General features: G+C 38.5%; 7 protein-coding genes across 17 annotated transcripts; 3 read left to right on the top strand and 4 right to left on the bottom strand.

Annotated features, from left to right (window-relative positions):
• Positions 1–8,700: 8,700 nt before the first annotated feature.
• Positions 8,701–15,140, top strand: spry4 (sprouty homolog 4 (Drosophila)). Its single transcript, XM_011483191.4, has 2 exons — positions 8,701–9,006; positions 10,840–15,140. Exon 2 carries the CDS (start codon positions 10,891–10,893, stop codon positions 12,025–12,027), a length of 1,137 nt encoding a protein of 378 aa, XP_011481493.1. The 5' UTR covers positions 8,701–9,006; positions 10,840–10,890; the 3' UTR covers positions 12,028–15,140.
• A 53,196-nt stretch (positions 15,141–68,336) lies between these two features.
• On the bottom strand, positions 68,337–75,123 carry LOC101168139 (NEDD4 family-interacting protein 1-like). Its single transcript, XM_004076117.4, has 7 exons — positions 74,835–75,123; positions 73,632–73,716; positions 73,291–73,421; positions 71,826–71,913; positions 71,579–71,703; positions 71,272–71,338; positions 68,337–69,243 (listed from the first exon to the last, which is right to left on the bottom strand). The coding sequence occupies exons 1-7, from the start codon at positions 74,862–74,864 to the stop codon at positions 69,140–69,142; spliced, it is 630 nt and encodes a 209-aa protein (XP_004076165.1). The 5' UTR covers positions 74,865–75,123; the 3' UTR covers positions 68,337–69,139.
• A 2,658-nt stretch (positions 75,124–77,781) lies between these two features.
• Positions 77,782–87,054, bottom strand: endou2 (endonuclease, polyU-specific 2). Of its 2 annotated transcripts, none has more exons than XM_004076116.5 (7): positions 86,868–87,054; positions 81,740–81,876; positions 81,354–81,456; positions 79,806–79,927; positions 79,365–79,477; positions 78,896–79,049; positions 77,782–78,136 (listed from the first exon to the last, which is right to left on the bottom strand). In XM_004076116.5, the coding sequence occupies exons 2-7, from the start codon at positions 81,839–81,841 to the stop codon at positions 77,882–77,884; spliced, it is 849 nt and encodes a 282-aa protein (XP_004076164.1). In that variant the 5' UTR covers positions 81,842–81,876; positions 86,868–87,054; the 3' UTR covers positions 77,782–77,881. The 2 variants fall into 2 exon arrangements, with proteins under 2 accessions (XP_004076164.1, XP_078786761.1); XM_078930635.1 differs by having other exon boundaries at positions 86,872–87,007.
• Positions 87,055–87,673: 619 nt separating this feature from the next.
• rnf14 (ring finger protein 14) lies at positions 87,674–93,240 on the bottom strand. 2 transcript variants are annotated; one of them, XM_011483188.4, is made up of 9 exons: positions 93,124–93,240; positions 92,405–92,566; positions 92,161–92,291; positions 91,278–91,467; positions 90,804–91,174; positions 90,467–90,695; positions 89,371–89,543; positions 88,573–88,703; positions 87,674–88,495 (listed from the first exon to the last, which is right to left on the bottom strand). In XM_011483188.4, the coding sequence occupies exons 2-9, from the start codon at positions 92,556–92,558 to the stop codon at positions 88,435–88,437; spliced, it is 1,440 nt and encodes a 479-aa protein (XP_011481490.1). In that variant the 5' UTR covers positions 92,559–92,566; positions 93,124–93,240; the 3' UTR covers positions 87,674–88,434. The 2 variants fall into 2 exon arrangements, with proteins under 2 accessions (XP_011481490.1, XP_078786758.1); XM_078930632.1 differs by having other exon boundaries at positions 92,654–93,126.
• A 456-nt stretch (positions 93,241–93,696) lies between these two features.
• On the bottom strand, positions 93,697–105,855 carry hspa4a (heat shock protein 4a). 4 transcript variants are annotated; one of them, XM_020708686.3, is made up of 20 exons: positions 105,724–105,855; positions 105,476–105,630; positions 104,265–104,322; positions 103,994–104,134; positions 103,551–103,673; positions 102,504–102,603; positions 101,828–101,961; positions 101,415–101,659; positions 101,187–101,263; positions 100,752–100,903; positions 100,422–100,528; positions 99,362–99,495; positions 98,988–99,169; positions 98,276–98,350; positions 97,045–97,200; positions 96,698–96,823; positions 96,498–96,605; positions 96,246–96,365; positions 96,009–96,170; positions 93,697–94,520 (listed from the first exon to the last, which is right to left on the bottom strand). In XM_020708686.3, exons 2-20 carry the CDS (start codon positions 105,580–105,582, stop codon positions 94,314–94,316), a joined length of 2,514 nt encoding a protein of 837 aa, XP_020564345.1. In that variant the 5' UTR covers positions 105,583–105,630; positions 105,724–105,855; the 3' UTR covers positions 93,697–94,313. The 4 variants fall into 4 exon arrangements, with proteins under 4 accessions (XP_020564345.1, XP_078786755.1, XP_078786756.1 ...); XM_078930629.1 differs by having other exon boundaries at positions 105,476–105,627; positions 105,724–105,816; XM_078930630.1 differs by having other exon boundaries at positions 105,476–105,627; positions 105,727–105,800.
• Positions 105,856–108,089: 2,234 nt separating this feature from the next.
• zcchc10 (zinc finger, CCHC domain containing 10) lies at positions 108,090–114,395 on the top strand. Its single transcript, XM_004076114.5, has 4 exons — positions 108,090–108,225; positions 109,072–109,233; positions 112,641–112,682; positions 113,934–114,395. The coding sequence occupies exons 1-4, from the start codon at positions 108,185–108,187 to the stop codon at positions 114,166–114,168; spliced, it is 480 nt and encodes a 159-aa protein (XP_004076162.1). The 5' UTR covers positions 108,090–108,184; the 3' UTR covers positions 114,169–114,395.
• Positions 114,396–115,569: 1,174 nt separating this feature from the next.
• On the top strand, positions 115,570–142,084 carry aff4 (AF4/FMR2 family, member 4). Of its 6 annotated transcripts, none has more exons than XM_023962708.2 (22): positions 115,570–115,882; positions 127,587–127,713; positions 129,697–130,455; positions 131,205–131,243; positions 131,382–131,468; positions 131,554–131,581; positions 131,704–131,755; positions 131,940–132,029; positions 132,942–133,086; positions 133,173–133,881; positions 134,012–134,145; positions 134,401–134,486; positions 134,832–135,063; positions 135,368–135,462; positions 135,889–135,952; positions 136,581–136,664; positions 136,779–136,915; positions 137,102–137,173; positions 137,286–137,379; positions 137,509–137,552; positions 137,632–137,846; positions 138,578–142,084. In XM_023962708.2, exons 2-22 carry the CDS (start codon positions 127,591–127,593, stop codon positions 138,703–138,705), a joined length of 3,417 nt encoding a protein of 1,138 aa, XP_023818476.1. In that variant the 5' UTR covers positions 115,570–115,882; positions 127,587–127,590; the 3' UTR covers positions 138,706–142,084. The 6 variants fall into 6 exon arrangements, with proteins under 6 accessions (XP_023818476.1, XP_078786752.1, XP_078786753.1 ...); XM_023962707.2 differs by lacking the exon at positions 115,570–115,882 and adding an exon at positions 124,081–124,344; XM_078930626.1 differs by lacking the exon at positions 136,581–136,664.
• Positions 142,085–143,337: the final 1,253 nt, after the last annotated feature.

The following is a 143,337-nucleotide window of genomic DNA, read 5'->3' as shown; positions in this document are numbered from 1 at the left end:
TTCATGGCTCTCTTCTAAGCTGGAAGATCCCTGCTGGGTGAGAGGAGGAAAGGAGAGCTCCGGTGGAAGTTAACCTTCGACCTCTCTTCTGTGGAGCGACAGGACCCCGACTGCACTGCGACCTCCGGGGACCAACCAATTGCTGAAGCATGACCTGCTGTCATGGGCGGGGCTACCGGAGACCTCACATCTCTTCGCAACTTCTCACATTCTGAGCATTCCAGGAGCCTCCACAGACACATATCATCCAGGCACCCCGGCGACGAACACACACACACACACACATTAATGTTAACATACAGGGATTGAGTGATGAAAATATCCCAATTACAGCAACTCAACTTCTGCTGACTTACAACACTTTATTTCCAAATAAAATTTCCATGCATCTCAGAAAACAGAAATGTTAAAATCACACACAGACATCTGCTATGAATTCCCACCTTTGTTATTAGGAATGATTTGAACTTGGTTTAGCGAGAGATTTAGAAGTTTAATGTCTGCGTATTATCTTGGTGACCTATTTCAGAGCTTAACAGATTTATTCTCAATAAAAGTGTCATTGTCAGAGGTTTATACATAAGCTGAGTCAAGCAGAAATGTACATGAGGATTTTTTTTAAGGAAACTAATGCTCAGTGGAAAGGACTTATTTAGGGAAATTATTGAGAAAGAGAAAGGTTTTCTCTGAAAGAATGTAAGCTGCAGGATTTCTAAAACACCAGCATTTGAACTCAAATCACAAAAATGAATACATTTAATCAGCAAATTTGATACAAAATGTGAGCAAAAAGCCAATCAGTTGAAAAGCACAGTGGTGGAAGGGTGATGATTGGGGTTTGTTTTGCAGCCATCTGAGTCAAGCAGAAGTAGGTCATTGAGTTCAGGACAAATTGCTCTATATAACAGAGCAATCTACTTTTTTATTGGGATGTTATTTTCCTAACTCCGTATCTCTGTCTGAACTGCATCATATTTTTCATATTCATATTGTCTCCTTATTTGAGGCCTGGTGAAAAAAAAAGGTGAGGATTTTAACATAATGTCTTAACAATAAAAAGCCCAGAATGAACAGCTTTTTTAAAAATAAAAAAATGTATTTATTTATCCTACAAAGATGCAAGAGTTTTTAAAGAATTTTCTTAAAATGATTGAGGAGCAACACTTAGTAGTGCCGATGTATTATTGAGAATATGCTCAGAAACATGTGCACACTGCTGCTTTGCTTTTCCAAATTCCCTGTACTCTCTGATGTAAGTGTTTGAGCTAAATTTAAAAGACAAATCTCTGTCACTGTCTGCATGCCTGCTTAGTTTGGCTCACTCAAGTGAGTATATGGGTGTGTGTGTCTGTGTACTTTGTGGCTGCCTGGTGAAGAGGATCATACTATTTTAGTTATTGGTTCTTTACTATTTATGGGCTTATGCACCCTCAGCACTGGCATATCAAGGACAGAGCTATTTTATTTCCTTTTGTGTGTGTGTGTGTGTTTCTGTCTGTGCCCACTTGTGCATGTGTGTGTGTGTGTGTGTGGGTGTGTGGTGTTATACACAAATCTACCTTTGCCCTTCTTGTGTGGTTCAACAGAATGGCGGGATTTCATCAGACGGAGTGTCCCAGTCACAGAAAAACTTTTTTTGTTTTCATAGTTTTTTGCACCTTTTATTTTAGAAATGCACAATAATGGCCCACAATGTAGACAGACAGCTGCATAAAACTAAACTGTTGGCATTAAATGATTCAAATAGTTAAATTGTAATTAAACAACCGTGATCGATGCATCAGGGGGCTCCATTTGTATTTTATAATTGCAAAAAGTCTTTAAGATATACACTTTTAAAGACAGTATTGCTCACAGTGCTTGTAAGGCAGGATTGAGTAGGGTGTAAAAAAAAACTATTCTTCATAACCAGAAAATTAATTACCTTAGAAACACAAGAGATTTATTGATTTGCTCCAAAAATGAAATACTTTACATTATAATTAGTGTTGGTCCATTTGTTTAAAATGGCAGATATACTGATAACAAGAGGAAATCTGAAGATTTCTTAATTTAGAAATAAGGTAAACCATGTTGTTTCCTAAAAAATCTAAACAGAGGGATGGATGCTCCTTTTTCGGTGAGTGAAATACAAAAATTTGCACAATATTTTGTTACTTTTTGTTTTGCTGATTTTATAAGTTTCAACTTACAAACAGACATGTTCAGTGTGAGTTCTTCAGTAGTTCTTTTCGCCCCTTAAGTTTTTACCTGTACTTAAATTATATTTTTTAATAGTAAAGCTACTCGTACTTTACTTTTTTTTAAATGGTGAGACAGGGAAGAAAAAACGTTTCAACACTGGCAAATGAATGAACCAATCTAGTACAGAAATCTGATTCTCTGGAAATTAGACCAGCATGCCATTTATTTAGTTAAACAAATCATAAAACCTCTGCATATTTTGGGGGTTTTCAGTATTTGAAAACACCTTCATTGCTGTAATTCTGTAATAATCGGTTATAGGACTCTTTTGGCAGAGGTCCAAGCACGGCCTGCATGTTGTCTTTCCTCCATCAGACTTTTTAGAGGTTTCACGATGGCTCTAAGTTAAATAAGCTTAATGTATCCCATTATGGTGCAATAGGGGCAGGCCAAAGTCATCAAACTCTTTATTTTGATGGATGTGGACACACAGGCTCGCACTACCACTCATATTCACCCCAGCCCCCTCTTCCTACCTCTCTTACCACACACCTCTGCTGACTCCAAAGCACACAAACACACCTCCTGACCGGGCAGCGAGGAAGGAAGTCAATATTTGAAGAGTTCAGCTACCTGGCATCAATGTCAAGATCTGTCTCTTACAGCAGACAAACTATAGTGTTCTACAATACAGCCTGCAGCCTGTCAGTTTGGAGGTTACCTCATCCCTGTATTACTAATTCTGCTCTTTTTAGAATAAAAGATAGAAAACTTCGCTGTGGTGGGTTTTTTTTAAACACACACAGGTTTTGGGTAGCTAGACTGTAAAAATGTTGAAACTGATTTTAAAAAAAAAGCATTTCAACAAGGTTTTTGATTAGTTCTTAAAGTCTCACTCCAGTCATCTTTTGATCTTTTTAAAGAGTGTTCGTTGTGGTCTTTTAATTCTTAAATTATATCATTTTAAAAATTGCACTTAAAAAAGGCAAAATTGTTTATCTGATGAAAAAGTATTGTCTAACTTTGACATAATTCCTTAATTTTGTGTCACCAACATGCTTTGAATGAACGGTTTCAAGTAACACCAGCGTTATTCAGTTGATCCGCCTTTTTTGTCCTTTTCACCTGAGTTGTGGGTGGGACTGTTGGCGTAGAGTAAGCCCGCCCCCTTCCCATCATTCATCTGTTAACACGCTCTTCCGCTAGCTTACAGCCTCTCACACCCCCCAACCGTACTTACATAAGTGGTGTAACAAAACTGGCAAGTAATATCTGACCTGTACAGTTTGAAGCCAGATGTCAGCTCAGACGAGGAAAACTAAGACTCCTGTGCTAGTCGTCTGCAAGCGGATGCATCCAAATGGAGCTTGTGGCTTGCTGTACGAACTTTTATGTCACACTTACAAGCTCTTCCTAACAGCATTCTTTTGTCTGTTCCTGATTCACAACAATTAAAAAAGAAAAAAGTAATACTATAAATGGCAATTTTAAAGTAAGTGCTCTTTATGTATGTCCTCAATCATGAGGAAAATGCCACAAGAACATGTTAAAAAAACCATTTTCAACAGAGTGGGGCTTTAAGCTCATTTCAAACTCCCTGCTTTTTGGTCTAATGATCCAAAAATACCAGTGAGATATTCTAAAATTAAAAACCCTTGTGAACTCATCTCTTTTCTGAAAGAAAAGTCCCGGGTTTGGATGCAGACGGCAGACAGGTGAGAAATGAGAGAGAACAAATCAACCTAAAGAATAAACATGAGGTCAACCAACAGGAAATCCTACATCCTAAGAGCTCCCAAATAAAAGCCAAATGAGGAGTTAACAGGAAAGGAAGCTGGGCTGGCGGTAGGTCAACGGGTATCACAAACTAACAAGACTGACAATGATCTGTCAAAACACAAATAAAACCAGGCAGCTTGTATACTGAGGGAGGCAGTTACAGATAAACAACAGTTGGTTGCAATCAACTAACTGAAACCAGGTGAGAAACAAAGACACTAAAACTTCAAATAACTGGGATGACCAAAAAAAAAAATTGCAAGGATAAATCAGAGTACTGACACTCCAGAAACAAACTTAAAACCAATGTTCAACAAAAAACGACACAACCTTACACCTCTTCTGAAAAAAAAAAGTTTGTGCAGTGATAAAATGTTACAGCAACAACAGTTTGTTTCTCATGAGTTAAGCTCACAAGTCAAGGTTAAAAATGGGTTGTGTTTGTTTCTGTGTCTTTTCAGTTTTATCTTGTGTAAATAATTAAATAACTTCACTAATGTTTAATCACGTGGGTGTGTTTTTTTAAGAAAAACATTAAAGGAAATCAGAAAGAAAACGTTCAAATAAAAAAGGAAAAAAATCAGCTTTGTAGAAAACTTAATTGTCAGTTTGATGCGAAAAACATTGAAGAGCTATTGGCTTACCTGCAAAATCACATTTATTTATTTTTAATTTAAACTCTGGGTAAGATTCGAAAGGGAAAAATCGTGCCTTTAGTTTACTTTGACATCAACAACATCTTGTGACAAACATTGCACTCCACAGCTCGGCTGGGCTCCATCAACATTGCAAATAAATCAATCAATAAATCAATCAATCATTGCAAATAAAGGTAGCAAAAAACTAGGAAAAGAACAGTAATATGAAGAAGAAAATCACTAGAAGGTAGTAAAATTATCCAAGAAATGTTTGCTTAACCAGACATTTTATGTTTTCAAAATCTAGAAACAAGGAGTTTCACACAAGCAAAAGGGGAGGGGCAAAAGCTAACTAGGATTACTTAAATTTGAATGTTACACCATCCCAAAATAAGTATTTTTTTTATAGTACTAAGCCAATGGTTTGTATTTTTTGAGTTTTTAATAATAAAAATAATAATAATTGATACCTTATTTATCCCACAACGGGGAAATTCTTCTCCACATTTTGCCCCATCCTTTGGGGGGAGCGGTGAGCTGCAGACTTGCCACTCTCGGGGGGCAACAGCTGGTTGGGGAGAGCGGGGATCGATCCGCCAACCCTTCAGTTGTTGGACGACTTGCTCTACCGCCTTTTGATTACAGTGACAAAAATCTAGTGTACCAAGTGGACATGACTTATTTTAGAAAAATGTGAACAAAAGGAGAATATAATCTACAAGTTGGCCCATCTTAATCCTCAAAATAAAAATCTAAAATAAAACATGCATCTAAATTTGTGTTTCCAAATTACTGACTTTTATTGAACTTTAAAACAACATCTTTAAATTTAACCAAAATTACAGTACAACGTAAGTCTTAAATCAAGTTTTTCTATCGTCATGTTTATGGAGCAAAAGGATTTTGACATTTAAATAATAATTTCCTTATTTCTAGATCCTAGCTCTTAATGAGACAAAAAAAACTTCTTGTGCTTATTTTAAGACAAGCTATAAAGCAAAGATAAGTTAAAACAACTTAAAACCTGATAAAATATCTTGAATATCTAAAATCAAGGTTTTTAATCTTTGCAAGTATCAAATAGTTTGCAGTGTTGTTGATGTATAAAGAACTGGTCAACTCCAACCAAATGTCCTGGGCTTCCAGTAAGGAGCCCATTTAATAACACAAACATTTATAGCAGGGAGGGGAAATCTGAAGTGACAGTGTTTCCTGTGGTCTGCAATGTTTGAACATTTGTGTTTCATTTTAGACGCAGCTATTTACTCCCACTTTTGCATTTCATTTGTCAAATGTTTGGTGGGTAAATGTTGGTGACCCGCAACTTTTTTCTTCTTCTTCTCTCTGCTTTAACTTGTCTTTACTTTATGGTGCACAATAGTGTAATTCATTGCAAACATCAAACCATTTGTGGCACATTTGTTCCTGTGTTTTCTTCCTGTTCAAATCTGTGGGCAGACATGGCGACCTGGTGTGAAATCCATTTTAGGGGCTTCAGGCTGTGACCCTGCAAGAGCTCCACACAATTGTTAATTGGGGAAGACATGCATATTGTGACGTGTCGAGAGAGAAGGGAAGCAACAGAATTGATGGCTCGCCTTCAAGAGGTGGCATTTGATGTGGGGTGAAAAAAGCTCTGGATGTGCCATTTCTGCTATTTACATACAAGCTAATGACTGTCAGTTTACAAAAAGGGAATACACACAAACACACACACACTCACAGATTTAAGCGTCAAGTTAATGTCTCCTGAGGGCAAACAGGAAGTATGAGTCACCGATGGATTAGTGAAACTGAAACATTAAAGAACCCATCTGATCTCAGATTTTCTCAGACATATCTTTTAGGAAATTATTCTAGGAATTTCAACTTCAGTTTATTAACCCTGTAAAGCCCTCCACATCAAGGAATTGACAGAAAGTTCCAGTTTTTAGAAATGAAAATCCTCAAATGAAACCTATAATCCACATGCATGGACATCACAGTTGGGGTCATTTTTTTATTCCACAGTAGTTAATTCTGCTTAACTGAGGCCCAGTGGCTATGTGTGTAAAGGGTTAGCTCAAATATTAACTTGGGTCTTGCGAGTTTAAGGTGCAGAAGTATGGACATGAGTGTTAAAGGGAGGAAAATAAATCACCTACCAACTGTGTCTTTATTATGGTGTTACTTTATTATAAAGAATTATTGATCAACAAATATTGTAATTTTTAATACACGAAGTAGTAGTTTAAAAATAGGAGTTATTCTATCAAAGAAATTTTGAGAATAAAGAAAAACTTTCCCGCTAAAAGCGTTTTTTAAGATTTCGCAGGAGCAGGTTTAAATGTGCAGAAAAAAGCCCTTCTACTGCCCCTAGTGGAACGAGGATGGACTAAAGGGAACATGCACCAAGCTATATACATTGGATTTTTAAGGAAAGTTTGAATCACGCTAATGAAATCTCAGATATGCTTGTATCAAATTATATAGGGTTAAAATTTGATCACTCTTTTAACAAAATATCAGAAATAATGAAGACTTTGATAGGTTTCCTGGGTAGGATAGAAGGGGGAGAAAAAAGTTTTATTCTAGAAGCAGATGGAGCTGTCTATTATAATCCCAAACTCACAGCAGAAGCTAGCAGATGTGGCAGGAGGAACTGGAGGAGGACTCCAGAGAGAGGAGAGGGCCTTCCCCTCCGCACATGTATGCCTGGATGATCACACTGCCGAGAAATCCACAATTCCACAAGCACTCTGTGTGGCTGCTCCTTAAAGCCGCGCAGCTGTGGACAGAAATCTGCACGTCCGTGTCTTTGCGCTTCCCCGCACATGTGTCTGCAAGAGACAAAAAGGAGAAATGGGAGTTTGCTGCACATTTGGTAGGAATTCTTTCACGAAGCCGCTTTTCTTAATCACTGAAAACAGCACAGACAGAACAAAAATAGTTATTAGCAGCTCAGGTGAACATCCTGTTGGTTTACAAAGACGCTTCCTCACAGGTTGTTCAGTCACTCTGGGGATCAAAGCACAACAATAATGAAACATCACGATTACACTAAAATTATGTCAATGCCATGTGACCGTAACCTATAATCAGGCCTGACAAACAAACATTACATTTCCTCCGTGATGGCTCTAAACAACAACCTCAATATGGAAGTGTAGGAGTTGCCATGGCGATTTGTGCAAATGGGTAATGGGGCAACTGTTAACCTTTGACTGTGTAAAAGCCCCAAGCTGGGGACAGGGGGTGGAGGGTTGAGGAGAAACACACACACAGACAGACACGCACACACACAAGGATGTCAGAAAGAAAGGAAATTCACACTCATTTCCTCCGTGTGGTTTCGGTACAAATCAACAACATCCTGTCCTTTTGTGAATCCTGCCTGCCCTCATGCTGGTTTGCGTTTCAGAGTGGGCGTAACAACCCCCCCTTCCCCTACTCCTTCTTTTCTTCCTCTTCCCCCCCATCCACTCCTCCTCCACCTCTTTCTCAGCCCCGTATTTTTTTTAAGCACTACCATAGAGGCTGCAGTCATACATGGCATTGTTGCAGAGGAAGGAAGGGCACGTCCTTGCTTGCAATAAATGGCTTTAGATAGAACAGAAACACGAGGGGAGCGGCTATTATTTGGCCTAATCCAGCTGAGCCATGTGACCTCTGGCATCCTGACATCCTCTTTGAGAATACAGGGATTAACGAATAATAACCAGTACATGTCTGCTAGTCTGGATTTCTTAAACCTAAGCATTAAAATCTTGGATTTCCTGAGATGTTTTGTTTTCTAAAGTACCTCATATTGCCCTTTTGTTTGTCAGAAGAAAAATAATAAAATCCAGATTACTGTTAGTCCTGCAGCCCTGAAACAGTGTTGGAATAAAATGGGCCAATGCTTTATGTAAATCAGACCTGACATTGCCCTTGTGACCAACCCCCCACCTTCACCACCGTCTCCTCTTCCTCTCCGACCCCCTCACGCACGCACACACGCCTCATTCGCCATTTCTTCCCATTCATAAAAAATCTAGGCATCGCGCATGCGCGTTGCCAGTCGGAGTCCTCCCCATTCATAAAAATGCATTTCAGCCATCCCGAGTCGCAATTCCCTCCCATTCAGAAAAAAAGGCATCTGCGCAGTTCCGTCCCCTTCCTTTCTTCTACCCTCCCATTCATAAAACTCACTTCCCTCCCCCTCGGTGGTTGCAACATCATACCCACAGCCCTCAACCGCAGTCGCCTTTATACACGAGCGAGTGCTGAAGACCCACTCGCCTGCTATTCACCTCCTTCATATTATACCCTGAATATCTGGACTGTCTTTTCTCCTCGTGCGTGGAGCCTACCCACTCCACTGGACTATACCAACACGCAAACGTCGTGTGCAACGGAGAGATGAGAATAGCCTCCTGAAACCACGGTGAGTGATGTCTAAATATGTTCGCTCTGTTTCTTTTCTTTCTTTTTTTTTTTTTTTTTAGGTGTATGTGTTTTCACGACAAATGTTCAGAAATCGATGCAAGGTCTCCGAACTGCTCGTTTTTTGACAAACCGGATCGTAGACACGAAGACCGCGCTCCTGCGCAGACAGCACGATCTCTCCGTGGCGGGTTAGCGTTTAAAAGTCAATCTTTAACCAAAGATTTCGGAACCCAAGTGAGTTTAGGGCACCGAGGAGGGGATCGACGTCACAGTACGCGTTCCTCTGTCCTCGGAAGCAGCAGATGCGCACTTCGCCATCTATTGCGTAGCGATTTGTGACGTCTGTTAACGAACACGCACAAAATGCGCAGCGTTTTCCTCTCCAAACCTGTAAAAATCTCACTCCGAAGACCCTCTGCTGCAAGTCTGAAGTGGCTCTGCTGCGTGCACGTTTTTCAAAACACTTTTGCATTCCTCTTCTTATACATTTGAAATTATTTTTTTAATGATTATCTTTTGTTTAGTGCGTTTTTCTAAAATAAATAAGCGGTTTTGAGCTTCAAAACTACGCAACAAACTATCATGTGAAAAAAAAACGACCCCACAGCTGTCTTGTCTGTTGGCACACACTGTTCTTTCTCCTTGATCAAACTCCCACTTTTATCAGTTTGTATTTAATACGGATAAAGTATAACATACATGCTTCTTGTGCCTATATAAACAGGCTATTTGAGTAAGTCCAGCGGCCGCCTCCGGTTTTTATGACTCAGTCCATTCACATTTTCAAGGGAGGGACGCACACACACGCACATGTACACACGCACTTGCACGCACGCACTTGCGCACGCGTAGTTCCGGCTTGGAGCTCATAAAGGTCTGGGTTTGACAATCGGCACCAGCAATGCCCAACAAGCTTTTTTGCAGCGTCAGATGCAAACCGCTTTTCCAGTTTTCCATTCCGGTAAAGTTTCCAGTAAACATTGTGTTTTTGTATGCTGAATCTGCTGGTTTTGTGGGTATTTTATTTAAATGTATATTGTTGTGTAGAACTAAGTAGGTTATTGGGTTTGACTGTAAAGTAGGTCTACCAGTGACCATGGACCATTGATTAAATGCTTGGAACGGATTTCATTGAGTCCCTGCGTAACTGGAGCGCACTGATTCCTGCGTGCAGCAGCAGGAAGAGCAGCAATAACAGCTTTCACTCTAAAAAAAATAAATAAATAAAAAACAGGCAGTTCATACAAATCTGTCCCATTCACAAACTCCAGCTCTCTCAGTCATGAATGCATATTTAAAGGTTGTTTATCCGAAAAGCAAACAAATTATGAAATCCCTCATAATACCTGTACTGTGAAGATTGTAATCCAGTTATTATTCAGAGATAATAGTCTTAAAGTTTTCTTATTCTGTTAAAATGGGTAGCTACTTTCCACTGCCGATTGTGTCCTTTTTTCCCTTTCCTGGCAACCCTCTATTCTCTTTGCTCTGACTTGTTTTGCATCTTTGAGTCTTTTGCATGCAAGCACTGCTCTGTGCTGCTCCCTACTCTTTGCAAGGGAAGCAACCGGAGCCCAGCCTCTATTATTCTAATGTTAGAATGAATAGTTTGAAAGAAGAAGGCTTAGACTGAATATCCTGTCGGTGCCCGGTTTTATAATCACCTCGGGTTAAAAGCACTATGTCAAGATAATTCCTAAGATTTTATACTGGCATGAATTGCAATCAAGTTGAAGTGAATATTTTTATTTTTTTGTATGGAACATTGTAAGGCGTCAGTCAATGGGCCCAGCAATAATGCCTTTCTTTTGTATTTTATTTTTCTTTGCAGTGTTGCTAAATGCTGCTTTAAAGTGAAGACGTGCGTGGCACTAGCCGACCCATGGAGTCCAGGGTTCCCCACCACATCCCCGGAGTGTCCTCCTCCCTCATATCTCAGCCTTTACTGGACAGTCGAGTGCCCTACGGACGTCTTCAACATCCTTCCCCCATATACTCCATTGATCAGATAAAGTCATCCCACGTGGAAAACGACTATATCGACAGCCCTGCTGTTGTCTCCCAGCAGCCACTGAGCCAGAAGTCAGCCAACCGTAGAATTACCTGGCTTGGCCAGAATCAAGAGGCCTTCCTTGGGGCAAACCACAACCACCATCATAATCATCAACATCAGCCCCACCAGCAGGGCAGGTGTGAGCCTCACCCTCACCAGGATACCACCACCCATCCTTGGATTTCCTTTAGTGGGAGGCCCAGCTCCATCAGCAGCAGCAGCAGTACTTCGTCTGATCAGAGGCTGTTGGACCATGCAGCACCCACGCCTACAGTGGACCACCAAACAAACTTGCACCCTAACCACGGCCCTCTCCACGCAATCAGTACCCAGACGCCAGGCTGCTTCAGTTCTTCTAAAGTCCTCACTTCCTCGTCCTCTGCTTCCTCTTGCTCATCTTCCTCTAAATCTCTGGACCTCAAATCTACAAAGATCCCTGCAGGAGGTGTGAGCTCCACTGGGAGCCATCAAGGGTTGGTGCTGATCCCTTCTTCCCCAACTGAGAAGAAGCATCTGCTTCTCTGTGAGCATTGTGGGAAGTGTCGATGCACGGAGTGTACACTCCCCCGAACCTTACCCTCTTGCTGGGTCTGCAACCAGGAATGCTTGTGCTCCGCTCAGAGCCTGGTGGACACAGCCACCTGCATGTGCCTGGTCAAAGGGATCTTCTACCACTGCACCGAGGATGAGGATGATGAGGGTTCCTGTGCAGACAAACCCTGTTCGTGCTCCCAGGCCAACTGCTGTGCTCGCTGGTCCTTTATGGCCGCCCTTTCGATTGTCCTGCCTTGTCTCCTCTGCTATCTACCAGCTACAGGTCTGGCTAAACTGGGACAAAAGTGTTATGACAATGTTAGCAGGCCTGGCTGTCGCTGCAAGAACTCACAGGGCATCAATGTTCCTGTGTGCAAAAGTGGAGGCATGGAAGCGAAAGGTGGGACAGAGAAGCCGCAGCAGGGGTCATGATAGTGGACAAGACTGTCAAGAGGTGGCCTTGCTCTTAAATGGACCATACAGTACTCACTTAATCTCTATGGACAGGACAATCCAACACAGACCTATGAAAACTACCCCATTAATCTGCTGGAAGATGAATTATATTAAAGAAAGGTACTTACATGGCTTTTTTGACCTGTTTGGCAGTGTGGATGATCAAACTGGGCCGTCAGAGAGTTGGCCAGTAAGAATAGCAAACAGGCCCTCTGAGATGTTCATCGAGTTTTTGTAAGTGTGACACAAGAAGAGGAGACGTGACTGTGGGACTGGTGTTTGTACTGTGCAAGAATGGAGGCACAAGATCGTTGTACTTTTCTGCTGCTCAATATTTCTCAGCTAATTTTGTAATTCAAAGCTAACCTGTAACAGATTCTCACATTACTTAAGAATTAGTGATAGAGATAAACAAATAAATTTGCCCCCACCCACCGCTAAAAGCACAGCCCAACGTCAAACAGTAAAACAAACGATCATCTGTGGAAAAACGAGGCTTTGGAGTTAGCCTTTGCAGGAAACTACTTCTTCAAGCATTACTGACTTTACCATCTTTTAGTGTTGCCATTTCTCTCCTTTAAATACATGAACTTGCTAGCATTCTATCTCTAGTTTTTTATCTTCATGTTGGAGTTGTAAAAACAAACCTTTTTAGACCTTAAAATGATAGTAATTTCCCATAATTCCCACTCCGTATTGTGCAGTTGCGCTGCACGTGAGGCATAACACTTTAATGTGTATTTTCTCTTTTTTGGGTGGTGAAGCTTAGATATTCTGAAATAATTGAATGCCGTTCACAGATCATCTCAGATGTAATGCATGTCACAATCTGCATGCTCTAGTCTAATGGTTATTCAACGTGCTATAGGAGTGGATTTGTAGTAGAGAAATGTGTAGAAAAGAGGGGGGAAAAAAGTACACCCAAACTTCTCAGGGACTGTCTTGGTTACCTCCAGAACTTGGCCTACTGCATGTTTGATTTCTGAACTGCCTAGGAGCCTTGTCTGTTTCCTCTTTGCTTCAAAAGGCAAAGAAACATTTAGGGGCCAAAAAGGCATTTGTGAATATTTGAAAAGTTTCTAGAGGATGTTAAGAGAATAACGACAACGAGGGAGAGGAGAAGTTTTGGAAAGTTCTTGTGTTTGTATCCAGTCAGCCTTTGTTGAAATCTAACCTGCTACTTGCACAATCTTCTTAGGACCCCTTAAAGGATGTACTAAAGCACAGTGTTGACCACCTAAGCTGTTTGGCCATAACACCGGCCCACACTACAGTTAGCCGCACATCCCTGCTTCTCCACACATCAGTGTCTTCATAAAATTCTAATATGCTGCATAGCTGTGTAAGTCAGATCTTTTATTCTTCAAAGTCTATTTTTGTGGCTTGCATGATGTTCTCAAAACTTTGCCAAAGGAAGCTCAAACACAGTAGCATGCTTCTGGAGCCTGGGTGATCACAGTTGTCGCGCACTCCTGCCAAATGGAGTTGACGGCAGTTGGTCGTTAAAGGGGAGCAGCCCTTTGACACAGATGGCCATTTCTCTCTGGTATGAAGGCATACCGTTTTTGTTGCTCCATAACACACAACTCTCTGTTAAGTCAGACCCTTAACTTCCTCTTAAGGGATGGGGTGGGGGGTGGGGGGTTGCTTAACTTTGCTCATACTTGGGTTTGTCTTGTTGCACAAAACTGGTATCACGCAGGAAAAGAGCAAGAAAAAAGAAAACAAGGTCCTTAGCGTTGAATGTATAAGGCAATATTTCAAATCCTAGCAATTCAGTTTGAGAGAATGGTGCCAAAACTGAGAACGAATGTGTTACGGGGCAAAAGGCCTGTCAGGTGACGGTGGGCAGAAAAACAAAATCCCAAATGTTCTGACATTTAGTAATAGAGCTATGCAGGTGAAATGTTCTTGGTGTAAATAGTTTCACAACATTTGTGTTCTTTAGAAGAGACTTTTAAATGTCCTTGAAAGATTGCATGGTACATTATAACTACAACTCAGTACAAAGTATATAGAGAGTATATTAGATATATATTTTGAGGGTAAGAAACAGGTTTTTTTTTAGGTTGCAAGGAAGCCTAAAGCAGGGGGGAGGAAGGACTGGGGACAAAAAGTTTTTTTTCTATCACTCGATTATTCAATGTGTGCAGGCAATAAAGGAAATGAGTGGAAAGAATCAGATATTTAAGCTATCCGTGGCTCATTAGCAGTCAAGAGTTTAAGCTAAGTCCTTTCTGGGTCTTGCAGACTGTGTGGACTCATTGAATCAAACACCATTTACCCCAATTAGTCCACTTCCTGCTGGTACTTTTCAGTGTCACAGCTCTTTCTCACTTGCATTTTTGTCCTTTTTTTTTTTTTTTTTTTGCTCGCCGTTCTCCCTGAGAAACAGTCCTGCAAACACCCCCAGCCTGCCATGATTGACACACGCAGCTGCGGTGCATAAACTTGTCATACCACAGAGACACAGAAGAGACAGACATGCCTGAATCTTCTTTCTCCTCCTTTGTTTTTTTTATTTTTATTTTTTTACAGACACCTCCTCTCTGTTGCCTCTGTTTTTCTCCTGATTTGTGCTTGGTAGCCCCCCTTAACACCAATGGAGCTTCCTTTTAACATTAATGGCCTTTCTTTTCACTGCAAAAACAATGCTTTTTCACTTTAACTTTACACTGTCACATGTGCTCGCTAGGCTGCTCTGAATGTGGAAAAGTCATCAACAACTCAAGAAAATTCTTTATTTTCTTTTGCTGCAATGCGGTGGCTTTTACACACCAAACCCCACAGAGTTTTTAACGTTATTTTCAGCCCCAATGAGGGGAAAAGTGATTTGTTACTCCATTCCTTCAGACCCTTGCTTTGTCATTGTTGGAGATTCAGAAACAAGATCTGTGCTTTTTTGTTTTTGTTTGAATATAACAAAATAAGAAAGAAAAAAAATCTCATATAAAATTCCCTTTATAGATATATTTATTTTGAAGTTCTATTTTATATAGTATTTATTTAGATGCCAACTTTTTGTTTGTGAAGAAAGCTTATGTCGAAATGGAATGTACATTGACAATGGAAATATATATTGTTAAATACACTGGGCTGCTGTGTCGTTACTGATGTGTGATTGAAAACTGTCTACACGTTGATCACTTCTATAAAAACAATTGCATACAACAACAAACATTCAATCTTAAGATTTTTATTTATGAAAATCTTTTTCAACAGTAAAAATAATGTGAAGAAACTGGTAAGTGGAGCACATCTTTAGGACTTTTTGGTGTTTAGCTGACATGAAGGAGGTTTTAGTCGGTTGGTTTAGTTTCCGGTGAAGACACAACTTCTTTAGTTTCCTCACAAAACCCAAAAACATATAAATGTGTGCTCCTTTTCAAAGTTAAACTATTTAATCTCACTCACTTACATGTTTCATAATTTGTTTTAACCTCTCGACGCCTACATTTATTTCCACTATGAAAAAAAGAAAATTCTGTTTGGTTTTGCTTTCAAGTCGATGCAAGACTAAGACAATTTAAGAACAGAAGTGATTTGATGAATATTTGCATTGATAGGCATTAAAACAAAATGGTCTTTTTTTCTGTTTTTCCTCCCTAAGTCTATTTTTTTTCTTTTAATTACTATACTGGTCTTAAAAGCTGCAGTAAATTGTGTTACTATTTAAAAATGAAGATTACTCAGGAAACTAGATAAATTACAGACTTATCACAACTTGAACTCTACGGCTGCTGAGTTTTTCCTGTTTGACTCGAAGGCTAAACAGTCTTCCTCCTAGGGGTGGTCTGGTAGAATCTTCATGTGTAAAATTCCTCTCTTTCCAAAGCACCACCTTATGAAGTCAGACTGCACACAAAATCTCCCTGAAACACACACGCACTGTCAGCACCTCCCACCCCCCAGCGCACCTGTGCTGTTGTTACCTGAAGGTGTTATTCCTCCTCTTGTGCACCCCCTTCCCTCAACTCTCACTCCTTTTGGTTGTGCTCCTTGGATGTTTATCCGAGCGCACCTGGAAGATGAGGGGAGAAGAAGAGAGGAGAGAAAAGGCGAGAAGAGGAGAAGCTCGCCCGCTCCTGCAGCACCACATAAAAAAGCGTGTTTCCGCTGCAGAAGCCCTAAAGGCGCTGCTGTGTCTGCTCCAACAGGTGAGATCAGAGACCAACCTGCATGTTTACCTGCCGGTCTGTCAGCACCCACCTGGGATGGCTCACACACACACACACACACACAACGGCACACTCATAAACACTCACTCACAAAAACACCTGCATTTGACTTCCTCCACACCTACATTGTCATCTCCACCCCACAGAACCCCATACATATCATCAACACAGGAAGCCTTAGTGCAGGCAGGTGAAAAAGAAACCATCTATTACCATCTGCTGTAAAAAGGCGGACAGGATTCACAGAGAAACTGCTGCTCAGTCAAAAAAGGTTGAGGAAAAATCTGAGCTGATGCACCCAAACCATGACCACAGAATGCAGCACATGCAGAGAATAGAAGGACACGGTTCCAAATGCTACTCTTTTTGCAAATATATTGATGCTAAAAGCTACAATCCTTTTGTTGTCAAAGTGACTTCTTACACAAGTAGAAAATCACAACTCCAAGCCAGCAATGCATTGGCTTTAATCTTCAGCTCTGAATCAGGAGGTCGGAGCTGGAAGGAGCCTCACAGGGAACCGTAGCAGTGCTATAAAACCGCAGGACAAAGAAGCCTACCAGTGACATGATCAGGCCCGGCCCAACCCACATTTGGCTTCTTATCTGCTGCATTTCACAACCGGCAGAACTTGTACTGCAAAGTAACTTTATCAGCACACATCAATGTAACCTGAGATATCACTTAAAGGTATAAACCACAGCGTTGGCAAACTGAACATGTCCTTAAAGGGGACGTCATTTGAGTAATGCTCACAGGAACGTTTGTTGAATTAGTCTAATAATTCGGATGCGTTTGACTCCCTCAAGTCCATTCGTATCTACTGCTGCAGCGTTCTGTTTATATGGCATATTGCAAAAGCCATTTTCACATCTGGAATAGCACTCAAGTAAGCCCCCTGACAACCTCCAGGTACACTCACTAGGTTTTCTCCTTTTCTTTTTACCCAGTTGTGCTCTTCTGTTATATACTGTAACTGTACAAAGCTAGAAATGTGCCTGATTCTTACTTACTATATCCATTGCATTTAGAACTAAAATAGAATGCTGAAAAGAAAATGAAGAAAAGCATTTACAGTGCATATAATAAGAGTTTTTGCAGACTTGCACAGCTTTATCCTATATTTGTGCTGTTTTGCACATTTTGTTTTTCTTTACATGTTGATGCCTAGTCCTCAGAGCTGCTTTAACAATTCAATTTCCTCATGGTGGGATCTGTAAAGGCTTATATTATCTTATCTTTTACAAGAATTTGATCCAAAACTCTTTTATTTTAACACATAAAATGGACAAACAAAAGATTTATTTTTCTAGTGGCTCACCTCTCTGTGCTTTGATTGGTCTTAGGAAAAAAGTTTTCAGTTTATTTTATCAAAATGGAGAATAGCAATTTAAGTTACTGTATTGGGTAAGGGAAAGGCCTGGTATTTTAAGATATTTTTCAAACAAAAACAACTTCAGTTAGTCAGAAAAATTACACTATTGAATTTTGGAAACAGTTCAATCAAAGTTTGAGATTGAATACTCTAACAAAATTTACAAAACATAAAAAGAAGGAAAATATCTTAAAAATCTCCTGCTAAACTGCTAAATATTAACTATTATTTTAAGGGTTTTATTATAAGAACTGAGTAGAGAAAAATGCATGACTTGAATTTTGCACAATTTAGTTTTCTCAACGTCATTTCTCTCTACAAATTCTGAATTGCAAATCGATTATACACACAAAACAAAAAAAATAAGTTAATGGCAGACATGTCTGAAGAAAATTAAACTTAAAATGTCCTTTCTGAGGTGTGAAGTAGAAGCTACTATGGCAAGCCACAAGCTCAGTGCTCCTCAGCTTTGTGAAGCATCCCCTTGCAGACAAATCAATTCATGTACGACTCTGTTTTCCTCGTGTGAGCTGGTATCTGAATCAAAACTGTGTGGCTGGAGAGCTCAGATATTGCTCGCCATTTTAGTTGCAGGCTGGGGGTCTAGCGCATGTAACCAGATGGAGGATGAGAAGGGGGCGGGCCAATGCCACAGCAAAAGTTCCGCCCAAAACTCAGAGGTAAATTTTTGATGAACTACTGCTCTGCAGAAATTATGTCCTAGAAAGCAACTATTTTTTAAAAGTTTGGCTAAAAATTAATTAAAATAATTATTAAAATAATGATCAAAAGACCTCTGGGAATGGTGTTAAAATAGATCAATTTATGACTGGAGCAAATTGAAACCATCAGATTTGGACTTGAGCAACAACAATCAGGTGATTGGGATTTAATTATGTGTTAATTGTCATTTGAGTCTAAATTGGGCAAATTTTACAGGCTCTGAGGCTTTTATGGGTCGTTAAAAAACAAAACCCAGATTTGAAAGATGGCTTTTACCACCTAACCTTTTCACTTTTACGGACACTCAGCATTTACCCAGACCCTAAGTAGAGGAGAGCTTGTAATGCTACCACATGGAAACAAGCCTGCAAAGATGTGCGCTCATACAGGGCAGAAATAGCAAGTGCATTGCTGTCTGAAATGGATACCCTGACATTCAAACTGTAAAATGATGTCCCCCCTCCTTATCAAACAAACACACTGTACAAGTACTCATGTGTCCTTCCTGCTCCTTCTCCTGTTTCTTTAGCTTTTTTTTCCATCTGTGAGGAATTTCAAAAGTACATCTGAGTCTGACAAGACAGCTTCAGCTGCAGGAAAGCACATTTCAACACTTGAAAAGTGGCAGGAATGGCAAAGACAAAAGAGAAAGCAGTTGACAAGACAATTGGAGGGTGAAAAACAGGAAGCAAAGGAGATGTGGTTGTTTAGAATTCTGACAAGCATGTCTGTCGTGATGTGGTTCATTCCTAAAATGGTCAGAAAGAGCCCTCAAAGTTAGGGCCACAGCTTCCAACCACTTCTTTTTTTTCATTTTGATAGTGTCAGCTTTTCAGCTATTGAAAAAGGTCCAAATTTCATTTCCATTCTGTCAACATCCAAAGCGTGAATCAAAATATTTCCGAAGGTCACGGTTTAAATGCTCTTTTGAGTCCAAGAATGCAAAAGAAAAAGGAGGAGAAAAGAGAGATTAGCCATGATTTTCTGAACCACACTTGCCTGCCTTCCTGCAAGTCAACCAGACAGTCAGCTTGTCCACCATGAAACCATTCAACCAGCCAGCAAACAAGCCAACCGGTCCATTTCATTCAGTGGGGCCACTGGCATGGGACCAAGTAATGCCACTAAACAAAGAGCTACTGTCTTGCATCACTTCCCCTCAGAGAGGCCAACCGGGCCGCAGCCTCTTATCACCAGGCACTGCCAGTCTGAAGCACACTGAGGTCTCCGCCACACCAGCCTCTATACAGCTTTGTGTTACAGCCTTCTCCCATTATACCACCATGATACTAACCCAGCACCCATGGGAGGGCTTCATTTCACCTTTCAAGAGAGTAAACGGAAAGGCAAAAAATCCATTGAACAAAACTTTGAAAGGAATTCTTATGGAAGAATATTTTCTGTGTTTTTTTATGTTTGTGAGGCTTAAAATAAACTTTATTTGGAAAAACAATAGAAAGACAACATCTTCTATTACTGTTTTATCAAACTGGCCTTTTGAACGCTACACTTTAAAGTCCAAAACAACATATTCCATTAAAATCCAATTCTTACTATCTGTGATCCTAAAAGCTTCTTTTTGCAGCAGTTAAGGAGTGAAAGATTGGAACCCTAATGGGCAGCTTTGCTCCTCTGTCTTGATAAGTATTCTGCCGGTGTAGTTTGATACTTCCTTCCATTCCACAACCTCTCTGTGTTTGCATTTGTGTGTGTGTGTGTGTGTCTGTCATGGGTGCGTGTCTGTTTTCAACAGGCCCTGTGGCTGCCTAAGGGGGTTGAACATGCGTAAAGGAACTGTTGCATTCCTTTCAGATCTTCCTCTCAAAAGGAAAACACAAACACACACTCACACATTCAAATCTACCCAAAACGAGCAAACAAGGACACACAACACACTCCTTCTCTTCCCTTTTTTCAGCCTCCATTCCCTCTTTTTCTGAATAACAGCGGAGCTAGAGGGTCCCCCGGGGCGTCGGAGGGGCCAGAACTGGGCCGACCAAACTTGGCTTCCGACCCCGGAGCAGCGGCACGCCCACTTGGCGACGGCCTACAGTGCATTCCTGGTGAGAGCATTGTCAAAGGCAAGCACTTCCTCTGGAGGACCGCCAGAATCACATTAACATTTTATACATTTATCTGTTGGCTTTAATAAACCAGCACCCAACAAAGACAGAAAAAAGAAAACAGCCATACATGCTCAAAACAGGATGCATGTGACACGCACATGCTCACAGAACAGTGTTGCAAAACGTTGTTTTGATTCCCGTCTGTGCTTGGATTTCCCTGCTCCTCCTTGAGGGGCAAATATTCCCATCTATGTTCCTTCTTTTTAAAATGTGATCTCTGTTATACAAATACTTCCTCTTTGTGGTGTTTGCTTCAAATAACAGCCGACCTCCACCCGTTATGGGATATCATCAGTGTCCCGTCCTCCTTAACTTTGTTAATTCTTTCTATGCTGATGGGAAAACTTCAATTACTTTTAGAAAAATGTATGCAGATGATGGTTTTTATTACAGGTCTCCTAAACTATTCTCACAACAATGAATGTTTTCCGGTGTAATTAATTCCTGACTAACAATCTGGGATGTATTTCCTTTGAGTTTGCATAACAGTTTTGAGTCACTTTTAGCACAAAATGTGAAGATGAGTGGACATCCATTAGGGAAGCTGTAATCTGTGATGTCACACTAACTTCCAAATCAGTGATTTTCCTCCATTAAAACTAAAGCATAACTCACATTTTTGTTTGTCTTCGTTGTATCGAGACACCCAAGGAAGCTGACACACAAACACAAACAATGATCTCAACTTCCATGTTTTCCCAGAAACCAAATCAGCGGAACTACTCTAATGGGAGTGCATGGTTGACTGTGTGGGGACACACATGTGGGCATATTGCTCATTGCTGAGCCATTTATGATTGTACACAATCATATGTGGGAACGGTTTGGCGGTCCACAATGAGGCTTTGTTGTTGTACGCAGGCAAAGAGGACACACGAGGACAAATCAATATCCAATTTGGGTCTTGGATTTCAGCTTCCTGTGTGAGCTGATTTAGGTCAACAGGAAGTCTTAAAATCGCTCAGAAGGCACAAAATAGTTTTATTTTTAGGTTTTTGGGCAACGTTACAACTTTAACACGTGTCAGAGACGTCCGTTTTTGTGTCATCTGAGAAAGATTCAATCCTTTTAGTTCTGTAAGTGTTAGATTTACACACAGTTCACTTTCAGCGAAAGTTGACTCAACAATTGGATTTAACAAATAACATTTTGTGTGAGCATGTATGTGTGCAATCTTATTGTAAGAAAATGACAATGTATGATGACATGGAAAAAAAATATACATGTATTTGCCACAACTCTTGTTGTGTGTGGATATTTAAAAGTAAATAGCACAAAGTCAAATACTTTAAGTACTCCACTACTTTTGTAAACGTCTGATACAGTGGACCCTCTTGAAAACGAGATTTTGCATCCCTAGGGACTTATCCTCATGTTTAAATAAAGAAATTCATTTTTTAATGATGACATCACTTTTGTTTGCTGTTTTACTGTGCTTAACAGTTACAGGTGTTTGGGTTCATAAATTAATTATGGCGGCCATCGGTGAGTACTGGTAGCAATATCTTTTAGCTCAAGCCTGCAACTGCAGATCGTGGTACAAACATGTCCCTCCTCTTCTTTTACAGCTATTTGCTAACATTGGTTTAGTCTGAATTGCCTCTAATCCTTCCTGTTAACATGAATCTGTTTAAAGTATATCATGAACAACAAAGTGCATCGTTATGGTAACCTTCCGGAAACAAATAGCTATTCAGTGCATTTCAATAGCACCCCTATCGGCAAAAAAGGTCAAATCATCATATAAGTGGGAAGTTTGTGTGTGTCTGTGAGTGTTTCTGCTTGCTGTGTTAGTGCATGCGCAGGACCTCGGGGTGTGGTGTCTTGGCATGTCTCACCGCAGTTCAATGTTTCCTCCGAGCTCAGTTGGCACTCTTGTGTTCCTGTTGGCTGACCTTTTAGCTTCCTGTGAGGTTCCTGTCGTGCACGCTCTGACGAAGGTCACAGGTTTGTTTGCTGAATTCCTGTTCAAAACAGTTTGATCCAAACTTATTATCCCAGAATTAGACCGCATTGTTGGACAGTTAGCCCACACAAGAAGAGTACTTTTTGATCCTAATAGTTGACTGCAAATCTGAATATGTCTACATATGGATTGAACTCCTAACAGTTATCCAAATATTTGACAAAAGAAGGGAAGTCCAAGTGCATATTTTTATTTTCTGTTCTGATGAGTCCTCAAGTATTGGACTATTGCAGAGGTTTAAATATTTTTAAGACTGTCAAAAAAAAATAAAACCTGTGATTGAACATAGATAGAATCAACAACAATTTGATGAATACAATTATAGATTTAGTTTAAGTGAAGATATTCTGACAAAAAGTAAAATGAGCAGAAATAAAACCCTTCAGTTGGGTTTTATACATGGATGAGGAGCTTTTGAAACAAACGTTTGAAATTTCTAGTGTTGTTTCTCTTTCGGCTCCTCCCATCTGGGGTCGCCACAGCGAACAAGTCGCATGGTAAATTTGGCAATGTTTTACGCCGGATGCCCTTCCTGACGCAACCTTCTCAAAGCAACCGGGCTTGGGACCGGCACAGAAGTAGAGGAGGGAAGTTTGAAATTTCTAGTAATGAAAGAAAAGTGTTGAAAATAGATACATTCATGGCTGTTCAGTCTGTAAAACAATTTGTTTTAAAATATATTAATGTGAAATCAACAGAAATAAAGAGGTCAATTAAAAAATTAAGAAAAATGTTTTAAAAATTTGAAAATATTTTCAGATTTTTTTTTTACATTTACATGGCAGCTTTATAATTTTCATTCATTTTGGGTTTTTTTTAAACAGGTTTACTATTTTTGACAAGACCTAAATTTATAAGTAGCTAAGACTGAAAATCCTATAACTAAAATAACTGGTTTCAAAGTATAAATAAAATAAAATTAAATTAAATAAATAACCCAAACTGACCCAGATCTCTAAGAAATTATAAAGTGAGGGACTGATAACAACAATGCAATGGTTAACAGAGCACAGATGAACACAAAAAACAACCAGGACAACTTTATTTATAAAGCCCCTAGATACAACAGTAATCAAAGGAGACCCTGTAAATTAAAAACTAAACATAAGAAAAGCCGATAAAAATAGATTGATCAAAACATTAGTGAGGTATTAACATGTCAAAGTAATTAAACAGACAGAAAAAGGTAGCAGAGTATTATTATAAGTCAAATGTCTGGCTGGAAAATGGGCTTCATGGCGGTTTTCAAAGTAAAAAGGAAGAAAAGCTAAAAGTAAACTGAAAGGGTCAGAACTCTTCAAAATAAAACAGGAAGTTAACTAACTGAGCTTTGATAAAATATAACAAGACTTTGTGGAAGAAAACAGAACATGATAGCAAGATTAGACATTGTTTTAAATTAAATCTCAGCTGTCACTCAAAGCATGCCTAATCACAGAACCATCTAAAACACACAAAAAAGTGAAGGAGTCAAACCCTGAAATGTCAGCTGCCAGTTTTTATAAATCTTGATTGAATTGTGTCCAACAATCCTGATCTATCAGAAACATGAGAGCATGGAGAGATTAACCACATCCAAAAGCTGCAGCAGGCATATTAGCAGTACATCCTTAAAACTTTGAGGCAGCAGTGTCTGGAAGACGGGGTCTGGCTTGTGAAGACCTCTGGCTCTGAATGCTATTCCTGTGGCTGTGTGGGTGTGCAGCCAAGCCAAGGAAGTGGCTGGTCTCGCTAAAATGCTTACAAACCAGATCATCTGAAGACCCCAAACATTAGGTTGTGTTCGTGTCTTCTCACATGTGTAGCAGAGAGAAAGGAAAAGGCATCATTCAACAGCCGCTTCCTCGTTTCAAAGCATCAGATATTGGATTAGCGTGCTAATCTCCCTTTCGTTCTTTTCTCACGTTACTCTTAGCGTGCACATGTCAGTATGTGTGCACGAATGTCCTCAGTCCTGCTATCTCATCATCCTCTAAATTAGCAATGAACTTAAAAACCAAAAAGTGTAAACTTTCTGGTATCCTCGTGATCAGATGTCCTTTCAGTCATTGTGTGCTTTCCTGGCCCTTACATGCAGGAGCTAATAAACATGCATGTTCTTTCATGTTTAAAAAAACAAACCAAAACATTGCATTCAAGTAGTGAGCAATTTTAAACTGTAAAAAACAACCATAACAGCCTCCGCCACTACTCCCAGGGTTGTTGCATTGAATAAAAGATAAAGCAAGAAACATCAAAAATGTTTTTGATATCAAAAGTTTACTTTTGGTGTAAAGTACACTTCTGATACCAGCCACCACAGGTCAATTTAGGACCTGCAGCTTTTACATTTCCTTTATGTGTTCTAGCGTCAAATTCAGGAACAGAAGATGAGAACTCCTGTCTGATCAGTAATGTCAAACGGTTGTAACCATGAAATTCCAACCACCATGAAGATACTCAAAAAATACGAAAACCGAAGAGAAATGACATGTTTGGAACAACTAGGCTTTAATGCAGTCCGTGCCGATAATGTGTTCAGTTGTGGGTCTATTTATTCATCTATTGATGTCCTTTAACTTAGTATAGAATATGTTTTTTAAAATAATAAAATCCACTTTAGTGATTTATGTGTCTTTGGCCTGACTCCACTGTGCAAGTGTGCAGGTATTTTTTTAAAAGACATCAAGTCTTGGAGTTTAAATGTTCCTTAGGTGGGATTGGAAGATTTGTAAAGGAACACACTCCGTTTGCTCAGAGAGTCTGCTAGTTTGGCTAAAAACTGAAATATGTTGTGCAAAATCAAATGTGTCTCGTCTCATTTAGTGAACTTTCATGTGATGATTTTATTGCAAAAACACTCCTGTGCCTTTTTTTTTTCTTTTTTAGGATTTACTGGCATGAATGCTGCTGATTTGCTTCCACAAAGACAAACTTTTTTTAGATTTTGTTTTCTATTTTTGAGGACAGACTAATGAAAAGGAGTCTTTGTTAACATAAGCCAGGATTATGTGGTAAAGCTGCACAGTCTTGAATGAATGGACTGTTTTTACAACCTTCATCCTCATGGCTGCAACGGCTTCCTTATTTTTGTCATTTTTTTTTAGTCTGCAGGATTCAAAATGTCATTTTGATCCATTTTTATGCCAGCATTCGCAATGCCGACATGATTAAAGATGCATTTAATCCAATCCAAATAAAAAACTTGAAACTTAATAAGCATGACACCTCAGTGAAAGCTCCATCTTCTATAGTTCAAATTTGCTAAAGTCTATGCGTAATGGTCTTTCTGTCAAAAAGTCACCCTTTCCTGTTTGGAGTTTCATATGATTTATTGTCCGTGATACTGAAAGGAAATTTAGATGGAGATGTGGAGACTAAGTAACGGAAAGACAAGAGGGAAAGAGGGTGAAAACAGAAGGGGAACAGAGATGGAGCACCTGCTTTGTGACTCGGCCCTAACAAAGACACCTCTGTCCCGCATTACAATGACGTCTGGGACACTGTAACTTCCTGTGTCTGGTGGGACAAGCAGGCAACACAGCAAACGTAGTGTTTGTGCGGCTAGTCCTATTCACACACAGTCGTGGGCAGCAATTAGGCTGAAAAGCTATATTCAGTGTTTCCTCTCAGCAGAGGGAGCGGTGGTCTTTGCTGGAGTCAGAAATTCAATCAAGACCATCAGTTTGAACTTTTACAACATTCTTTTTTTTCCCTAGTTTTGCTTCAGCGATGCAAACTTTCTGTTTTGTCTGTAAAAGTATAACTTTTTTTTTCATTTTAAAAGAGAGAAATTGGACTTTCGGTGACCCGAACTTCCTATTTAGAGCCAAACTTTGGAGGCCAAACTTGAGAGTGCATTTTGCCATGGAAACAGCCTAACAGCCGAGCAAGAATGTAGGTAATATTTCTCAAATTATACTTGCCAACATGAGGTCAAAATGAGATATGAAAGGCTCTTGGAAAATAGCATTTTTAGCTTACATCAAAAGAATTTCCTTTTTTCTTTTTTTTGGTCTCAGAGTTCAGTTCAGAAGGAGGGCAACGATATATAAAGTTACATATTTATCCGCTATTCTATAAATGAGATTCAAGCCTTCTTAAACCATCAAAAGGAAAAAAAATGTTAACAGCTTTAAAAGAGCATATGATACTTCATCTGTTTTTTTAGCTGCTTCAGTTGTGTCAATCCTTCACCCTCCAAATGACAAATCTTTTAAAATCCCCTGGTTAGCCACTTAAAATTTCAGTCATTACAACGACGCAGATTCAATTAAAGTTTTACTGTTTAGTTTGTTTCAGCATGATAAGCAAATTCACATGGAACAAAGAACAAACGTCCTCACAAAATTGAATCCATGTACGTTACAACAACCGTACAAAACCTTTGTTTTGTTTTTTATTGCAAACGTTGTAAACCTACATGCATTCCAACTCAACCAAAGCCTGTAGCGGCAGAGCTGTGTCACAGTCATTACAGCACAAGATATATGAGAAAAGAACAGGGTAGAGGACCTCAGCAATAGCTCAACGTGATTGAAGTTTGATCCCGGCTACCAATTATGTGGTTGCTATGTTTCCTCAGTTGCTACCCTGGTATCTTCCTTTCACACGCTCGAGAGGCGGAGGGCGAGGGGAGAGGAGCGGATATTATAAACACATGCGGTCAAAAATATAGTTCTGATGAGGCTAAAAATAGGTTTTCATCACGGCTAGCAAAACAGTGGCAAAACTGAAAAGCTTTTTTTTGGTATGAATGGAGGGACATTTTTGACAGTGAAAGGTCAAATGTCACTGATACTGTTTTTTTGTGGATTTCATTTAGCAAATATTTTTTTCTTTCTCTGTTAAGGATCTAATTTAGATGTCTCAACAATGCAGCTTTGGAAACATCAACAATACAATCAAAAATGTAGTAAAGGAAAAAGACTTCTATATATATACATACATACATACATACATACATACATACATACATACATACATACATACATACATACATACATACATACATACATACATACATACATACATACATACATACATACATACATACATACATACATATAAAAAAAGCAGAGGAAAATGTTGCAAAAAATATGTATTTTTTTATTTTCTTAGAAAAAAGTCTGAATTTTTTTTTGGTCAGTTTTTTTTAAATTATGATTTGAAACTGATAGCAGAATTGTTTTTGTTTTTTTCTAATTTTGATGCCACATTTCTAATTTTTATCTTAGATGATGAAAATTCGGATGAAATTCCCTAATTTTCCTTTAGTTTTGACTTTTCTCTTTGAAATCAGAGAAAATGTTTTTTCTTACTTTACTTACTTATTTATAACAGTTACTACTTGTGTTTTAAATATCCAAAAATGACAAACAAGATGATCCAACAACTACTTAAATCATGGAAAAGCTTGCTTTTTTAAATTATGGTATCAGCTGTACTTTTTGGAACAGATGGCCAATTTTTCAGAAAATGCAAGCAAGGCAGGTGAAAAAAATGTGTTTTTTAAAATTTAACAAAACAAGAAGAAGAAATTATTTTTAGATTTTTTTAAACCCAATTATCAACTTTTTCAGATTTCACATTTGCTTACTGTGTCCAAAGAGAAGATCCACTCCACCAGTGAGTTCAACTTAAATTGCTCAACAAACTTGGCGAATACAGAGGTACACAGCTGCTTTGAAGAACAATGCTGAGTCAAAGTGTGTGACAGCTGTGAGCAAATTTAGCACGGAAGGCAGATCTTTCCAATAATTATCTGATCTGAATAAAGAAAAAAGATCTCTTCAATTAAAAATCAATGTGCGAGAATGGAGATCCCAGAACAGTAAGCTGTCGTTTTACTCCGTCTCCAACCAGAGTTTAGCACATTTATGGCTCTTGCATGAAAAATTGGTTGGTTTCGGCCTTCAGTGATCTAAAATATGTGCTAGAAGATAAAAGTTCAGAGTCAAAAAACATTCCCCGGATGAGTTGGATGCTTGAGAATATTGTGGAATCTCCTGAGACACTAGGAATTGTAGAAATCCTCCAGAAAAGGAAGGTAAGACTGGCTGATCTGCGGGGCCAGAGCGACAACCCTCTGGAACTGGGAAATCAGGCTCATATGCAGGAATGCTCTGTACGGACCACTGTTAAAAACACACATTTTTATATGATTTTGATTACTGTTCCCTAAAACCCTTCACGGCTAGTGAGGCACTGACGTCATCAGTCAGATGCTCATAGAAATGAACCCTACAGAGTAGCTTCTTCAGTGTTTGATTGGCAGAATAGAACAAGAATTACCAAAACTGTTATTATTGGCTCCTTCTGAAGAAACACATGGGATAACCTGTTTGTATAAATGTTCCTTTTTTTTCTTCCGTTTTAAATACTACCTCTGTCTCAATGGAGATCACTGCCAGTGACGTGTCTCAACAAACTCCTGAGTTTAGAGACATTATCCTCCATGAAGAAAACGATGCTGAACAACATTAAAAATAAGTGGATGGCTGCACTTGACTTTCTCCACTAATTCTACTACTTCTTTGGCCACGGTGTCACATTCTCTGGGGTCACCAGCGCCCTCTGCCTTCAGGCAGGCGTACTGCGTGCATCACCTGTTGTAGCCTCTTTCTAATGCACATTTGTAGCAGGTAAAAAAAGACCAAATGGGTCACAAACTCACACCAGTGTAATCAGACAGTTGGCACAGAATATACAAATGAAGTCATTAAGAAGTAAAACGTCTTTTATGATAAAAGAAAGACCAAAACGCACATGCTTCAACCAAAGCCCTGGTCAGTGTGTGCAGGCTGGGAGCTGGGGAGGCACGGGCTGCCGGGGCCTTACCTGCTGCTTTCTCGTGTATCTTTTTTTTTTTTTTTTTTTTTTTTTAACCAAAGAAGTGTTGAAAACCCACACAGAAAAAAGTAATCATAGAGTAGACACGCATAAAAAATAATAATTTCTATTAATTAAAAAAAAAGGATATTGATTTTATTTAATTTATGCATTTTTTATAGAATAATTTGGTGGTGAAGCACAGCCTCACCTGCTTCTCCTGACTGCATGTCCCTGCTGTCATTAATAAAGTGCACGAACTGGCTCCTCGCAAACTCTGAACGCACAAGCTGTTTGGGCGTAGGATGCCAACATAAACTACACTGGATGTCTAATGTCCTCATTTCTGATAGGAAGGCTGCACGCAAAGAGCACGCAAGGAGCATGCATGTATCACTTGAACTGCACTAACAGCCCCCCTTGCACAGTGTGAACAGTTTGGAGGGGCTGAAAAATGCCTGTGTCTCACCTACTTCCCCTTACCTACACTTAAATGTTGTTTCGCTATGTGTTCTCTTACGTGTTCGCTAGGACCTGTCACCCGCAGCGTGCCAGCAGATAAAATGTGCATCAATATTTTCACTTTACAGGCTTACCGAGGGGTCTCCAACTTTGACATTTTGCACCTGCATGTCACATACAGATTTGTCAATTTTTCGCCCGCAGACAGCCTGTATCCACTAAAAACAGTCCACAATAGTCCATAGTGCACTGTAATAAAAATGTCTGCTTATGTATTTCTGACTCCTGTCCAATATAAGTATGAGTCACACAAGTCAGAAAGTACCCTAGAGCTTAATCGTTCTTTGGACCTCTAAAATATGAACATTAAAATTTTGTGGAATTTATGGCAAAAGCTTCTGATTTCTGTCTTCTGTCTTCCTGTAACAGAAGGAGACGTTCACCCCTCAGCAGTGGAAACCTCAGGATGTTGAGTCCAAGCCCACAGGGCTATTGGAGTGTTAGCTCGTAATATCGCTGCTTAATGAGGGAAGAAATAGCAGTGGTTACCCATTTGGTCTAAGCCCTGTTTCAGTCTTTTGCCTGTGTGTAGGTGTGTGTGTGTGCAAATGCCTGAATACTTGCGTGGGTATGTTTGCACCGTGGTTGTGTACAAATGTGCATTTGTGAGTCTGTGTGTAGGGGCAAATGAATGTGATTGTGTTTATTTGCTGGCTGTGTAGGATACAGGAAGCCTTGGGGGCCCCAAGCTCTCACTGTTTGTTAAGGAGCGAGGAGGAGGAAGAGTGAGTGTGTGCAAAAGAGCGGTGGAAGTTATAGCCGTCTTTGCTGTCTATAACTTCTGGGCATGGAGTCTCAATGGAGCCAAAGCACACACACACACACACGGTAACACACACACACACATAGTCACAAATGGTAACACTTTATTTGAAACATATAGCGGTGATTTATAGCTGTATAATCATCCACTCAAGCCTTGAGCTGATTCATCCATTATGTCAAGCCTTGCAAAGTTTTCATGTTACATCTTCCTCGTAAATGACATCAAACTGGAACACCGGATCACTTTAACAAGCTACCCTATCAAAATAAAAGTCCCTTTTTGAAAGAACAGGCTGCAAATTTTAACGTCAATGTAAAACTGTTCACTATCAACTAATAGGCCTCGTGGTTTTACTGGTCAGAACAAAGGTAGCTCCAAAGCCCTACAGCAGTCACTCAAAACACTGCTGAAGTTCGCACAAAGCTTCAAAAGTCTGTTTGTTTTTAGTCCTCACTGCAGGAAGGTGCTGGAATTTTTCCTGTTGCAGACACGGACGCAAAAATGTTAACAAAAGATTTTTATTCTGGCAGATTTTCATTGCTTTAAAACTCTCATTTAAAAAAGATGAAATTAACTTTTTCAAACCTATTTTGTTGTAAAAGCTTTGTAAAATTAAGGCATTAAGCCTTTCATGCCATATGTTGCTAATTCACAGCGTACCATTTAAACCCCTTACTTAACATCACTGAATGGGAAATACACTGAAACATACTTATTTAATTGGAAATAGTTATAGGCTCTAAGGGGTTAAGGAACTCGACATCAGCAGAAAATTAGAAAATACATTTATAAAATTTGCGACATGAAAAGTTTGACAAAGTGTTATCGACCAAATTTTTAAAAATCTATTTTTTGCCTTTTGTAAACATGAAAAGTTGCAGTTTTTTCAAACACTTCAATATCTAAACAGACATATTTAAGAATATATATATATATATAAGAATATTGAACTCAGTTTAAAAGCCACTTACTTAATAATTGTCCAAATTAACAATAAACACATTTTCAATGTGGACATTTGGTACCAGTATCTTAACTCGTTTAGAAACAGTCAGAAGTTATGAGATCGTCTCCCTCAAATCGTTTTCTGTGGTATAATATTGCTTTGGTCTTTGAATTCCCCCCAAATGAATCATTTTAGAAGTTTGCAAACTTTTGCTTCTTAATTTGAGGGATGAGGCCAGAAATTCCAAGAACGGATTAAGCAAAGATATCCTGCTCGCTTTCGATTTGACACAGATATTGGAGATATCCAGAATGATCGCCAACGTGAAGGTGATCATTGACACATTGTTGCAGGTTTTGAGATAAATAAAGAGCATTTTTCTACAAAAGTCTCCTGTTTTCTGCATCTACATTGAACTGACCAGAGATGTTATAGAAGCTCTTTAATGGCTTTTACTTTCCAGCTTTGCAAAATAAATAATTCATTTATAAAAGCTTTTTTTACTTTGCTTTGCATGGCTCTGAATAGAACTCCTCTCTTCCTAGTTTTTCTTTTTTTCTCCTGAGGTTTTGCTGCAGTTTCCTTTAGTAATTTGACAGTTTCACCACATCCACTTTGGTTTCTGGCCGGTGTCTCAGGCGGGAGCGCCAGTATGGCTTTTTCTAGAGGCTGCTTCTTCTTCTTTTACGCCTTGCTACAGCTCCAAGGTGTGGTTTCTTCTCTGAGGGCCTCCAAAGCACATGGCTGCCGTCCCACCGAGAGAAAGAAGGATGTCGTTGTGAGAAGAAAAGGAGAAAGAGATAACACAATGAGATCATTTAAAACATAGAAAAACAACTAAAAAATAATTTGTTTCCTCTAACCATGGCGTGGAAAAAGTGACCCTTTGCTTTCCAGGTCTTTCCCCATCTTTTTCTCCTAAAGACCACAATACAAACTACAGAGAGGCAAGGAGGCTGCAAGGGAAGTACTGTGTCATTTAGAAATTTGTCCTTGTGTTCCCTGACCTCCAGAATGCTAACCTAAACCCTTTTCTTGACAGTTTGACACTGTAAATACATACAAAAAAAGATGTAGCTGCTGCTTCTGGATGAAGATTTTTTCCCCTTGTTTTCATTTTAAAGAGATTTTAAAGTTCATCTCCAATCATCTTTTGATCTATTTTGAAAGCGTTCTCAGTGGTCCTTTCAATGATCATTATGCTGTTTTTAGCCTAAATTTTTTTTTTAAAAACTGTTGTTTTCTAGGACATAGCTTCTGCAAAGTGACTGTAGTTTGTCAGAAATTTGCTTCTGAGTTTTGGGTGGGACTGTTGGCGCAGAGTAAGCCTGGCCCTATTTCCCATCATCCATGTGTTACTCTCTCTCCTGCCACCTCACAGCCCCTCACAAACCCAACCAAACATCACCTGTGCAGCAAAAGTGGCGAGCAATATTGGAGATATCCAGCTGTAAAGTTTAGAGCCAGATGCCAGCTCAGACAAGGAAAATGAAGACATACAAGGATCGAGTCGTTTCATAGCATTGAAATGGATGAGAGCAGGGAGGTTGTGTCCAACGATTGCATCAGCAGTATTACTACTGTTCCAAACAGCAATTTCTCATCTGCTTGTGATTCACAATAATTTGAATAAAGAAACATAATTTTAAGCTTAATTTTATTTATAGGTGTCCTCCATTATTAGAAAAAAAAAAGGGCTACAAAAACTTGTTAAAAAACAGCAAAAACACCTTTTTCATTGGAGTGGGTCTTTAACAAAGAAGAAACATTTACGGTAATAGTTTGCTGTCTTTGGATAAAAATTGAATAGTGACTAAATAAGAGTCAAAATCCACAATAGAAATTACACCTAAAGCAATCTTGAGTGCTGGATACAAAGTTGAATTTAGAGTTAAAGTATAAAATTCCACACAGGTACATTTTCCAAATGAAAGAAGTTTTTTTTGGCTCATCTCAGAGGATTCTGTCCATCTCCATTTAAAAACAGGTGGATAATTAAAAGAATCACATTATTAAAACAAAGTTTTAAATTACTGAAGGTAAAAAGCAGAACTAGTAATTGTAAGGTAGGAAAAATAAGTAAGGTTCTCATAAGTTTTATTGTCACACTTTTGTAAACACCAGGTAAAAGGTTTAACTGTTTGTTTCTTAAATTAAACTTGCACAAGCCAGAAAAATAAGAAAACATGATTAGGATTAGTAGAAATAGACAGGATTTAAATTAGATGTTTGGTCAGGCTACATTTCTGGGCCACCTGTTTAATTACCGTAATATTATTTTATTTATTATTTTGATCCACATCTATGCTTTCGACTCCAGTCAGTATAGTTCTTTTTATTTGTCAAACCCCTGTAATCATTGAATGCTACATTGTTTGCACTTTGTTTAGTAAAAAAAAAAAATCAGCAAAACTTTGATGGTGCATAAGAAAAATTGTTCTTATTTTTTTGGGGGTATTCTTTAAACCGAGTAACAAACCTGTGATCAGTTTAGTCACCTTAAGACTGTGTAAAATGGGGGAAAAAAAGGCACATGTCTCAACAAGATTCGGAAGAACTTGTTTTTGCATTTGTTTTTTTGCAAGATCTTCTCAAAGAGCTACAGCATAAACTGCTGCATGAGTCCTCACCAACACTGGAAAAGTTCAGTGCGCTCGTCTCTGAGTTGGCTTCCTCTCGCTCATAGAACAGATTACAAAATTCTCCTTTTGGATAACACAGCGCTGAGTGGCTTCCAGCCAAAGCTCAAGAGATCTTTTGGTAAACAATGAAACACCCAGACCTCTGTGATTATATGAAACTTTTCTGTTCTCGGTTTCTAACAGCTGAATGATACAAGGTGAAGAAGCGTTCAGATTTTATGCATTCAGTATCTGGAACAAACTCCCAGCAGCCTGCAAGTCAGCCAAAACCCTCAGTACTTTTAATCAAAGTTTAAAACTTTTTTTTTTAATTTGCACACTAGTTATGTGTTGTTATTTTCTGCCATTTTAACCACTGTGTTTGTTCTGTGTGAAAAAATATTTTGTAAAAAAAAAAAAAAAATTATTTTCAAATAGTTAAAAATCTACAAATGCACCAACCTCTATTTAATTATGCTAACAAACCAAAAAGAAAAAAAAAAAGACTAGAATTTACAGAAGTTAACCTGATAAGAGGTTTTCCAGCATCAATATTTACAAGAAAGAAAAAAGTAAAAACACAGGGAAAAAATTAGGCTTGTGCAGTTTTGGTTTTGTGATGATCATAAATGCGGCCAGACCAAATTTTTTAAATCTATGAAATCATTAAGAAACCAAGCTCTGGTGTTTTTTATGTCTTCCTTCCCCCTTAGTTCACCACTGAGGGATTAATAAACACATTTTTATTCTTATTTTAACCCCTTTATTTTGCACTCAAAGGATGAGTCGTTGTCCATTTGGAACATCAACATTCAAAAGTTTTAAGCATTTATATGTTACTTTATTGTGTTCCCACAATCAATTTCTGTGTTATCTTGAGATATCTTGTAAATATGTGACTGGGTTCTTGTTCCAGTGAAAACTATGCGCTCAAAAACAAGATGACCAAGCCAGGAGATTTGAAAGAGTAAACAATGGGATTTTTTGGTCCCCCCCCCAAAAAAAAAAAAATGAAGAAAAAATATTACTTTCTCTGGGAGAGCTTGTTGCCACCACTGCTGGAACCAAGACTGCTCTCCCTAAACTGGGAAAAGTTTACCCCTTATAAAGGCTCAGCCCCTCCCACAGGCCAATAAACCACACATTTCTTTAAAAGAAATTCCTGCTTTGCAACCTGGATGAGTCATAAACATTGCAAGAGTCTGAAGCATTAATAAGGTTGCAACAAATGAAATATAGAAAAAAGTTTGAAACAAAATCAATTAGACAGAAAGGAAGCAAAAAGAAACTGACATTCAGAGTTACTTCCTGTTCCTGTGGATGGATATGTATGATGATGTGTACAATGCTCTAGTTGGGCTGTTTCTGGAGGAAAACCTAGATGGAGAGTAAGATTCTATTTAAAACTAAGTGTGCACCCTTAGAACTAAACAAAATGGGCTATTATGTTGTGGTTAAATGTGAATAACTTGTTTGCCTGGGTGTGTGCATGCGTCTGATGCAGACTAAAAAACTGATACTGGGCTATGAGAGAAAAAAAAACATTAGTTCAGGCGCTGCTTCGTCACAAGAGCCATTTCTGCAAGAAGATGGCAACTTCAAAAGATTTTTGAACCCCTGCATTTTTTCTTGTTTGTCACAAACCATTTTAAACATTTATTTGGACTTTTCTTTCATTTTGATTCTCAAATGTTTGTTTTTTTTAATGGGACCAAATTATTTAAGGTAAAATGGCCAGTATGCTCCCAAGAAAGTATTCATTCTGGGAGGTAAATTGACATTATTTGACAAGATAGTGAATCAATAAGCAAACAGCATTTGTTGAGGACATTGTTGCAGTTTCTAGTAAAAAACAAAAAAAGGGTCTATTTACACGTAATTTTCGAAATACGTGCAGCCAACAGCGAATTTTTTTCTTGTCCGCACGGACCCAGACGAAGGGTTAAGTTTGTGATTACGGTTGCGAGTAGGGTTAAACCACCAAACAAACCTGAGTGCGGCTGTTTCTGCAGCTCCCCGCTCCTCCAGAGGATGGATCAAATGAAGAACGCTTTCAAAGCACCTAGGTGTTTGACAGTCGGTCAAACTTGAACTTTGGGGCAAATTTTAAATATATGCGGGCAACAACAAAATGCAGCTTTGGACCCACTTAAACTAAGTGCAGGCAAGGCAGCAATGTGCATCTTGGCTGCAGGTATTATGTGTGGCCAATGTGAATTTCCATCACTTTTTGTGCTGGTCACACGTAAATATGTGCAAATAACATCAGGCTTTAGTAAAACAATGTTAATATGAAGAGAATAGGATTATGTTGAACTTGCCTTGAAACAAAATAAAAAATAAAGAGGATTGTTGAGGAGCTGTGATCGTATTTTTAAAAAAATAGTTCAGGATTTTAGAGACTACAGCTCTCCTTCCAGAAATGCATTTTAAAAGATGTTCAAGAAAAAAAGAGAAACAAACACAGAACCAAAGATTCTCCTGACCTTATCTTGGAGATGTTTTTCTACAATTTCTGAAACTTTGTTAAACCCTACAGTAGACATACATGTTGTCCTGTTTGAGGTTTTGTTTTTTGTTTTTTAGGGTTTCTGCAATCAGTGCCTGTGTTTCTTTTAAAAGCTTAAAATGCGAAATGTTTAAAGAGGTAATGAAGAAAACTTGTGAACCACGAAACCCTGCTGTTATGAGTGACCCAGAATTGAGGGAGAACGAGGAAGAAACAACTGGGAGAAAGGGAGGGGTGGCAGTGCACAGTTTACACCAGGAAGTAATTATACAAATTCTAAGCCAGGCCTCCTAGTTTACAGTCCAGCCATAAACCCGCTGTGATGTCTGGCTCGCAATAAACATTATTTATTTCTTTGTTTATTAATCATTCCACTGCTAGTTCCTCACATTTTCTCTCTTTTTTTAAACTTTTTTTTAAGAAAGAAAATACAGAGCCCCACTTGCTGGGAGGAGCAATTTAGTTCAATGTTGAAACTTCGGGCTTCAATTTAAAAGCGAGAAAATACAAAGAGGCTATGCTAATGTAATTATCTTTTATGAAACAAACAGGCAGCATTGATGTGGCTTTGTTACATGTGGGTTCCAATGTTTTTGGGATGAGTGAGTCAAAAGCTGCGGCGGAGGCTTCAGTTTGGGTCGTAATGGCACTGGAAGCCTCCTGGACAAAGGAAGCGTTTAAATCAAATGAGGTCAAGCCTTCCTGATCGATGTCTTTAAAGTTGAGCTGTTCATCTGAGTTCACCGCATTTCATTTGTTCTGGCTTAGATAAACTGTCTGAACTGACATCTTCTGCAGATAAGGAGTCATGCAGAAAGTAGACAAACACGACACAGCCAACATGACGAATTGTGCATGAAATGACCAAGTTTGGAGAAAGAATGATGTTCGCCTGCTGTGTGGCAGTAAAGAGGATGGCTCTCTGTTTCTGTTTCCTCAACCAGTATTTATGGCCGTGTTTGCAGGAAGGAAAACTTAATCCAAAAACCTTTTAACTCGCTTATCGCATTAGTTCACATCAATCACAGAGTTAACCTGAAACCTTTGATTCTGCACCAACGTCAACGTCTCCCACTTGGCCCCATACTTCATCGTCTCCTTCGTTTCATAACATCCCAGTTGCCCTTTCGAAAACATCTGCAACTCCCATGCAGCAAGCAAAGGTTAAAGTCTGCAGAGATCCAGCAGCTTGTTTTCAACTGTCAGGGAGGCAGGATTCCTCAATGACATGTTGTATCCCATCCTAACTGTAACATCCTCCCCGTAGGGTAAATAAAAGCTCAAAGTCAGTGTGCAAGTGTGTGTGTGTGTGTGTGTGATCAGCAAGAGATATATGATCTGTCCTTTTTAAAAAAATAGAGCATCTGCTTACGTACAAAATGCACTTAGACAGAAAGAAATGCGCTTGAACGCAAAAGCAAGTGCGGTTATTTGGGCGTACATGTGTGTCTGTGTGCTAGTGCATGTGTGCGTGCACACCAGATAGCCCTTCTGTTTATTTAGTTTGAGGTGACAGCAGGAAGGAAGGCAGGTTAACGAGCTGCCGGCTCCAGGCACCCAGGCACATGGTGATTACGCAACCCCAGTCAAGTCCTCTTTCACACACACACACACCCACACACACAGCTAATGGATCCACCTGGGTGAGGAAACGGCTCAACAGCATGCAGGCACATTCAAGGGCTCTTACATCAGCTGAGTGAAGTTTTATCTGTGCACAAGACTTGCACAACAAAACAAAACAGTTAAATGTTTATTCTGCTGGGCACGGGTGGTCACTCTAGAAACTCCTTTCTGCAAAATGTGGAGGACGGCGTTCTGGGTGAAAGAGTGAAGCGGCCAAATTTATGACGTTTTAGGACCTTTTTATTATTTTATTCCCTGAATGAAAAGTCTTTAGGAGCAGTCAGGAGCTATAGTGTTTTACAACAAGGCAGAAGAGAACAAAAACCAACCACAATAAATCAAATGCTCACATTATCTTGGAAGGTTCATGTTGCTAGAGGCTTAGACTGTTTGTTTTTAGGTTCCTGCTTTCCTTTCATTCACAACTATTACACGAGAAATCTTGTCTTCCTGGATCAATCCAGAAAACAGTGGACTCATAGCTTCCTATTATATTTAAAAACATACATTCTTTCTTTTGTTTGGCGAGGTACTTTAAAATGTTTAATTATTTTCATAAATAAGCTTGAACTTGCACCTTCAACAATTTCAATGTGCAAAAAGTTCAAATGCTTCTTAACTGTAAAAGTTTTAAAAGCTGAAAATATTTCTATTTGTTTTTATCATGCTGGCACAGTATGATAAAATTTAATTTGGTGTAACAGCAATTTATTTTAATAAATCTCTAAATAAACAAAGTTTTGTTATTTATTCCTTTTTGAAAAGACAACTACGGTGGCCCTGAAGTGCAAATCATACCAACAAATCACCCAATGAGGAAACATGTTAAAAATCACAACAACAATTTAAAAAAGAAACGGCATGACATTTTAGAAATCAAAACAAAATTTCAGAAACCAAAAAAAAAGAAACAAATTGAAAATGAAAATGAAATTTACAAAAAATGAAAGACAATAAGAGACCAGAAAAGATAGGTACTATGGGACATTGTTAACTGGAAGATGACATTTACATTTTCTCAAATGCGTTTCTAATGTCTGCATACTAATACAAGTATTATGGATAGAGAATTTTCTTTATCCCTTCATGCCAAACAACCGTTGATTGAAATGAAGGACAAACGTCATCATCCGATCGGCGATGTCCCACAGTAGTTTCTTCTTCTGTTTCCTTTTTGTATTATTTTCCAAAACGTTTCATTTTTATTTCATTTTTGAAGTTGTGTTTTGGCTTCTGGAATTTTGTTTTGTTCAGCTGTTTTCTGCACGCCACCTGGTGACGACTCAAATGTCAGGTGAGTTTTTAAATAGACTGCATGTCTGATAACAAAATAATTAAGAAGCTACACAAAAAGCAGTATAGGTGGTGAAAATTGCCATCAATATTCTATACATTCAGTTTACTTTCATTTGTACCAAAACTATTTGATGTATTTTGTCTCCTAAAGAACTGAGTGCAGCTGATCTTACAGATTTTATCATTTAGGTTTTAATTGTTGAAGTGTGTCTTGTGTGAAGTGTGTTGAAGTGTGTCTTTGGGATTCCATAAATGGACAAACTGGCCATAAACTTTAAGAGCCTTGTAGCTTTCACAAGAAGAGCATTGGTTCTGTTCCAAAACGAATGCAATGCTGGACAAATTTTTGGTTCAAGGACCAATAATTCAGTTAAGTCTATAATTTTGATGCTGTTTTTCTTTTAGAGTTCATGTAACATCTTGGAGTAACCTTAATGTATTCCTGTAAAAGACAAATTAAAGGGTTTATGTCCCAGAAATTGTGACGTGTGTCCCTTCGAAACTGAAAAAATAAACGAAAAAGAACTCTACAGGTTTCCAGTTTATCCCCAGGCCAGAAAAAAAAAAAATAGACACACAACCATATACTTACGCAGCATACAGTCATTTTTAGAATCCCAAATGAATCTAAAATGGATGTTTTTGGACTGTGGCAGGAAGCTGGAGTACCCAGAGAGAATCCGCAGTCGCTGGGAGAACATGTTGACTTCACACAGATCCCCAGCCAAGATTCCAGTTTGGGTATTTCTTAATGCGAGGCAACAGTGCTAACCGCAGTGATGATCCACCAAATGCATAATCTGCACATTGACATTTGCTCCAAAACTATGCAAAAGAATTTAGAATCTTGCATTATCTTCGCATCAACCAGTCAGAAAGAAAGTCAGTCAGATAAAATATGAGTCTCCGTGGGCGCGTTCACACCAGGGCTATCTGGTCCGCTCCAAAGTCTACTTCCTCAGATAGTGCGCTTTATCTGAGCAGATGCATGAAAGCTCATCTGAACTCTGATGCGGCGGACAAAAGAACTTCAAAAAGGCATTCTTGGTTCTATAGTGAAGCTCAGAAAATTGACCCATAAGCCATGTGTTTTTAATGTATTAAAAACAACACCAACAATTAAAGGTTAAACCAGCATTTCCTAACCTTAGTTCTCTAAGACCACTTGTATCAGGTGACTTTGGGAAGAAAAAACAGCAAAGCTTGCCGGAGTGCTTGAGTTTCACAGAACCCAAACAATGTGTTGGCCGATAACATCGTATAGACGGTCATTTTTCTTCTTCTGTGTGAATTTTTTCCTCTTGAAAAAAAGAATAGCAAAAAAGGTCAGTTTTTCTTTTGGTAAATACCAACTTAAGGCAGATTGGTCCACCCTTAAAAGTGCCACGAGAAAGTAAACAAAACCAAATAAAAGCGTGTTTTTTTTTCTTTGGTGTTTGCTGCCCAATAATTGATAATTTACCCAACTTGATCTAGATTCACCCTAAAGTCCAAGAGACACATGTAAATGGAGAAGCAGACGCCAGAAGTCAGTATGATGGGGGGAACACTGGCATTGCAAAAAAATCCTAATGGCACCAGATAGCAGTTGGGTGATGTGTGTTCTTCGTACAGAGGAGTTTGTCCACCACTGAAGCAGCTCGAGTTTAGTTTATCGTGTATACACAAAGCAACTGTCACCAATAGGTGTTTTTTTTTGTAGTCCTACTTTCCTTTTGTGATCCTGAATATTTTTGTCTGTTAAATTCTTCCTGAACATCAGCATCTCAAGCATGCTTGAAAACCAACAATGACAGGTGTTTGGAGTAAATGTTGTCAGTTGGATGGAGACCCAGAGGGCCAAAAGGTCACACAGTGATGAAGAATGAGTTTGTGAAACAATGAAAAGATTCATTTTATCTCTGTGCCGAAAAATTGCCTCAGTCCCCTATCTTATTGTTTTCCACCACTATGCTACAAATCCAGAGTGGTATGCGTCTGTGTGTGCACACACTGTGTTGCACATGTGCGTTCACTTGCATTTCCACCACATTCTGTGGTTGTGTTTTTTTCTCCAAACTTTGATTTACAGACCCAAAGATACAACACAAATAGAAGTAGAGGTAAGGAAAAGAGGTTTAAGTGAAATGTACACATATATGTTTCTTTTTATGTGGATGTATTTGTGTCATGCTAGTGATGGTCATTCAAGCAGAAAAGACCCCCCATGTTATCCATTAACGCAGTCTCGCCTTTGACCCTGAACCCCACTGAATTGCCCTCTAATGGAGGCCAGACTCTGGCTGTGTGTGCATGTTTGTGTGCACTCAGAGTCAGTCATGTCCATTGGCATGAGCATTAGATGGTAATAGGCAGAGTGGACAGAGGGAGCGAGAGCTGTAAGTACAAAGAAAAACTGACCCATGAAGTGGAGGAAGTTTACACAGCCCACTCCACAGAACTCCAGGAGCTGCTCTATTTATAAAGACAGCAAACCCTTGCTTTGTATGTGCAGGTTCTCCTGAGTGTTTTCTTTTTTTTCATGTGCTGTTTGTGTGAGTACATTTCACCACACAGTGCACGAGTGCGTTAAAATTAATAAATAAGCACAATTGAAGGCTTCCTGTTATTTAGTGGTGAGGCCAGAGGAAGTTATTTTGTGGTACACTGATAATTTTGGTCAGAACACTGGGCTATAAATACTGTCAGCGCTACGCTCTCTTGCCTGCCTTCCTCTCCTCACTCCATTCCTCCATGGCTCCCCAAAATGAAAAACTGGTGTGCTGCAGAAAAACAAGGGCAAAATAAGCATGCAGGGGTTTGTTTTTAGACTTTTTACAGCAGGCCTCTCTCCACTCTTGTTCATTGTGCGAATCAAGTTTTGTGTGGCAGTACAAACTGGCACAAACCCCCTAGCCCCCAGATTTGACTTTACAGCACATGTTGCATGTATCAAAAAAGCATGGAAACAGCTATTTTATGTTGAGCCTGACGATGCTTTTTTCTTTTCTTTTACTGCGGCATGCAAAAGTTAATCATTCATTTCTGCACAGGGCTGGTCTGCTGAATGTTGTTAAAGCCTGATAAAGCCCCGGAAACTGCTGGAAATATATCAGTGAGCCACATAGATGCACTGATTGATATGACACAGGATTATACATATATAAAAAATGACTTCAAGCAGGGAATGAGGGACATAAAGAACAGACGTGGTTGTTTACCTTGGCCCCTTTTGCAGGTTTTAAGGTTCTAATACTTCACAAAAAATACGTATTTAAGACAAATAATACAATTCATTTGAAAAATAAAATGTCAGGATTATTTAAACAACTTTTAAAGCATTTTGGTGGATTATCAAAAAGAAAACCCCTTTTTTTTTTGTTAATTTTCAAAAGAAAAAACCTGCACTTGGTTTAAGATTTATTGAAAGAAACTGAAGTCGGTCACAACTTAAGCCAGAACTTTTGATTTTTTTTTTTTCATATGAAAGGTAATATGATTTTATTACCTGCCCAGAAGAAACAAAAGGTCTTAACTGTGCCACAGGTGGTAATTAGAAAAACATCTTTATTCACTTTTTTATTAGAAGTTTTGATTTTTTTGAATGAGGCAGAACCAGTTCTGGTCAAGTTATCGTCCTTAACTTCACTTACAAAACCTTTAAGAATTAATATGCATCTCTAAAAGGGTGAAGTCTTTTAAACTGCAGAACAGAAGTCCTTTAAAACCATTTTTAAGAACTAAAACAGATCCTTCTTGATCTAAGACTTAAAGGAAGGACATACCCGCATGCACGGGTTTGTTTTGTTTGTTTTGCTGCCTTGTTGGCAAAGAAGATAACATTCAAAGAAAGCTTTTATATTGTTTTTTTCTGTTTTTTTATTTTTATTTAGACAGCATAGATTGTAGGATTTCACATTTGGTTAAACACATTATATACCATGGTCCAGGTGAATACTTGATTCTGATTGGCTTCTGGGCGTGGATTAAAAAGTGATAATCCACAGTGATAATGCACACCTAAAAAAGAAGTTCACATATCTTAAATGTTTTGTGTCACTGCGCCGGCTTTTTTAAAACAAACTTTAGCTTCATCATTTGGACAAAAACAAGCGGTAAGAGGAGAACTTTCTCTTGATCTGATGCTTTATTTAACCTATCATGACGACCAGCATAATATATCGCCTTCCTTTGCCGCTGCAGTCGAGGTTGGTGCCGGCTCATGACAACGCGCCGCAACACAAAACAAATAGTCCACTTTTTGTGAAAAAGCGACCTAAACCAAACAAATAAAAATAAAGTACTAAAAACTGATTGAATATCTTTTGTGAGTGGCCATGGTATAAGCGGTATAATGGCTGACGATGTGTGCATTATCAGAAATTAACGCACGCCGTGGAAGCAATCGTCCGACGCAAAGCACAGCATGCGTTCATTTCTGACAATGCGCACTTTGTCACCCAGGAGGAATAGACTGAGTACTATTTTTGAAACCAGACAAAAAGACAAACTATCATTGAATCATAGAAGAGTAAATCCAGTGCAATTTTTTTTTTTTTGTCTTTTTTTGGCACAAAAAACAATGACAACAACAATTTTGTCTTAGGTTTTTTAGACCTAAAAAAACAGATGCCTAGCTTTGTTTTTGTATTTGTATTTGTTTTATTTACTTTTATTCAGGAAATTGTAGGTTTTTGTTCCATTTTCTCTAAATTCAGTGCGGATCATGTTTTTTCACAGCCTAGTTCCCTTTTTAGCCATAACTGCTTCTTCAATTAAAAACTTCAGTTAATTGGCTTTTTTCTAGCTGATAACAGTCAAACCTCCAAGTAGATCAAACAAGGTTAATGCTCACGATTAGTGTGTCATTTATCAGTGTTGTTCGAACAGGAGCTTTGCTGACCTGCAGCATTTTTATCTGAAGGACCTTGTAGCTTGTAGCTTTACTTGACCTTTGTGGACAATTGCTTTATGGCCCAGCAAGGAAACAGATTTATCCATACCTTTTTTGCTTCTCTTTGTTTGTCGAGGTAGCTGATTACTTTTTACCCTAAACAGGACCTTTGTCAGCCAAAGAAGTCGAAGTCAAGAGTTAGAGCAGTTGTCGACAACTTTTAGACCAACACTTAGTACACAATGAAGTTCCAACAGCCACAAAGATGAGCACACATACACTCTGGGACATGGCCCTCTACGCATGTGCACACCCACCCCGGTTATGACACTTAGAGACACATGTGGTCACTGCATGAGGCATGCCAGAAAAATTCTTGCAGGGGTATGTTAATGTTCCAGATGCTTTTGGACATAAACAAGCCTTTAAGCCACAGAGGAGAACTCTGTTTTTTACACAGCTCCACATCTCTACAGAGATGTGTATCTCTCCTTGTATATTGTTGCCGGATGGCAAAGTGGCCACTTATTGTTTAGCTATGATAAGGCCTTTATATTTTACTACTAGTTATGCTGCAGTCAGCAGAGGGGCCGCATTGGAGAGCCTTGTTTAATAAGAGCCATGATGTTGGTAAGACGCTGCAGTGCAATAAAAAAGAACGGACTAATAATGTCCCAAGTTTATTTTGTTATAAATTGAGGAAAATATAGATAATTTTTGAAATTATGACACATTTATGGGTACAAAAATTTTAGGCACCAAGATGTGGATAGCCTAAAAAACAATAGAGTACATGCGAAACAATCTAGACCATAATTACTTTACTAGGTAGTTATGTTCTAATTATGGGGAAAAACTCATCAAATGTGATGATTAACCTAAAGCAGGGGTGTCAAACTCACATTCACAGTGGGCAAAAATTAAGAAGTGAAGTAAAGTCACAGGCCAAACTCAATATTTATTAAAATAATTAACTACAACTTTTCCATATTGTGTCTTCTTATGTATTTTCTTTCGTTACAGCCACATTAGCTCCGTACACAAGACAAACAGGTCTGTCATTTATATTCAAGAACAGATAATCTGCCTCCCACCCATCTTGAAAGCTCCTGTTGTCCACCTTTCTTTTGGCCATTTTTGTGGAGGGTGACATTAATTTTATAAATAATTGTGACTGGAGCATAGCTGTCAGTGACTGTCAACAGAAAAAAGGAGCGCTTGCCAGTTTTGACTGCACGCCACCATACTAGCAAAGCATTGTGGGATTTGTAGTATTAGCGGTACAGTGTATATACCACGGGCCAGCTCTAATGCACATTTGATATGATCTCGCGGGCCAATTAATTACACTGCGGGCCAAAGAAAGAAGATCTGATTCTGCACACCATCCACAGCATTGTCTGCTAAGGTTTACTACACAAAGTAGACATCACATAGATGCTCTATATTGCAGCCTACTTAAAGACTCATTTCAATCATTTTTGGTCTATTTTTAAAGCGTTCACAGTGGCCTTTTAATTGTGATATAAGGTTTTTAACCAAAATGTAAAAACCTGTGTTGTTTTCTGGGTCATAGTTTCTGCAAAGTACATTAATCTACTTGTCTGAAAGTGGATGCATTAGAAAGGACCAGAGCAGGAAGGTTGTGGCTCATTGTATTTTCTATGAAAAAAATACAATCTTTTTTTATCTGTATTTTTTCGTCTGCTCTTGATTTACAACGATTTGAATAAAAATACTCAGAAATGAAATTTTGAACTTACCTTCTTCATATATTTCCTCCATCATCAGAAAAATGCCAGAAGAACACTTTAAAAACACACACAAAAACACAATTTTCTTCAGAGTGGGTCTTGATCCACAGTGACAGAAAAGGTTTGCAACAATTAAACAACGTCTATTCTCAGATCTCCTACAGTTCATTATCATCCAGAATATTTAACGAGTTTTTGCACTGTATGTGCCACAAGAAGGCCAACGAAAGACTTTCCGTCATCTGTGCCAGACAGGTTTTATACGCAATGGAAAGAATAGAGTCGAATAATGCTATGACTTTATAATGGGGATGTACTTTAAAAGTCTGTTGAAACCTTAATTAAAACAAATAGTCCGCAAAAAAAGTTATTGCAAAGCCAAAACTCTGTCTTTCTCTCCTCATTTTTTAGGGCATCCCTGCAGTAAAGTAATTCCCAGGATAACTGAACATTTATTTACTGTGTGTGTTGGATGCCCTTCCTGCAGTGCTGCAGTGACTAGCCTTGAACCCATAACCTGCTGGTTCCAGGCCCAGTGCATTTCCCACCAGAAAATACAAAACTTTAATATAAGCAGTATAAAAATGTTTCAATAGCAGTGCATATTTAAAATGATTTTTATATGAAGTATATAAATGTAATTGCTGCTCAACCTAAAAACCTGAACTATAGCCAATATTTTTCTACTTTTTTTCTATAAAATATTGGAAAGTAACTAATTTAGTGACTGTTTTTGATTAGGAGCATGCAATAAAAGATCGTATAGTGAACACTTAGAAGTCTCAGCATGCAGCTTTACAGCTATTCTTAATGCACAGATCATTATTCTAAATGGCCTCTTGTAATAAAGGACAAAATAAGAGTTTACAGCCGTGCCACTCAAGTCAGCAATCCACAGGAAACACTGCACCTTCATAAAACCTATGCTGCAATCCTAAGAAGAGAAAAGACTCACATTTTTTGAAGGGGTGTAACACAAAAATTTACTTTATTATACTAGTTCTTTTCTGTAAAACATACGGTGTGCGCTTCAGTGTTAAAACACAAAAAACGTAATTTCCAATCACGTTTTATGAGAACAATATTTTCCGTTTGTGCACACTTACTTCCCCTTTTGCTCACACATCAGTGCAGTGGTAACTTGATGTTGTTGTCTCTGCCATTGTTCTCAATCAACCTTTGGTTGTCCTGAGATTTATCCCCCGGCAACATCGGAACTGTGTGTTTATTCATCCCATAATAGAGCTCATTCAGCTGAGGACATCTTGATTAGGTCTGCTCAACGTCTGGTTCTCATTTAGCGAGGAGGATGGGACGGCAAAAAGGAAGGAAGCAAGGAACGAGTAGAACAGTGCCAAATGGAAAAAAAAGGAGAAACGTCTATCTGGCATAAAAAACAGAAAGTAGTGAAAAAAAAATGAAATGAAAGGTGAGGGGGCTGTCCTGTGATTTGAATTTAACTTCACAGAATTAAAAAATTAACCTTTCTTTTGACATAACCAGTGAAAGATTATGGGAATGTTGACAACTAACTTTTCAAGGGACAGTTTTTAAATTATACATCAAATATGCTGTATACATATGTCTGTTTGGGATTCTTTTAAGATAAAATTCTAAGTATGTCATCCTTAACCATTATGTCAACAAGTGGACATACAACTTAAGAATTCTTCCATTAACTGAAAACTGTTAACTGAAGTATTGAGTAAAGGACCTTTGCTACTAAAGTGTTCTGTGCTTCACCAAACATGCTTTTTAATTATCACGAGGTCCACTAAATTTGTGGAGAAAAGCAAAAGATAAAAATTGTCCGATACCGCTTGTCAATTATGTGACTTCTGACGAAAGTTTGATGCATTAAGGAAAGTGTTTCAGTTGTAGTTCTCTAAATAAATAAACTGGAGAATTCTGCCTAAACTAGAAGAACCACCCTGTCCCACAAAATGTGAGGATTGTACAGTTCAGTTTAGTTTTGTGATGTTTTTGGTCAGGTATGAAGTCACTCCAGGTTGATGTTTATCATCATCCACAGTTGTTTTCATTTTTTGTTAATTGTTCTTAGCCTATGTTAGTGTCTTGTTTTTAGTGTGTCATTGTCAGGTCGTTTGCCTTGTCATCTTTTTTTATGCCATGTTTAAGTGTCTTTTTTAACCCATTGATGCAAATATGCATCAAACCACTTTAGCTCCAAAACCACCTTAATATACCATCTAATTAAAAAAAAACATGTTATTTATTTTTCATTATAGAATAAATTCAAGAATCAAAGGGTTAAATTTCTGCCACCAAGCCTGGTCTCCTGTATTTTGGGTCCTACATCACTAGTTTTTACAAAAAAAAGGTTTTTAATCAAAACAACTATTTTTTCAAAAAGAAAAGTATATCAATTACAAAAAAAGAAAAATTAATTACAAAAAGGAGTCTTGGCTTTAAGTCTACAGAGCATCACATACCTCCTCTAAAAGGAGTTGACAGTTGTGTGAACTAGAAAAAAATTAAAGAATCTATCTTGTTTATTTCCAGGTCGTGGTTTTGAAGCTAATTAGCATGTCTCCTGAAATACAAGTGAGATGAGAAAATTCAGCACAAAGTAGATTATTCCTTTACCAATTTGTGTAAAATCACTGACTTTATCCTGAGTGCTCCTGCAAAACTTATTTTCTACTTAACCCCTTGAATGTTTTGATGTCTTTACTTGATGCTAAATGTTGAACTTGATTTATTTTCTCTCGTACTTTTCTGGGCATAGTTTTAGCAAGATGCATTCTGACAGAACTTCTCTGACCCACTTTCTCTAGAATTACTAAGAACAGAACTTGGTAAAAAAGTTTTTTTTGTTTTTTTTAACATTCTTGTTTGGAATTTAATGTGGATGAAGCAGGGGCTACTCTGGTGTTATAAACATCTTTTTGTCCAGCTCTTCACCTGGTTCCACACTTTTTCTTGTTTTTCTGTTTTTTTTCCGCTGTCTCTCCCTCCTCTTTTGGCTGCCAACAGAAAAAGCAGACAGAGAAAAAGAAACAAAAGTTTCATCTTATTTTGAAAATGTTATGCAAAAAAGACATAATTGGGCGAGGTCACCTGACAGGGTAGTATTATAAAGCAAAAACAAATATAGTTTGAAGGAAGAGTTTCACGCTGTCATAGACTGACAGTGAACTTTCCTGTTATGTTGTGTAGTCACAGCGCACAGCACAGGCCTAGAGACTCCTGCAGAGCAATTGCATCAGAAAATGCTGGTGTCATATTTACATGTCCTGCAGTTTCCTTTCTACCTTAGCAGCACACACACACATATATGCCCTCCTGCACAGTCAAACTCACAAAATTCTTCCACATGCATCCCCACACACTAAAACCATTCAAACTCCAGTCTAATGTACACTTTCAAATGTGTAGAACCATAATTTGAAAAGTTCTAAAGCTCTGACGCGCAGAGAGACGCTCGCACATGACACACGTTTATGTGAAAGTGTAGAGTTCTTGTTACAGATAAGGGTTGGTAGAGTCAACAGTACTGCAGATAGCCTGCTGATAGAGTGTTCCCTTGCTTCCGCTGCTCTCTGTTTACCTAATGATCAAGTTGATCTGCATGTGTGTGTGTGTGTGTGTGCATGCGTGTGTGTGAACTCTCTGTAGTTATGTGGGTGGCTTCCAGCTTTAGTTGCACCACAATCAGGCCATGTTTTTTTTAACCTAATGCTTACATAAAAGTAGAAGTGGAGCTCTAACCTGGCAATTTTGTTGTCATGTTAGGTAAATCTTTTGTTGTAAATCTGAGTGCTTTTTTTTTTTTTTTTTTAAATATTTTTCACTAAGGAAGATCTTTAGCAAAACAGAGGAAGTCTGTTGGTCAGACAGGCAGTTGTCATTATTTCCCTTCCAGTCTCCGGTTGAACACAGAGCAGAAGAGTCATGCATCAGCGGAGGAAATTGGGAATGTGAAACATGCCAGATTAGAAAGGAATTCTGAGAGCCTGCAGACCAGCTCAGTGGCTTCAATCCTGGGAAAAAGCATGTGCTCGAGCGTGCACGCACACACAAACCTACATGTGTTTGTGCACAACCGCAAAACCCATTCAGATTTTATACCACCTGCTGCATTCCTTAGCCAATAAGTCAGCTACTTAAAGAGCCCACTTATATTCATCGAGTCAGTGAAGCAATCATTTATCCCATCAGATAATCATTAAAACAGCATAAGGAGAAAAGTTGTTTTTTTCATCAGAAATTCAAATACCAGTTTGGTATCGAATTCTTTTCAACTTTGTCTCACATTTCTGTGGCTGGGTAAATAAATTGCACACACAGAGCATGACACAAACTTGGTTTTTATGGTTCCAGATGGGAGACAAGCATTGGTCAGTCTGTCAGGTGGCCACCAAGCCACCCACACATCCAGCCATCCAGCCAGGCAGGATAACAGAAGAGGAAGCAGTCATTACGGAGGAAGCCAGGGCGTCTTAAAGCCATTATATGCCCCTCAGAGAGGCTCAGTCAGAGGCAGCACGGCTGACCGGAGCGCTTCAAAGCAGGAAGGAGCCCAGCCACCACCTTAACCAGCCTGCATGTTCAAGGAGAAGATTTTCCAGAGTGGGTGGAGCTTAGAGAACATAAAGAATCAGGAGCAGATAGGATAGAGCAGGGATGTGTGCAAGATGACACACCAGGGGTACTGCAGTTTTTATACTTAAGGAAACAACACACATTTAAAAACCCTCTCTGATCATCTTTCGATCTATTTCAAAAGCGTTTCCAGTGGTCTTTTAATTACAATGATGCAGTTTTCAAATAAAATAAAAATAAAAATATTTTTTCCAGGACATAGTTTCTGCAGAAGACAAATAGAAATTTGCCTCTGACTTATGGGTGGGACCGCTCATGTGGAGAAACCCCGCCCCTTTTCCTCTCCCCATTGCTGAGAACTCTGTTTACATGCCCTCCCACGAGCTTGATGCCAGCTTAGATGAGGAAATTGAAGATCTACATGGATCTATTCATCTGTAAGTGGATGTATCTGAATGGAATGGAGCATGGAGCTTTTGGCTAGGCCATTGTATTTTCTAAGTGACAAATACAATCTTTTTCAAATGGCAGTTTGATTTTTAAGCTTAATGTTCTTCATAAATGTCACAAAAACATGTTAAAACACAAACATTGCAAGTTTTATCAGAAGAGGTTTTTAAAAGATAAAAAGGTAGTTTATAAGTGAATATATTTTTTGCACATGTTATAGAAAGTATCCAACAGTGGCAGAGCAAGAACATTTTATAAGTTGGGGTGGAAGACAGAAGAATTTTGAAGGGTGTCAAGTGAAAACAATAAATTGGCCAAAATAAATGAAAAAAACAACAATACGTAAACGTAAAATATGTAATTTGACAGGCTCAAATAATTTTTGCAATGCTTAAAAAAGCATGCATTGATAATTTCTTCATTTTTTGTCCACAATGATACTAATATTGACTCAAAAATTGGTCAGTAAGTGGGGGAGCAAACTTTTTGTTGCCCCCACTTCCCCTCCCATAGCTCCGCCCCTGAGTAACCCATCAAAATAGAAAATTTCCTGAATGAATTATTTTGAACATATTTCACATGAGGTGTATCTTTGAAAACCACTGGCACTGGCAGTGTTCTGCAGTTTTAGACTAGAATCAAAACGCACATGTGGGTGAGCCAGACCAGGATTTGCAGAGATCATGATGTGTTTTGCGGTTGGGTTTCATCAACTCATTTTTCACACGTGATTTAAAGAATTAGGTCCTAAAATGTTCACTGTCATCTTTCCACACATTTCACACAGCATCTTGAAACTTCATTTGTGAGGTGAGACGTCATTGAGGGTTCTTTTGCACCTTCTTACTCACTGTTAAATGTTTGCTTTTTTTTCCACTCTGATGACAGAGACATCGTCCGATTTTCACTCCCTCCCTCGGCATTCTTTGGACAATTACTTTACCTGCTCTATATTCCCAGATGGGATCAATCAGACACTGTGATGACTTCAAAACTCTGCAGCAGGCAGAGTAATGTTCATTTAAAGTTCAGTTTTCAAACTCTTTCTCCTGGTAAGGTAAAAGTAATCTCATGGCTTTAAAAAGGTGAAAGTGCAGTTCAGAAAGCAAAACTGAGAGTGTTGTGAAGAGGAAGAAGAAGAAAAAGAAGGGAAGGGGGAGAAAAACCTTTGAGGTTAAGTTGAAAAATAAAAAACAATTAAAAAAATGTAAATCCCTAAAACTCACTCCTAAAAACGTGCAGAACAATTGGACATGGAACCGTAAACTTCTGAATCTGCATCAGAAGCTCCATAATTTTACTCATTTTGATCATTTTGCTCACACATTCCACCGGCCTTACTTCAATTTTCTTTACAGAGTTACCCTCCTCTCTGAAATTAACTAACATTTTCATCTTTCTTACCCCCCCCCCCCCCCCCCCCCCCCCCACACACACACACACACACGCACACACACACAGCCCAGTCAGCCGGGGCAACATTTTTCCTACACTGCTGCTCCCTTTCTCTTTTCCAGTCCCCCTCACCTCTGCTTCTTTCCAGCACCTGAGCCCCTGCGGAGGGGAAGATCCGGAGCAGAGGAAAGCCCTGGGGCAACCAGGAACTGTGCATATGGTTAGCAAATTACACCTTCATTACCTCTGCTCACCTCTCCCTCGCTTCTCGCAGTCATTGCAGCAAGATTGCTCTGTTTTCCTGTGACACACATCTCACATCTGTCAGCAGCTATCTCAGTTGCTCATGAAACTAGCAATTAGTATGGAAAAGCTTTTTTTAAAGTCCTTACCTTCCTGGTTTCGTAGTATAAAGTCACTGTTTTTGTGTGCCATCCAAAGTGTAGTTTTACATAAGGAACATCCTCTTTGGCTGCTGGAATTTTTACAAATAAACTACAACAGGGACAAGAGAGCAGGAGCATCCGATGCCTTTAGGTGACAGTACAGTCAGAGTTTGTCAAGTGATCTAAAACAGCAAAATAGACATGAACCAATTCAATATCTGTGAAACTTATTCTTTTAAGAATGTCTGATGTAACTTCTCCCCCAAAAAAATGCTTAACTATGCAGAGAAATTCATAAATGAATCAATTAATTTTCTTTTGTAATATTTAGATAGAAGAGTTAATTAGCATGTCCTATGTGAGTTTTGATTAGTTTTTCCCAGCAAAATTAAAAAGTAAAAAAAAGGTCATGTCATGTAAACGTTACATTGAAACCACTTCTCATGCAGTAGGTGTGTAAGTAAGTAAGTAAGTAAGTAATCTTTATTTATATAGCACTTCTCACAGAGAACGACTCACAAAGTGCTTCACAAAGTAAAAACAATATAAAATCAGTAGCGATACCCAATAAAATGCACACAGGCATAGAAATAAACAAACAGGCAAAAATGAACACAAGTAAAAGTCAGCTAAAAGCTTTCCTAAATAAAAAGGTCTTAACTTGAGCTTTAAAACACTCGACTGAGTCAATCTGGCGCAGAGACAGGGGGAGGTCGTTCCAAAGTCGGGGAGCAATTGCGAATCAAGCCCTATGCTTTGGAGACCAAGATCCAGTAGCGATTCCCGATCATACACCAGCAGACAGATAGATTCTTGTGTCACAATCATCAATAAAAGTAAAAACATTAGAGCACAACGCAGAAGCAGACGGCAGGCCGCACACACTGGCGCCATCTTGCCCCAGGTCAGATCTCAGTGAAAATAAGGCAGGAAGTAAAGCTTTTGCTTATTCCGTCTAAGGTTTGACACTTTGTCAAAAAGCTCTCTCCATGTCTTACTCTTTCATCTAGAAGTAGGAGGAACAGATTCCTCAAAATTAGCTTTTCAATTAAAAAATGCTTAAATCAAACATAGTCATGCATGCTGACTGATAATTCCTACTCACTATTTAGCAGACCTCGCATGATTGTACAGTGAGAGGAAAGGCAGCGCAGGTAAGGAGGGGGGGGGGGGGGGGGGCACCCAAAGTTCACACAGGAAGGCCACAGCCAATTTTCAAACCGGAAACCATCTGACTGTTTCCATCTGGGTCTCTGCTCCCACACAGATGCAAAAAAACACGATCGGAGAAGTCATGAAGCCCCCTGACGTGTGGATGTTACACGTCTATTTGCCAAAGCTGATGATATTTTCCAGGGGATGACACAACAATCAATAATTACCGTCAAAAGAGTTACGAATGATCATATACTTCAGTTGCATAAAGTCTACCGGTTACCTCTTATTTGCCTGTAATGACGACTGACTGACGCACACTCTCTGTATCTTATTTCCATGCCTCCTCCAGCCCAGCATGAAAGCACAGGGCTCACTGCACACATTAGTCAAGCCAAGGAAGGCATGGAATAATGATGAACCCACCTCCCATGCATGAGCAAGAAAAGCCCCACCATTACCACTGCCATCATTGGTATTTTTTCTGCATTTCCATCATGCATTTCCATCCTACTTTTTGAAGCTGCAGCTGAGTAAACTGTTCCGGTCTGTGATTGTGAAGACCAAAATGTCCAGCGCTGCTTGTTTGATTTTATTTAAAGAGGTTGACTTCTTTCTACCTGAAATCTTGTAGAAACTGTGTACCTCCGTTCAGTTTCTTCATTTTCCATCACTCCACAACTGCTTTGTTTTACCTCACTACCCAACAAACAAAATGATCTGTCTCACAGCTGCAGATAAAAAAGCAGTGTTGCCTCCAGCCACAAAGTTTCTCCCCCTGTCATGCAGTGTCTGGCTTTACCTCGTAACCAGTCTGCCTCCTTGAATCCACAACGCTATTATTATTATTATCATGTAAATCCAAAATAATAGCTTTGAAGGGCAGCTGCTGGACTGAGCACAACACTTAAGAGAGCAGAAAATCACAGGGAAATGATTTCCTCACAGCTGGGCTCAGGAGATTCGTACACTGGCGCTTACAAAGAGCAGCGGGTTTTATCGAAATGTTTTAATCCCTCAGGAATGACATCGAATGATGCCAGGAGACTGAATAAAGCACGACAGTGTTAGGCAATGCGTTTTGTGTGCACAGGTTAAGATTCATCTTCTCATAAGAGCTGTTGTGACAGATTTCACATTTGGGCTGCAAGCTAATCCCAGTTTAAAAGTTAAAGCTTTAATCAACAGCATCAAACATGGTTTTAACTTAAAAGTCAACAGACGGATGATTCTAAGTATGACCGCACGATGCCTTATGAACAGCTCACTTACAGAATTCGTTTTTTGTGTTACTGTTTTTCTGTCAGCTTTTAAAAAATTGTAAAATCCCTGCAGGGACAAGCATATATTTCCATGCTCCACTGCAATAGTTATATGGTGTTATTTTGCATGTCAGAGTTTGTAACTGGATCAAACTGTAATGTAAGGCTTATCACATCACAGAGATGCTCAATACTTTTTGCGAATCCAAGTTAACTCTTAAGTCTTAGCCGTGTAGTTAAATTGAGCTTTTATTTCATAACATCTTTTTTAAAAAGACAATTTGCAATAGTTCTCGCATAAAAGAATATTTAAAAATGGGATGTAAAGACAGATGGGAGCTGAAAGCCTCATGTGTTGGACATATTTTACTGTTAGAATAGGGGGTTATGAATCTTTTGACACACACAGCGTTTATTTGTATAAACCCCTTTTGTATTTGAGTTTAAACTTTATCAATTATATTGTATAGTTTTTTTTCTGGACAAGACAGAAAAGAGAAGACAGAGAAAGACAGACTCAGAATTCTTCCCCTACCTCTACGCCTTTCCATAACCATCCAAACGGAGAGTTATGGAAAAACTGTCTTCTAATTCAGACGTCACTTCCACAGGCTGATATCATCAATACTCACCGGTCATGCGCGTTAGAGCGTAGCTGCCAGCACTTAAAAAATGCATAGCAACATCAGTTTTATAACTTCAAAAAGTCTCGCTAAAACAAAAATTTATAAATTAAATTTAAATGTAAACTTCTGTGCTTTAGAGCACACCCGCGTGAAGAAATGCGTTTCTCCTCAGTGTCAAAGTGCAACGCGGAACACCTTCAAAAAACTATTTCGGACATCCCATCCCTCCAAATGCTCCTACAATTGGAGGAGAGGGAGAAGCCGGAGGGATAGGGGAAGACCTTGTTGAAATGATTGAACACAGATAAAACTGAAAACGTCAGTGAAACTGAGGCTAAAAAGACTACACAGCAAAATCAACTGATTTACTAAATCAACTGAAATATAAAAAATAAATATACAACTATGTTTAGCTTCATAACGCACAGGAAATCATCTTTGTTCAATTTTTTTAAAGAATTGTTTGGACTCTACAAATGATACAGAGACATTTTTGTTTTTGAAAAGTGCAGAAAATTCATAAAATGTAATTTATCTCATTTATTCCAGAATACTTTTCTGTGGCTAAGGCCTAATTAAAGATACGTGATTCTAAAGATAATGCCACTTTTTACACTCCCTTTACTTTTGTTTTGTTTTTCTCCTTAAGTACTGATATAAGTACATGATTTATACTCCATTTATTGTCATCAAGACTTTTTCCGTTTTTCAAAGTACAAAAAAAAACTCTTATTCTGTCCCCTATGTGGTATGTTTGAAATATTAGTATGATATATAACCACATCTTGAAATATATTTAGGAACTAAATCCCCTCAGCTTTTCTTTTTCTACATAAAGTGAATGGTTGAATAGGTTAATTCTATGATCTCATCTCCTAAAACCTGTTTTGCTCTACAGCAGTTTTGGTTTAATGTATGTGCTGTCATGGTTGATGTACATCTGAACACTGAAAATCTAAAGAAATTAACACATAAGATTAGAAATAACATGTTTCATGTAATTTATGTGTAATTTATCAAACAAGGACAGAAAGAAGCTGTGTGGAAAGCAAGGTGGTGCACATGATTGATGACTTTGTTGAGCCACCTTTGGCAGAAATAATGTGACTTTGTTGTTTTATGTACACGTTTAGTACTCTGGTGTGGACACATGCTGGTCCATTCTTTTTTACAACAATGCCTCCTTTTATTAGGATTTATGGGCATTAACTCATGTAAGGCTGACGGACTGCCCAGCAGCAGCATTAAATCAGGTTGAGATCCAGTCTTTGACCTGTGCAAAGAGGAAAAAGTTTAGTTTTTCACTCTTTTTGTTGAAAACGGTTTGGTGCTTCAGGATTATTGTCGCCTTTACATCAAGTTTTAACGGATGATAACATATTTGGTGCACAAAGGAGTTCAATGACTGCAAAAGTCAAATATTAGCTGTGGCTTACATACTCTCATCAGCCACTTTGTTAGGTACACCTTGCTAATACAGGGTTGGAACCATGTTTACCTTCAGAACTGCATTCATCCTTTGTGGCACAGTTTCAACAAGGTACTGGAAACATTCCTCCAAGTTTGGTCCATACTGACATGCTAACATCACATAGTTGCTGCAGATTTGTCGCCTGCACAACCATAATGCCAATCTACTGTTCCACCACATCCCAACCCTCTTGGGTTGAGATCTGGAGACTGTGAAGGCCATTTGAATCCAGTGAACTTATTGACATGTTCAAGAAACCAGTCTGAGATGATTCCAGCTTTACGACTGCTGAAAGTAACCATCAGAAGATGGTACACTGTGGTCATAAATGAACGGACATGGTCAGCAACAATACTCAGATAGGCTATGGCGTTGTAACCATGCTCAATTCGTTCTAAGGGGCTCAAAGTGTGCCAAGAAAGTATTGCACCACCACAAATTGTTGATACAGCGGAGGATGGAGCCATGCTTTTATATTTTATCTCTGACCTTACCATCCAAATGTTGGAGCAGAAATCGAAACTCAACAGACCGGATAACATTTCCCCAATCTTCTATTGTTCAGTTTTAGTGAGCCTGTGTCAAGTATAGCCTCGGGTTTCCTATTCTTTGACTGGAGTGGCACCTGATGTGGTGTTCTGCTGCTGTAGTCCATCTGCCTCGAGGTTGGACGTGTTGTGCATTCAAAGATGCTGTTCTGCAGACCTCAGTTTCAACCAGTGGTTATCTGAGTTACTGTTGTCTTTCTATCATCTGAAACCAGTCTGGATATTCTCCTCTGACCTCTGGCATCAACAAGGCATTTCCACTCACAGAACTGCCGCTCACTGGATATTTTCTCATTTTCTGACCAGTCCTTATGAACACTAAAGATGGTTATGGGTAAAAATCCCAATAAATCAACAGTTTCTGAAATACTCTGTCTCAAAAAAACGCGTCACGTTTAAAGTCACTTAAATCTCCCGTCTTCCCTTTTCTGACTCTCAGTTTGAAGTGCAGCAGATCGTCTTGACCATGTCTACATACCTAAATGCATTCGGTTGCTGCCATGTGATTGGCTGATTAGAAATTTATGTTGACGAGCAGTTAGACAGGTGTTATAAATACAGTGGCCAGTGAATGTAAACTGAAATGTAATTCTCAAATGAACTTGATGGGCCATCCTCTCCTTATAAAACCTCTCTTAATTGTACCCCACTTTAAGACCTTGTCACAAACAGGATGCTTAGACTTTTTCTACCACAGATCTAAACCTTTGAAGCGATGGACATTGCACCTTCTTCTCACATGATAGATATCTTCCATTAAATGTGTACAGTTTGATTTCTTTGGGCTGTGAAGACTTTGAACATATTTTTGCATCCATTTATCATCTTCTTTGACTCAAAGTTATATAACATCAAGAATTTTCACGATAAAACTTTGTTCCAGATAGTATGTTTGCATTTACTGGACAACCATGGTGTTTAGGAGGCTGAAAGCATGGTTTTAACCAGGTACAAGATCACATCAAGATGTGAGCTCATAGAAACCTGTGGAACAGGGAAAGAGTGATTAACCAGAGCCCAAACTCTGAAGGGACTGACAGAAAGATGGAGATAAAGAAGCAACAGCCCACATTTGACCATAAGTCCTCCGATGCTACTGCAGTGAAGTGACAATAAGAGAGGGGAGAGCATGAGTCATACACAGACCCCTCCCCGTCTCCCCTCCTCCCCCTCCCAGCGCACGCTTATGTCGATCCTGACTCATTCATTCAAAGCCAAGTCTCAAGCCTTCCTTTGTTATACAGATGAAATTGTGCTACTTAAGAGACCATTGCAGCTCTGATTATAGTGCTGTGTGACATACTTTATCTTGCTGGCTGCTGGAGCACAATTCATTGAAACGCTGCGGTCTGTGAGCAAAAGGAGTCATGCAAAGCATCACACTAAGAACACATTCGGATGTCCAGATGGGTTCGGAATAATTTTTTCAATCTCTAGGTTTGGCGTTGAATCTCTGCTAGGGTCACCCACACCCAAAGGAGCTCGTGCACCCATGTCTTAAACAATACTTTCCACCTCCTCTTTTTGTCATAAACAGGTCCTTCACCTTTATCTGGTTATCCCCCTTTCTTACATCCCCCTTTTCTTCCGGCATGTTGCTTCCGCCAACCTCCTCTTCCTCCTCACTCAGGGTAGCACCATCTACCTACATGTGGTTAGCTCATCTCCTTTTCTTCCTTTTTTCCTCTTTCTGGTTAGCTCATCTCATCTCCAGGCAGTCAGCTTTGCAGGCAGCTAATTATAGGCCACGCTGTGCTGTGGAGCACAAAGCCGGATGTAACAGCACTCTGCTTGTGTGTGTGTGTGTGTGTGCACTGTATGCATGTCTGCTCATCCGTATTAAGTGCAGACATATATGTTACCGCAGTTGCTGGTTTCCATGTAGATCTTTCTAAATATATACCTCCTGTGTGCATTTCTGCTAGCATTGCTATGGGGTCCTGTGGTCATGAAAACCTGTTGAGTTTTTTTTTTGTTTTTTTCCATTAACCCTTTTAGAATTGTGGAATGTGCTACGTCTTTCAAAGAAATATAAAAATATAAAAGGGGTTGGTTGTAAGTGTGTGTGTGCACGCCGGGTGTGTGTGGACAAGCCACCAGCAGGGTATCCGAATCCAGCCCCTCCCACACTGTACTGCAGCTCTGACTCATACAAGGTGGAGGCAGAGACAACCGGGGTCTGATGACTGGCAACGAATATGCACACACATGTGATACACACACATGGAAAGAAGAAAAATTAGGTTACGGTTTTCAATTTCGGTTGGATCCATTTTTCATAAAACTGTCAGAAAATCTGTTTTTCTTGTTATAATCTGCCTTTTCTACCAGAAAAGGCTGAAAATCTGCCAATAACAATAATTCCAAAGAGTTTGCAAAAAGGAAAATAACAGAAAAGAATTAAAATATTTGTTTATAATCTGCTCATTTCTGGACTTTGTTGAGATATTCATTTATACAGCAGAACGGTGTTCTTGTGTCAACAGCCATTGTAGCGTTGAGACTGTTTTATGTTAATAAAAAACATAGTTTACTTCTTCCACTTTCGGCTTCTCCCATCAGGGGTCGCCACAGCGAAGCTTTATTTATTATTTAGTTTAGTTTAAATATAATTTATGTATTTCAATAAAACAAAATAATAAAGTAGACAAAGTAAACAGATGTCCATGCAGAGATATGTCAAACTTTGAATGATTAATCGTGCCTTGAAATCTTTTAAAAAGTAAAAGTAAGAGAGATACAGGCAGCTAATTATAGGCCATGCTGTGCTCCACATATCCACATCCACATGTTCTGTAATAAAGCCTTAATGTTTACTCTTAATAATAAATAGACATATTTGTACTAATGACATTTGTAGTACAATTGTACAATTGACAAAGTAGTTTAAACGGACTGCAACACTTGTTGGACTTAATATATTTTCAATATCAAACTTCAAGGAAAACTTTTTGAATTGTTTGCGTGAGCAGATGTTTCAATATCTTTTTGAAAACAAGCTTTAATTCTTTTTACCACAACTTGGCAACATCATTTTTTTTTAAATGGCACCAAGATTTCAGCTTTCTTACATACTGAATCCCCCTCAATGCTTCTCATATGCAGCAGGTTTTCTTTTCCAGGGGAAGCAAATGGCCACATTTCTTTGTTCTGCATCTGTCGACCTAAGAAGTTGTAGGTTTTTTGTTACTGCACCACCACAGAACAACAAACTTCGATGGTTTTGGGCATGTTTGATTTTTATTTTGTTTTTTATTCCTAGCATAAAGTTTTCAGCATTTAATCAACTTTTCTTTTGGATTGCTACACCACTATATATCCATTATTATTTAGGCATTCTCTTTGAACCAATAGCTAAATAGCCCACCTTTCTTTCTTAGCCAGTCATATTTTTGCCTTCAAATTCTCCATTCTAGACAGTTCACCAGCCTTCCTCCACCCGTTCTCCACCTGGAGCGATGCTTTGGAATGCCCTGACCTCTAACCATCATCAGTGTCTAGGATCTGGGGTTCATTCATACGGTCTGAGTTCCTCCCAATCACGCAAGATTGGTCATTAGTTCAGAGCCTAACTACCAAGGATTATGAACTTCTTTCATGCAAGTTTTTCTGTAACAAATACATCTTTACTTGCATTTCTACTATCTCTCCTTATTAAAATTCTTTTTTTCTGCCACTTCTAGGTCTGTTTTTCTTGCCTTGAGCATGTAAACTGTTGTTTCAAGTGGATTTCTGAGAACATTCAGTCCCTTTGCTATCTGTGTACATCCTTTTCACATTTGTGCAGAGCAATGACCTCGCCTCTTATCTTTTTTTGGACTCAGCCATCAATAAAACTTTGATAAAATTCTTTTGTTTTCTAGTACAAATTAGCTTTCAGAATTTGGACCAAAGAAAAGCATACTGGATAAAGATAGTGTATTTAAAGGCCCCACTCCAATCATCTTTTAAACTACTGTAGAAGCATTCCCAGTGGTTTTAAGATTATGATTAGACTGTTTTTAGCCTTAATTGGTCTAAATTTCTGCACAGCGGCAGGACTTATATTTTGCCTCCTCCTGGGGGTGGACTGGGCGGGGAGTAAGCCTGCCTCGACTTCCCATCATCCCTTTGTTTACACTCTCTCCTGCTAGTTTGTGGTTTGCCAACTTTAGCACCTACGTCATAGCTACAGGCTTTATTAAACTGCATTTTTTTTTTTATCTGCCCCGGATTCACAGTGATTTGAATAAAGAAATACTGAGCAATGCAATTTTCATCTTAATTTTCTTCATATATGTCCTCCATCATCTGTAAAATGCTTTAAGAACATGTTAAAAACACCAAAAATGCCATTTTCATAGAAGTGGGTCTTGTAGAGATTGTGCTCCAAGATTTCTTAATGGATGAAATAAAGTCGGATTCATTCATACGTCACTCACATGTCCACACAGGCCAACAGAGCGCAGCAACAGCTTCACAAGCAAAAGATGAGATCAGCAGTCAAAATGCATCTGTTCAGACACCATGGGAACTCTCTCCTCCTCCTTCCCCTTCTTTATCAGTCCTTCTTTCCCCCTCTTCTGCCCCCGAGTCTGCCTCATAGCTTCCTGTGTCCCCCCTACCCCCAGTGCAATAAAAGGAGAGAAGCCTGTTCATTCATGCATTCAGCCAGTCAGCTGAGCGAGGGAGGATGGAGAGATGATGGCAGAAGGAGAGATCAGATGAGAGAGGAGAGGGGAAAAAGAAGGCGTCTCTGTGATGAATAGGTCACCTGTACTACCTTGCTGGTGGGGGGGTGGGGGTGGAGAAGAAAAAAAAAAAAGAAAATTAAAGGTAGGACAGGAAAAGAACAGACCCCCCCCCCTATCGCTCTTCCTCATCCTCTTCATTCCTGTTTCTTCATCCTCCTCCCTCTGCCCCTCTCTTCTAACCCCTCCCTCTCTTGACGGTATGAGTCACAGACTCGTTCCCTTGATGCACTGCGGAAACGTAACGTGACGTAGCCTCCACCTCCCTCCTCTCTCGCCACATGCATCCCTCTGTTTCTCTCATTCATTTGTCCACCCATCCCTCTCATTCATCCATCCTCCCCGTCACAGCACAGCAAGCTTCCATTCACAAAAAAAAGGCCCTGCGAGCCTGCAGAGACGGCAGGTAGATTCACAACTCCTGAGCAAACGCACACTGTTGTTCCAGCACAACACATTTCAGCAAAGTTCAGAGACACAAACCCTGAGATTCTGACACAGGGACACGCAGAAAGTGGTGCCGCAACTCAAGCAGCAAGATTTACTGTTGTCATGGTTACAGCACGTGCGGTTAAATATAGACAAAACTGTCAACATCCCAGATTTTTTGCAGTGATTACTCACTGAAAAGAAAATCTGCGCAAATATGCACAACTTCCTTTGTTGAATTACAACACAAGGTGGCATTTAAAGAAGTGTTACAGGTGATAATTTCATTCATATAGACAAAACAATGCTTCACATCACAACACTAATAAATTGTTGTATCATCTTTGACCAACACTCAAAGCAAACAGCCAAGCAAGGTGACTTAAAACATGTCTTACCTTTGACCTCATTGTGTCACTGCTTTAAACCATTGCATTCTCAGATGTTAACACACGACACCACATATTTGTGTCTGTTGACATTCAGAGACGTTTGAAGAGAAAAACTTATCAGCAATCTGGTACTGAGAGGTAACGAGAGAAACAAGAGTCAGGTTTCGTGTCGCAATAAATATTGCAAGACAACAATAAAGATAGATAGGAGGTGTGTGATTGCATTACACCATTGTCAGCAGATGATTATAAAGAAAATGCAGAGAGGAGCAAAATTGACATGAAATTTAAAAATTGCATTGTAGTTTGAAATTAATGTCTCATTTAAGCTTTAATAAGCAAAAAATGTTGCAAGGAACACAAAAAAACTGCAACAAAAGAGTCTTATTTCTATATTTGGACATGTGATTTCTGAAGATTTTATTTTAGACCAGCAAAGTAGATTTATTCACACCTTTAACTTTAACATTTTTTAATAAATGAGTAGCAACGGTCTATCCTTTAAATGGTGTTTAGTGAATTTCTCCCATCATGCAAAAAAATGTAGGATTTCTTTTGGTGTAAATCTAAGTTTAATAAGCTTGAGTGGACATGTGATACTGAAGGAAACTGGGTTAGATTACTGAAGTAACCAGCCAACGGTTGTCAGAGACTTGAGACGTAATTTCTGAATGAAACAAGGAAATGCAGTGGAAAGAGAGGGGGGGGGGGGGGGTGTTCTGAGCGTACAGTATGATTCACCGAAACAAAGTGTGAGGGGAGGGAGTTGTGATGTCATTGGAGGTGGTGGGGAGTCATCTGTGAGTCAGAAAAGAAAAAGGAGGAAGAGGAAGGTGGTGGGGGAGGAAGAGGATATGGAAAAGAAACGTAAAAATAAGAATAAAAAAACATTTTTTTAAACAAAACACAGTTAGGAGGTAGGGTACCTGCTGACTGTGATCCATGGTAACAGGCATTGCCAGCCTCTGGATGACTCACCACAGCTTTGGCAGTCTCCCAGGCATGCATGCTATACAGGAGAAAGCTCAAGCTGTTCAGCAGGACCCACAAAGACACGTCATAGCACACCTTCACCCAACTTTAGAGCATCGTACATGGACGTGCAATTGTGTGCAGTGAGGGGGGGGGGGGGGTCAAGATGACTCACACTTCAGTAATAACACTCCTCCGAGCCCTCCAATCACACAAAGAGATGAAAAAGGACATATCATTTGGATGCTTCCCACATCCTCTCCACTTCCTGGGAACCTCCCATCTGAAACTGCCACTGACAGCGAGCAGCAAGAGACTCCGACCGAAAGGATGGGAGTTCTCCTGCAGAACTGAAAAAAAAACGATCAAAAGAAGAATTTGTTAGTTGTTTTGAGTCAGTAAGATTGTTAAAGATAGAACAGAATGGAATAGAATAGAATAGAATAGAATAGAATAGAATAGAATAGAATAGAATAGAATAGAATAGAATAGAATAGAATAGAATAGAATAGAATAGAATGGAATAGAATGCCTTATTGTCATCATTTTGGGACCGCAACACAATTTAAGGATTATGTAAAAATGCATTAAGAATCATATGAATAAAGAACAATAATAAAAAGCTAAATAAAAGCAATACAAAAGCAGTATAAATATGAAATTATGTTCACATGTCAAGGTGTTATTAACCCTGTAATTGTCTTCCTATTCTTACTGCAAGTGCAGGATTTCAGCTGCTTAATACTTGGGCTATAATAGTGTCTTGCTTGTTTTCATATTCAAGTTTTTTTTTAAACATTCTTGACCGTTTTAGTATGTTCCAAAAGATGGAAATATAGTTATATTTAAAATGTTGTTCTTAATAGTTACCAGTGTTTACTATATGCCTTCAACAGGATGTTTCATGCAAACCAGTTTTAAAATGACATGTGCTTTTATTTTGAAAAACTTACAATTGTTTTGTTTTTTTACACACACAAAAAACCAAGTTTAAACTCATTAAACATATGGAGCAGCACTTTATATCTTGGAAAAAAAAGAATAATTTCATCATTTTGCATGGTGGTAAATTGTAATACTATTCACAGGTTCTATGGTATACATATATTTCAATTCTGTTTTGGAAATGTGCGTATCACTGACAGTGTTGGGAGGAACTCATTACAAAAGAAATGTATGGCAGTACCTTAGTAAAGTCAATCGTGCTTTCACTTAACCAAAGCTATATCATATTATTAGTCATTATCATCACACCAAATCATCATCATCATCTCACATCTGAATGTAAAATGTGTAGCCGTTTATTTGTCACTATATATCAAATCTAATTCAACTTTATTGATTAAAAAGTGTTTCCCATGCTTTGAGCAACTCAATCAAAAACAGGACAAACAAGACCCCTCCCTTCCAGTGACACTTGACCCCACATACAGTATGTGCACATAAGTGAATGAGACTGTAAAGTGCTTTGGACCTTCAGAGAAGGTAGTAAAGCGCTACAAATGGAGCAGTTTAAAAACCCTTAACTTAAAGATTTGACCTATATAAAAGTTTTCCCAGTGGTCTTTTTCATATATTTATATTCGTGTGCCGTTTTTAGCCAAAATCAAAAAACCTGTGTCATTTTCTGGGACATAGTTTCTGCAGAAAGGTGGGAGTTTGTTAGAAACTGGGACCATTGGAGGTGAGTAAGCCTGCGCTCATTTCCCATCATTGTTTACATTTATTCTCGGAAGCTTATAGCCTCTCAGAACCCCGGATTACCTTTGTGGTGCAGCAAAAATTTGTCTGCAAGAGGATGCATCGCATGTGGTTCGTGGTTTGCACTTACCAACAACAAGCTTTTTCAAACAGCATTTTTTCATCTGCTCCTAATTTACAACAGTTTGAATAAATAAATATTCAGAAATGCAGTTTTTATCATAACTTTCTCTATATTTCCTCCATCATAAGAAAAATGCTACTAAAACATGTTGAAAACACCAAAAACCATAACTTTCGTTGGAGTGGTTCTTTGGGAGAGAGATTTTTGTTTTTAATAATAGCTCAAATAAAACACAGAACTACCAACAGTCATGTCTGTTTGTGCACAATCCCAGTCTTTCCTCTGTCACTCACACTTCCGCTGAAGAATTGACTCTTTATTTGCACGGAGCCTTCTGAACAGAAGCCCTGAAAGTAGACCATGTCGTTTTGGGAAAGATGGCTCACTCCTACACCCTCTGTAAATCATAAAGACTTCTTCTTATCTTTTGATGGCTTAAACATGCAAGCATCGCAAGCACTTGGCGAGCACACACAATTCCCATCAATTCTCCAAAAAAATACTTCCGTCTGTGTAAATCAAGGGCTGCTGACACAACACAGACAGAACTTGGCCCAATAGGAAAGGTTTTATGAATGACATCTGGAGAACAGAAACACCTGCACTGAGTGACCCTGCTGTAGTGGAGGGAGACGGACGCTGGTGGACAGCTCCGAGATGAGGGAATCGAGATTTGTGTGGGCTGTGAATAGCTCACAATTAGTTGTTTTTGTATTTTGTGAGCGTTTGCAGATGAAACTGACAACAGTTAAGCATCTGCAATGTGGAATTTGTGAAACCAAGGTCATCGAGTGATGTGGTAATTTTCTGGTCTATGTGTGCTTTATTGATTATATTGAGAGAATGTTTAAAAATACCAAAGTTCAAAACTATTTTTAGCACAAGCTTTAAAAAAATAAAAAATAAACCTGAGTTACAAATGGAGACCTACGTTTTTAACTGATTTTTTTTAGGGCATCAGTGGGGAGAAAACCTTTCAAATCATATATTTGACTTCCATTGGTACTTTTAGTGTCTAGCTTCTTCTCAACTGTGTGCAAATGAGCTTCAGAAACGATGAGCAGCAGTTACACAGTCATACTAAATGTTTCCAGAGAGACCAAAGGCCGTTCCAGTTGGTCTGACATTTCTTCCAGGTGGGGCGACCTTCAGTTCCTATTTAGCCCCACCGGAAAACACAGCTGACGTGTAATTAGCAGCCACCCCGCTAGATCTCCACTCATGCACACGCATGTCTTGTGTGTTAAATTTAGCCCAGTTACACCTCCTGACTGACTTTTAGATGTGTTAGAAGCCTCTTTGTAGCAGGTCTGTAAAACCACATTCATGGCAATTTGGGCAACGGATTGTTGTCAACAAATGTGTACTTTACCTCTTATAAGATATATATTATAAATGCTCCAAAAAGTGTATTAATACCATGTTTTTGTTACATGTGATGTGTTAAGGTCCAGATAATTTCAAAGGTGTTTAATTGTAGTGACTTCAGTTTATTCTTCTGCTTTAGCTCCTGGGCAGAAACTAAACTGAAATGTGGTTTTAAAATTTACATTCCCATACATTTCTTACATTCAAAGGTTATTTAAGTGAACTGAAAAATCACTAGAACCTACATAAAGGTAAAAAATAGTCATGCAGATAATTCAAGTATAAAGTAGATTGTACTATATAACTAAAAACTCAATGACATATAAAACATGTCTGACTGCTTAAAGATAGCAAACATTTTGACACCTTAAAGGAAAATAATAAAATGTATTCTTCCTGCACTGAAAGTAGTGCAGCTGATCTGTAAAATAAGTGTAAAAATATATATATTAACACACTGTTGATGACTTACTGACCAAAGTAAAAAGTGATAAAAGGTAAAAAAACACTGGCAACTAAGTAACTAAGGAAAATGTAATCAAGTCCTGTAACTCATTGCCGCTCCTTACATTAACCAATTCAAACAAGAAATAAACCATAAATCTTGAAAAGGAGACGATTAAAGTTATTTTTTTTAATTCATATTCCATTATGACACCACAAATGCAGTTTGGATGAAGAAAAATAATCATTGAACAATCACTAGGTAAACAAAAACTGCCTACCTGCACAAAACCAAGAAATTCTGTGACAGATGATCTACTTAAATCCAAAACCTGCTGAATTTCTCTCAAGATTTTCTGCTTTAATACAGTAATAAACAAAAAAACTGCTAATATTAGCAAGTGTACAAACTGTTTTCACATGAAGAAAAAAAACACATTTTGCAAAAACTTGGCCCAAAGAATTGTGACTGTTTTCTTTTTAGCCACCTGAGAGAAAAAAAGAAAAAAAAAGGTTTTATCATGCGAAATAATCCAAAGCAACCAGTCAGTGCTGGTCAGAAACACATTACACTAATATACATATATATTTTACTCGTAGATCATATCCCTTAACCCCTGCCCTACTGGCCCCCCGCTTTAGAAACACCCTTTGGGTTTCGTTACATCGAACTACAGGGCAAAAACATTTATGCATACAACACTGCACCCTTGTGGCCAAAACAGAGAACTGCAAATGTTGCTGGAACCAACATACAACACAATAAATAAGGCATTCATTTGAACGTCTTTTAATTGTTGCTGAAAGCACTAAATTTCACAATTACTTAAAGAATTCTGCAGATTTTAATTCTTTTATTGCAAAAAAGGGCGACGCATGCCGTTTTATCTGAAGGACGCTAGAAAGAGGGTGTCAATAATCAGCTTTCCCTTTGTTAATTGATCATTTCAAAAAGGAAAAGGAAAAGGGATAAAGTCTTCAGTAGATGAAGAGGACTCGGGTGCGGGGCAGAGTTGAGAGGGTGTCGGCCATCCTGCGAACTCTGGCATAGTTGACAAAGCCTCGCAGAAAGAGCAAGAAGCCTGGGAAAAAAGAAAACGGAACACGTGAGACTCCAAAAATTAAATACAGCTTCCAATAAGTTCAATACTTAACTTGTAAGACTTGAGAAAACTGAATCCATGTCCTTTATTTACAATCATTTAAATTCTATATTCCAGCAAAATGTTTGAATAAAATTAAAACCATTTTTTATTTTGAAAGGAACAAAAACAATGATTGATAAGTCACAAACAGGAATACAGAACTATTAAAATGACAACATTTAGTAATTTGAACTGGAGCAAAACATTTTTTAATATTTCAAATTTCATTATTCCACAAATGTACAACATGTTTACCATTTGCATTTTTGGCATTTGAAATAATAAAAAACAGGGAAAAGGGAGAATAAACTTGTCCAAAGTTATGTTTTTTTTATAAAGTAGTTACATTAAAACTGACATGTTTAAAGGTTGTGCAAATTATGGTGATTTTGAATATTTAAGATGTGAATGGATTAGAAAGCAGAGCTTACCACCACACCGAAGCGTAACTTTTAGTTAAGGCTTGTTTTGGGTTTAATGTTTAATAAAACCTTATAGAATCTTAACTACTGGACTCTGTAATGTATTTTAATCTCTGGAGAGTTTGTGAATATTATAGTCAGTGCTTGGTAAAATAATTTGAGTTTGCACATGCAGAACTACGGAGCCCCTGACCTGACATGGGTAAAATAATAAATATCTCGGTCCCACAAATTAATATCTTGTTCCCACGCATTAATTAATTTGTGCGAACAAAATTTCAAAATCATTTACGTCAGTTAAGTCATTCATAAACACGGATGTGAGCTATATTTGGATAATCAGCTTTCACATTTCTGTCTATGTGTGTCTCATTATATTGCATGGAAGACAAGGATGATGTTTAGAGATCAAATGTATGTATTTTAGAAAGCACAAAAGCATCGGTAATCATGTTTCCATGTCTGGGTTCGTTCACATAGGTACTCCATCCTGCTGCAAAAGCCGCTTTCTGCCGCTCCCTCCGTGTTTCTGTGACCCACATTCGTTCAAGAGGGGAGAAATAAAAACAAAAATGATCTATTTATTATTGTCTCAATGAAATACCGGACACATAGCTCCTACGAGTTCCGGCCCGCCGAGGAGCTCTTTTGCTGGTCATGCCTGCATTCAGGCAGCTGGCTGGCTGAATAGACGGACAGCCAGCGGATATTGTAGTTTAGGGATGAATAGGAATAATAATATTCAGGACTTGTCTTTTATTAATATACTCTTTGGCAGTCACTTAACATCCAAAGGCTAGTAAGCTACATGCTACGTAGCCTATCATTTATCCTGCTGTATTTGAATGCAGCGCAGTTACAGGGATACGGTGATTGGTCGAGATGCATTATGGGATATCTATGATGCATGATGGGATATGTAGCATGTAGCCTACTAGCCTTCGGATGTAAAATGACTGCTAACGAGTATGATGCTTTTGTAGAGCTTTTTAAAATAAATAAATCTGATCTCTAAACATCATCCGTGTCTTCCATGCAATGTAATGAGACAGAAGTGTGAAGGTATCTGCTGCTATTGCTCACATCCGTGTTTATGAATGACTTGTGATGTGAATAATTATTTTGTTCGCACAAATTAATGATTGCGTGGGAATGAGATATTAATTTGTGGGAACGAGATATTTATTATTTTACCCATGTCAGGCCACGGGCTCCGTACAGAACTTCTTAACACGATGAATGCCTGAGGTTTTCTCCATGTGGATTCTCTTATGAGGAGTTTTATACACAAGTCAAGTTTCATATTCCCCACAATGCAATAGGGGGGATGTACCAGCTAAATTGAAATAATTCTGTTTTGAAACTTTAGTGAACAGCAACACCAAACTAAAATGTGGCTTGGATGAAGCTGTTTGGAAGATTTTTTCCCCCCCAAACGGCTTTGAACCTCAGGAATGATGTGTATAAACTTCTAAGAACTGAACTTCATCACAATCTCCTCCGACCTAAACAATTTACTGTAATTCGGATGTTAACTACTTACCTAAAACCAGGAAGACCCACCACAGCCAGTACTGCCCATCAAAGTAACCAGGGAAGTATGTGGAGTACTGCAGCAAAAGAAAACCCCCAAAAACTGGTTAACATAAATCCAGTCAGCTTCAAAATAAAGAAAACAGGATCAAAGATCTACGAGGAAACAATTCAGCGCCAAGACGTTAACCACAACAGACATGCTGTTAAAATGCCATAGCGCTGTTTGGGGCTGTTGGTTGGTCTCTGCCTACATAAAATCCTGTTTTTCTAAGATTGCATGTGGGTTTGGGGATGTCGGTGCTTGTGTTTCATACCCTGACTATGAGGACCCATTTAATGAGGGAGAGGCCAAAGCCTGAGATGGCCCCGTAGCGTCCTGCTGCTGATGTGGTGAGGCAGAAGGACAAGAAGAAACCAATCCAGTTGAACAGGAACGCCACTGGGAAAGAGGAAGAACCCAGCATTAAGGTTTGTGGAGAATAGGTTTTTTTTACATTTACTTTAGGGAGGGAAAAAATAACAAGAATGTGAGAGTAACTTTGAAAAAGTTGGGGAACTCACTGAAGAACGTGAGCATGAAGATGCCATCATTTCCTATCCTCAGCTGGTCTGCATCTTCAAATTCATCTCTGGCCACAAACTCATCATCCTGTGAGACATTTCAACACAAAGGAGTTTGAACGAAAACTGAACACAAACTAGATCATTTCAAAAGCCTTTAACTTAAAGACCCACTCCAATAAAAAAATGTGTTCTTTTTGCGTTTTTTAACACGTTCTTTTGGCATTTTTCTGATGATGAGGAACAAATGAAGACAAAAAAATTAGCTTAAAACACAAATGCACAGCAAAACACACACACATTGGAGGAACATCGGTGTGTTGACACACCAAACTATGACCAGATACAGGGCTTTTTAATCAAAGACATTCCCCTAGTTACCTCCAGTGAACTGCGAGTAACATCATCAAAGGTCTCCAGGCGCTCTCTGTGCTGAGGCTGCTGGCGAGCGCAGAGCAATGTGTGACAGAGAAACACATCAAAAAGGGTCTGTCTTCTGTCAGGTGTGAAACTTCTGTGTGCTCTTTGATTAGAGAGACATATTCTACCATTCTTTCCTGTTTCAGCTGCAGCTGCTTAAATTCAGCCATATTCTGTTGTAATGTTTGCATCCTTATAAGGATGTTCCTTCATGAACTCTTGGTGGTGTGATGTCAGCTGAGTGACAATGTTTAATTCTGGATTTTGATCATTTCATTCCAACTAAAATACATGTTAATATTAACAAAGTCTATAGACATTTTTTTTCTACCAAGAAAGTCATATTTTGGACTATACTTAAACAAGGTAAAGTCATTTGTACATCAACAGAAAGTGTTTAGTAGGTTTCAGCAAAAGAAAACCATTCTAGTGTCACTGTCTCAGAATTGTGACACCTCAAAAATAGTCTTCCTGTGTCTTTAAAATATTTAAATTAATATTATTACATTCAAAGCTTGTCTACACATTATAGCTGATAATTGATATATTATTTGTCACAAATATAAACCTATAGGGAAGAAAATTTCTTTAGCAGAAAAAAAGAAAACTCATTTTTCTCACAACCATATATGAGCCCTTTTTTCTCCTACAATGTTCTCTGGAAAAATCCTATTATTTGCTTTTCAACATGCAAAAAATGTGTTGTTTCAGCAGATAATTTTTCATAGTCTTGAGTTTCCCTTCAAATTTAAAATGATGCAAATGCAGTGTTTTTTTATTATCTACATTCATGGGAACAAGTAGAAATAAAGAAGTACAAATTTAGAGGGGAAAAAAAAGTTGATGCAGCATTTTTGAACAGAAGACAGAAGCTCTTTCAGGGAATACAAAAGAACACTTCACAGCAGAAAAAACAAACATTTCCTGCCTAGCAGCCACTAAGATAGCTGAAAAAAGCCAACATGTGGCTTCGCATCGCATGCAAATGCTGCACCATTTACAGCGAATGTGACCGGAGAAAAAAAAAAGGAAGAGAAACACTCACTCTGGCGTTCACCAGTGGAGCAGAGGTCTCGGCTTTACTTCTTTCTGCTTCGTCATAGGAAGGTAGTGTAGTTGCTACGTTGTAAGACGGAGGCTTCGGGAAAACGCCATCCTCCTTGTAGTCAAAGAAGGCTACAGAAAAACACAAAGCAACTTGAAACAAATGTTATAATAAACATTCAAAAGTCCTGTACACATGACAGTAACCACATTAAAAACAAATTAAGGATCTAGCTTCTATTGAATAATCCTAATTTATACAGCTGCCTTGTCAAAATAGAACCAGAAATCACAACAAAAATGTTAAGATTACATAAATATGTAGTTAAATTGAGTTTTTACCAGAGTTGTCCAAAGAGATGCTGCTGTATGGAGGCGGTGCGTCTGCTGCTTCCTGTTGACTCTCTTCAGTGTCCTCATTAGGCAGCTGCAAACAAGACAAAACAGCATTCAAGTGTTTGAGCCAAAGATCTGTAATGTAAACAGAACCGAAACTGCTAGAAATTTCCATCCGCCATCAAGGGTCAACATGGCTAAAAACAGGTCATAAACGGTACGGAAAATATGCTTTGGGTACAAAAAAAAGTGACAATTGCAAAGAAAATCTGCATGAAAAACATTTATCTTTTTCTTCTGTGATGAAAGCATAAACGGGATGCTATGTCACAAACATAGACTTCATCCTGTCTTAGGAAAAAAAAAAAATTTAAAGATGAAAATAAAACAATATGTTTGCTTTCACACATAGTTACTTGACATTTTTTTAAGTATGTTTCTAAAAATTGTTAAATAATTAAGCATGTTAGGAAACACCAACAAGTGGAAAACTAAGAAAATATTTACATGTTCAGTAACTATATTTAAAGCCATTTTAGTCTCATATTGTTAATCTATTTGGCAATTTTAGGAAAAGTTGATAGCAGTTTGTCAAATATGCCACAGCTAGCCAAAACGACAAATTTTAGTCCTCTGACCCTAAAAATCAACAATTCTATTGTCATCAGCTGATCGAATAACAGCAAACACAAGACGGTCTTTCCGGTTTAAGTGGTCGATCGGAGCATCATTAGTGTTTTTAAAAGACGAGCGCAGCAAGAATGAGTCATCAGTAATGACAGCGTTTAATCACAATGATAGTCACCATGACAGCTTCTAGATAACATGCAGCAGGGAAACCAACTGAGACAGAGGCTTAGATTGTAATCATAATTCTAGCTGGCCTCGTTAACCTATCCACTCTGATTTTCCACTAACCAGCTGAGCTCAGCTAGCATAAGCATGTGACTATGGCTAATTCGAGAAATACACCACTTACGGTTAAACCGTACAACCCAAAACGTTTTCGACAGGTTACCTTGTTAAGTTAAATTTGGACAAAAAAGGGACTCATTAGGGAAAATGTATTTTTGACAGTCTGACATCCATCTTCGAATTCAGTTAGCACCCACGACGACAACCGGAAACTACTACACACCCATAAGCCATTCCTGCCAACAGATTCACTGTGTAAATGCATCGATAATCGATAACAATATCTTATTATACCTGCTGATATCTGGCGCTTGGCTCCGCCATTCCACTTTAGACGGCTCGGAATAAACAACTGAAGGAGGAATTTCTGACCCTCACACAGAAGAGACAAAATTATATAACGGTAGTCACCGAAAACCCACGATGGCAATCGGCTGCTCTAAGATAACAATGTTCGTCAAGATTTTAACAGTTGGTGATAACCAAACTACTTCCGGTTAGCGGCGTAAATCATACAACAAACATTGAGAACTAAGAGTCAGTATTGCAAAGCTGTTGGCTTTTTTGTGTAACTTTTTGACTTATTCTTTATTTTTCTTTTGCAGTTTTTATTTTTTTTTATTTTAAGAAAGTTTCTCGTAGCAACAAATAAACAAATACATCTTTTTTCTGATCTTATTTTGAATTCTAAGTTGAGTCACTTCCGTTTGTCCTCCAGAGCAATGCTATGTTTGCGAAATTGGTTTATGAGCTTTATAAAAGCCACATTCTAAAAATCTCTACAGCTTTCTTTACAGAAACTACGAAAAAATTAACTGGCATACATATTTATCAGCGTTACATTTTTAAGCCTTAAAAACCTTAAATAATTAAAATATCTTTAAAAATATATTGTACAGTATTTTTAGATATACACATCTGTTCCGATCAAAGTCTCAATCATTCAATGATGTAACATTTCGCATAAATACTTCTGGTTTATGAGTTTAAAGACTTCTGCTGATGGTTTTGTTTTTCAGGGTTTTTTTTTATTTTAGGAGTGGGATGCATTAAACTTTCATTTCATTTATTTATTTGTTCCTTTCATGAAAATTGATGTTCAAATGTTTACATGTTTCTCTTACATATTGAACATTTTCATGATTGGAAGGGAGCAGAATTGAAGAACACAATTCTTATAATTATCTGTTCCCTTTTAAACATTACATTTACATTTCTCACACCATCACCTGTGCTCAGATTTCACAATGTACAGTTCCACTACACAGTAAATACATTCCATTCATTTAATACATACATTCCAAAAATTCCATTCAACAGTCAAGTTTGTACAAACTAATTTGTTTAGCTTTATACATGCGTTTACATTTAATAATATTTTGACAACTTTTTAACTGATTCTCCTGGGAATTCCACATTTTTACCCCTGCAATAGACAAACACTTTTGCTTTAATGTTGTTTGAGCAATCTGTTGTTTGAAATCAAATTTTCTCCTATGATTTTCTTCTCCTGTGGTAAAAATAAAAAGCTTTTGTAGGTCTTCTGGTAAATCTCTGTTTCTGGCTTTAAACATAACTAATAAGGTCTGCAATTCAATTAAATTTTTAAGTTTTAATAAGCCTGACTTAATAAAAAGTTCATTTGTGTGATCTCTAAAATTAGCTTTGTGAATAATTCGAATAGCTCTCTTCTGTAGTAGAATTAAGGGCATTATATTAGTTTCATATGTATTTCCCCACACTTCAATACAATATGTAAAATAAGGTAAAACCAAAGAGCAATATAACATGTGCATAATATGACATGGTAAAACATATTTAGATTTGTTCAGAACAAAAAGGCTCTTGGCTACTTTATTTTTTACATAAAATATATAAGATTTCCATGTTAATTTGTCATCCAACATAACCCCTAAAAATTTAAATTCAGACACCTGTTCTATTTTTATGTTGTCAATGGACAAAGTCACTTCTGTTCTGTTTTTATTACCAAATACCATAAACTTTGTTTTTGTTAGATTCAAAGATAGTTTATTGTAGTCAAACCACATTTTGAGTTTTATCATTTCCATTTCAATACTTTTAGCTAAGGTTTTCAGATTATCCCCAGAACAAAAAAAGTTAGTATCATCAGCAAATAAAACAAACTGTAACAACTTAGAAATATCACAAATATCATTTATATATAAAATAAAAAGTTTAGGTCCTACAATTGAGCCTTGTGGGTGTCCACAAATAATATTCATGAGATCAGACTTCTTACCTCCAAACTGTACATTTTGTTGTCTGTTTTTTAAATAACTGGTGATCCAGTTCAGGGCGATTCCTCTAACCCCATATGCATATAATGTAGAAATCAAGATAGAATGATCTATGGTGTCAAAAGCTTTCTTTAAATCCATGAAAACTCCTATTGTGCATTTCTTTTTGTCAATTGCTGTTGCAATTTCTTCAACTATTTTCATTATAGCCAAATCTGTAGACCTATTAGAACGAAACCCAAACTGATTCTCACCTAACAATTTATTTTTTTCAATAAAGCTGTCTAGTTTGTTAACAAACAACTTTTCAAATACTTTAGAAAATTGAGAAAGTAATGATACTGGTCTGTAATTATTAAAAGTATGTCTGTCTCCATTTTTAAAAAAAGGAATAACTTTAGCTATTTTCATCCTCTCAGGAAAAATTCTTAATTTAAGTGAAAGATTAAAGATATGATGTAGTGGTTTTACAACACAATCTATGATCATTTTTATTAATTTCATGTCAATCCCGTCACTGTCCTTTGAGGTCTTGTTTTTTAGTTTGTATACTGTAGTCAAAATGTCATTTTCAGTCACATCAGATAAATACATAGATTGGGAAATCCAATTTTTATTTTTAATATTACCTTTTGATTGTATATTGCATGTAATATTTTCAACATCTTCTACAAGTATTATTATGAATTGCATCACTTTCTTCACAGTTCATCTTTTTTCTAAGATCTTTTTCTCCAAAAACTGGTCTGTTGATTCTGATTGTCAATCGCATTTCTAATTTTTTAGAAAACTGAGCTGGACGGACTCAAATTAAACAGTCTGTAAAACTCTCACCTTAAAAAGAGCTGTAGGCCTATAGGTCTATATTTGTCAGAGGGACAGACTGAGATATATTTTCATATTCCTGCAGCTACAATGTTCACCTAAAAATCCTATCAATTTACTTTTAGATCATTTTCTTTAAGAAAATCAAATCCAACTGGGTTTTAAGAGGTTTTTATTGTTTCTTTATGTAAAATGAAAAGACAACAACAACACCTGTGGCACCTCTGCAGGGCTAAAATATCAAGTTTAATCAGGTTACTTGGGGTTCAAGTACTTAATTAGCATAGGGAAGGTTGTGCCTATGTGTTTTTGATTGTAATGGTGGCAAACAATCTCCACGTCATAAAGACTGAACTGGACTTTGACACGCTCATTGGGGGAAGTGAGGAAACAGAGAGTGTAGAGGGCGAACTCGAACTCAGGACTGACTCCAATAAAGATGCTTCCCTTTGGCTTTATACCATTCTTCCAGCTAAACTGAAGCCCCAGGATGTGTTTGTTCTCATCTGGCTGCAGGAAAAGATGACAAGACAGGGAAAAGACAAAAACGTTAGAAAAGATACAGATACCGGTTGTATAGTGTAATAATAATCTTGCTGCAAAAGCAGAGAAAATCGGAAAAATATTTTTATAAAAAAAAAACTTTAAATACTACAATAAAAAAGACAATTTTTTTTGAAAGAGAGCCACTTATTAGAACATAAACTATTGTCCTAATGTCCTGAACTGCACATGGTCAAATCTGAGTACAGGTGATGGTGTGAGAAATGTAAATATGATGCAATGTTTAAAAGGGAGCAGACAATTATAAGAATTTTATTCTTCAATTCTGCTCCTTTCCAATCATGAAAATTTTCAGTATTGTATAACAAACACGTAAACACATTGGACAATCAATAATTTTCATGAAAGGAACCAATAAATAAATGAAAAGGAAATGCAAAGATTTTTTTTTTATCTGAGGAATGAAACCAAACACGGCTGTGACAGGATGTCTCAGGAGGACTGCTAAAATTATAAGGAGTTGCAGCTGATCAGTCTAGTTTTCACGTCAGAAGTGAGGCTAGACAGTCATTGCATGCATTTGAGGATAGAAGTTTCAACAGGTATCAATTTATAAAGCATTTAACACATATTCATGTTAAAGGGGGCAAGAAAAATTGTTAAGATTTAACATTTACATCAAAATTTGAAAGATAGATTTGTATTTAATTCTCCAAATTGATGCAGTCTTGATGAAACCACAAATGCTTTACAACAGGTCAGCACCTGGGGGGAGTTCGCATTGACACTGTAGCCTTTATAATCAATGTGTCCGAGCTTTTCCTGTAAGTACAGCTGGATCCAGTTGTGAAAACCAATGACCGTTCGCCCCCCTCGTGTTTCTCCGACAAACACGTGTTCAAATCCTGAAGAGTCTGGTCTGGAGGCAAAAAGAAGATCATTAAACCCAAAATACTTGTCTTGTTGAACACCCTTTCACTTGTATAAACAGGAAATAGTTTCATCTGCTTGTGATCACACCCCAAACTAGAACACATGAAACTTTTCAAGCTGTGAGGAATATTTCTGTAACATTAAATAGGATCTCTTAGCTTCAAGAAAAACATCATAGTAGTCTTCTTGCAGCTCTTTCCATTTTTAACAAAGCCAGTTTTTGTGGAGCTTGACATCATGATGCTAGATTCCTTTTAAGGGACCTGTGTATACAGTAGGTGCTGTGCCAGATTCCTCCCACCTGCTGGATCCTCTCCTGGCATAAAGCTCAAACCAGATCCTGTACAGCTGCTCTTTGAATTCTGTCTCATTTTCAGGAGAAAGTTTCTTCTCCACCAGGTATTTGTGGGCTATCTGGAAACAAATATGACCACGGAAAGCCCTGCATCAACTTGTTCAAATTAGATTAAAAGAACAAAATGTTTTATTAACAAAGAAATGCAAATTTTCAGTGATTTATAATGTTTGACTATCCTTTAACTGGAATTGCTCAACAAGAATAAATCAAAGAGTTTCCAGTTGTTTACACTTATCATTTATCTAGGAGGGTCTTTTTCAAGGGTTCCTGGAAACTTTTTTCAAATCAAAAACACACTGTTAGTCCAGAAACATAAAAACCTGTTTTGGGTTATCTTTGCTGTTAAAAAAGGGTTAAAAAGTTGTTGTTTTTTTCCAAGAGTACCTTCATCGTTTGAGTCTGAACAATGGAGTCCAGGAACTTGTGGTTCTCTGCTTCCTCCTCAGGAGTAACGATTTCAGGCACACCAGTGTCACTCTCATAGTTATCCAGAAGGGAGATAAAGGCTGCAAAAACAAAGACACAATTATATATGTGTGTTTTTTTTCATTGTGGTTTGAGAAACCATGTAATATTTAAAGCTGTCAAATCTTAGATAGATAGATTTTGTTCTTGATATTGATAGTGTATTAATAAAAAAACAATTGAGCCAAATAACTGCAGAAATTATAGTTTCTGCATCAATTGAAACTAAATTTGGTCCAATGCTTAAAATTTGTCTTTAAGGTTTTATATGCTAGATGGTCACATTAAAGGGTTGTTCCAATAATCTTTTAACTCAAAAACTCAAAAACAAGGTGTGCGTGCAAATCATCACACCAGAGACCGTGACTTTTTCGATAAATTTATGAAAAAATTAGGAACAGTTAAATGATTTTAAAAATTATTATTTTGGGACTTCCTTAAAAAGACTGTGATGTCCTCAGAGGTGATCAGCAACAAGTGAACATCCTTTTAACATGTCATTGGAGAAAAACAGTATTAAAGGAGCGCCTTTTAAGTGAAAGGTCTGACTTGTAGGAATTTTGAAATATTAATTTACATCTTCTTTGAAGCTGTTAAGATGATTTTCTTGACATTTGACTTCTTTTGTGTCAAAGTAAAAGCCAAACTTCACTTCTCTAAGAAAACCGAATTGAGTAAGATGCACGTCCGTCTGGGGTGCTTCATTGGTTCACTTTGTCTTGAAGGGGTTCCTCAAGGTAGAATCTTGGAACCACTGCTATTTTTTATTAACTATCTACAAGAAGTCACAAACATCCAGATTTATGTTAGTAAAATAGTTGCTTTTTGGACATGCAAAGATACTTAGGAAGCTTTGCTCGTTTTGACACCAGCCTTGGTTGGAATAAACAAGTAGGCCAACAAACCCCAACTTCAAAAAACAGTGGAAAACACGTCACTGGAAAAGTTTTAATTTGTTGTTGACATTGGCATGGATAGGCTCCAGCAACCCGGTGACCCCAAAAGGGTGAAGCTGGTTTAGAAAATGAATGGATGGATGAAAACTTTATGGTTGATACGTATATTTTAAAGGCACCCATGCAAAAATGAAAGCAGGAATCCTTCATTTAAAAGCTCCAAACATTAACACAGCTTTCTGTTGTGTGCAGCGCTGCATAAATATGAGACAATATTATTAGATCAAATTGGAAAGAAGCATATCTCTACATCCAGCACACTGACGTCAGCCTGCTCTGGGATTATGCAACATGTCACTGTTCGTCATAAGCAGATTAAATTAAAAGCTTCTCTCAGACAGGAGCGGATAAAGTAGACCTCAGGGTACTTATGTTGAATTTTAGGAAAGGTCATGGCACTTGTTGGTGGGACACTGTAAGAGTCATGACCACTGTGTGTTGAAAACAACATCACTGGTGGTGGAATGAAACTCCCAGAGGTATTTTTCCACCCCCTCCCTCATGCACTCACCAAGAAATGTTTCCTTTTTGAAAATATTCTCATTGACAAATGTAAACAGAGGAGATCCTGCTCGATCGATGTCAGATGTGCCCATGCTGTCTCCAGCTTTGCCCTGCAATAGAAAAGAACCTCTAGACTGTTAACAAAGAGTTTCAGAATTTCTTTTAAAAACCTTTATGAAATGGGCAACAACAACAAACAATTTAAATGGAGATGTTTTAACTTTTTTAACTATTCCAAGAGGAGGATTCTACGCGTCTTCTCTCATTAATCTTGACCACCTTTTCTCGGATTTTTTTCAATTAGACAGGAATGTAAAGTATATTTTTATTACAATAATGCGATACATGCAATATTACAATGTTTTTGGGCAGCTTCATGAATGTGTGGGGTACCTGCAGGGAGATCCTGTAGTCTTTTCCAGGTGTGAGTCTGTTAATGTCATTGTCCCACAGTTCCTGCACCATGGCTGACAGTTCTCGATCACTCTCAATCATGATAAGACTGCTCTGGTAGTCTTGGAGTTCTGTGTCTGTGGACAGTTCGGATTTTGTTAGTAGGGAAAAAAAATTGAGGTTCAGTTTTTGATGCAACCAGCAAAAAAAAAAAGTTGCATTAAAACATTTGGGATTATTTTTCCCATGAATGGCTGGGGTGCAGAGGTAGAACCGTTGATCTACAGTCTAACTAGAAGACTGTGGGTTCACTTCCTGTCTTGTATCTTTGGGAAAGACACTAAACCCACATTGCTCCTGTTGGTTGAAGTTGGTGCCTTTGTAAGGTTATGATTATCAGTGTATGGGTGGAAGAATGGGACCGTAAAGTGCTTTGGGCTTTTAACTGTTTGGTAGGGGTGTAATGATGAATCGATTTATCCAACCAGATCAATCTGTCTGAGGCTAGTTGTTAATCGAATCGGATCGACCTGAACTGTTTCAAAATGAAATATGTTGATTATAATTGATCTTGGAAAATACCATTTGGATTTATGCATGGTAGATTATTATCTCTGAGACAATGATTTATTAGAATATTATACTTTTCTCCTTGAACTATCTCATTAAGCCTTTGAAATATTTAGTGTGGACATTCACTGTGAATGTGTTAATTTTTACAATTATAAAAAATAAAACCCAAAGCAAAATTAGACTTAAGACAAGTGGCTTATTAGAAATCAATTAGAAATCCAATGTTTGTGTTTTACCTCAGAAAAAGTTCATGCACTGACACAACCAAGCCTTGGCAGAGGAGAATCATTTTTGCCCCCTGAACAAAGGTGCAGCTCTTCTAGAGGTTTCCATGGTTTCAGACGAAGACGGAACTGAAAGTAGGTAGCTCATTGAAACTGGATTAACTAAGACTTTCAAGTTTGTGGTAGGTGCACACATTTGAAGTGATAAAAATCTATTTTGACCCAGTTTTCATACAACGTTGAGGTGCTAACTTTATTGCACAGACTGCATAAGGGTCTTCCAGATCAAAAGTGAGTTGCTCTGAAGAACCATCTGCAGAAATTGCAAGCATTCGATTTCGTTGGGTCAAAAATGAATATCAAAAACATAAATATAATAAAGCTGGGATTGTTTGAATTGGTTTCTTCTGACTCCTTATTAAGCAATTAATCAAACCCTTTTTGGTAGACATTTTATCAAATGTGTCATGCGTGTCTACTGTATGTAAGTGCACTCTGAAAATGGATCTGATCAGCTGGTCTCTTAAAGTTTTTTCCACACTAAGGAACGGGAAAGCGGACCCTTCCTCCCCAGACGGCACCCATGCGGCTAGATACACCATGGGGCAAGTGGAGGCTGGTGTGCCTGGCCCAGCTGTCTGTGGAAGATGTCAAGGATGTCTACCTATTTGGATTTCTGATAATCGGATTCTTCACAATTGGGATCGGAGAATTTCTGATTTATCGGGCGGTCTGGGAGCGGAAGACGGAGAGAGGCGATCTGTCAAGGATCTGGGGAATGATTCTTCGGGGAGGAGAGACTACGAATGAGAAACTCTCACAAGTGGATCAAAAGCTCTGTACTTGTCTTGCCCACTTAAGCAGATTGCTTGAGACAGCCAAACTTGTGCGGAGATGGAAGCCACCCTGGAGCGAGATTCTGCCCGGATGGTGGGGAAGACTGCGCTAAATTCCCCCACTTTATTTGAATTAAATCTGCCTCAAAAATTGCAAGACCAGTCAAGGACTCAGCCAGCATAACAAACAACCTGCTGGCGCCCAAGAGTATCTAATCTCCCCGAATGAGCTGTGGACAACCGTCCCTGGCTCTATCAAAACATGTCTGCTTCTACAGAGTGGACAACAGAAGCTGTTCACAGGGCTGATGACTGCTACTTATCCCCTGCTTGACCTCGGCTCTCCTACTACCATCCTCCCTCCTCCGTGCGCTGTCTGGAAGACTGTGCCTGGCTCACGGAGCGGCACTCGAAGGACAGATTCATGAAGGGGGCCCCTCCCCCCACCCTCCTGATCCTCGTGTATTGTGTTTTGTCTGCATATGTGCGTTTTGCGTTGTAGTTTTTTTCCTCTTGTATCTACAGATTGTAAGCAGTGTTGAGATGCAACTTTTTTTTGTCACCCCCTCCCCCCATCATGGACCATCTGCACGCTAATCTGGGTTGCAACTACAGCAAAACAACCTCAGTCAACTTCAAATGTGTAAGTATTCCTGTTGTTGTATGTCTGATCCTTTTTGAGTTGTACTGGAATATAATTTCCCTCAGGAGTAATACAGTATCATTCATTCATTCATTCATATCCATTTATGCTTAAGCGTAATTATGGTGGCATCATAAATATTTTCATTAATATATCTCCTGTTTTTTCTTTACTTTCCAATCAATTTGTGACTAAATATCTTGACTTGGTTCGATTTTTTTGGCTTTTTTTATTTTTGTTTTGATTGCTTGAAATAAACCAACTTTCATTTTACCACCGAGTATTTTTAAAGGCCTCACTATAATACTTGTATGGTTTTGGAGGAACGTCTGATCACTGATGGTCTGACAGTGGGCATCAATGGCTTATCACTAAGAATAACACATGATAAATTATGGTAATTACCGGTACCCTTATAGCACTGCTTCTCAAATAATAGGACGCGCCCAACGCGATGCCAGGGGGGGCGCGCAGTAGTAGCGGCTTTAGGCACAGGTAATACGGGGAATTTCCCGGAGCACAAATGTAACGGGGGGGGCGGTGGTGACAGCGGCTCAGGGCTTGGGAAAAAAGGATGCCACTACAGTGATCCCTCGCTATAACGCGGTTTACTTTTCACGGTTTCGCTACTTCATGGATTTGCATCGTGCATTGTGTTCTGCATTCTGATTGGCTAAAAAGTCACTCCGCTTCTTCTCTACCTGTGTGTCAATAACGTTACAGTTTAATATGTACACGTACGTAAATCAGCTTGCCAAATTTACACTACGTACGTGCAAAATCTCTTGCAATTTGGACTTTCTCTAAAACCCATAGAAAAAAGAGCGACAACAACTGCCTATCACTATGTTCTTATCCCGAACAAACACAGCTGCACCGCGGGCTTCAAAAGAAGAAAACACTGCAGAGCGGAGTCAGGATGCAGCGGCTCAGTCTGAAGAGCAGTGAAATACACCTGAGTCACTATTTGTCCCACTGTACTTTGTATTTTTTTCATGGTTCTCTTTCGGCTTTTCCCATCAGGGGTCGCCACAGCGAATGAGTCGCATGGTAAACTTGGCATTGTTTTACGCCGGATGCCCTTCCTGACACAACCCTCTCAAAGCAACCGGGCTTGGGACCGGCACGGAAGTAGAGAAGGGAACAGGGAGCAGCCCGGAGTCAAACCCTGGTTTCATGGACGGAAGGCACCGCAAACCAGCACGAGCTAAACCGGCTCCCGACTTTGTCTTTTTTTCATAATAATTTTAAATTTTGTCCTGTTTAATCCAATTACTCGGGTCGCGGTGGGCGGGGCTGATCTCCACAGCCTTCTGTTCACATCAATGATTAAAGTTATTATTTGACAGTACAGTACAGAAGTTATTTGTTGAAAAAAAACGTTTCTAAAGTACTTTTATTTGTGAAACAAATGCTTGAGCCTGTAAAATGGTTTGTTCTTTCTTTTCAATGTTTAATAGAGTATTTAATTGTATATTAATTTTAAGAAAAAATAAAGGTTTCGACTTCACGGATTTTGCCTATCACAGGTTCTTTTTGGAACGTAACCCCCGCGAAAAACAAGGGATTACTGTATTGGTTTCCTATGATCTGTTCTATAGAGGAGTTTGTAACAGCCTGAAACTGTGAACTGCCGTCCCTGCAGCCGCTCCTGTCTCCCGTCACACGCGGCTGCGTGTGTGAGAACGAAAGGAGAGGGGTAGTGGGCTCAGGCTGCAAGGGTGGAACGCACACGCAGAGCGCTGTCGCTGTTGCGCAACACAAGGATCATGGTGTGCCTATATATTACTCAGCTCATGCTAATAATGTCATTCTTTATGAACTATTGTAGATATTTTGATGATGTGTCTTTATTTTCCATAAATGTATTCTTTGTCTGTCTGTGGTTTAGTTGGTGTCGGTATTGTACATAAAGACAGCAGGTAATGCAGGAAAACAGCTGCACTTTATGAGATCAGAAATAAAAAATCCATCATTTAGAAAAAAAATTAGCACAATGTTTTTTTATCTATTTCTTCAGACTAAAAACGTTAAATTTATTGGTGCTCCTGTGTTAATATTTCAGATCAATTTACATGTAATATTATTAATTGAATTATTTTTCTCGGCATCAAATGGTTCAGATGGTCAAAATGTTTTTAGTTTAAATAAGGAATGACAGATTTTTTTATTTCAGGCCCTTTAAGCTTTTTTCTGTTTTAGACTAGAACAGGGTTTCTGTGTGGCTAAATAAAGTTAATATTTGTTAAAATTGGATTTATATTCCTTTTTTCTTTTGTTAGTGTTAAAAGATACAATTTTAGGTATACTTACACAATTTTTATAGATACTAACCTAATAGTCACCGCAGCCAGTGTGTTGGGGGGTTGCGAAACATTTTCTTTTTCCTAGGGGGGGCGTTGCAAAAAAATAATAGAAAAGCACTGCCTTATAGTAATGATTTTATTTATTTTTTACCCGTTTAATTTATTTATTTATTAATGTATTTCCATTGATTTTTTTAATTTGACAGCCTAAAAGTCATAAATCAACAATTTCTACAATAACAGATTTTTGTTTTTTTGTGGAAACCTAACCTGTAATTGAAAAAAAATGTCTGAATGTTTCATAGTCAATAGTACTAAAGTCTTTTGCTTTCATTAAGAGATCCAATAGAGATCCAATGCTTCTACAGAGTTCCAATAGAGATCCAATAGGTTGAAACATCCATCGGCCCGTGACTCTCATCTAAAAACGTTCCTCCTGTGTTCATCCAGAACTCAACCGTTTATCTAAAACAATAGATCTCATTCATGACCTAAATCTCTCACCATTTTAATTCTAACGTGAGAGCAGAGTTTCTTCACACTGACCTGCCTTTTCCAGCTTCGTAGAATGCAGGAGAAGGGGTTGGAAAGCTGCTGCAGGTGCTCGTTTCCTGTGCTTCCACCAGCAGGCGCGTCTTTAATGGACATTGTAAATGTCCCACCGGTCAGTCAGCATCTATGGACAAAGATGGGCAGGGGGCTCAGGGTGCGAGCAGAGAGCACGAGGCGTGGGATGGGACAGAACAGGCCAGGAGAGAGGGGCCTATTTTAAAGGGTTCTCCTCTGTCAGCAACTCTGGCCAAAGGGATGACACAATGTTGACTCTATTCAGTCTCAGGCTCCAACGTGTGCTCTTTGTTTCTTTTTGTGTGTCATTGTGTCTCTGTGTCACAGCTTAACCTCTGGATTAGAGCAAACAGGGGTGGTTTTTCAGGTGTCCAGATGTTACCAAACACCTGGAGTTGACTTCTGTAGGGTGGATTTTGGATTCTGATGTTCCACACAGGACTTCCGTAATATTGAGCAAAATGTAATAATCCTTTTAAAACAATTTATTCTCACATTTAGTGTACCACCGACTGTCCTTTTTGCACTGTGGGGTCATATATATATATTTTTTTAAGATGTTAAACACAATCCTGCAGGCGCTGCTATAATAACCGCTTCCTTTTAGCTTAAAATGTGGAACATTGAAGAGGGAAGACGTTTTATAAATAAGTTTTGCTGCTGTTAAACCTAAAAAAGACATTTGCACATGAATATGATGGTCAATATTCTCAGATTTGCTGTTTTCCTTAATGAGTTTGAGTTAAAAAAAAACAATTGCAATTGTGAAAATGAAAAACAAACAATGATGGCAAACTTGGAACTTTTATTTTGGTGAACATCCTGCATTGTAAATTAAAACAGGAAGTGACCTAAAGTAAGGTAACAATGCAATTGTATTATCCAGTCCGAACCAACACTGACCAACAAATTATTGAGGAATAGATGAAGAAAAGTTTCAAGTTCAGAAAAAAAAAATATTTGATTTCGTTTCATCTTTCATAATAGCTTTTCTTTCAGATCACATTAAAAAAAAGCAATAAATATCTTTGCTGATTGCAAGTATGTTGTCTATGTCTAATTTCAAAATAAAAAATGTCATATTGTGCCAAAGTCTTTTACTTTTCCTGGAACAGACCTAATTCTTATTTGCCAGTAATACATTAGGTTGCATGAAGAAGTGCTTAACTCGTTAAAAAAGCTATTAAACGTCATTGAAAAAGAAAAATTCTTTGGACTTAAGTGCTAACCCAGTGCCATAATACCAAGGGTTATAAGAGAACTTCATATGCAAGTCTCTCCTTGATCTATGATGAATTAAAAATGCTAAATGGTGTCTATAAGTATCCAAAACAACCACAGTAGTTGAAGTTTCTTTAACAATCACCCAGGTAGGGGATGTTTCTGGTGTTGATTTTGTCGCACATTCTTAGCATGAACAACACGATGTGCTCACAGTGGCATCACAGAGACGACATGTTTGAAGTCAGAGTCTCAGATGACGTGGTGATTATGTAAGAAATAAAGTGCTTTCAAATAGCAGTGAGGCACTGGAAGGGTGAGGGGCTCAGTCTTCTTCGTCACTCCAAAAATTGTCGTCATCATCTACGTCCACACCCTGGAAAAGCCTGGAACAGACGAGGGAGACCGCATTAAACACATGTGCGTGGAAATGTTTCAAGTCTCTCACAAACTGGTGACTTACTGGTTGTAACAGGGTGAATGGGGGTTGTTAAAGTGACCGTATGGGTTGACTTTGCTGAGGACGCCCAAGCACAGCCAACAGAAGTACTGTTTACAAGAGGTGCAGGTCATCTTATTACAGCCGTCAACTTTCTAAGGAGAAACAAAAACAAAGAAATGAGGAACACTGATGACCAAGTTCTGAAGCGTCAAAGAAAAAATGAGTCCCTCCTTAACTGGATATTGAAATACCCACTCCAATGAAAATTGTGTTTTTAACAGGTTCCTGTAGCATTTTTCTGATGATAGAGAGCATATGCATCACCTTGCAGACAAATATGTCCATTTTTCTCTTTGTTTTCTTCGTCCAAGTTGGTGTCTGACTCAAAACTGTCCGGCTGGATAGCTCCAATATTGCTCACAGTTTTTTTCTTTTTCTACTGGTAATGTTCGGTTGGGGGTGTGAGAGGCTGGGGGGAGTGTCAATAAAGGGATGTCAGGAAGTAAGGGCAGACTTGCTCCACACCAACAGTCCTGCCCACGACTCAGAGGCGAATTTCTAATGAACTACTGTTGCTCTGCAGAAACTATGTCCATTTACATTTTGGCTAAAACAGCATAATAACAATTAAAATACCACTATGGACACTTTTAACATAGCTCAAAAGATTTTTGGAGTGAGAGTTGTAGTTATTTTTTTTTCCCAAATCCATCTCCAACACTGTATATTTCTGTTTAGTTTAAATGAGAAATAGTGGACAACACTGCCCCCTGCTGCTCGTAGAGGCAAAGTCCAGAGCTACTAGCAGGGGGAGCCTACCTGTATGTTGGTTCCACATTTGGGACAGCATTTGCAATTCTCCGTGAGCCAGTCCCTGCTGAAAGACTCCTCCACCGCTTTCTGGATCACCCGTTTCCCAAAGCGTTTCTCCATGAACTTCTTCCCCTCCGATGTGGCTGACAGGTACTCGTCTCTGAGGTTACGCAGTTCCTCTGAAGGATCAAACAGAAAGAAAGGGAGGCGTTAACCTTTATTGTTTACATTCTACCTTTTAGACACAAAGATAAAAAATAAAATAAAAACTTGTAAGGTATTTTACTTTAAAACATACCTACTAGAACAAATATTGTTTGATGAATAGATTTGTATCTTGTTTAATAATAATTGTTTCTTTTTTTTATCCCACAATGGGGAAATTCTTCTCTGCATTTTGACCCATCCCCTGGGGGAGGGGTGAGCTGCAGACGAGCCGCGCTTGGGAGGCAGCAGTGTTAAGCTGCCTTGCTTACGATTGATATGGTCATTGCCCCATTACCATTACCATTGCTTGCCATTAATTAATTGTTCATTCCCCATGAGAATTGAACACTGGTTTCCTGCGTGGCAGTCTTTCACCTTACCAACTGAGCTGCCCAGCTGCCGTTTATGCATATTGGAAAGAAAATTAAGATAACTGAAAGAGAAATATTATGGGACTAGATTTACAACAACCCAAAACTAAGTTTTTTCCAGTAGCTGACAGACAAAGTCAAAGGATTTTGAATGTAATAAGAAACTGAGAAGATATTAAAAGGTCTAAAATAATTTTATCTTTGTCCCCCCCTTTTTTTTTTTACCATTTTACATTGGAGCTTCAGCTCCAGCGTTTACATTTTGTAGACTAATGTAACTTTTAGACTGTTTACACAATTAGCGTTTAAAATAACCCAACATCACGCTCATTGTGTAAACACTTGAAAACATTCCAGAAGATTCTGGAGCTAAGAAAAATTGCTTTGCTACTTGAAGAGTTACGGTGTGTCACAAAGTTGGTGTTATTTAGGTCTCGCCAGTAAAGGGGTTGAAAAAAAAACATAAACACAAGATTTGTTTTCCTACCATTTACACGGACATTTCATTTTCCACGTCACTTTACCTGCAGGGAATTTACAGTGGGAGACACCGTGATAAGCAAGCTTGCACATGGTGCAAAATGCATGCTGGCAAGCCGAGCAAATGCCCATCGTAGTGTCTGGCTCCACCATGACGGCTGTGCCACAAAACTGACGAGGACAGTAGACCACGTCAGCCATGAGATCTAAAGTGGACTGAAGAAGCAGCCGGTCGTATCGGGCAAACAGCTCTTCATCCACAAGCTGCTTGACCTGACATATGAAGAGATGAGAAGATCAAAAAAGTTATTATAGAATAAAAAACAGAGGTCAATGTGGATGACGTTTCCTAGATCAAAACATTCTGTTTCACTAGAATACCTGCAGCGGTGTGGCTAATGAGGTACATTTGGGCTCAGGGCAATTGAGGCACTGAACATTGCCGTCCCGTATCTGGATCTGGAAGTACTCAGTCATGCAGGCGTTGCAGTACACGTGCTGACACTCTTTAAAGCAGAGACAGTGGGAGCCCAGCTTCTCCGAGAAGCAGATCCCACAGCAGAACACCTTGCTGTCGAAGACCTTCTGCCGCTGCGCCTCATCAAAGTCCAGCAGCTGAGGTAGGGGGTCAGCCCGTGGGTCCATCAACACCACAGCGCGGGGGTCAAGCTTAGAAGGGTGCTGTCCCAGCTTGTCTGTTATCTCTGGTTTATTCTCTGCTACTTCAGACTTACTGTCACATTTTGTAACATCTGGACAAAAAAAAAAATCAACAGGAGAAACTTCACATTCTTCATCATTAACATAACTAAATATCTATTTTCTAAACAGGATGTTTCAATAAATATGCATTACCTGCAGCAGTGGGATCAGTTTTTCTTCGTTCACCACATAGCTTTGTGTTGTTCCTGTTGACTTCAAGAGGAGATTTGATGCCCAGGAAGTCCAAGGTCTCCTCCTTAAGGAACTGCATCCATGTGAAGAGGATCACGCAGCCCTGGTTTTCCTCCCATAACTCATCCAGGCGTTGGCAAAGAGTGCTCAACTGTAACCAGCAGAGAAGTGCTAGGATGAGTACAGTCAAAGATTGTTTTGTATGAATGCAATTCCATTTAAAACCCTTAAAGTACCACTCCCATCATCTTTAGAGCTGTATTTAAAGTGCCCCCAGTGGTCTTTTAATCATGATGAGAAATGCGAGTTTAATTTAATTTTCCTTAGATATAAGGATATATAGATGTTAAAAAACACTATTTTCACTGGAGTGTGCCTTTAAGCTTTCTTTTCTGAGGTAAATTATTTTAAAAAAAGAGATTTTTGGATTTGGAAATTGTTTATTTCCAACAAAGCAAGAACAATGCACAAAAAAAAACAATCAGAGTTTAACATCCATACAAAGATGTATCAAACATAGGACAATTAGTCATTAAATCATAGATTGCTTAAAAAGGGAGTGGAAGGAAGCAGATTTTTAAAATTGTTCTACCATACCATTGTCTTTACATCATTATCTGATTCATAACTTCTAATCAGATATTTATACCTTAAAAACGCAGTTTCAGGTCATTAAGAGTCCTTAAGTATCAATGAATCACATGACAAAGATGAAGTACTTCATAATCATGTAAACAGACATAACACTATGTCAGAAATCATCATAGCATATGCAGAGGAAGTATCAAACATATGTGCAGAGTATTCCTTATTAGAAAAATCATGTAGCGGATACGAGTTCTACCTGAGCTTTGGTCATCCATTTAGAGCTGAGAGTGAAGACCGGCGCAGACAAAGATGGATAGTCTCCCGGGAGCTCAAAATTAAGGACCAAAGGGGGTAAAAAACAAACTGCATACTCAGTTGTCTGCTCTCCTACAAAAGAAAACATTGTGTTTACTTTTAGGACGGTATCATTTACCTGGTAGTCCATGTGCACCATGAAATGCGTTTCTAACATTAAATTAAAGACGGACAGGAAGTGCTACCTTTCACAACAACAACTTTGAAGTCAGGAGGGAGCTCCAGACAAATTTGGATCTCTCCCCCCTGGGCTGACTCCGCCTGATGAAACTCCTCTTCATCATAGATACTTGCTAAAGCAAGCAGCTCATCCTCCTGGGCTTCCCTATCCTCAGACATTTACATTCCTGCAAGAAAGGTTGGTCAGGTGCAACAAAGACAACCAAAATGACCACCGTACAAAAGAAATGTAGCTTAACATAAACTAAACTTACCCCGAATGTACACATATAAACTAAAGTTTCCCCGAATGTACACTTAAAAGAACAAATAGTAAGACGAGAAATACTCAAAAATGAACTGAAATTTTATTAAAGTGCTTATTATGACTAATAATTGTAGAAAAGCTGTGACTTAGCAAATTGCTTAGCAACATTTTAGCTAGAGGTGAACAATGAATGAGGACATCCTATATCAACCATTATCATATTAGACAGGATGGTTAATTAATTATAAGAGTATTTTCACTCAAATATGTTACTTGACAAACTTTGTCTGATTATCTAATCAGACAAAGCGCGTTCACGACATGTAGCTAGCTAGCAATGCTAATGAATGTGAAGTGTTTTTGTAGTAGTTAAAGAAAAAAAGCTTGGTCATGTGTTTATGTATCTAGTAGCATTACAACAAATTATATTCAAAGACTAAATTGACTAGAATATTTAGAAATGGGTACATATGTTACCTTATCCGGCTAAAGTAGTAGTGATGACTTTTGTCCTCGGACTAGTTCCTGTCACACAACTCATTTCTCGTGACAGCGCCTCTAGAGGCCGACTCCAGAATGACAGGGGCCAAGATTGCTGCAACTACAGCAAAAATGTCTTTAAAACACACACGCACGCACACACACACACAGACACACACACACACACACACAAAATTACAAGTCCGATTAAATTCTATACTTAATTATAAATAAATAAGTAAATAAAATCCCGACTTTATAGTCGTACATTTATAAGGAAAAAAACTAGTAAATATACCTTTTTGTTTATCATATAAAAATTGTTTGCAATTACCCATCTTCTTAAAGCCATTATCTAATTTTATTTGTAATTTCATTAGTATTTCATTAAATAAAGAAAGTAACTGGATTGTTTATGTAAGTTGCTTCTTACAATTTAAATGAAAATGAATAGATTTAGCAGATTTGTGATCATACCAACTTTAAGAAGTTTGATAACCACATGGTGTCATAACCTGCCAAAAACTTTATGTATGTGCATTATTTGGGGAAACAAACGCTGCACCACAGTCAAAGTAAAGTCAGTTTATTTCGTTCTTTGAGTAAAGTTTGGTTTTTTTGCCGTTGATGCTGCAACAACACCAGATGCACCCAAAAGGTTATTAGTTGGACCAGCACTCACCCCAGTAGAAAAAAAAAAAAAAAAAAAAATAATCCACCAAAACTGCAGACAAATGTTTTTTGGAAGAGAAAAACAATAAAATAAAATACTGCATGACAGTAACATGTAGCTTCTAACTTCAATATACAGAACAAAAAGGTTTTCTTAATAACATTCAGAACTGAAAACAACCCCTGCCTTATTTCTCATTCAGATACAGAATATTTTACATACTTCTGGAAGTGTTGAACTCTGAACTGCAGAAACATTCTAAGACTCAATGTGCAACAATCTCTGGAAAAGAACAGCATCAAAGCAACACGGAGGAAGGAGCTTCATTCAAAACAGATGGTTGTGTCGTCCTTTTTCCGATCGTTTATATTTATTATGAATTGTTTTGTATTCAAAGGTTAAAAAACCTCGTGGTGTGGAGGCTGACTGATGAGCAGAATGAGGACGCTGCTGTCTGCTACACTGTCATCAAAGGTGACCTCAGAGGAACTACAGCTGTTGGCAGCAGCCAGAGTTAGTCAATGTCCATTTCTGGGAGCTTGCTTTCTGTCGTTTCCTGTTTTGAGCCAGCTGGTGTCGCTTTGGTCGGGCTGCTCGGTTCCGTCTCTGCCGTCTCGGGGCTCAGCCCGTTCACCGGCCCGTTCTCGGTCTTCTCTTCTTTTGGAGGCTCCACCTTGGGCTTGGGTTTTGACACCACAGGATTGCAGGAGGAATAAAGCTCCTAAATAAATAAAGACCAAAAGAAAAGAAAAAGAACTGAGAAAAGCTCTTCTACAACTCCCAGTCAAGGAATATTTGAGATTGAAGGCGTTTTGATCCCACAAGAGATTCAGACTGATTGACGGGTCATGGCTTAAACCAGGGGGGGGGGGGCTGAGGCTCCAGAGCCACATGCTGCTCTTTCATCCGTCAATTGTGGCTCTTTGACTTTGAAGAAAAATGCTAACATTTAACATTTAAAACTGGGTTTGTAGTTTTGGTTGATTTGTTTTAGCTCATTAAATTTTGGTGCTTAAAGCACACATGACTGTCTTCTGGTCGTCGTAGACGTCGTCTACGGTCTAATTACATGTACAGTACAGACCAAAAGTTTGGACACACCTTCTCATTCAAATTAATGGGAAGGTGTCTCCAAACCTTTGGTCTGTACTGTAATTGCATTTAAAAACTGGATTATACACCCATGTTGTCTTGTTTATATTTGATAGTAAAATGGGAAAATAGATGAACCAAATGCAAAGTCACAATGATAGAAAATGAAAGTAAATGTGCTCCAGCAGAAGCATCTTATTTGACGCAAAGTGTATTTTACTTTGAAAGGAACCGATATGTGCTGCTGTAAAAATGAATTAAAATTGCAGGTAAAAATGATTACTTTCTGAAAAATACAACCCTGATGTAATTCAATTGTAAATATTTAAAAGCTGCATTTTATAAATGAATGGCTACAAAACATATTAAATGCTTTTTTTTAAAAACAAAAACTCTGAATTGGGACTTCTGTGGCTCTGACTTGGTTTTAGACGGCAAGAAATGGCTTTTTTGGTGTTACGGGTTGCAGAGCCCTGATTTAGGTGAATTCAGAATGTAATTTCAGTTTTCTGAATATGGATTTAGTTTTCACATAACTTGCATTTTAAACAGACGAAAGATGACATTTCTCACATTAAAATAATATTACATTCCTAAATTAACCCACCACTGAAAATTGTGTTTTTACTGTTTTGAACATTTTCTGGTGGCATTTTTCTCATGACGGAGGACTTGTGTTAAGAAAATTAAGCTAAAATTGCATTTCCGAGGACTTCTTTATTTAAATCTGATGAAAAATGCAGATTAAAAATCATCGTATTTGTGATACAGAAAAGCTCCCTGCTCTGAACTCTCAACAACGGGCAGGGGAAGAGGGTAGGGGGTTGCTACGCCCCAACGGTCCCACCCACAACCCAAAGGCTCATTTCTAATGCACTACTGCAACCTTGCAGAATCTATGTCCTAGAAAACGGCAAGAGTCTTTGATTTTCCCTAAAAACAGCACATTCATAATGAAAATACCAATGGGAACGCTTTTAGAAAAGTTTTAAAGATGATCAAAGAGGAACTTTAAAACTGGAAGTGACCATGCAGTCGAATTATAAGCCATTTGTAGTCTTGTATAAACAAAAAAGAAGTAACATTTAAACTCAGAAGTGAACAGCAGTTGGATTACCTTCGCTTTCGCCTGAATCTCTCCAACTTTGACCACTGGGTCCAACGCCAGGTCGTGACTCTTCTGCTGGTTCAGTTTGCTGTTCATCCAGATCATGGCTTCGCTGACCTGCTTATCCACCTGGGTCACCTCCATCTCATCCAGGTGATCATACTGCTCCTCCTGTTGGTCAGATGCACAACTGCTAAGCTTTTGCTCCCTTTCTCTAGGCTTTAAATGATGAGCCACTACGCATACCTTAGCTTTGTAGGCTTCAACAATCTTCATGTACATCTGGATCCGTCTGCCCAGCTCCTCAAACGCTTTCGGCCTCTCCTCAGCCTCCATGTATCGGCTGTAAATGGGCTGACCAATTTTCTATACAAAGGAGCAAGAATTCGTTCCATCAGCCAAAACAGCTCATGACGACAAACTAATGTAGCCGGTTTAACAACATGGATGTCAGCTTTGTGTTGTGATGGAAGAAAGATCAGATGAGCATCTTCCCACCTTCAGTTCAGCAAGTTTGTCGATGTAAACTTGCTTCTGCTGGTCCTCTCCTTCTTCATACAGCCAGTTCTCTGTGTCCTCAAGCTTTAATGAGAAGGCGTCTCGCTCCTGAACACGAAAACAAAGGAACCATCAGCGTTGAGCGATCCAGTCCTGGTCAGACGCTGAAATGCCTGAAGATGACTTCCATCTATACTCACAGCTTCATTCACAAACTTCTCCAGGACTCCGTGCAGCTTGTCCCTCATCTCGTAAACATACTCTTCAACATTATTCTTTGCGTCGTTCCTTTCCTTCTCAAGTTTGTCCTGCATGATCATCTTTCCCTGAAGTTTGCAAATAAAAAAAACAAATTAAGTGAGCGTGCTTAATCGTTTCATCAGCAGAAAACAAAGCATGCCTTCTGGTGAATCTGAAAATATTACGAAGGAGAAACCTTTTAGGTTAAAATAGCCGTTATTTTACAACAGTTTACTATTAGCTGAAAATGTCTTCATTTTTAATGGGAGAAACAGCAGCAGCTTGTTATCAGTGTTTAGAACATTACCTCATTCTCCAGAAAAGTGTTCAGCTCCTGACTGGAGAGCTGCCATTGCACTTTGCTCTGGATGGGCAGATCCACCGTCTTCGTTTTCACTTTGGCCTTCTTGGCCTGAGGGGGCTGGTCGTTCTTCTTCTCCTGTTTGCCATCTTCAGTCGATGTCTAAAAATAAAGACAATTGAGCACTTTTGAAAATCCGACAGCTGCTTATGTCTGAAATCTTTGATTTTTTATATTATCCTGAAAATTATGGTTCTGACACAGTTTGATCTGTTTTTATTTTATTTTCCACGAAATCCATCTGTCAGCTTTTAGCTGCTTTTTGTCTCATAAATTTTTTAAAAAAATTTCTTTATCTTTTTAAATCAATATTAAGACAGATTTAAGGCCTAAACATTAAATACTGATTTTCTGAAAAAAAAATATTTTAAGAGCTGTTAAAATAAAGTAAGAAAAAAGACAAAGAAACAAATAAACTTAATAAAAATGCAACCATGAAGTCGCATTTTTACACCAAAATATATTCAGCATAAAATGTAATTTAGGACTTCATATTTTCCGGATCTCTCAGGCTGTTGCTTCTGTGTTTTTCTAAAACTTTGCACAATGGAAGAGATGTTTACGTCATTTCTCTATTGTTGTACAAAACTCAAAAACTATTTTATAAACATTATCATCAAGTTAAAAATTCATGTGGATTTAATTAAAGATCTTTTATTAGAGACTAAAAAAGTTCATGGCCAATCAGGAAAATATCGTTTTGGGAGCTATTTTATAAGATTTACGTTCCTAAAACTTATAGCCTGGAAAATTCAGATTAAAAATAAGAAGAAAGGAAAGGAATGTATTTTTCTTCAATTTTAAAACTTACTACCGTAGATTTAAAATACATTTTTTTTATTATTTAATATTTGTGCTGCTTATAACAGGTTTTTTTTTCAATATTCCTTCCTTTTTGGTCAAACTGAGGTTTACTAAATCCAGTTTGTAATAACCAATTTTTTGATTTAAGCTCGATAAAAACTTTTTAATGTTAGGAATGACTCGCATATTTTCAGCAACAGATTTTAAGTGCTACAGTTGTTCATTCTTTTATTTTTTCTGATTAATCAATGGCATCCACTTCCTCTTTGTCTCCAAGGACAGATTCTACTGCAAACTCCAAATATGAATTGTCATATCTGATCTGACTTTGACCATATTTGATAGGACTTTTGTCTCTTCGCTCAGCAGTTACCTCCATTTCCTCGACTTCTGTTTTCTTGTCTCCAGTCTGGAGTTTCTGATCCTCCTGGTCCTCTTGGATTTTGCTCTAATGAATGGTGACAAGAGCAGATTTATAGAAATTATCCAAAGGTGACATACAGTCATGTCAAAAAGTAAGTACCCTCTTTCTGTTCTGCAGTCAGACATACAAGCAAAGTTCAAAGAAAAGACATCTGGTTCATAACAGGTCTTTAGGTGGAGCAAATCAGAGATAACTGAGATATTTTGAAATTTTTTACAAGATGACATCAATCCAGCCTGTCATTATAAATAAGATGTGTTTTATTCTTAACAGCGTCGCTGCAAATGTCTGAGTTAACATCTCTGCATTCGGAGATCACATAAAGATCTGCTAAAGACCAGAGGACTCGTACACTTTAGGACATTTGACAAAAGGTGAGAATAAAAGGAGGCCGTCCTTTCGTTTTAACATGACTGTACACCTTGCTAGGGGAAAACTTCTCCATGTTTAGGGATCAGGAAAATAATTGGTATCTTAGGAACGTATTTCAAACAAATGTTTGTTTGGATCATTCTTAGTCTTCTCGTTTTAGTATTTTGTAAAAACTGTTCGTTTTTTTCTGGAGCATCCACTCTGACATTTGAGAAAACATTCCTTTTCTGGACACAAAGGATGAAGCTAACCACTAAAACACCTTGTGCTGTTGTTCACAAACACAAACCTCATCTTCTTTCACTATTTGGTCCGTTTCCATCGGCTCCTCCCCTTCGACCGCTTTCACGACCTCAACCAGTGATGCGCTCGACACGCTAAAAACGCCGTGAATGTTGACGCGCACCTTCACCTTCACCTTGGCGCTCTCGCCTGTCGCCTGCGGGACCACATTTTGGATCAAAAACTGGCCTGCAGGACAAGACGGAGGGAGAAAAAGTTAGGAGCCGCAGCTTTAAAGGATGGACGAAGAGGACTAACGCAGGAACATTAGTGGACTAAGGTAGATAAAAACATAGATGTTTAAAGTTACAGCCTTCAGATCTATTACTTTTTTCTAAATACTCCAAATATCAGTTGTATTTTTCCGCGATGTATCATTACCTATATTAGTATCTGGGCAGGGTAACTCTTTGGCATTGTTGTAATAAGCCTCGAGGGTGAAGGGCTCGCTGCGGTAGAAGGTCAGCACCTTTGAGAACGGAGCTGCGTGGTTCTTTGGGAAGACCTCACAATCGCTGCAAACAGAGAAAAACAGTCAGTCAGTTAAAAGTACACAGAAGGGAAATCCTCACAGTCTGTAACAGTTATGCTTCATTCAGCCACTGTGTTTTCAATTTGGTCTTGCAAGCCCAAAATCTTTATGATGGGATACCGTATTTTCCGGACTATAAGTCGCTGCGTAGTATCAGTCACACCAGCCCAAAAATGCATTATAAAGTAGAAAAAAACATAGATAAGTCGCACTGGATTATAAGTCGCATTTTGACGGGAAATTATATGACAAAATCTGAGACCAAGAACTAATAACTTGCACAAACTCATATGACACAATCATAGCAGACTGTTTATCTCATAATTTCACAGTAATTCTTTCGCATACTTATTTATTCCTTTCATGAAGCATCATTGGCCAACTAACACTCTGTTTTCATCCTGTATTTGTAGAAACAGTTTTCATTTTTATTGCATTTCTGAATCTATGAAATCATTGGAAAATAGAATATTATGTTGTTAGCCTTCAAGATCTTATTGTAAAAAAAGGTTTGTTGATTCTCTGAGTCACTTAACATACTCTTAACACTTAACATACCTCATACATCAAATTGACCCAGGAACATCATCTCTGTTCCTCACAAATGAACATAACAGGAGGGTTAACAATGTATTTATTTCAATTTATTCCTAATAAAGTCGCTGCGGAGTATAAGTCGCACCCCTTGACAAACTATGAAAAAAAGGGCGACTTATAGTCCGGAAAACACGGTAAATACTTTAGCTGTGCAAACAGTCTAATGAACGACTGTCGCTCTGCTGAAACTATGGCCTGGAATACGACGCTGGTTTTTAAAATGTTGCCTAAAAACGGCATAAGCGTAAATAAAAGACCACTGGAAGCCTTTTGCAATGAATCAACAGGTGATTGTGGTGGGACAGCTCATACCTCAGGCCGTCATCGGCCGCTGAATTCCACTTTAGGGAAATGGAGAATGGCACGACGTCTGTGATAGAGAACTCTCTTACTTTGAAAGCTGGTGACAATATCGCGCACTGGGGAGAGAACACACAACATGATTCAAAAAATGGTCTATGTCAAAGGAAAAGTGCAGGTACAAATGCAAAATAAAAAAAATTTAAAAACTAGACATGCATCTATCTAATCTTAATATTTTAGATATTTAGAACTGAAATTCCTCATTTTCATAGGTCTAATTAGGAGTGAAAAATACTACTTTATTCCTCAGACAACATCATGTGTGGGTTGTAGTAATACCTGCAGGGCACAGCCCCTGGCCACGGCCTCGTCTGCGTTTAGGGTGGTGCTCAGCTCTTTGCCAAAGAATTTACCGATTCGCTCTTTGATGGCAGGGATCCTAGAAGCCCCTCCCACTATCTCAACAGCATAGATGTCTTCCTTTTTTAACTCTAAAAGGAGGAAATAAGAGAGAAGGTCAATGCCAAGACTTGTTAAGATTAGAAAAAAAATTATATTCATTAAGAAAATGTAATAGTGCTTCATTAAATTCAGAAGTTAAATATTCTTTAGGGTCATGTCTTTATTTAAGGGAGAAGAAAATTCCTCATTTTAACGATAAAAATGTCACCTTGGAACATTTTATTTTTAGGTTGCAAATTACAGAAGTTGAATTAATATTCAATCCAGCTATGTGTATCACTGTATCACTTGAAGTAAGTTACAGTGACTCACTGGTTTGCTCCATGACGCTGCGCAGAGGACCCTCAACTTTGGCCAACAGTCCGGCACACATCTCCTCAAACTGACCTCTGCCATCAAACAACCATCATTTAGTTCTAGATCCATTTTAGCGGTGAAAGCTCTACGGTCAGAACATTTAGGCAGATAAAGCCTGACTTTTGAATTTTGCAGCAAACCACACTTTCTGTCTATTTGGCTTTCAATTCTTTAACGGCTCACCTGTTCAGTTTGCTGGAAACGTCGATGTCGTTCATGAAGCATTCGATGTTGAGGGGCAGATCGGAGGAGTTGGCACTCATCAGCTTCTTCAGCTTCTCACACTCTTGGTAGAGACGCACCAACGCCCGAGGCTTGGACCTCACATCCAGCTTGTACTTCTTTGCAAACTCTTCACAGAAGTGGTTCGCCAGGATGTCGTCAAAGTCTTTCCCGCCCAGGTCAGAATCAAACGCCGTCGCCAGGATCTAGTGGAGGACAGGAGGGAACTCTTTACGTCAAAGTTACTCTGTTTATATTCTATTCTATATCATTGAGACAATATTGTTTAATCAAACAGTATCATTGCAGCCAAAAGCTGACCCTCACTGCACCTTTAACTGTCTCAGATAAAAGGGCATCAATAATTGACTCACTTTGAGCTTTCCTTTGTTGAAGGCACAAACTGACACCTGGTAACCGGAGTGGCCCAAATCCACAAACACCACTGTCCTGGGCTTCTCCTCTGGAGCTGGCAGGTCCTGCTTGTAGATCCCGTAAGCCAGAGTCACTGTGACAAACAAGCCAGTGTGAGCATTTCCAGCTGCTGCTTTTGGACGCCATCTGAAGATTTCAGGACATGAACGGGGGTCACTGATTTAAAAACTGTAAACTGGTCAGTAATTCTTGAAGACCCACAAGGATGAAAACCATGTTAATGGTGTTTTTTCTCATGATGGAGGCTTTTTACCAAGAAAATTGAGCTAAAATTTGTATTTCTGAGTATTTTTGAGTTCAAATTGTGAATCAGGAGCAGATGAAATGTCTATGTTTATCACATAGAAACAGTCCTTCCCACAACTCAAGTGACTTTCTAATGAACTACTGCCGCTGTGCAGAAACGATGTCCTATCAAAATGACAGATGTTTTGATCTTGGCTAGAAATGGCATAATCATAACTGAAGACCACTGGGAACGCTTTGAAAATGGAACAAAAGATGTTCCGAGTGAGTCTTTAACACTAAAACACCAAACCTAAAATAAGAAGCTACGAACAACCCAGAATCCCTATGGTTCTGATGCAGGTTTTCACTCTCTGGGTTTCTCAGTACCTGCGGTCGTGTCGTTCATCAGTCGTAGACAGTTCAGGCCGGCAATCTGAGCGGCGTCCATCACAGACCTCCTCTCTGCGTCGGTAAAATAGCTGGGGACCTGAAAAGAAAAAGAATAACGTCACAAGTAGATGATGAGCTGAATGTATAGCACTGAAGTGAAATGATCCTGAATTGAGGACATTTTCTTAAAGAAACACAACAAAAAATAAAAAGGTTTTAAGGTTTTCGGACGATTTTTTTAACCAATGAACACAGCCGATTCTCAGGACAGCATTACTGCAGTTATTTATTTTTTACATCAAACACAATAACAACAGGATAAGAAATAAATTAATGAATTTTAGTGCTCTGATCATTCAAACCACATTTTTTAGGATCCAAACTAAGATATGTTTAGTTGAAGTTAAGCCAAAGTTGTCCAACAGATGAATGTGCCACTTTTTCTTTTCCAAAATTGGATGTAAACGTGTGGACCCACAAGGTGGATTTCATCTCGGTGAGTCAGGATGCCAGGCTCAACAGCTAAAAGTAGCTGCAGTCAGGCACAGAGTGTTGGCATGTTCTCCATCCTCACGGCTGACGTAAACCATCGATTTAGGCTCGGTGAAAGCAACAGTCTGTCTGTGCGAGATGTGGAAGATTACATAACAGGTGCTGTGTTCACACGGTGAGCTCACGAAACACTTCCCACTCTTCACAAACAAGGTCCAAGAGGGGAACTAAAGCTTCCACACAAAGACAGCTGGTGCTCAATGCGCCAACATGTCACACGAACAGGTGGCAGTCCATTTCTGCAGGCCTCTATTGCTTTGTCAAGAAGCTACAGCTCCTAGAAACCTTCGTAAAATGAACTCAGTACAGGCTACTTTACTGTTAAAAAGTTTTTCTGCACAAAACAAAGTTAAGTTTAACTTTAGGGCCGGTCAGTGCAAAGGCACATATTAAAATTATTCTCTTTCTGTAAAGTAAAATAGTTGTATTAAGTACACACAGTATTCAGACTAATGTTAGGAACAACTATAAGCTTTAAATAAGAATACTTACAGAGATGACACAGTCAATGACCTGCTTCTTCAGCGCGCTCTCTGCAGTCTCCTTCAGTTTGGTGAGCAGCATAGCCGTCACCTGCTCAACGCCGTAAACCTTCTCTTCCTCCATGTACATCACCTACAATTTAAACACATTAGGGTTAATGTTGTTTTTTTTTTTTAAATAAAAAACAGGAACATTTTCAACATCATAGGTGAACAGAATAATTGGACCTAAATATTTGTATTTAAATGGCATATTTTTCACAAAGATAACAAAGCTTATCCACCGAGTTACATTAGCACTAGAGCTGTATGATTGACAGGAGATTCATTTCAGATTCCAAGAAACTTTTTGTCTCTTCAACTGAATTCCTCAGAGAATAGCAGTGGAAATATTCTCTTCCCTTCATTGCATCCAAACTGAAATCAAAAGGAAACTGCAAATATTCATCTTACTTTTAAACCAGTGGATCCAGAGGGCATCTGCGCCACGTCATATACCAAGTTGGACTTGGCTGACTGAACGTAGGGGTCTGAGAAGGCCCTGCCATGGAAGCGCTTGAAGCCCTGAACTGTGTTTTTATAGTTGGTCACTGCCTGAAACGGGGAACAAAATTCAAGAGATTTACCATAGAAACGGCACAACTTTATTACCATCTCTTTCTTTTTGTAATTTTTTTTTTTTTTTAAGTTTGAGCTGAATAGCAAAGTAGCTGATGTGACTTACCTGACTTTTTGCAGAAGCTCCAATAGATCTATTTCGTGGCCCAAATGATACAAATGACCTGGAAAAGCAAAGCAAAATGTTAACTTATCAAATCAAATCAAGCTTTATTTATATAGAACTTTTATAACTCAGGTCACTCAAAGTGCTTTGCATAAAAATATAAATCAGATTAAAAACAAAATGACAAGACAAACAAGTGTTTTGTTTAAACATTGTAGCTCTGATGGTCTATTACAAACAGAAACATGTCAGTAATTACCGGTATTGTGTTTTATATAATATTCAAAAATCAAGACCAGTTCACTTGGCACAAAACAATGAACTACCTGGCATAACAATAATAATAATATTCATTCCTGAAATGCAAATGTTGACCTCGTTTATAAAGTGTTGTTATTGGTAATTAATCTCCAAAGCAACATTTAAAAAGGTGAAGTGTAGTGTTCACAGAGCATAGGGGGGGGGGGGGGGGGGGGGGGGGCTGTCAGGTGCAGCTGCTGCAAAACTGGCGTTGATAACAAATGTCTTGTTAGAGACTCTCAGGGACAATGAACGATAAAAAAAACATAAGCACAATGAATGGATGGAGAGTTACGATTTGAAGGTGGATAGAATAACGCACGATTTACTACTTTTTTAAAGATACATTTATATATTGACATATTTAAGTTAACTTTTACAATATATACTTGGCAAATGAATTTGCTTTAAATGGTTTTATATATATTTTTAACAACCATTTACGTTTTTGGGCTGTTCAAAGTCTATTTACTAGAATGTTCTAACACACGAGTTTGTGACGTCACCAGTCTGGTCAGAATGTCTTGTTCAAGGGACTAACCGGCAAGTGAGAGCTAACGCCACCCAGCGATGCACAGCCAGTGAACACCATTGACTGTTTGAGAAACACCGCCCAGCTGGTTTTTACCGGCCCGCAGAAAAGAAATAATCGAGCGTATCGTTTCCAAACGGCTCAACGATGCTCAGTAGTTAATACATTGACGAAAAGCCGAAATTAAATCTAAATTATAAAGGACTATTTAGTGTTTGGGGGAAAAACTGCGTTTAAATGGTTGTTTTATTTTCTCTCTGTATGCTAGTTTGATGAACGGTTACTAGCCAGCTGCTGCTCATCATGATGAAAGTAAGCAAGCACACACAGACAGGTTAAAAAAAAATCATGCCGCTAGTTAAAAATATTTATTACTTACGGTGTACATCTGTCACTGTACTCGTTAGCGACTGTTTCAATTCCTCCAGCTCGTGCAACAGCAACATAGCAGCTTTGATATCCCAAGTCAAATCCCACCACTGACATCTTTTACGATTCGCTTGTCTTTCAACTTTAAGGTTGTCTCCAATGCTTCTTATCAAGGAAAAAATAATGAAACAAAAAAAAGGTCTGAAGTGAGTAAAGTTGTCTTTCAGTGCGATGTTAAATAGAAGTTTTCATAATCACCACTGGTGTCTGGTGCCGGTGTCTTTGGTCAATGCTGACAAGCTCCAGTCGGCAACGGGATTTTACTAACTTCTCGCTTGGTATTATCGCGAGAGTTGAGCAGTTCTAGATGTCTCTCGACTTTTCCACAACCATCAAGTGAATAACAGACCGTTCTGGTTCACTCCAGGTTTTAAGACATTTATGTTATTTTTTAAGTCGTTTTTACCAGTTCTGTCAACTATTATTCTATTATATAACTATTATATACAACTATTATATAAAATTCCTGAAACAGTGTTTTGTCTATTTTACTGATATGATACAGTATTATTTTTTATTTCACATCAATGACTTTTATAAGTAACATAATCTTCATATATTTTGGATACTTCATTGCCATGTTGATTTCTAAAAGTTATTTTTTACAAAATAATTTAAGTAATTCATCTTTGTCATGTGCTTTCTAGGAACCGGATATTGATAAATCATGTAATAAAATGGTTACAGTAGAACAGGGGTGGAATTATATAAATTCGCTTCCTTCCACTCCCTTTCAAGCAATACTTAATTTTATGTCTAATTATACTAAGTTTGATTAGTTATTTTATAAATGTATAACTGACGATTGGATTGTTTTTTTGTGTATTATTCCTATTTGATTGCTTGAAATAAACCATTTCAAATCAAAAAATCAAAAATTATTGTTAACTATACAAAACAAAAATCAATGTCTAAAGTAGCCTGTGTTTTTAGTCAAGAATTAGAAGGTTTTTCATATTTTTTATACCGTGCAATACTTAAAAAAACAGACTTAACACATGTCTAGACCAACTTGTTATTTTATTGCTGTATATTCACTGCCCCTTCTTATATAAATAAAATTCTACTGTACTCTAATCTTCAATAATACTTTTTGTTATTAAAACTTTTGTGATTTAAGCTTTTCAAAGTTAGCCTAAATAATGAAAATGATCTTGTCTACAATAGGCATAGATTTTGCTTTTTAAATTTTTTATTCAGAGCAAATAATAATTTTTTCGTAAGACAGTCCTATGAGAAAGCTTTTTTGTTTTATTTTTTTCTTTGTTAACATACATGGTAAAAACATTTGAAATAAAAAAAAAATAAACAAACGAATTGCAACTTTAATAAGAATATGCATTGTATTTATTTTTGTCAGAAATTAGCTAAATGATGATGATAATGAGTATGAGATTAAAACAACTGTAATAATAACATAAACAAGTACAAAAACATAACAAAACATGCAAGCAAAACTGCAGTACTTCAACCCAACTACAATAGTACAAAGAATGTGTATCAATTAATTAACTTGGTAATACTGGCATCATATTGAAATTGGCAGACAATTAGGTTTTAACGTATCTGTTTCATCTAATTCAAATATATTAATTTGTTAAAATTAGGGCTGCACGATATGAGGAAAACTCGCGATATGCGATATTGGTGATTAATATTGCGATAACGATATAATTTGCAGTATATAAACAAATATCAAACCAACCAAAAACATCATTTCCATTTCAATGCAACAGCATAAAAATTATACTCCAAATGACCCTTGTCGACATAGGAGGCAAACATCAAACATAAAAGGGCTCATTTGATTGATCAACAACGTAAACGAGTCCTTCCGATTGGTTAAATGCATAAAGGGATTTATTTCATTTATTCAATATTTCAAGCTGCCATGAGTTTGTTTTAGCACATTTAACCCTTGTGCTATCTTAGATGACCCCCCCTTACAGTGACGTGTTCTTCCTACCATGACAAAGGTGGATAAAGGTGGAAAGATTTCATGTAATCCATGGACACCAGTGAAGATCACAAATCCTAGAAGAAAAAAGGTTCAGAGCACTGTTTAGTGGGTCTAGATGACCCCACTCCCAATGTTAAAGTGCTTAGGATAGCACAAGGGTCAAGGTAACCATTTATTGCGATTTTGCCGTCTTTTGCGGTATGCATATTGCACAGTTTGATGTCGCGATAACGATAAATTTGCGGTATATTGTGCAGGCCTAGTTAAAATCCATATCAAAATGTTGAATGTACAATCTTGCTGCTGCTAAAAAAGAAAATACATTTTTACATGATTTTTCAGTTTATCTACTATTTTTAACACTAAATCTGAAAAAGTACAAACTTTAACTCATCATCTAGGTAGTTTGTATGTTTGCTTATTTCCTTATTTGTACTATTGATGTTGTAACTGTGTTGAATTATTAGAACCACTGAATATTATTTCTACTTAATAAATGCATTAAATTAATTTAACGCATTTATTAATAAGGAAACTATAAAGAATTTTTGTTATGAAAATTTCAAAAATAGTGGGAAAAAATGAACATGACCTTAAAAAGCTTTATCCGTTTTTACCACTGGGGGCGCTGAATACATTAACTTTTCCGGAAGCTCGTTGTGAAGAAACACCACAGAAGAAGTTGCATCAGATTTTAACATGGCTACTCCTATGCACAGAATAATTGCCAGGAGACAAGCGTGAGTATGTTTTCGTTATCACAACGTTACTGATTCCATACCAAATTTATGTGAAGACAACATATCGATAAACATAAATTACACTTTTTTGTTGGGTGCAATATCCTATAGAAGCGGTAAATAACGATTATTTCACTGTTTAAAAACAGTTAAGATGCTGCGCTTCTTCTTTCGCTGTTCACACTTGTTTTCCGCCATTAACGCCCCAAACTAATTATCGATACAACCGCACACGTTCCTGAGGATTTTAGTAGACATTAAGGGGCGGAAAAACTACATTTTGTTTGTGTACAATCTAATAAAGAACGAGCTTACTGCATAAAAGTTGGGATAGAATTCAGTAGTTCGTGAATCGTTGATGGCCTCACCGACCGTGTTATGTTCACTTACTTGGGTAGTAATCAATTAATTCAATAAAATTGGGTTTAGTAAGAATCTGACGCAGGAAAAAACAAAATTTTCAGGACTTTTATAAATCCTTTTCAAAATATGAGATTTTATCAGTATCCACTGTAATATAAAATATTGAATTTTTCTTTTAGTTTGGTTTGGTTTACTTATGCCAAAATTGTTTTATGAACCAAATGGATTTGTAGTGGCCTTTTTTAAAGTGGAAAAAATCAAATTAAATCTAATTGTGAACTTGGAAGCTACTCTGCCTCAATATATATCATCTTCATATTTAAAAAGAAAAATTCAGAGGTTCAACCTCCGTCACTAAGATCAATTACAAACATTTTCTTGTGAAAAACTATCAAGTATTTCCAGGTATTTATGGATTTGGCCCATTTAACGTACTCCTTTTGTAGTGTTGAATCTGAAACCTCTTTTTTTTTTTTTCTACAGGGAGGCAAACAAACAGCATGTACGATGTCAAAAGTGTTTGGAGTTGGGACACTGGACCTATGAATGTACGGGCAAAAGAAAATACGTCCACAGACCATCAAGAACAGTTGAGATGAAAAAGAAATTGAAAGAAGTCGAAAATAAACCACTAAGCATTACTGGGTAAGGTCACTTATTCTTTTCTTAAATATCCTAATTGTATTCTTTCTTAAATTTGAATTTAACCACAAGGGGGCACAATTCAATGCTTTCATGTGGCGAATCCCAAGTCTGTAAATGCTGGAGGTTGTGACTGTATACAATATGAAAAACATAACCAAATCCAAAAACGGAACCACAGACAGAACTGTTCTACCAGATTGGCTGTAGAGCGGTTGGTGAGGTGTGCTGTAGGTGTGACCGAAGACTTCAAGGTGGAGGTGGGACTGGACAATGGATCAGCTTGAACTCTTCATTGTTTGATGTGATGATGGACAGACTGACAGACGAGGTTTAGACAAGAATCTCTGTGGACTGTGATGTTTTCAGATGACACTGTGTTCTGTAGTGAAGGAACATCTAGAGAGGTGTAGGCTTGTTCTGGAAAGAAGAGGAGTGAAGGTCAATCTCAGAAGGACAATGAGGAGGATTCTGGTGAGATTACAGGGAGCCGGGGTGAAGAAGATGGACGACTTGAAGTATTTAGAGGTCAGCAGTCCAAAGCAACAGATTGAGGAAGGATTCAGATGTGATGTGTGACAAAAAAGTTTCAGCAAGAATGAAAGGAAAGGTGCAGAAGACAATGGAAAGAACAGCCTTAGTGTTGGTTTAGACTAGAGCAGGGGTGGGCAATTCCAGGCCACGAGGGCCGGTGTGTCTGCATGATTTCCAGATACTCTTGCCCTACTCATGGCTGATTACCTGGTTCAGGTGTGTCCAGCCAATCAGAACATGCCAGAGCAGGGTATGCTGGAAAACATGCAGGACTGCGGCCCTCAGTGCCCACCTCTGGACTAGAGCATGGTTGTCAGAGTCCAGGGGGGTATTCCAGGAAGCATGTTTAAACTACCCTGACTTTAAGCCTGAACTCTGGCTGAAATCCGCCTGAACTTGCTTACTCTGGGTATGGCGGTTCCAAAAGACCGGATATGAGTTGGCGTAATTACGCTCGACTGGGTAACCCTGGGTTACCGCACGTGCACAGCAGGTACATAAAGACATTCTCAATGGATCGCCGATATCCCAAGTCACCATGGAAACGCGTGGAGAACAAAAGAGAGCGCTATACTTCAGTGAGACGGAGTCTGAGATTTTAATGACGGCGTATGAAGATTATACGCCCATCAAAAAGTAACACGGCTGCATCAGCAAAAGAGAGTTTCTGCTTGGAGAAAAAGAACGGAGAAATAAACGCACAAGTTTCTGATCTTATTTAAAATGACATTGTGACGTATATAAATAAAACTTATCGAACTTAAAAAAATTGATTCAAATGGTAACAAGTGATGGAATTAAATTTATTCAACCTAATTTCTTACGTCTATAAAACTCTAATTGTTTTTAGAACTCAAATTTACATAGTTATCTAACTAAATGTCATATTACTCCAAATCAATTAAATGTTTTTCCATCTCAATTTATGGTACTTCTTGAACTCTCATATGTCTAAGTTAGAGGCTGCAGATTTTCTCATTTCTATAACATTAAAATGAATGACATGGTGTGAATTTACAATATATACCATGCCTTTAATTATCATGAGTCTGACTGTAACTTCAGTTCTTAGACTGCACTCTTGTACTAGTGCTGCTAAATAACCTCATCCTCCTCTCCCTCCCTCTCACTCATGGTGCAGAAAGAATTAAACATAACAGGATAAAATAACACAGTAAAACAACAAAACACATTTGGTCAAAAGAAAGGTGTGGATTCTGACACCCCTGGTTGAGAGACTCTGACAAGAAGAGCAAAGATGAAGATGTTGAGGTTCTCTTTGGAGGGAGGAGGATGGATTGCATCAGGAATGAAGTGATAGTAGAGCACATGTGTCAAACTCAAGGCCCGCGGGCAAAATGTGGCCCGCCGTGTCATTTTATGTGGCCCGCGAGAGCATACCACTTTTTCATTTCTTAAAATAAAAAAAGGCGTATAATTATTTATTTTTTGGAAATAAGTGTTGAGCTCCAATCTACACTATCGGATCTCAAAGACAAACCCATCTCTATTGAGCTATTAGCCCCTTTATAATAATGAAACGATTCAGCTGGGTCGTCATTCGGAGCGGGAAAGTGAGAGCGGAGCAGTCCATCAACTGACTGACTGACTGACTGCGCTGGACACTTGTCTGCCCTGCATGCCGCATGACTCCCAACGAGAAGCTGATTGCGCAATCCGCTTTCCAGCATTGAGCCCAATTAATTTGAACGCGCAGAACGTTGAACATCGCACACGAGTCATCCCCCTTTCCTCTCCCCACAATCACGGTGCAACAAAAGAAGCAAACATAACAGGAAGAATTAACTAAGGGTGGAACAACAAAACTGATGGATGGAAAGAAACGTAGGCAACAAGAAACACCCATTCTCAACCCTATTCTGACCAGTGGACCGCATCCCACAATCCCCCGTGCAATACGTTGGGTCTGCTGGAATACCCACTATCCCCCGCGCAGTTTAATGTTTGCAGGTCTGTATGCAGACAAATTGTTGTCATCAAACAATCAGTTGGATGCAAGGCTGTGTGCAGCCTTTGTTTTTGTAAAATGTTGCTTGTGTCAAAAAAGTTATTTCTAGCTCAGTTTTATGTTATTGTATTTTTACTCACTTGGACAGTTTGATCCTTCATTAATGGAGTTATGTGGGTTTTAACAAGCAGACAATATTTTAACAGATTTATGCTAGAGTAACAAACAAACATATGTTTTCTTTGCAACTGTAATTGTCACTTTAAAATGTTATAATAAATAAATGAGTTATTTAACATTAAGGAGTAGTTGCATTCATTTGTCATTACATTTAGTTACATGTGTGAGTTATATCTGGCCCTTTGAGGACAACCACTATGCTGACGTGGCCCAAAATAAGTTTGACACCCCTGTATTAGAGGAACGGCTGAAGTTAGATGATTTGGGGATCAATGCAGGGAAAGAGATTGAGATGGTTGGACACATTGAAAGGCGGGACAGTGAATATGTTGGTAAATTGATGCTGAGGTCGGAGCTACTAGGAAAGATCAAAAGGTTCATGGATGGAGTTAAGGAAGGCATGATGGCAGTCCTCATGTAAGCGAGGAAAATACAGAGGAGAGGGTTGGACCAGGCCTGGTCCTCGGGGATCTACCACCCTGCCTATTTTCCTTTTGCTGCGGATCACCTGGACCAGGTGTGTTCATTCGTCTGAATGTGGAGACGTCTGATTGAGCTAATCAGCAGCTAGGAGGTCTGGACAACAGGCAGAGTGGTAGATCTCTGGGACCAGGATTGAGCAGCCCTGCAGATGATGTGGTGACCCCTAAAGGGGGCAACCAAAAACGGAGAACTTCCCCATTTCATTTTTGTTTCAGGTTTAAATGAAACTCCTTTCTGTTCACAGACCAGGAAGGGAAGGTTCACACGAGAAGAAACTCAAAAAGAAGTAAGTAGGAATTGCCAGATGTTAATTAAACTTTGTTTTTTAAGGCAGTTTTCTAAATAACTACATGTTCTAACCTGCCAGTTCTTCAAGCATAAGGTTAAAAAAAATCACATCTGCAGTAAAATTCACTTAACATTATGAGTGAAGCGCATTTATGTGGACATCCTTCATGTTTAGTTTTCATGTGAAATATTTGTTCCTAGTAAGACCCTGACTTGAACTAAATTTAAAAGATGTTTTAAGAATAATGTAGAAGATAGGAGGAGATTTCCAACAACATCAGGAGAAGCAGAATGGAGGGAATTCTTTGTGTAAAGATCAGAGGTAAAAACTTTCACAGAATTACTGCCAGCATTGTGAAGTAGATTTTTCCAGGTGACAGGAGTGTGGTATATATTTATGTGTTTCATGTCAGAACAGTGTTCATAAAATAAATGATTTTAATTTGCTTCACTTTCAAATGAACAGACAAGAGGAGACAACAGATGAATATTATCATTTTAGTATCAACACACCACTATAATTTCATTAATATTAGTTGTCAAAGTTATTCTGGGTGTTGGCTCCCTCTAGTGGATTATTCTAGCTACTACAGGTTTCCAGCTCTTATAGTTGGGAAACAAAATTTAAGTCTTTCTTGAAATCCGAATGCTGTTTGTAAAAAAAAAAAAAAAAATTTAAAAAACGCAACTACATATGGTCTTCATCAAGTTAACTAATTGAAAGTGATTTTTTTTCTTATCTAGTTTTCTTCTAACTTCCAGGGAGTAGAGAGCATGTCAATGTTTAGACTTTTTAGAATTTATTATATCTTTAAATGTATTAATTTTTTATTCATTCTTTGACAGATAAGGTTTTGTTTTGATCATGTATAAAATAGTTCTGTCTGTTCTTTTAACATATTTAACAGCATAACACCAAAGTCAGTGTAAATGGAACATAGTCGCACAAATGCTTGCGTCCAAAAATGACCTGAATCTGCTTGGCATGGCCGTTGTGCAGCTCAAGTCATCTTAAAAAAGATTCGTTTAGTGACTTTATTCTTCATAGGATACTGGACAGTCTGTGACATAATAGCTGACATTGAGCTTGATGGTAACCAGAACAGACTGGCCGTGTCTTCCTGAACATTTTTGTTTGTTTGCTGCCTGATTCCACGGCAGAAACACGGAAAGCACAGCATGACGCGTGAAGCTGCACACGCTTCTGTTCACTTATGTCTTTGCTTTGTGCTGCCCCTCTGACTCCCAGAGCAAAAGACGCCGACGACGGCAGCGGGGCCTCAGGAAACTCCTCCAGCGACTCCTCATCTGACAGCAGCGACTCCAGCTCTTCCTCTGATGACAGCGACAGCAGCAGCGACAGCGACAGCTCCTCGTCTTCATCCACAACATCCTCTTCCTCTTCATCCTCGGACAGCTCGGACTCGGGGAGCAGCAGCGATTCAGATCAAGAACCTCCTAAGAAGAAGAAAAAGAAAAAATAGAAAGGGAATGTTGTTGTTTAGTTGTTTTCCTCAATAAACTTTTCTAAACTCTCTCGACTAGATGGCACCAGAGCTGCACAGGTTTGGTGGGGAGGAATTCGGCTGAATAGTATTTGATCGTTGCATCTTCTGCTTAGAAAATGTTTCTATTTCTGAGAAATGTTCATATGTTTATATTTGGATTCTGGATACAAATAAAATGATGATAAAAAGCAATATTACTAAAACTTGGTTTAATACATTTAAAAAGAAATGTGTTCTGTTTATTAGTTTTAATGTAAAAAAGGTTAAAAAAAAACGAAATGTTACAGTTGAGGGAGTACTCGATAAAAGAGAAGTGTAATGGGGATTTTTCTTTATTTTAAATATAATTTAAAGTTTTTCCTTTTTGAAAGAATATAATAGTAAGGTCAGTAGTTTACTGTGTCTCACATGGATGTAACGTTTGTAAACGTCTGAAATTATGCGTCTTTCAAAAGACAATATGGATTAACATTTCAGGACTAATTCACAATAAAAACAAATGAGTGAGACACTAGTTTTTTGCTTCAAAAATAATTTAGGTAATTTACAATATAATTACTAAACTATTTTGCATTTTAAATAAGAAAAAAAAACTTTCTGGGAGAGCTGCTATAAGTATGGCATTTCACTAAATGCAGTGCCCCAAAAGATTAGAAATGTAAACTACTGCAAGGATTTCAAAAAGTATGGTAATACTTGCAGAAAGGACTGCAAATTGATGGTACTTTGATTAGGATTCATTTAATTTTCGGTAGGTTTCTCTAAAATGATCTTTTAGTGTATACCTGGAAATTTAAATTACAATCAGACCGTGCATCTCTAAGAAGCTGAATTTAGATCCTTTAGAGATGTTGAACCAAAAGAACAATGGTGTAAAAAGAGTTAAAAAAAATGTGTTGACATGTACCTGATTAGGAAAAAACTGTGGCTCCATACAATCAGCAGGGAACAATGAGAGCTGTGCGTGATTTCTACTGAACGTCAAGTCTGAGCCAGCTTTGCGTCAGAATGGTGTTGCGTTCACAGACAACAGTAATTATTACTACTCTCAAAAGGTTGTCTTCCCATAACATCCTAATGAACTATATAATACATTTTCAACATTTGTATACGTGATATCACGTTCTTTGTATTTGTCTCAGACGTATTAAACATTCTTAAATTCAGTGTATATTTTCTTTTTTGTGTATTATTTCACGTTGAACTTTCGAGTTTTAATTTTTTTTAAATGAGAGCATTTTTAATCTAGTTGAGCATAATCGACTGCAAGGAACTAAACAAAGCGATTCCCGTGGGAGTGCCTCCACATTTGCCCCTCTAATTCCGTTTATGACGCTGGGTGGCGGTTTTGACAGTTTTCTGACAGGCCGTGAAGGCAGCTTCTTCTGATGCCATCCATGCATCCAGTCCTGTCTGTGGTACCTGCTGGCTGCCTCACCACTTAGCTAGCAGTTACCTATCAGTCACATCTCTTCGGGAATAACAAAATGAACAAGGAGGCAGGATGACTTCATTTTGTTTTCCCCTCGTTGTACAGTTCCGCTTTGAGGGAAGACTTTTAGTGTAGTATTTTAGCTGTTAAAGCGTTTGGCTCACTTCATCTTGCGTGTAAAAACTGGAAGTGGAAAAGACAAAGAAAAAAGAGCTTTCCAATAGCTAGAATGGTTTGGGCCTAAAAAGAAGACAAGAGGTAAGAAAAACGACTGTCGCAAAAACCGGTTTTTGTTTTTCAGCCGTACTTTCGGTTGTCTGTTGTTTAGAGTCAAATTTTGATGCAAGTTTCTCAAAACATAAAAGGATTGATAGCTAGTTAGCTGCTAGCTTAGCTTACGAAGGCTACTCGTAGACGCTAGTCTTAAAGATGCAGGTGTTCTTAAGGTAGCTTATTTAGCCTTTAGCCAATATTTGAGCTGGACTATTTTTAAGATCTATTGACCGATAAATGATTTCTAGCCCTCGTACGTGAAATGTCACTCGTTTGCTGGCTTTCTGCCTTCAGTTCCCGGTCTAGTATAATTCAAACATCGCAGCGGTGTTTTTGTTTTTGTTCCTGTAACGCAAACTAGCAGGTCATGACGTTTATCGGTGCTTTTAATTAGTTTGATAACCAGCGCATGAGTAGACCAAATGAGACACTTTAGCTTGTGTAATTTAGAACATATGGGGTATTGTTTGGAAATTATGTAAGCAGGCACGTTTTTTCTATTTTTTTTCCTTTAAAAAAGTATATTCGTTTTGGTAAAATCCCAAAATATTTTATATTTGAGAGTTCATGTGTCAGAAACGAGTTGAGTTTCCGTTAAGGTCACAGTACAGTGAGACCCCATAAGAACTCAGCTGTTCTGGTGATAAACAAACTTTCTATTTATGATAACATGACATTGCTGTCACTGCCACAAGCTAAAAGAGTTGTTGTTTTTTTTGGTGGTAATGTAGATAAATAAATAAACAAACAAACAAATTAAAATCACACATAAGTCTGTGTTTGCAAGCAAAGATACAGCTGATACTCTCTTCTAGGAAGCCATTTTATGTGCCTCAGTTGGGGGGGGGGCAGAAAAGTCATCTCAAGTCCAGCATTCCTCTCAGTAGCTGTTGATATCACAGGTTGAAGTGTGCATTGGTGTAGACAAAGTTGCCACTTGAGGATGACACTTCATGGTTGGGTGGACCGAAGGTCATGAACTCATTTATGGCTGGGAGGCTGTGAGCCGGCTGCACAGCAACAATCAGGGGGCCAAAAGATTCCTTTTTGTTGCCTTCAGTCAGTAAAATGCTAGTTTTAAGTTGCTTTTTATTAACATGTTTACTAAATGAAGTAGTTGTTTCTGTTTTTTATGTCTTATTTTCCCCATGCTTCTTTCTGTTTGCACTACTGTGTTTTGCTGTGGTAAATATCCAGTAAACTCAAATTCAGAGAGCGTAGAAAAGAAAGTTACGATGGATAAGACCTGGCTGAAATATTGCTGGCACACACTACAGTGACAAGTTGCATAATGAATGATGTGTGGTCAGTTTGAGGATGAACAGATCCTTACCACACGTGGAAAATTGGCTTAAAGTTCAAACGCATCACATGACGGTCAGTACAGTTTCCGTTTGTAACAGTAAATTCCACTTGAAGCACATTAATTTTTTCCAAATGTAACTTCATGTGGCAGAAACCAACCTACATGGTAGTTTTTTTGGTGTGATTTACCAGGGTTTTGACAAAGAGAAGACCAAGTTTCAGTGTTTTTAGATGTTAATAACACTTGCTTTTGAGTTAGACAAAGTTGTTGATGCCGTGTTTCGACTCTGAAACAAAAGCTCTCTGTGTTTCACGCTGCTTTGTTTTCATGAAAATGTGTGGCTTCATAGCAACATGCAAAAGTTGGCTTTCCTGAAACCAACAAAGCCTCTACACTGGAAAAGTTCAAACTACTTCCAGATGCTGAGTGTCAAATGCTTGGGATTCTATGAAATAAGCAGCTAAAACATACGCTACATTAGTAAGTTGTAACTGTAATCCCCTGTGGCGCAACTTGCTGTGAAATGCACTTCACTTCCTGTTTAACTTTTGCCCAGAGGCATGTATGCGGCGGCTGTTTCCTTTGTTGCCAGGCAAACGGCTCATGCCCTGTCAAGATGTTGTGGTGATTTCCATGTCTGCTCCAGACAGAGCAGAAGGTGGATGCTTTCTTTGGATATAGCTACTATAAATGTATTTTTACCTATGTTGGAAAAAAAAACTACCTTAGAAACGAACAATGGCATGTTTCTAGCAATTCAGCAAAAACTGATAGTACAAGATGTTACAGCTGCCCTTGTAGAAGTGAGAAATGACTGCCTGAAGGTAACAATGCTGCTGCTTTTTTGTCTCATGTTGTTGATTTAAAAACATGTGAGGAGAGAACTGAAAAGGAGTAATTTCCTCTAGCTTTTTATCTAAATATTGGATAACTTTATGTTCCAAAGACAGTTTTTGAGAAGCTAAGTTTGACCAGTTTTGCTACCAAATGTTTTTCTTTTTCACACAAAGCATGTCAGTTACTTGAATCCACTTCCACAGTCAGCTAGTTTAATTAGATTGAATCTAATCGGACATCGGCAGCCTTTTTTCCCCCTCAATGCTATTGCTCACACAGCAGAAAAATATGCTACTCACTTTGTCCTGACCTCTGCCATCTGTTCTTTAGTTTTCCTTCACTCGTAGGAACTTTAAGCTTTCACATGGCTATTTAATTCTGTGGGCGGAACAAATTTAAGGCATTTATTTTAATTGATCTGACACCGATCTGTGCTGTGACTTAACTTGTTTAGAAAAACCACTTAACCAGTCTCAATCTTTTTGCAATTTAAAAACCTATCAATATTTTTTATAAAAATTTTCACATAGCAAAAACAATATTACCTTAGGGTAGGAAATATTGACAGGACAGCTTTGTGCTCATGTTCTGCATTAAACGAAGCAATAGTTTTCATTAGATCTCTGCTGAAATCTGCAATTCTGCCCATTACATTTCTATGTATGTATACGAAAATGATGATACAATATTAATCCTAATGAGGAGTTGACATATTTGTACTTATACATACATGACACATTGAATCCATTAGGTGTGAGCAGGAGCGGGAAGTTGCAAATTAACCTAATCCCGCATCTATTATGCTTATGATGATGATGAATATTATTATTGTGGTTGCTGTATATTACTACGGTAGTTTAAATTCTGAAGTATTGACAGAAGCTCTTGTTTGGTAAACCTAAAATAAATTTTAAAAAAAGGTTTAAAAGGTGGACAAATATAATAATAATAATAATAATAATAATAATAATAATAATAATAATAATAATAATAATAATAATAATAATAATAATAACGGTGGCGCAGTGGTTAGCGCTCTTGCCTCACAGCAAGAAGGCCCCCGGTTCAAGTCCCGGCTGGGGGACATGAAAAACTACATCAATGGGGAACCTTTCTGTGTGGAGTTTGCATGTTCTCCCCGTGCATGCGTGGGTTTCCTCCAGGATCTCCGGCTTCCTCCCACCGTCCAAAAACATGCTACATAGGTTGATTGGCAACTCTAAATTGTCCCTAGGTGTGAGTGTGAGAGTGAATGGATGTGTGATTGTGGACATTCCACCCTGCGACAGACTGGCGACCAGTCCAGGGTATCCCCTGCCTACGCCCAAGTGGCCGGGATAGGCTCCGGCAACCCCGTGACCCCGAAAGGGAATAAACGGTAAAGAAGATGAATGAATAATAGTAATAATAATTGTTCAGCTGTTTAAAAGAAGCAAAAGTCATGCTCTCAATCTTGTGTTCTTTTATTTTGAGAAAACAGGTTTGGCTACATGTACATGGATTTAGGACATGATATTTGCATAATATAAACCTTATCTTGTGAAGACATTTGCATAAAGAGTTAAAATACCTTTTGAGAAACTTGCAGTACAGGGTGTCGAGCTTAAGTTGTGCGTCATGTCAATGATGTGTCAGAAAATGTTCCTGGAAAAGAGTGTTGTCTGTGTCAGAAAGAATTTTCTTTCGATTTAAGCATTTTAAAGCGAACAAATTCAGTTCTCAATCTGTCACCCAAAGTTCATTTAAGTTTCCACGTGGCATACTTTAAATTTCTACAAACATGACTAAAGGATTGTTAAAATGTAATCCATTGAAAATCTGCTTCACTTGGTGCTCTTATCAGATCTGTCCTACAGGAATTTTCTGCTTTAAATTTGTTATTTTTGCTGCACAATTCATTTCAATAAACACCTTGTTTCTGTTTTCCTCAGTTGCCTTATCAGAATACTTTGGAGTGGAACTCCTGTTTGTAGCGTAGCTTCAATATTGCAGATTGAATTTTGTTTCCAAAGTGAGCTGTGGTTGAAATAGCTCTGCTTATACTCTGTGTTGACTGATGCTGTATTTGCATCCTAGGATGGAGCAATTTTCCAGGATTGTTTTGTCTTCATTTGTCATTTCTGTGTTCCTGGACATGTGGCTAATCCATTGGCCTAAACAAATCCGACCCCTTGATCTGCCGGCTTGTTTTCTTTTTGGAACTATGGGAAAAATAAAAACAAAAGGTTTGTTTTCTGACTCTAAAGAACATAATTCTCCAAACTCTTAAAGCACATTTCACTAAATTCCACGGAGTGTTTTTTCTTTGGATTTAGGTCAGCAGAGTGTTGAAGTTGAGGTATATACTCAGTATTTAGTACAGGTCTTATTGTACAAACAGAAACCACAATGAATCTTGCAGCAGATATCCTTATTTTACACCACCCACCTCCTCATCATTGTTGCAGGGCTCCACTATGACCCATGCTGACGGATGGAGCTTTAGCTAGCGGTACTGTTTTACCTTTGCTTCTGCCAACATTTGATCAGTTTGGATTGGAAAGAAGTGTCTGAATGATTTCATTGTTTGAGCACAGCGCACACATCTCTGAGCTGTGAATGGCAAAAGCTTGGGGGGCCTTTTTGATTTAAATAATGGACACCTGCTGAGTGAAGCCCCTCCAGGCATGCAGGGGTTGAGCTCAACACAACCAGTGATACAAGTATTAATAGAGAGACTTTAGCTGAAGTTTGCCTTTGTCATTTGGAGTAAAACTCAGAACAGAAAAACACCAAAACGATAATTGAAACAAGAATATGGAAAAATATGGTTGTGGTGGTAAAAAGTTAAAAGAAAGTTTGAAGTTTTAAATCCCCATTTGTTTTAATTATATGTTTTTTTGACAATAATTTAACTTTTTATTATTTTAAGTGCAGATATTTTACAGAGAAAGTTTAGACTCGCACATATATCTTTTTTCCTAACTGTTCTTAACGTCTTGGCGACATGTGTTCCTAACAGTCTTCAGCAGTATTACTCAAAGCTCTACTAACAGCGGAGAGTATACAGCATTGGAGTGGACTGTGGAATTCCTGCCGTCAGCAGGTTTGCTTCCAAAGCACCAGAGGTGGTAACACAGGCTGCCCATCTGCACCCATTGTTTTCCCTTTTTTTATTTAAACAAATGCAAGAAACCACCTATGATGGATGTCATTTTTCTCAATGTGGTTATGTAAGCATAACTGTTAAAACACTGTTTCCCACTATCCAAAGCCCTTCGGTCAGCCTGTTAGGTAAGCAGCTGTGGGCGTGTCGCATTTATGCTAATGGCCCTCGCTACTTCATTTTTGCTGAGTTTTAGGACAGGACATGAACATAGGTTTTGTTATAGCTTCTCATAAAAACAAGTAGTTTACACGAACATGTGTGCAGCAATTGTTGACAATTGAATCAGTTGAAAAAAAATCACCCTTTTACAGTTGAAATGAGGGAGTCCTGCAAAATGTTCTTAGTCCAATGTGGATTACCAGCTTGACAAAAATGGAACTGAGGAAAAGGTTAATCCTGATCATCTCTGTGTTTATGTGGGAATCTGAAGATGCAGAATGACTCAAAGGCAAACAGACAGCAGTGCTTTTCCTGCTAATTTTACTCAGGAAAATGTTCATACTCAAAGTATAAAAAATCTAGTGACTCACTGCATTTTGTGACATTTAAGGAACCCAATTATCTTTTTATTAATATATATTTTTTAAATAAAATATTCTTGAATTTCACTGAATAGCAAAAAGGTTCTTCAGCCAATTTGTATGTTTAATGGTGGAAATTTGTGGAGTTCTTAAAGTCTATTTCTTGTCTCTTATTTTATTTAAGCAAGAAAACTGCAAATAATTAATTAATGCATTTTTTTTGTGTCAAACTATATTATACAATGAAATCAAATTGATTCAGGAAATTGACTGATAGCTGTGCAAAACTTGTAATAGTATTTGGTTGTAGGTAAATGAAAGTCAAAGGCACATAGTTTGAATCAAAAGACGCATGTGAACACGTGGAGACATCTTCTGCTGATGTAGTAGCTCACTATTCTCATCCTTAAGGATTTGTCTGTAGTTTGTTTGTTTTGAGCAACCAGTAATGGTCTGTCCATGGCTTGATACATAAATATTAATAAAAAATGTCTCAAAACCAGGTCCAATGTAAGGATAAGTGTTTGATTAGTGGGGCAAGAATTTCTTAAATTAAATAATCTGCTAAAGATTTAATTTTAAATGTATTTGAGTTTGTCTTTGGAGTACTGCAGATCTCCTGAAAAGCAAAAAAGCTTTTAACCCTTTTACATCTGAGTTTATGCTCCAGTGTTTACATTTTTTGAGTATCACATCTCTTCAACTGTGTAAGCAACTAGCGTAATACCAGCAAAGACAAGCAGCCTTGCACTGGTATGCAACAGTATACAGTAGTGAAGTGGTTACGCAGTCAGCTGATTCTGCTGAGAAAAAAACGACGTTGCACCGTTATGCAACACTTTGTTAGCAATGTGTTGCGTAGCAGTGAAAAGCCACTTTTTCCCCCCGTCAGAATCAGCCGATCCACGTTGATTGGATAAACGGTCTCTGGTGACATCATGTGTTAAAATGGGAAATGGCGTATACTTGCATAGCGCTTTTCTACCTTCCTCTAAGGCCCAAAGTGCTTTACAGTCACAGTACCATTCGCACACACATTCACACACTGTTGCCGAACACTGGCGCCAACCTTCCACCAGAGGCAACGTGGGGTTCAGTGTCCTGCTCAAGGACACTTTGACATATGTTAAACATTTCAACTATTTTAAGCTGATTTTTACTGGAACTAATGTGAAATTAATCTGATACAGATCATAAATACTTTTTCACTGCAACAGACATTCACATTCAAAAATATATGATCAGACTTTATAGGAATATGTTTCTCCCCACTTTTTTTATGCAAAAAATAATAGTAAATGAGCATAAAATATTAAAGAACCACTTAAAGTTGTCAGTGTTACACATCTCAAATTACTATTGTTTATGGAGTTGGCTTTTAGATTTTTTTGTGGTTTGGCGAGTGTGACACTAACAAATCCCGAATAAATGCAATACCATAGCAAAATAAAAAAATGTACTCATTGTAAATATAGTAAATATTTCAACGACAAAAGAGAGTATACTAATCCAAAAGGTTTTTTCTTTTGCAGTGGTTACTTGATGGGTCTCTTTCAAAGCTTATACAAAGCACAATTAAAGCAAGTTCCCCTTGTTTTAGATAAAATCTTAACCTAAGCCTTTGACGTGGTTGTAATGCTGTGTTCTTATTCCGTCTATGCAACATGTGTTGATGCTGCATTTGCTCTTGTGTGTCATCATCCTGTGTAAATGATGAAAATGTTTCACTTGCTTCATCAGCTGATTTAAAAGCCAGGACGCTGTTCCTTTAACAGGCTTCACTGCTGCCGTCTTGTGCTTGGGGCAAAGTGGGGGAGGGAGGGCTGTTGTTGACGGAATGGCCGGCTGCGATTGGCTGAGTCTTACCGAGGTTCGTTACGTCACTTGGAGGAGAGGCCTTGTGGTGTAAAATAACATGTCCTTTTATGGGAAAGGGTGGACTGTGCCATTTTCAAGTAGAGGTGAGATTTCTTGCTTTCAAAGCTCTTTTTGTTTATAATTGCTTTTAAGATTCATTTTTAAATTACATGTTTTTCTTCTTAATTGTTGTCTCATACAGATACATTTTTAATATAAAAAATACACTTAAAGAGACTTGTGCTTATATTACGCTTCTTTCAAATATTTTCCAAGATTATTCAAGTAGAAATTTCTCAAATATTCGAAATTTAAAATAAATCAAATTAAGTGCTTGTACAGATGAAACTACTCGTTTTATGTTTCTAGTACCTTTTTATTCTTACTTTGTGTTTTAAAAACTGCCGGGAACAAAAGCTGCTTCCCACTGTCATGTTACCCAGCCTGCGACCCCCCTGCAGTTTGCAGATGTGGTATCTCCCTTAGATAAGCCGCCACCTCCCCTCCCTTAGTCAGATTTGTCTCCACTCTAAGGAAATACACAGTACCTCCGAGTAAAGTTGAGAAACTCTTGTTACGCTTCCAGCCAACCGGACGCCAACAGAAACCTTTAGTTAAAATAAAATGGTGAGGTTGTCTTCACTGGAAGCAAATTCCGCAAAAGTTTAAGCTGGCGAGACATGTCAAGTATACTTTTCAGTCCCTGTGAGATCCTCTAAATCTCCTCCCCTCCTCCTTCCAATGTTTCAGTGGCTGAGGCCATGGCCTCTCAGTCAGGGTAAGAAATGCACAGCTAGCTGCTGCCTTTACTTATTATCTTGATGTCTGTTCCATTTAAAACTCCTAATGTTTCTTTTTGTATAACGTGGTTGTCCTTTTTCTAGTTTATATAAACTTTTCTAAAGAGTGTCACAGTGAGGCCTAGTCTGTACTCTGATAGCATTTCCTTTTTTCTGTGCTTGTATAGAAGACATGGCCTGCTCGTTTTCACTTGTTGGAGACTTCTGAGCTGATTAATTTAAGTACACATTAAAGTAGCTACTCAACTCTGGAGACTTTGACCTTTTCAGTTTGCCTCAGTATTGATTCAAGCTCTCATTGTTATTTAAACTTGCTGGACTGGGGCAGACTTTTGTGTTTCAACAAACATTGAAGCTATCAACGTTTTCAGTCTTTTATTCTAGTCATTCATATGTTTAGATTGGGGAAACCTTGAGGAAAGAAAGGCCTGGTATCAAAGCCTGTTTTTGAGATATGAATAAGTAGAATAGAAATGATGATTTAAGTGTGTCTGGTTTTGTTTTTTTATGCGAGTGCTCAAAGTTTATAGGTTAAAATCTCTCAAAATCAGAATAAAAAAACAAACAGAATTGCATTGTAAGATATATCCTTTTGAGTGGTTTGCTTACTCTAGGAAATCATGAGTAAGGCTGTGGACTCTCCCACCTTGCTGTGATACATAGTTTAACGTGTTACATAGGCGACGTTTTTTTGTTCTAAAAGTCTTATTTTGCTTGTTTGTTTTTTTTTGTTTTTTTGTTGATGTTGTTCTTTGTGTTGTGGCTTTTTTTTTTCAAACCTCGCAACATTTATAGCATAAAAGACTTTTGAATTATAGTTGGTGATTGTCATCTGTGTGGCAGAGTTGTCTAAATAACTATCATTAGAATTTACTGGAATGTGGCTTTAGTAAATCATGTGTGCTGTTAGCTGTAGCCGACTCATAGTGTCAGTTCAGATGCGGTGTGTCATTATCAAGTGTTTGGTTTTGTGCAGTCTGAACTTGGTTTTTGGTTGTGTGCTGACAGAGGGGTGGTGATGAGTTCTGGCTAATCAGAACGAGTTTTTCTTCTTTTCTTGACACCTCATCTAGGAGAGGTTGCTACTAATGCTTTACCGTTTGCAGCCCAATTTGAAATTGCTACTGCACAATGCATTAAAGAATAAGGAATTATAGCAATGTCATTTGGTGCATTTATCAGTAAACTGGATTGTCAAGAAAAGGCCAGCTTGCCCTGGATTCACAATTGTTTTGCTTAGGGCTGCACGATATGAGGAAAACTCGCGATATGCGATATTAGTGATCAATATTGCAACGACGATATAACTTGCGGTATATGAACAAATAGCAAAACATAATTTCCATTTCATTGCAACAGTTTAAAATAGATACTCCAAATGACCATTGTCTATAGGAGGCGAACCTCTAACATTAAAGAGCTCCATCCGATTGGTCAACAACGTCAAGGGGTCCATCCAATTGGTCGAATGCCTAAATGGATTTATTTGATTGGTTAAATGCTTCAAACTGCCATAAGATTGTTTTAGCACATTTATTGGAACCATTTTTTGCAATTTTCGCCGCCTTTTGCGATATGGGTATTGCACAGCTTGATGTCACGATAACGATAAATCTGCGATATATTGTGCAGGCCTCGTTTTGCTCAATTTTAGCTTTGAAGGCTTCTTATTAATATTTTAAAAACTTAATGTCAATATGTTTTTTCTGTACAAGTTCAAAAATGGTCCGTAAAGTATTTTCAACCAGTAAAACAACCATTAGTTGTGTAACAACCATAATGTCAAGCTTCTCTGTTTGTTGGAATCCTCATGTAAAAAGGCATGAAGGCCAAAGGAACAAAAATGTATTTATGAATGTTTGTCTTTGCAGTTTTCAGGCGTCCTGTTTCTATCTCCAAACTGCATTCCCCACTTTACCTAATCATTAACAGTCAGGTAGTATTAGTGATTTTGGGAAATTTGCAGTTTAGACTCAATTATTCACCGATTTCATCACCTCACCTGAGAATAATTGTTGCAAGTTCAGGGAGGTTTAGTCCACAGAGCTAACCTTCTGTTTTTTAAAAAGCATTCACAGGAGACTTGCTGTCATTGTTGTCTTTAATAATTTGATTTAAAACAGTAAATGTCCTTGATTCCTCTTTGCTCTGTGTTTATTGGACTGCGTGGAGTCACTAGCGTACTGTCATATTTTTAGCCGTTCTCTCTAAACATTTTAAAAACGTTTGTGTGACGTGTTTTTAATCTGGGAGGAGCCCGAGTGGTTTCTGCAGAATCGCACTGTCAACAGCCTGGAAGTAAATGTTGTTGCTGGTGGAGTCGACATGTGGATTTAAGGAAGAAAACGGGCATGAATGATAATCTGCTCATTTCAGTTTGTAGAGCTGCAGCGCTTCTTTCTGTTCAACAAGGTGCAAATGAGGAAGGCAGCTCTATGGCTGTTTTGTTTAGACTGAGCTTACCTACTACTAATGTTCTATCCGAATTCATGTGACGTTTCCAGTGTCCTGCAAAGATACACGCTTTGCTCTTTGTGTCATCCGGCTGATGCAGCTTTTCTTAAAGGTCAGGTTTGGCTCTGCTGAACATAAATGTTGTTAATTAAAGGACAGTGCCCTCAAACAGTTTTTCATAACATTCAGAAGAAAAATGAGATGTGTTATGGAGTGACACTGATGTTCTTGGGCTAGAGTTAACATACCACCATATATGTTATTCAAAAGATGTAAAAACCTTCTTTACGTCTTATAAACGAGGAAAAAATGAGAAATGGAGGAAACTTCTCCACTGTTAAAACGCCAAATAATAGCATTATTACTGTATGTGGTTGGGCTCAGTCAAACAGACCATCTGGACCTGAGGATTATGTACAATAGCAGTTGTTAATTCATTGTCTGCGTTGGGGTAAGCTTATTAGAGGCTACTTTCACCTCGGGTCATCCCAGTGATTCCTCCTCTTGTCGATTGCCTTCAAAGTCTCCTTCCTGCTGTGTACTTAAAGGTTCTTTCATTTTTATAAACCAGTTCAAAGCAAAAAAAAAATATTGCTCTGTAAATTTGGATTAGTTGTTCATAATAAATCCTAATTAAAGGGAAGTTGGGTAAATATTTCTGCAGGAACGTCAACTGGGTTATTCTTGTCGTCCCCAATTCTGGCTAATTGAATTGTTTTCATATTTTGGATTTCTCATTGACTTGTTGTTCTGTTTGTGTTTGCAGCAACATGAACCGTGAGGACCGGAATGTACTCCGAATGAAAGAAAGAGAAAGGAGAAATCAAGAAATTCAGCAGGGAGGAGAGGCTTTTCCAGCTAATTCCCCTCTGTTCCCCGAACCCTACAAAGTGGTACGTTTGTTTAAATTGCGCTCACTGGTGGCATCTGACTGATCCGTCAGTTTTGAGGAATTTGCAACTGCGGCAGGAAGTGAGAAATGCAGGTTTTAACAGAAGCTGCCCGGTCGTGCACTTTTGTTGTTTTTAGAATTAAAGAGCCGTCCAGGTTGATCCAAATAGGATACTGTACCAAATTCTGAGTGGGAAGACATTTTAAACATGACTTGACGGGTAGATGTTGTGGCTGATGTTCTGTCGTTGCACAGCTGTTTAAAGTAAACAAAGGAAGACACCTCTGTTGCACCTCCTCCTCCTCCTCCTCCTCTGTCTTACCACCATGCTTACAAACAAAGATTGAGGGCAGCCAGGCCCTGCCAGCCGATTCAGTTGTAAAGAGGATTTGAGTTCTCCGTTCTGGTCTAATCTTTGCCACTAACCAGATTCGAGCAGATGTAAGTGGCTCTGCTCCTTAGCAAGAGCTAGTAGAAAGGAATGAGTCCTGACAGGTTTGGAACGGAAACGCCATCGCAGGTGGATGATGCGTCTTTGCGTTTGTTTGTGAACACGACATAGTGAAAGATGGCACGAAGGGCAGGAAGGTCCTTGAGCTTTCAGAGGGGGGAAAAAGCCTGAAAAAACTCTAAAATTCTGCATGTAATTACAAAACAATCGGTAGAGAACAACCAAACGCACGCACAAAAATCTCAGTGTGAGCAGCTTGTTGTGCTTCATATCTCTGGTCTGCTGCTTGTGTTGATCTTATGTAAGCTTTAGTTTGACTTCTCCCTCTCTGACATGCTCCGCTGAGTGGAAGTTTACAGTGTTCTGCGTTGAAGACCATGTGTGCTCACAGCTGCAGCTGTGACTGCAAATGTAGACCAGCAACAGCATTTTATAGTGCAGACTTTATGCACTGCTAGTAAAGCTGCCGTTTTAACGGTTACGCTAGTTTTAAAAAAAAAGAAATTCTAATGTTTGGGGTGTGTCTAAAGTCTTCTTTTTCACAAGTGGTACGTAATATGGGGTCAGAAAATAACTGTTTTTTCCAAATTAGACATTTAACTCGACTCCAAACACCAGGTTGAATTTAAATGAACACGTTTACATTGAAATTCTGTCACTTTTATGTGCAACGACTAGCTTTGACCCTGAAAACAAATGAAACATTGTTCCAGGAGTTGGTATAAGCCACAACCTTAATGACTACCTTTTTATTCAGCTTTGTTTAAACTTGTTAACTTTTTGTCATACAAGCTCTTTAAACACTTGAGTGATTTCCTTTAAATAGATTCTGTTTGTCTGCACAAAGTGCTCGGTTTCCTATCGTGTAACGAAACCTCCAGAAAAATGCTGTATTACTCTCCCCGAACTGCACACGTCAGAGCGAGGCCATGCAGGCAGGCAGCGGTTCAGACCTCGCTTTGACCAAGCTAGTTACATTTCCTGCTGCAGATAACGGCTTGTGTTTCCTCACCCTCAGCGTGAATCTGTCAAAGCCAACAGATGTGAAAAGACTGTTGGTGAAACTGGAGACACCACGCAAACCGATTTTCACACAAGTTGATTGGAGGCTGTGGCCTCCGAGTGATTGATTAACCTTTTTCTTGGAGCTCTCGGGAGCTTATCTGAATATACGAATGCGTTTGGACTGCCAACACTTGTTGATTAGGCCTCTCGCTGGTTTTCATATATTGTTTTTGGATGTTGTAAATATGAAAACACATTAGAAGCAGTTTTACACATTTAAGAATCAGAATCTTTTATTGTCACATGTACAGCTTTTACACTGACATAGGAAATTACATTCCAGTACCGTTACTGTGACGTTTCTGACAACAGAGTTAGAGTTTCTATTGAATTGTCTGTATATTCAAATAACCTTAAGTTTTCCCGTTTTTAAGTAGAATATTTTTCTTTATTTATTGATATTCATGTAAACTTTAAAGTGAAACCTCTGGCTATTATTTATTTCTTTTCTGCTTCTTTCCTCTTCAGGTCAGCAAAGAAGATAAACTATCCAGCCGTATTCAAAGCATGCTGGGAAACTACGACGAGATGAAAGAGCCAATTGGTGACACACTTCCAAAACTCGGGGGTAAACCTTCAAACAGTTCATCTTCCTCTGAGGAGAAATTGGCCGCGCCTTTGTTCGGTGGAGATCAGCGCGGCAGTGAGAGCAGTAAATGGACTCCGGTCGGCCCTGCGCCTGGTGGATCAACATCCCAGAAACGCTCAGGACTTCAGGGTGGACACGGAAGTCAGAGGAGCAGCGGTGGCAGCAGCAGCAGTAGCCAAAGAGGGGAGAGGGAAAAGAAGTCAAGTAAGCATAGTGGAGGATCAGAGCACTCCAAGTCGCACACGTCAAGCCCGGCCAAGAGTTCTCTGAGTTCCTCCGGCAGCCAATCCCGGGGCTCATTGTCTGCGGAGCAACATCACTGCAAGGAACGCTATCGCTCCAAGTCTCCGCTGGACAGAGAAGCCAACTGGGACTCACCCTCACGGGTTCACACCTCCTTCCCTAGTGGACAGCACTCGAGTCAGTCCTTTCCCTCATCGTTGATGCCTAAAACGAGCTCCATGCAGCAAAAGCCCACGGCTTACGTACGGCCTATGGATGGCCAGGAAACGGCAGAGCCCAAAAGTTCACAGGCGGAGAGCTACAGCGGACAGCCGCACAGTGGCCCCATGGGGGAGATGAAGTCCAATGGCAAGGCCTCACTCACCAAACTAAAGATTCCTTCACAGCCAGTTGAGGTAAATCAGAATCTGTGAGAAAAGTGTCCCTCGTTTTTTCAGAAAAACAACTTGCTTTTCATTTTCATATTCACATTTACCTGTTTAAGACCCACTCCGATCATCCTTTGATCTATTTTAAAAGTGTTCTTGTAACTAGGATCATGCAGCATTTGGCCAAAATCACAAAACGGGTTGTTTTCTAGAACATAGTTTCTGCAGAGCAGCAGTTGTCGAGTTCTGGACAGGGACCCACAGGCGTAGAGTAACCCTCCACACTGCTTAGAGCTCGGAGCAGGGTGCTTGCGGCCCACCCAGCGGGATTCGCAATGTCACTAATAAGCTCTTTTTCTGACAACCTTTTTTTCGTTTGCTCGTTATTCATTTCAAATAAAGAAATACTCAAAATTGCCTTTTTAAGCTTAATTTTCTTAATATTTGTTCTACATCATCAGAAAAATGCCACAAGAACCTGTTAAAAACACCATTTTGATGGGAGTGGGTCTTTAAAAATAGAATTTCAAAGTATTTCACCTTTGAAACAGTGCTGCAGATATTTTTTATATATGGATCATAAAGTAAGCTGATAGGGATTTCAGAGTTGTAGTAAAATAATTCACAGCACGTTTCAATTGTACCAAGTGAACTCTCATAAAAATGTCTGTAAAATGACTGACGCTCCTCAAAATGGAAATCGCCTCTGAATTCTGCTGAACTAAGAGCACGCCGTTCATGAAACCGCTGGCTCACATGCTGTTTCTTGTTTTCAGGGATCTGGTGACGCAAACAGTGTTGCTGAAATTTTGAAGGTACACAGCTTTTAGTGTGACCCGTTTTAAATGATTAAACTGACAGCTGGTTGAAACGAAGAGGGAGAAAAGCAGTTTACTCACACCCTTTAACTCATCAGCACCTTTTTTTTAAATATTTTTCTTTTTTAAATGCAGGAAATGACTCAGTCGTGGCCTCCGCCACTAACAGCCATCCACACTCCATGCAAAACAGAGCCCTCCAAGTTTCCATTCCCCACCAAGGTCAGAATTGAACTGTTGGATTTGTTGACTGATTTGTGGTGGATGTGTCTAATAAGGTCTAATGTGTTTTTGACTTGGGTTTCAGGAAGCGCATCCTTTTCCAAGTGGACACAGTGAGTGACTTGATTCAAAAAAACCCAATTAGGATGTATTTTTCTTTCTGTTTTTGTCTAAAACCAACATGTTCGTTCGCAGTGTTCATTTCTGTATGCATGCTTCTCTTTTGTAATCTCAGAGCGGGGCAGTTCGTCAAAGAGCTCCAGCAGCCACCAAACTAAAGATGGCAGGTGTGTGCTTCCTCTCTCTGGCCTTTTCCCTCCTTTGCCTGTCGTGAATGCAAGTTGATGGTTTTACCAGTAATGATTTGCAAAGCAAAGCAGTGCAGCAAAGGATAAAGGAGTTGTCCGAATGGCAGGCGGACACAGCTATGCAAATGCAAATGTGTATTAATGTGGGATTTTTGTGTCGTAGTATGCTGAAAGAAGATCTGATGATAAGCAGCAGTGAGGACAGCGACGGTGAACAAGAAGCCAAGAATGCCTCCAGGAACACATCAGCAAGGTGAAGCACCAAACATGGATGTTTCTACAGACAGGAAGTGCTATTCATTCTTTAGAGCAGGGGTCCCCAAGTTTAATTTTGGAAAACTAGCTGATTCTGCCCTTTTTTCTTGTGTACTCGCGTGTCTTAAATACATTCACTATCTTCTTAAAACGGCTGCTCTGAGTGCTAAATTAAATCCCCCGTTAGCTAACAAAGTTAATAAAAAACAAAAGTCTTTGGGGAGAAAGAAGCCATCAAAGAAAAAGAAATCTGCTTTCCAGACAAAACCATTTTTTCCTCAAATTATGCAAACAATTGTTTCCACGTACCAAGCCCACTTTGCACAATATGTGACTCTCTAATGTTAGACCTACGCTGATAATAAAGTAGCAAAACCTAGTGGATTCATGTTCATGAAAATACCACTTCTATGACTATTGTCATTTTATTTGGCTTTTAGTTGTCACACCTTTCAAATCGGATGCTGCTAAAGTTGGCGTCCACTTTGGCGTTTGGGGGAAAATCTGCATCACATTTGAATGGGTCCTCCACAAAGTCCACGTTTAAACCTGTTGCAAATATTCGACAGAGAATGAAGATTCAATCAAATAAAGTCGCTGAATTGTGGAAAAGTGTAAAAGGGACATTTGAGAATTTCCCTACAGCAAAGCTAAATTAGGCAGGCACCTGATAAGAAACTTGGAAACCAGAAGCTTAAAATCTTTTGACCCTATTTGGACCGGTCCATTAAAAATTTGTCTGACATTAAACAAACCGTGGCCTAAAAAAAGTTGAGGATCACCGCTTTAGAGTTAGCATTCTCTGCCCATTCAAACTGAGTCTACTGGACAATGCTAGTGTGAAAGCAGCCTCATGCCCTTCAAAATAAAGGCGCAATAACACCGTTTCCCTCTTTTGTCTTTCAAACAGCAATAACAGTGAAGCAGCTGAGCAATCGAGGGACGACTCGAGCAGCCACAGCGGCTCAGAGAGCAGCTCGGGCTCCGACAGTGAGAGTGAAAGCAGCACATCGGACAGTGAAGCCAACGAACCCCCACAGCCGGCCTCACCCGATGTAATGACACTACAAATTGTCAGCCACTCTTCCTAAGAAGATGCTTCCAACCACTCAGTTGTTTGTTTTTGTTTTCCCCTCTTCAGCCTCAAGGCTCCAACAAGTGGCAGCTTGAAAATTGGATCAAGAAGACTCAAGACAACAATAATACTCCGCCCAAATACAAGAAGGAGGGCCGAGATAACAGCTCAGGGCGTGGTCATGGTAACCAGGGAGGGGGCTCAAAAGACTCGGCGTTGCCGCCTCCGAGCAGGGATCTACGGGCGCCACAGAAAGGTGCGGAGGGGGGTCGTGGCCGTCAAAAATCCCCCGCGCAGTGTGAGAGCGGCACAAACTCGCGAAGTCGCGTGGGTAAAAAGCAGCCGAAAAAGTCAGAGAAGCCCCCAGTTGTGGAAGAACCCAAAGGTGGCTTAAGGGTGGAGAGTGAGACCGCTCCGGTGGTCCCCCATACCAGACAAACGGCTGGCACTAAAGGTCCCCGCAAGCCAAGCACCAGAAAAGATCTGAAGTCCTCTCCCAGGTCCGCCGCAGCCCCCGCCCCCATCGCTCCTGGCAAGCGTAAAGCCAAGCCTCCCCAGTCTCGTGAAGTGGTTTCTACAGATCCCTCATCTTCAGACTCTGAGGGGAACGACAGCATCCCGTCCTCATCACAGACCCCCAAGTACACGGAGAGCATCCGAACCCCCGTGTGCATGTTTGTGACCGAGGATAAAGAGCTGCTGTCTCCGCTCAGTGACCCCGAGGACCGCTACCCGCCAAGGCCCCCCCACCAGGAGGTCCTACTCGTTAAGATCGGTTAGTTGGGAAGTTATCAGACAAAGAACAAAACTCACTTTTTGAATGTGGTCTGATGTTGAGGCTTTTCTTTACTCTGGATTGAATTCAATGCTACCCTTCCCTTCCTTTTCCTCCCTACTTCCTGTAGATCTCAGCTTGCTGTCCAGAATCCCGGGACGGCCGTATAAGGAGCCTTCAGAGATCAAAGTGGAAAGTGAAGACTCTCCAGACAGAGATGCCAACAACAAGAAAAGCTCCATTAAGCTCAAGCGGAGACATAAGGTAATCTTTAAATGGAAGTTCATTCGTTTTTGACATTTTTATTTTATTTTTTCCAATCTTTTCCGTAAAAGAAAACGGGTCCTTCAGTAATTATTTCATTTTAACTATAGTAATTTGGGACTAAGTTTGGGATTTTCTTTGGAAATATTTCAGCTTTTAGAATTATTACCTTCAGATACACTGAATGAAAAGCTTTCAACAATTTAGAGGAAGTTGTTAGAAATCCAAACATTTCCGCTCTTGTTTTTTCTCAAGAATGACGACGAAAGCTCAAAGCCTGGGAGTAAACGATTCAAGCCAGAAGGGAAATCTGCACAACATCATAAAAACGGCGTTAAAGAGTAAGTGTTGCTTCACTATCCTAGGAACAACTTGTTGTTTTCTTAGTATATTGGGTAAAAATTATTGAAGCCTTTTTACGTTTTGGTTCTTAAAATTATTTCTGCTAAAACTTCTTCTGTTCATCATAAAATCCCTCAGCGATCTGGTCAGTTTATCACATCTTTGTGACTTGTAAGATGCTGGTTAATCTTTATCTTATAGTGCCTTATATAACCTTGGTTGTGGTCTACCTGGAAAGTTGATATTTAACCACTAAGCGCTTCATATTTTTATTTTACATTGGAGGCTGCTTCAGAAATGTTACACTTGGAAAAAATCTGTGATAAAATCATCTGACTTTTTAGGTCTAAAAGGTCTTTGGACAAGAAAGAAGAGCCCGTGTCCCCCGCCTCCATGCCGGGGCTTCAACGGACACCGAAGGCGGAGCATCCCAGTCGGAAGAGGACGGCCAGCCAGTCCTCCACCTCACTGTCCAGCGGGACCGGAAGTGGAAAAGAGGGAAGCCAAAGTGCCAAGAGCAGCAGCACCCCCAAACACAGGAAGGGAGAGGACAAGGGCAAGACACGGGACAGCAAGGTGTGTGAGGGCATCTGCCATCCGCAGTCATTCTCCAGTTCAGTCTCAACGGTTGCAAATCAATTTTTTCTGCAAAGCCTGGAAGGTGACACAATGATGGAGATATAAAATAAAAAAAAGGTTGAGAAGGAAAAGAAGGTGGTTAAGCTCTTTTTATTTTATTTTTGGGAGCTTCAGACATCAGACAGGCATGTTTTTTCTTAGACTAAATATAGATTATATGCAAATATATATATTTTAGAATACCCAAATTACATTTTGGTTTTGTTTATCTTCCAAAACTGAGCGTTTGCTTTCCCTGCAGGAGAAGTCCTCAAAGAGCTGCGATAACCAGCTCGTTCCTCCTCTTTCCTCGGATGGCTCAAAGTCTCAGAGATCCAAGCTGGTGTTCGAGGACAGGTAAGAAGAGCTCTTTCCACTGTGGATAACCCCTCTGCGGGACACCGACAGAGCGGCTGTGGGGATCCAGGCTTGCCTTTGATGCATAAAGCCGTAGGAGGTTGGGAAGGTCACGAATAGATGTGGCTGCGTGCCAGAAAGATTATGTAAATTTCCATTTTAAAAGGCCCACAGCTGGGACTGTCTGTCCTTTTTTACAGTGCTCTAAAGAAGCTACACCGAGATACTTATTTATTTTTTTGTCTTCTAAAAGACAAAAAAATAAATAAGTATCTCGGAGATTTTTAGAAGATTTTTTAGCTGTTTAGGGTTTTCTGGTTAAAATGTTAAGGCTGTAAAAGAAAAGTAAACTATACAGTTAAAGTATTTCTGGTATAGATGTGTGCTTTTATTGTGGAAGTTTGACATGCAAATATGGTTTCACAGGGTTCATTCAGCAGATCACTACTTGCAGGAAGCCAAGAAGCTCAAGCACAATGCAGACGCTCTGGTGAGAAAACCCTTTTAAGGAGCCGTTTCTGTCAACAGTTTTATGCAAACGTGTAAGAAGGAGCAGGTTGATGGTGAGAAAAATCAATTTATAAATGATTGCACAGTAATATGCAGTGGTTGGATTGGAGGTAGTTGCAGTTTAAGTCTCTAAATTGAATAAATACTTGAACTCTAAAGCTTTTTTCTCCTCTTTCCTTCCATGAAAAGACAGACTGACAAATATCCTTTTGTTTTCCAGTCAAAGCAGCACAAACTAAATTAGGGAAGCAAATTTGTCTTGAGTAGCGAGTTGTGTGTTGGTTTTGTTATTTAATCTCTGAACTTTGTCATTTGAGTTAACTTTGCTCCAAACTTCCCTTGTTTATCGCAGTGATTACAATTTAAGAATAACCCACGATAGGTACAACTCACAAAGTCGGGATTATGTATTTTTCTCAGACACATTAATATTTTCACGCTTTTCTCTCTTGTATGAAGTTTTAAAGTTGAAACTTTTGTACAAAAATAAGTCCAGTATTACAGCAGGAAAAAGACCCGGTCGTGATTGAAGATTTATGTAGATTTGGAGTGCTGCACGCATTCTGTACTCGAGACATGGCACAGAGATTGACTGTCAATATCAACAGCCAATCAGGACGTGGGATGCAGTGTGCTGTGGGGGAAAAAGTGTGGAAAATTGCACTGAAAAAAAATCCCAAAGACTGCAAAAGGTGAACCGCGAAATGCCGAGGGAGCACTGTTATGGAGTAGATGAAAGCATTTGGGCTGTGCTGCGTGTTTGTCACTGGTTCCTTCTTGACCATCTTCTTTCTTTTTGAGTGCAGGTGAACCGATTTGAGAAGGCGGTTTACTACCTGGATGCTGTGGTGTCGTTCATTGAATGTGGCAATGCACTGGAGAAAAGTGCCCAGGAGGCAAAGTCTCCCTTCCCTATGTATGCAGAAACCGTGGAACTCATCAAGTAAGCGCAAACACAAAAGCCTGTCGTTCACTCATTATATGCATTGACAGGTTTGGTAACATCTCTTGAAAAGTTTGGTTTATTTACGTGCAGAGAATCTTGTCTCTGAATCTCAGAAACTGTTAGTGAAAAACAACATTTTTCTGATCTTAATCTAGGAATGTTTTGTCTCTGTTGTGCCTTCAGATACACTATGAAATTAAAAAGCTACATGGCCCCAGATGCTACTTCAGCAGACAAGAGACTGGCCGTGCTTTGGTAAGAGCTTCCTAATCTAAGCGGTGCAAATTTCCACCTTCACATAAACTTAATCGTTGTTGTGCAAGAAATCGTTTTCTTTGGTTATCAAATCCTTTTTTTTCCTCCCTAGTTTGCGATGTCAGTCTCTTCTTTACCTGCGACTGTTCAAGTTAAGGAAAGACAGCGCTCTGAAATACTCCAAAACTCTCACAGAACACTTGAAGGTACTCATTTCCTAACAGCAGTTTTTTTTTGGCACGCTGTCAGAATTGGGGGAAATCTAATAAAACTCTGAGTGTGCGCGCTGCTTCCTCTCTTTGTACATGATGTTCTTTCCCTCGTCTTGTTCACAGAATTCTCTGAGTAACACCCAGGCTCCCTCTCCTGGAATGGCAAAGTAAGGCAGTAAATAATCACATACCAAAGCACTGACATCAACTCAACTAACATTATGTCCTCTTGAACTGTCTCCACAGTAAGGCAGCAGGCATGCCCTCCCCAGTCTCACCCAAACTTTCACCAGGGTCAGCCAGTGGCTACGTATCCAGCAGCAACAGCAGCGCCAGCTCCTCTGTGACCATACCTCAGCGCATCCACCAGATGGCTGCCAGCTACGTCCAGGTCACCTCCAACTTCCTGTACGCCACTGAGATCTGGGACCAGGCTGAGCAGCTGTCCAAGGAGCAGAAAGGTAAAGCCCTCAACCTTCTTATTAGAAACACAGAAACAGACTCTTCCAAATGGAAAATGTGACGCATCAAACAGAGAAATGTCACTATTTGACAAGTCATTTTGTCATTCTCTTTTAACACAGAACCACACACACCTTCTACCCACTGAGCTTTTATTTTACTGTCAAATTAATGATTCTACATACTATTCTTTTTTTTTAATTTTTCTTTAAATCATTACTGAGTATCTGTCTTGAGGCTAGCATGCTTGTGGAAAAACGTAGCTGAGATTTATTGATTTGGATGACAAAAGGAAAAACAAATGGATTAGCATGAAACATTTTCAGAACCGTCCCTTCCACCGCCGTCTCTGCTGTGAAAGTGACTTATCATCACGACAGTCCATAGAAACTTCCATTGCAAGTTGCTTTCTAACATGAGTTTGTGTTTTGCAACTGTTAAAAAGTCGAGAGTATTGCAGACAAAGTTGAGTTTATTTAAAAAATTGCAGGTCTGGAAGCTTTAAAACAATTGAAAATGTATTAAAAAACCTTTGACAGGTTAGAAAAATTGAATAAAGTTTTAATTTCTTTTAAATGAAATATTTTTTCTTTTCGCTGTAAAAGCATAACTGAATAAAAGACAAGGTTATTTCTTGATTGGGTGGATTTTTCCACCATAGTGTTCGTTTTTGTGACCTTTCAGCAGAATAATGTTTTGTGAGCGCTGCTTCTCGTCTGTGTTTTTGCAGATTTCTTCTTGGAGTTGGACAAAATGATGGGTCCTTTGATCTTCAACACCAGCAGCATGACAGAACTCGTGCGTTACACGCGACAGGGCCTCCACTGGCTGCGCCTGGATGCGAAACACGCCGCCTAGCACAGGCCCCGCTCCCTGCACGCTGCTTCCTTGCACATGCCGACACCTCAGCCTCTCGTGCTTACCAACCGGATCTCAGAGACACAGACACACACACAGACACACACATATGCAAACAGTGTCCACATCTGCTCCTCAGCTTACACAGGGCGGACTTCTTAGACAACACTGTGTCCATTTTCTGCACCAGCTTGCCAAAAACACTGAGCAATTAGGGTATCTTACATCGGCAAGGCAAAGGGCAGGTACATCTGCAGCAGTAATCCAGAGAGCCTGTCACATGGCTTCATAAATCAGCCTTCTTACAAATATTCTTGCAGGCGGTTTATATTATCTTGACATGAAAGAACTGGGTGGATTCTTAATTCACAATACACTAAAACTGGGGTTTGGTTAATAGGCTTCTTTAGGTTACGACAGTTTATTTGACTTTGTTTCACCAAAGTACCTCCCAGGAACACCAAAGGTGCTTTAAACTGAAGGTTTCTCCTAGTCATTTTTGTGCCTTGTATGTGAGCTACAGGAAAACTATCATCCAATTGTTTTTTTGCGTTTTGGTGTTTTTGTTTCTTTTAAAGCTATTGCCACAGTTCTTCTAATGTATATTTTAGTTATTTAACAAGTATTGGAAACTGGCAACATTTATATTTTTACTGCAATTTCAGGTCTTTTTAAGTTACTAAAATAACCAATAATTGCTGTTCGTTTCCTCTGACTTCATCAATTTTCAACGCCTCAAGAGGCGGAGGAGGAAAGGTTCACGTCTACACCAGATTGATATTTTTGAATCCTATATTTATAAAATATTCTTTTAAAAACTATATTAACCCACGCATTTTATCTGTTGAAATCAGAAGCTTTTTCTGGCCTGCTAACCAATGAAATGTTAAGTTATTTCCCTTATTATGGCTCTGAAAGACGCTCTGCTCCTCTTTGTAAAGCTGCAGGGACTGTTAGATGATGGACTTTCATTCAATTTTCTATTAGCCACATGATGTTTTGCCTTCGGTAGCTTTGAAATTCAAATACCATTAAATGTCGTTCCTCTTGTAGCCACGTCGTCTTCAAATTGTCACCAAGCTAGAACCCTTTCTTGTAGAAGTACACATGTTTTTCGGTTGTTTTTTTTTTGTCAGTATATTCAGAACAGCAGGGACTGTGGAAGTATTCTACATGGTGGTCCACCATTACGTTGCAGGGTATAGAAACTAATTTGGCGAGATTAGATGAAAGCGAATATATTGTTTAGGATGAGAACCGCATTAGTGAAGGAAATTAGAAGTGTTGCGTTTATATGACAGAGTTTAAAATCTATAACTGTGTATTGCAGATGAGAATTATAAAAACATATACGGATTCTATTTATATACTGAGATTCTTTTGTCTTATGGCCAAATAAATGCTAAATTTCAACAGGGGAGAAAGCAAAAGTATTTTTTGATGTAATTGTTCCTATTTAAATCAACTCAATCATGCATGTCTTACACAAAAGTAAAATGACAACATTGAGTAAATGTATACCTGCGTTTCGATTGATTCTGCCGTCTTTAAGTCACTGCTCGTCATGGACTTTTGTTGTTTTTGTTTCGGTGAAGGTGTTAACGATGCTTCCAGGTGGATTGGGTGTCATCTTCAATAGTAGGAGGATCTGTCCTTTTTTTTTTCCTCCTCATTCATTTACCTTAATGGAATAAAACATGCTGGAAATCCTGGGCCAAATAGTATTTTGATAATAAACTCCTAATATAATCATTTTTTGTTTTAACTCTAAAGGAAAGTGTGAAATGTGTTTTAGGCATATTGAGCTTTTTAAATTAAATCGCAGAAAATTACTGTTTGGTCCAGCTTTTTTTTTTTACTCTTCACTGGCTCCCTGCCTTTATTGGAAGAGGGAGATACTGTTATTTTCTCTTAAACTTGAAAAAGAGCAAGTCAAAGGAGGTATTCTTTTAATCTATGCAGGATTTTTGAAAAACAAGAAGGCTCCCTCTTAAGTTTTTCTTTTCCCGTCTCAGTGAGAAACCTTTTACTCAAATGTCCAAGGCCTTCAGCTTTTGCAATTTTTGTGTACTAGTTTAGTAAATGTATGTAAATAGTTTTTTTTTTTTGTATAACCAAACACATATGGCTCTGAGCCATTTTGTATTTAAAAGCTGGAGGCAACTTTTCTTGTAGGAAGTGAGTTTTGCCAGCTCAGACAATGTCTTCATACACTGGTACAATTGCAAGTTGAAGTTGGCACCTTGTGTTCCCTATACGCTATCTTATACGTAAAATGTTTTTTAAAACGAACAAAAAAAATAATTTTTAACAGTTTGCTACTCACTTATTTATTTTTTCTGCCCCTTTTGCGCTATTTCTTTACTATTTTGCCTTTTTACGGAGTTCCATTTTAAGAAATAGGAAGATGTATATGTATTGTTTATGATGAGATTTTCATTGTAATTAGTAATTAATTCTAACTTTAAAGAATCCAGGGTAAGATGAGGTGTTTTTTTAATTTTATTTGACTTTTAGTAGGAAATTGGTAACACTTGCATGTTTCTATTTAAATACAATTGTATAAATTGTAAATATAACATTTCTTTAAGGGTGGATTTCTACTACAGGTTGACATTTTTATTAAACGTACACAATGCTGTAAATATATTGTGAGATCCTACATGCACATTTTTTTTTTCCTCCTGTGGGTTTTTTCTATGTTCTTTCCTCCTCAAAGTTGTTAGAGATGGCATCCTAATCTATTAACACTGTATATCAGATTGATTTGCTCTATGTGCTCGTATCCTTTGTCTTATTCCTTCACTGTGTCATAGTATCTTGTTTGGGACTTAATTATCGTCTCCAAAGTGTTAATATTTCCGTCTCTTCTGTGATTGACTCGGAGCTGCGTACTTTAAATGTAAATTGTTTGAGCTCATGAGATGGACGTATGAACTGCATGTATAGTCTGTTGTCTCTTTCTTCCTCAAGAGAGAATTATGTATTAACTGTCCTTTTTTTTTTAATAAGAATTGGTCCAACGTGTTTAGGAAACAAGAGGTTTCTGCACACTTCAGAACAGCTGTAGCAGTTTATACAGTATGTTGAATAACACACCCCCCTTTTTATTTTATTTTAACCTCGTCTCCATAGTGAGACTATCAGCAAACGATATATACAATAATTTAAACTGGACTAGTTTTAAGAGATCTGTTGACAAAGATGATATATATGATGGATGCAATATGATTCAAGGTACTCATAAAGTTTGATCCTCAAACTTAGGTTATGTAATTTAAGAACATTCTTGTGAAGTGAGTATTAATTGTGACTAATGAGTCTGTCCTGAATATTCTTTGTATTTTGCTGTATTGAGAATAAAATATATATGAATATGTTTAAGTATCTTCTGCTTTTTCTTTGGTAGCTGACAGGTTAAAAATGTACATTTAAAGATTTTTCTAAGGCACAAATGAACAAACTTGATTAGCACGGAGCAAAATTATACCAACTTGATGTGGAAAAAGTAGGATAAATGCGAGGAAACTGCATATTTAATTTAAATTATCAAAAATATATTAGTGATCAAATAGAGGCCATTTTAAAGTTGTTGTTTTTTTGCTTTTATTGTACTGAATCAAGTTAGCAAAATTCTATGTAATAGAACAAATTAAATGTGCATAAAGTGGATATTTTGTAGGAATTTGCATTAAGAACAAAAGCAGAAACTTAAATCTTTAAGTTGACTGTACCATTACCACAATAATATTTTCATGGAATGGAGTCTCCACATTTTTGCATTGAAGGTGAAATCAAACTTATTTTTGAAAGGGAAAGTATTTTACATTTCTTGCTGGTTATTAAAAAATATGCTTAGGGATATTGTCTACAGCAATAAAGTGCAGTACAGTCCACATTGTGGCGGTTGCTGTAAAGAAGAAAATAACCTCTCAGCCTGAAAAAAGCCACCATGTGGACAAGAGCTGATACTGCCCATCCGTTTGTTTATGTTTGTGTAAGCAATTATGGTAGTAGAGGACATAATTAGCTGGGGGAGACTTTTGTTTAAAATAAAAAATAAAAAGATAGAGGAAGGCTAAATGTTCCAATGATATCTGTTGTTTTCATTATTTTTAAATCTGCATGACCCTGAATAAATACATAAATACTCATTCACCTTCAGTTTATAAGAGACTCGTTTACCTTTCTGCATATCCCGTCAGGGGTCGCCACAGCAATCTGCTTTCACTGAGTCGCATAGGTGGTTTGGCAGAGGTTTCTAGGCTGGATGCTCTTCCTGACACAACCCTGTGTTTTAGCCGGGCTGGGGACCAGCCAACTGAGGCATCCAGCCGCTCAGTTAAAAAGTAAAAAAATAAACTCTGATCAATTGAAAATTTTACCTCAGCTGTTCACTTCAAAAGCAAAAGAAATCACCTCTATTCTGTTCTGTGTACCACAAAAGCATTTGAAGAGGTTTATGCTGATTGTACTTTGGGCTACTGCCAGAAGGGGGCCCAAGTCTGGGTCCCCCTGTGCTGGTCCCTTGCCCGGATAACATACACGGTTGTGTCAGGGAGAGCATCCAGCCTAAAAATCTCTGCCAACCACCTGTGTGAATCAGTGATTCGGTGTGGCAACCCCTGACGG

Source organism: Oryzias latipes, chromosome 14 (genome assembly GCF_053564925.1).
Source record: "Oryzias latipes strain Hd-rR chromosome 14, Olatipes_Hd-rR_3.1".
Lineage (NCBI taxonomy): Eukaryota > Metazoa > Chordata > Actinopteri > Beloniformes > Adrianichthyidae > Oryzias > Oryzias latipes.
The sequence above is the reverse complement of the archived record's forward strand: the minus strand, read 5'-3'. Positions and strand labels throughout refer to the sequence as shown.

Bases quoted from the DNA above. Each gene is read 5' to 3' on its own strand.
- endou2 (XM_004076116.5), bottom strand. From the start codon at position 81,841: ATGATTGAGAGTGATCGAGAACTGTCAGCCATGGTGCAGGAACTGTGG. The intron at 79,478-79,805 runs GTACTCTTGGAA...ATTTGTTTCCAG, and splicing joins TTCAGACTCAAACGATGAAG to ATAGCCCACAAATACCTGGT. The intron at 78,137-78,895 runs GTGCTGACCTGT...CTTTTCCTGCAG, and splicing joins TCAATGCGAACTCCCCCCAG to CCAGATGAGAACAAACACAT.
- aff4 (XM_023962707.2), top strand. The intron at 131,244-131,381 runs GTACACAGCTTT...TTTTAAATGCAG, and splicing joins GTGTTGCTGAAATTTTGAAG to GAAATGACTCAGTCGTGGCC. The intron at 131,469-131,553 runs GTCAGAATTGAA...CTTGGGTTTCAG, and splicing joins AGTTTCCATTCCCCACCAAG to GAAGCGCATCCTTTTCCAAG.
- spry4 (XM_011483191.4), top strand. From the start codon at position 10,891: ATGGAGTCCAGGGTTCCCCACCACATCCCCGGAGTGTCCTCCTCCCTC.
- zcchc10 (XM_004076114.5), top strand. From the start codon at position 108,185: ATGGCTACTCCTATGCACAGAATAATTGCCAGGAGACAAGC. The intron at 109,234-112,640 runs GTAAGGTCACTT...TTCTGTTCACAG, and splicing joins AAACCACTAAGCATTACTGG to ACCAGGAAGGGAAGGTTCAC. The intron at 112,683-113,933 runs GTAAGTAGGAAT...TCTGACTCCCAG, and splicing joins GAGAAGAAACTCAAAAAGAA to AGCAAAAGACGCCGACGACG.
- LOC101168139 (XM_004076117.4), bottom strand. From the start codon at position 74,864: ATGGCGGAGCCAAGCGCCAGATATCAGCAG. The intron at 71,339-71,578 runs GTATGAAACACA...CTTTTGCTGCAG, and splicing joins AATGGGTCCTCATAGTCAGG to TACTCCACATACTTCCCTGG. The intron at 69,244-71,271 runs GTAAGTAGTTAA...CTTTTTTCCCAG, and splicing joins GTGGGTCTTCCTGGTTTTAG to GCTTCTTGCTCTTTCTGCGA.
- hspa4a (XM_020708686.3), bottom strand. From the start codon at position 105,582: ATGTCAGTGGTGGGATTTGACTTGGGATATCAAAGCTGCTATGTTGCT. The intron at 103,674-103,993 runs GTAAGATGAATA...TTTAAATTGTAG, and splicing joins CTGGATCCACTGGTTTAAAA to GTGATGTACATGGAGGAAGA. The intron at 96,606-96,697 runs GTGAGTATAGAT...TTTCGTGTTCAG, and splicing joins AGAAGTTTGTGAATGAAGCT to GAGCGAGACGCCTTCTCATT.
- rnf14 (XM_011483188.4), bottom strand. From the start codon at position 92,558: ATGTCTGAGGATAGGGAAGCCCAGGAGGATGAGCTGCTTGCTTTAGCA. The intron at 92,292-92,404 runs GTAGCACTTCCT...TTTCTTTTGTAG, and splicing joins CAAAGTTGTTGTTGTGAAAG to GAGAGCAGACAACTGAGTAT. The intron at 89,544-90,466 runs GTAAAGTGACGT...TTGATCCTTCAG, and splicing joins CCACTGTAAATTCCCTGCAG to AGGAACTGCGTAACCTCAGA.